General features: G+C 43.7%; 2 protein-coding genes across 2 annotated transcripts; both read left to right on the top strand.

The window, feature by feature from the left end:
- Positions 1-239: 239 nt before the first annotated feature.
- Positions 240-4,074, top strand: brms1la (BRMS1 like transcriptional repressor a). The gene is made up of 11 exons (XM_014211092.2): positions 240-644; positions 728-877; positions 991-1,081; positions 1,208-1,335; positions 1,540-1,619; positions 1,748-1,844; positions 2,061-2,150; positions 2,300-2,364; positions 2,586-2,625; positions 2,863-2,992; positions 3,112-4,074. Exons 2-11 carry the CDS (start codon positions 742-744, stop codon positions 3,227-3,229), a joined length of 975 nt encoding a protein of 324 aa, XP_014066567.1. The 5' UTR covers positions 240-644; positions 728-741; the 3' UTR covers positions 3,230-4,074.
- Positions 4,075-5,986: 1,912 nt separating this feature from the next.
- Positions 5,987-107,649, top strand: LOC106611152 (tetratricopeptide repeat protein 7B). Its single transcript, XM_045723572.1, is given in 25 exon segments — positions 5,987-7,208; positions 7,542-7,710; positions 10,802-10,935; positions 16,594-16,715; positions 38,246-38,324; positions 38,436-38,466; positions 38,469-38,551; positions 38,554-38,612; positions 39,120-39,183; positions 39,828-39,861; positions 39,864-39,901; positions 43,606-43,689; positions 45,231-45,335; positions 45,478-45,595; positions 46,357-46,414; positions 47,228-47,251; positions 47,253-47,292; positions 53,392-53,552; positions 58,162-58,278; positions 62,751-62,848; positions 71,558-71,706; positions 83,472-83,482; positions 97,396-97,579; positions 107,384-107,526; positions 107,528-107,649. Coding segments are annotated over 25 exon segments (2,415 nt in total). The 5' UTR covers positions 5,987-6,974; the 3' UTR covers positions 107,604-107,649.
- Positions 107,650-121,896: the final 14,247 nt, after the last annotated feature.

Here is a 121,896-nt window from a genome sequence, read left to right as displayed (position 1 = left end):
GGTTTCACGCATGCTTTAATTATCAGCATATTAATTGAAAATTCGAGACAATGCTCTCATTCTCAACTTTTCTTGATTTGATTTGTATGGTCTAACGATATGGTGCGCTGCTTGTCAAACCCTGGGGAATGTAGTTTGAGTTCTAACCCTTTTGTACAATTACTACACGGTGAAATTGTTGTAAAACAACTACAATTCCCTAGCATCGAAATGTACGTCAATAACGCGCCATTGAACCGCTGCGATTTATCGTTTGTTTTTAGCTTGGACGTTTGCTTGCTTGCTGGCTAGCTAGCTAACGTTAGCTAGCTTTCCATCAATGCTTACCGCTTATTCAATCGGACATACAACGAGATTATTTATCTTTCTGTTTTTTTATTTTACTATTGCTAAAAGAAATTATACTAATCTTACCGACATATTCATGTCATCCGATGAACTGTGTAGTTTTCGAAAGATAGCTTCACTTGCTAGCTAGCTAGCTAGCTAGCAAGCGAGCTATTTTAATTTCCGGTGTTTTTTGTTGTTGTTTTATTCGCTAACTAACGTTAGCATCAGAACGATTTTGGGAAGCTATTTCTAAAGTAGATATCTATCTTTTTTGTTGGAAGTACAAAATACAATTACTCTGTTAGTAGTTGAAGGTATGTTCAAGCTTTGAACTAGCATTATTATGACTAGTTAATTTATTTGGCATTGTGATACAAGCATTCTGATTAAAATCCAGGTAAGGAAGTCAACATGCCGGTACATTCTCGAGAAAAGAAAGAAAGTAACCACGAGGAGATGGAAGTCGACTATCCCGAACAAGATGGGAGCAGTTCAGACGAGGATGACACTGAGAGCTCCTCGGAGTCAGAGGATGGGGACAGCTCAGGTAAGAATTGTTTTACCAACCCAGTTTGTTTGTAAACTACAAGTGATTTGCTACACATGTTACATGAATGCGCCTGTTTCATTGGTATTTTGGGCATCATGCATGTATTGTAGAGATGGATGATGAGGACTGTGAAAGGAGAAGGGTGGAGTGCCTTGATGAAATGACAAATCTGGAGAAACAATTTGGAGACCTGAAAGACCAGTAAGTCTCTGATTGCATTTACTGATTGGATTTACATTATAAATATGTCTCAATTCCATCACAGTGTGTCAAACAGATGAATGTATCTAAGGTTAACCAATTGTAGCCAATGCTGTTTTTGTTCAGGTTGTACAAGGAGAGGTTGAGTCAGGTGGATGCCAAACTCCAGGAGGTGATTGCAGGCAAGGCTTCGGAGTACCTGGACCCCCTGGCAAATCTGCAGGAGAACATGCAGATCAGAACAAAGGTTGCTGGTAAGTCTGTCGCAAGCTAATCTTTGGATTACATTATTTATGTAGCTTTAAACTGATTTCACAAATTGCTGTGGCATTGAACACCAGATTAATAAATTAAGGTTTCCTAATTTTCATCCAGAAGTTGACAAAGTAAATCTGATGAAGAAAATTGAATGAACACTATGCTGGCATGTCTCACTGTCAAATTGTTTTCCTTCTCAGGGATCTACCGGGAGCTCTGTATAGAGTCTGTAAAAAACAAGTACGACTGTGAAATCCAAGCAGCTTTCCAGCACTGGGAGGTGAGCATTGTTGTTGGGAATTCCACATACCCATGACCGTCTTCAAACCTCTTGACGAATTAATTTATTTGTATAGTGTCTTAATTGATTATCATTTGTAACCATTGATTCCTCTTTGTTTATCTTAGAGTGAGAAGTTGCTATTGTTTGATACAGTGCAGAGTGAACTTGTGGAAAAGATCAGGCGACTGGAGGAGGACAGGCACAGTATAGACATAACCTCAGGTATCGTCAAGTCATTGTGCGAGCCACTAACGTAGCATGCATAACCCAGCTCTCATATGGCTAGTTCCCCAGACAGCAAGCCTAGTCCTGGACTTAAAATCTATTTTAATGGAGCATGCTTTTTAGTCCAGGACTAGGCTCAGTCTGTGTCCAGGAAACTGTCCGATAGTGCCATGTCTTAATATTCCCTTTACTCATTGACCCTTCTTTTCTCAGAGCTCTGGAAAGATGAGCTGCAGTCAAGGAAGAACAAGAGGAAAGATCCATTTAGTCCAGATAAAAAGAAGAAGCCAGTTGTTGTGTCAGATATCCTCTTTCATCATCTGAGTCTCAACAGAAATGAGTCTTACATACATTTTTTTTTTTACAATCTTGGTCTGTGTTGTGTGTACTTGTCCCACCCACCACCCACTCACACTTGCCTTTATATACCAGTATTTCCTTAACATCCGTACGACCATATATTGTCTACATGTTACAAGACTTGGATATACTGGAGGATTGGACAGCAATCAGAAAGGTACCTTGCCTCATAGATGCATAGTATGGTCCTCTAGCTCAGTTGGTAGATAGTGGGTTCGATTCCTGACACCACCCATACATGTATGTATGCAAGTGTGACTGTAAGTCGCTTTGGATTAAAGCTTCTGCTAAATGTAATTTATTATTATTATTATATTACTATGTTTTGGATTTATATGGTGATTATGATCATATTCTAACAATTTTAATATCTTAAAGGCTGTGGCTACTTTGGGACCTCACAGAGGTAAAACTGATGGTAAGACTCAACTTCCATTTTGAATTAAAGAATTGTCACTATTCTGTTATTGTGAGATCCTGTCCTTCCTCTCTTTTTGGTTTTCTGAACCAAACTATGAATGAACACCATGCATAATAAACACAATATAATGTCAGCAAGTTGAAATTATACTTTATAATAAGTTACTATACCAACTTGGAGTGTGTACTTTTGTGACTAAATATTTGTTTGTTTCCACCAAACATTAAATTCCAGTCTCCACCAATAAGAATGAAAAGTATCAGCATAATGCTCGATCAGAAGAGGGAAAGTTGAGTTATGACGGAGAATGGTACTGCCGTGGACAGACGATATGCATCGACAAGAAAGATGAATTTCCCACAAGGTGAGGATACTGGCATCCTTGGGAAATATACTTTTTTGGAAGCAAAGTATTTTATGTCCTTTTTCTAACCATTTAATAATTTCAATGTTTAATCTTCTCTTGCCCCCCTCTGTCCAAAGAGCCATAATTACCACAATCAACCACGATGAGGTTTGGTTCAAACGACTAGACGGCAGTAAATCCAAGCTGTACATCTCTCAGCTCCAGAAAGGCAAATACACTATCAAACACTCCTAATTATCAGGTGAACTTGCACCACTCCCTCTCCAAAGCTCAGGAGTTATTCAAAGATCCCCATGGTGCCATCTTCTGCCCATTTCAAGTTTTCTAGTGAATTCTGAATTAAAATACAATTTATATGAAATACCATTTTTTGTTAATTTTGTGAGATGGGTGTGGGTCCTCTAAATAGTATTGTGTGACTGTAGGTGTGAATATGACCATGTTCCAATGGCATTTTTATTGGGCAAGACAGATGGATATGGAGAACATGAGTTTCCAGACTCCCGTTTTCTACAGGTTTGCCTTAACAGTAGCTCAAAGCATTCAGATGGGAAAATGTACAGTATAACGGACTAACACTGCAAGATCTATAGAAAGTTACATGGGACATCAGTTTAGATCAGTATATCAGCCTCTCATGTACATTGACAAGTATCCATTATCTCTTGCCATACCCGTCTCTGCCAGTTGTACTTTTTGTAATTTATGATCAATTCTTTGTTATTGGTACGGTACTGGTGATGACTGTCTGTATAACTTTAACACTTATGTCTTACATCTTCCAATGCAGTATTCATTTGTTTCTTGCTGTCTGTCTTAATGACATTCCTACATAGGGTTTTAAAATTCTAGTAACGTTCCCAAAATTCCCAGGTTTTCCAGATAACCCGGTTGAAAGTGTCCCAGAATCAGAAGCGAATAAGCAGGAAATTTTGGGAAAGTTACCAGAGCTTTGTAACCCTACTTGTACCTCACTTTGAGATGCTGTGGGTTTGCTAGAAAGGAACCATTGTCTTAATGTACAGAATAAAATGGGCCTGCATGTTTTATATAAATAAAGGGAAAAATCTGTCTATAAACTTTGTCTGTATTTTTTAGAGCCCAATACATTTTCTGAGAAGATCCAGTGAAATGCACATTACTTTTTCTACACTTAGCTTTTCCATAATCTCATGTCATGTGTGCTTGAGGTCAGCATCTATGTCCATATTTCTACAACAGAGTAAAAAACATCTTAAGCTGTTTTACTTGGGATAAAGATATGCCCCTAAATCACAGAACAGTTTGGAGATTCCAGTCTTGTTTCATGTATAAACATTGCTGCAATACAATAATTTGCCACAGCCAATTTCTCCTACCTAAACAACCAAGTGTTTCATGAAAGCTTTTTTGTTGTTAGAAAGCTTTTTTTTACTTGCCCAAACTCTACTGCCAAGACTAAGATCAATATTTGAAATGTGTATTGAAGTGTACTAATGTGAATGTTGGTGTGAAAATAATATTAACTGTTTTGTCAAAAGCAGAACAAATGACTTGTATGTTGTATGCAAGGTTGAAGCAAGGAGTAGTCTGTTCTTGTACTAAAGCCTTTTGGGAGAAAGTATCAATATGAATGTGGTGTTAAGTATTTTGATTTCATCATGACTGCCTGTATGTTCATAAACATGAGTAAAGTTCACTAAACAAAAACGAAACATAGTGAAACAATACATAGCTATGTGATTATGTCCTTGCATGCAGTTTGGGAAATGGCAATAAAACATGAATTAATATTTTCACATCTGACAGATGTGAGAGTGACAGCTACCAGAGGGTATAGCTGTTTCCCTTCCGATGAACATTTCCAACCCGTGTCGCAGCTGACACTTCGTGGCTGTCGTGTTTTGGTCTCTGCTAGAGTCTGAACTGAAAATGACAGCGATAAAGTCTGGGTCACGACTCGAGACAGAGATAGAACGAATCCGTTCGGAAGGGCAATGGGACAAGATACCAGAGCTTGTACGGCAGCTCTCTGCCAAACTAATATCGAATGGTAAGATTTGCTCTGCCGTTCACTTAACGATTTGGGGCCTGGACAGGGAACGGAATACACGAGCTTTCCTAACCAAGTCAGCGCGTCTACGTGAATGAAACGTCCTTTGCGAGTGGCTGCCAGGTAGACAGCTATTTCTAGTGGTCATGCGAATGTAAGAACGAAATAATGATCTTGAACACACGGCACACACCGGTGCTTGAACACACCGGTATAGTTAAAAAAAAAATGTAAATGTAAAAAAAAAATATTTAGCGAAAACCCAAAGCTTCTTTGATCGTGCATACGCACACACTTTTCTGTCATTTCGGGGCTAGCCAGCCTAGCTACTGTAGCTAACTAACTTGGACAGAGAGTATATCAACTGTGCATACTTGTTGAACGTTCTCACTCATTAAATAGTTCTACATTATTTTACTGAGCTAGCTATCTTACCACTTGCATAGGTAGACTTCATAGAAATAGTTTAAGAATATTTAGTCCTGCATATCAGTTGCCTAATCATACACAGTGGAGCGGCTTACTGAAATCAACATAAACAAAATTGAAATCTGTGCGAAATAGCAAGCTTCAAGGAGGGGGAAATTGTTTTCTTGACAGATTTCAGTTCTATTGATGTCTGTGAACAGGAAGTCGCCTTGCTGGAATGATGATGTCATTTATCCGGTGTCCTGTGTGAACTTAAGTATGCTCTCTCTAATTCTCTCTCTCTTTCTCTCTTTCTTTCTCTCTCGGAGGACCTGGGCCCTAGGACCATGCCTCAGGACTACCTGGCATGATGACTCCTTGCTGTCCCCAGTCCACCTGGCCGTGCTGCTGCTCCAGTTTCAACTGTTCCGCCTGCGGCTATGGAACCCTGACCTGTTCACCGGACGTGCTACCTGTCCCAGACCTGCTGTTTTCAACTCTCTAGAGACAGCAGGAGCGGTAGAGATACTCTCAATGGTCGGCTATGAAAAGCCAACTGACATTTACTCCTGAGGTGCTGACTTGTTGCACCCTCAACAACTACTGTGACTATTATTATTTGACCCTGCTGGTCATTTATGAACATTTGAACATCTTGGCCATGTTCTGTTATAATCTCCACCCGGCACAGTCAGAAGAGGACTGGCCACCCCTCATAGCCTGGTTCCTCTCTAGGTTTCTTCCTAGGTTTTGAACAGGGCATAAATGTCATATTTTGGCATGCAAGCATGTTTTGTTGACATAAACTGACATGCCTTCTTATGTCAGTCAGACCAGAGCATGGGGGGGGTAGTTAACAAACTGGATTAGCCTACAAATTGCTTTAAAATCCAACATGGCATGAAGGAATTTTTTTATCGACATGAATTAGATTGAGCAATAAAAGAGCCACTTTTATTTCATAGGCTGGGATCCGCACTATGCAGCTGTTGCAAGAGCACATTTTTCACTGGCTGTCCACTGGTTGAAAAAACAATGATCAATAGGCATCCTCCAAGCGTTTATTGAAGTTTGATAATATTTGGATGCCAACAGCAGTCGCACCATTGGAAGATATAGCTTGGACTGTAGCCTACAAAAAAGCCTATTCCTGCTCTTTTCCAGTGATCCATCAAACACATTTGGTGTGTCATAGTGGTCTTTGACTTGTGGTTAGACTCGCTCATGTGGAACAAACTTCAACTTTTTTTTCAATGCTGATTTGAATGTAATTGAGAACAGAGAAGTGTCAGTCTATGGAAGGGGGTGAGAACCATGAGCCTCCTAGGTTTTGTATTGAAGTCAATGTAGCCAGAGGAGGATGGAAAATAGCTGTCCTCCGTCGACAGTGGCGTTACCGTACAGAGTGCTGTTGAGGCTACTGTAGACCTTCATTGCAAAACAGAGTGTTTTAATAAATTATTTGGTGATGTGAATATATTTACTATAGTTTTATCTAAAAAGTGTAACTTTTTTTAATGTTTCACTATTTTTATTTTTATGAAATTCACTGAGGATGGTCCTCCCCTTCCTCCTCTGAAGAGCCTCCACTGCTGGAGGTATAGACTAAACTCTGTTTGTGTTTCAGATGACCTGGTGCTGGGGGAAGCCAAGCTCCAGCAGTACCTCAAGGAGAACCCCATCAAGCAGGGGGCCAGCCCAAGGAGCCGAAGACCCCAGCTTGTGGAGGTCCGCAAGCACCTGACCGCTGCCCTGGACCGAGGGAACCTCAAGGTAGATGTTAATGATATAACACCTATAGCCATTAGTATTTGTCATATGTCTAGTTTAGTCTTGTAAGTGCTATAACAGTGTAGTCCAGTCTTATAACAGTATTATAATACTGCAAAAGGGTAACACTGGTTTAATCAGGATCTGGCTGTACACTCACTGCTTTCCCAAACTGAGAGAATCCCCTTTGAATTGTATAACCTCATATTACTGCCTCACTCCCTCATGCTGCTTGTATGAACCCTTTTTCTCTGAAATATGAACATATATTTTTGTGTTCAGGAGAAAACATATGGCTACACAATAACTGTCTCTTCTCTTTCCTTTTGTGCCTAGCCGGACTACATGCAAGAGGCTAGTATGTTGATGGCCAAGATGTCCTATGTGGAGGGAGACTATAGTGAGACGTTCAACCAGTATGGCAAAGTGACCCTGGACGAGCTGGCACTGGTGGGAGCCCCCGTCTACCGTCTCTCCATGATTACCGAAGCATACGCTACCAAAGGTAAGAGCTTTGGGTACCATAATGCCCTCACATTACACCAGTCAGGGTTTTTCCTGGCTCAAAAAGAGGCTTAGGTGGTGGCAGTGGCCACAAAAAAACCTTTGGGTGGCCTGCCAAAAAAGGTCCTGTGCTGGAAAACCCTGCCAGTATTTCCCAATTCGAAATCTATGCAACAAAATTGTCCAGGGGAACAGATCTATGGTAGGAGAAACACTGCATAACCCTACCGTCTATTCTACTACCAAATTTCAGCTTCAATCTCAACTCTGCTTCAGTACTCGACACATTCCATTCTAGTAATTTGGTGAATTTGTCTATTCTAAAGGACATTGAGCCTAATCTGTGGTGCTGAGCCCTCTGTTCTTCCACTGCCTCAGTCATGTATTGAGAAAGTGCTGAGGTTGAGGCTGGGGTGAATGTATTACCTAACTCTGCTGGTCTGGTCAGTCCGAGTCTTAACCTGGTGCCCGCCCTGCCGTTGCACCCCTGAACTCTGTCACTGTATGCTTGCCAGGAGGACGGTTAGCTTAGCTGATGAGAACACAATGTGACCTACCTCATTATGCAGTTCCTGTCTGTGGAGGCTTGCTCAGGCTTTCCCCTCAGAATTCTGCACTAATACAGGGGGATGTTCGATTGACCTGCTGTAAAATGGAGATGGGTTTTGATGCATAAGTAGTGGCGTTTTAAATGTCCTATAATAGAGTCAGTTGCTGTATCTAAATCTAGTGTGTATATTAAAATGGACATGACATGGAGGAAAAATACGTTGTCTCTGAAAAGAGGAAATTGACACAGCAGCACCAGTCCTCTGTTTGAGCTAGTATCCCCTGCAATGTGTTGTTGGGCCCTATGGTGGCAGTAGAGGTTCACTGTTCACTATGCTTACGTTTGATCATGCAGAGAGGAGTCCTCACACACACACACACACACACACACACACACACACACTCTATCTATCTATCTATCTATCTATCTATCTATCTATCTATCTATCTATCTATCTATCTATCTATCTATCTATCTATCTATCTATCTATCTATCTATCTATCTATCTATCTATCTATCTATCTATCTATCTATCTAAAGAAGAAGAAGCTCTACCGTAGTGTGGAGTCCCTCAATACAGCAGCCTAGTATACACACAGGGCGCACACACAAATCTGTCCCCCTCTATACATACAGCAGCCTATCCCAGGATTTACACAGACCGACCGATGATGCAAGCCAAGCAGTTGCCCATACAGCATACATCACTGTGGAGCAACTGCATTGCGTAGGCAACCCCACCCCCACATAGGCACACACACGTCTTCTCTCCGGGCCGTATTGCCTGCAATCATACTGTGTATATGGAGTGAAGCATTGAAACATTAGGGCTTGACCTGAATGTAGGCAAGCTGACTTTATAGCCGGAAACATCTAGAATGGAAGGAAGTCTCTTCAGATGAAGCTCTCTTTTATGTTAAACAGCATCATTTCTTATATAGTCCTTTGTTGGCTGTGTAAGGCCATGTTGATAGATAACCTGAGTTCATTAGTTATTTTCTGTGACTTTGTCTGGACCAGCCATCTTGTTTGTCCGATGGCGGGAATGGGAAGACATTACTGCTGTTTTTCATTTTAATGAGCGTCCTAATCGAGAGGAGTGGAGGGGAGGAGGAGGTCAGGCCGGCCTGTTTAGAGTAACACAGGAGCCCATTAGGCCGTGAAAGTGCCACAGTGGTATGAATAAGTTATGTGGCACGGCAGCAGAGAGATCAGAGCCATAAAATGACAACAGAATCCCCCGGCTCCAGTCATTAACATACCCGCATCTCCACCACAGGAAATCTTTATAAGGCAAAGACAAGCATGGCTGCATACATCCATCTTTGCAGATCTCTATCTCTCTCGCTCTCTCCATCTTTCCATCCATCCATCCATCCATCCATCCATGGTGGGGGTCCGTCCATCTGTGACAGAGCATGTTAATCTCTCCATCTGTTTGTCTCCTTCTCTGTCTTTCTGTTTCTTTGCTTATCTATAATTCTTTCTCTCTACCCTCTCTCTCTACCTCTGTCTTTCTGTTTCTTTATCTATGTATAGCTCTCTCTCTCCTCCCCTCTCTACTTCAATCCCTCTCTGTCTTTCTCTCTTGCATCAGTATTCATGTTCCTGTCATGTCCTATAAAGAGAAGACATCTGCACCTCTATGGTACTGGAGGTTTCAGGGTGTGTAAATTAATCATGTGGGGTTGATGGATGAACCATTTGGCTTGTATTGTTTGGACCCTTTTAGTGAATGGCTCCATTTGAGCGTCACACAGTTGGAGTAGTCTTGCGTAATTCCAGAGGCTAGAGCTATTTATAATGAATTAGTTATTAAGGCTATTATCTATTATTAATGCATTGTTTGAAAAGTGTGCTTTGGGGAACTGCAGATTCGGTTTCATAACAACGAGGTTTGTGTAGCCACGATGGAAGTGTTGTGCTTTTCTACATATTGTCTTGTTACAAACACAATGGTATGGTGATTGACAGAACCGGCCCACACAAAACAAGATACAGTTTACCCAAAGGTCAGACAGGGATACTTTTCTCATAGTATCATTTTAGGGCCCCGAGTTATTCCTTCCCACGTGAGTTTACATAGAAAAACTCTGCCTATAACAAGGGGCGCAGACTACACCAAAGGCCCAGAGTTTTTCCTTGCCAGGTCACAAAATCAGGGAAACTCAGGGCCCTACATGAGGGAAAAGAATGAGGGCCTTCATTTGTAGATGAGTGAGACCCAGAAGTAGAAGATGATTGTTGTCCTACTCTCCTCTATAGAAGAAAGGAAGGCTGTAAAATAAGGTATCTTCTTCAGTCCTTGGCTGACATGAGGTGAGGTTGGTGGCTGTCCTTGACTCCAATGATTGTACACTATGCACGCGCATCCACGCACGTACAGAAACACAGACACTAAAGCTTGAGCATGAACTTTAACCCCTGGTGGGCTGCATTGTGTAGTCTTATCCCGACCAGAGGCAAGGCCACAGTACTGTATGTGTAGTGTAGAGTATACAGCCGTTTTTAAAAGTTCCTTTCTTTATTTCTTCTCTCCAGGTCTGTGTCTAGAGAAAGTCCCGGTTGCATCTCCGTCCCTTTCCAATTATAACGTGGACAAAGACCAGGAAGTGATTACCTGCTATGAGAAGTCTGGAGACATTGCCTTGCTCTACCTACAGGAAGTAGAGAAGGTAACCTAGCAACCAGCTAACATTGGCTTTACAAGTGGATGTGTTGATGGGAGGGAGAAGATGGGGATGCTTTAATCACTGTGACAAAACCAAATCATTTTCAGGTGATCTAGGCTAATACTAACAAAATAATTAACCCTCTTTTAAAATGACAGTTTAAGGTAGACTCGGCTAGATGATGTTGCCATGAGCAGAACTGCAGATATTAAGATGAGCGGGATGCAAGACTGCAACGTGATAGCAACGGGACCAAAACAGCGGAGAAGTTTAGTCTCGAGCTTCAACACTCTTAGTTGTTTACTTTGTGCATCTACGTCATTTTCCTGAGTCGATTTTTAAGTTACAATTACAAATAGTCAAGACTAAGGGCCAGTCACCAGTAACTTAACTTTTGTTCTTGGATAGTTGCTGTTTGACATTTTAAAGGGAAGTTTGCAGAATGAGGTTGCTGTTAAACGTTCAGATTTGGGTGGCCTCCTGAGTGGCGCAGTGGTCAAAGCTGTTCCACCAGAGATTCTGGGTTCGAGTCCAGGCTCTGTCGCAGCCGGCCGCGACCGGGAGACCCATGGGGCGGCGCACAATTGGCCCAGCGTTGTCCAGGTTAGGGGGGGTTTGGCCTGTAGGGATGTCCTTGTCCCATCGCGCACTAGCGACTCCTGTGGCGGGCCGGGCACAGTGCACGCTGACACGGTCGCCAGGTGTACGGTGTTTCCTCCGACACATTGGTGCGGCTGGCTTCCGGGTTAAGTGGGCATTGTGTCAAGAAGCAGTGCGGCTTGGTTGGGTCGTGTTTCAGAGGATGCACGGCTCTCGACCTTCGCCTCTCCCGAATCCATACGGGAGTTGCAGCGTTGAGACAAGACTAACTACCAATTGAATACCACGAAATTGGGGAGAAAAAGGTGTGAAAAAAAACTACCGTTCAAAAGTTTGGGGTCGCTTAGAAATGTTTTTGACATAAAAGCACTTTTTTGTCAATTAAAATAACATGAAATACAGTGTAGACATTGTTAATGTTGTAAATGACGATTGTAGCTGGAAACAGCAGATTTTTTAAGGAATATCTACATAGGCGTACAGAGGCCCATAATCAGCAACCATCACTCCTGTGTTCCAATTTCACGTTGTGTTAGCTAATCCAAGTTTATAATTTTAAAAGGCTAATTGATCATTAGAAAACCCTTTTGCAATTATGTTAGCACAGCTGAAAACTGTTGTTCGGATTAAAGAAGCAATAAAACTGGCCTTCTTTAGACTACTTGAGTATCTGGAGCGTCAGCATTTGTGGGTTCAATTACAGGCTTCAAATGGCCAGAAACAAAGAACTTTCTTCTGAAACTCGTCAGTCTATTCTTGTTTTGTGAAATGAAGGCTATTCCATGTGAGAAATTGCCAAGAAACTGAAGATCTCGTACAACGCTGTGTGCAAACTTTGGGAGGCCCCGGTGCACAACTGAGCAAGAGTACAAGTACATTAGAGTGTCTAGTTTGAGAAACAGACGCCTCACAAGTCCTCAACTGGCAACTTCATTAAATAGTACCCGCAAAACACCAGTCTCAACATCAACAGTTTATGAGGCAACTCCGGGAAGAGCAGTCCAGTTTGAGGCAACTCCTTGGAAAAGCAGTCCAGGTGGAGCTGGTTGAGAGAATGCCAATACTGTAAAATACTGTCATCAAAGCAAAGGGTGGCTACTTTGGAGAATCTCAAATATAAAATATATTTTGATTTGTTTAACACTTTTTTGGTTACTACATGATTCCATGTGTTATTTCGTAGTTGTGATGTCTTCACTATTATTCTGCATTGTAGAAAATAGTCAAAATAAAGAAAACCCTTGAATGAGTAGGTGTGTCCAAACTTTTGACTGGTACTGTATTTGTTGTGTGACAAAACTGCACTCTAGATTGGCCTTTTATTGTCCCCTGCACAAGGAGCACAATGTGTAATGATCATGCTGTTTAATCAGCTTCTTGATATGCCACACCTGTCAGGTGGATGGATTATCTTGGCAAAGGAGAAATGCTAACTAACTGGTATGTGAACAAATTGTACACAAAATTTGAGAGAAACAGTATTTTTGTACGTATGTAAAATTCCTGGGATCTTTTATTTCAGCTCATGAAACATGGAACCAACACTTCACGTGTTGCATTTATATTTTTGTTCAGTGTATAAACCATTATTCAACCAAGCTTAATAGGTTTACAGTTTTGTTAAAGTAATTTACCTATTGTCAAAAGCACCGTTAAATTATTTAAAAAAAAGTTTTTTGATGTGAACTGTTTGTGAACCTGTTTTTGCCATTGAGCCTGGGCATCAGACTCCACATCTGTATTGCAGAGTTGTCAATGATGTGGTCGGTTTTCAATTGGCTTACCACATGGTTTGTAAAGGCTGAAATATTGTGCGTTGGGATGCTATCGGAAGCTTCAACATTTGTAACAAGCATGCTATCAAACATCTGTTGTTACACCCCTGTAATTAATAAGTTAGTCATAAATATTTCCAAAACTTAAAGCATTGTATTTGGGACAAATCATTCACTAAACCTCAACTACATCTCGTAATGAATAATGTGGAAATTGAGCAAGTTGAGGTGACTAAACTGCTTGGAGTAACCTTGGATTGTAAACTGTCATGGTCAAAACATATTGATACAACAGTGTCTAAGATGGGGAGAAGTCTGTCCATAATAAAGCACTGCTCTGCATTCTTAACAACACTATCAACTAGGCAGGTCCTACAGGCCCTGGTTTTGTCACACCTAGACTACTGTTCAGTAGTGTGGTCAGGTGCCACAAAGAGGGACTTGGGAAAATTGCAGTTGGCTCAGAACAGGGCAGCACGACTGGCCCTTAAAAGTACACGGAGAGCTAACATTAATGACATGCATGTCAATCTCTCATGGCTCAAAGTGGAAGATAGATTGATATCATCATTACTTGTTTTCGTAAGAGGTGTTGACAAGCTGAAGGTACTGAGCTGTCTGTTTTTAAAATACTAGCACATAGGTCTGACACCCATGCATACCCCACAAGTCCTGCCACCAGAGGTCTCTTCACAGTCCCCAAGTCCAGAACAGACTATGGGAGGCTCACAGTACCACATAGAGCCATGACTTCATTGAACTCTATCCCACATCAGATAACTGATGCAAGCAGTAGAGTCAGATTTAAAAAGCAGGTAAATATACACCTTATGGAACAGCAGGGACTCTGAAGTAACACAAACATAGGCACAGACACATGCGTACACACACATGATGACATACACACTATACACAGACGTACACATGGATTTTGTGTTGTAGATATGTGGTAGAGTATGGGTCTGAGGGCACACACTTAGTGTGTTGTGAATTCTGTAATGAATGTATTGTAATGTATTTAAAATTGTATAACTGCCTTAATCCTGCTGGACCCCAGGAAGAGTAGGTGCTGCCTTGGCAGCAGCTAATGGGGATCCATAATAAATACAAATTACAGACTGCAATTACCACCAGTTACACGTCGTTATTACTGTAACTATGCATTATTACAATTAATTACAATTCTTGTTACAGTGTAATTGCATAAATACACTGTAATAAGGACCCCTTAAAATGAAGTGTTACCAACATTTTATAGAAACTTTTGCATAAAGACCGTTCAGATGGAATATCATCAATCTACATTGTTAGATTTGTGGAAATATATCATGCAACCTGCCCTTTAATGAATCACTATCCTTCCTTGGTTTCCCCAATAAGTGGATTGGACTTGCCTGTAATTAACTAATTCATTAATTGATTGGATTTGTATAGGGCTTTTCCAGTGCTCAAAGCGGCAACCATTTTGTGCCAGAACGCTCACCACACATCAGCTAATGTTTGGGAGTTGGACCTGCCTGTGTGCTAGTGTATTAGACAGTGCAGTAGGCCTATACCCCATCAGAAGTGCTGGTGTCTGTACTATTAGTACCATAGTGGTCGAAGGGGGCCAGGTCCATCAGCAGATCGATGCAGCATTGACAAACTGGCTCAGGGTTTGATGTTCCTGTTTCTGACCTTGGCTGGTTGAAAAACCAGCAACTTTTTTTCTCCACTCTGATTTGTTCTGCCAACAGGGTTTTCCCTTGCATTTTATTTTCTCTCTCTTTCTGTCTGCTCTCTGTTTCTCCCTCTCTGTTTTTCTCTCTCTTTGCTTTTTCCATCTATTTCTTTCTTTCTATCTCTCTGTCTCTGCTCTCTCTCGCTCTCTATTTTTCTTTCTTTCTCTCTATCTGTATTTGTCTCTCTGCTCTCTCTCTTCCTCTCCCTCTCTCTTTTTCTGCTCTCTCCATCCCTGAGTCTCTCCTGGCCTCTGAGGGGTTGCAGAACAGTGTAGCAACCTTTTTATATATTTTTCATTTCAGCAGTCCTGCTACCTAGTCAGTCTGAGTGCATATATATGCTAGCATGTGGGAACTCACTCAATAACATTCTCCCATCCCCAGTGCTAGCCTGTCTGATGCTATTCTGGCCCTGAGGCCTTTGGTGTGACTACTCTGTTGAGTTATGGTGTTCACAGTGTAGAGATAGTGAATGGTGTTCAGACCTTCTATTTTGTGCAAGTGTCCTTAAGTGTCCTTAGTTGAAGAGCAATGATGCAAATACTCATTTGGCCCATTTTTTGGGCTCATGGTGTCATTTTAGTTACCAAGCCTCAGGATAGAGCTGTGTTGTTGCTCCAAAATGTCATAACTGTATGTGCTATTTGAATTCAATATTTAAACTAATCTAGTGGCATCGATTCACTCCTCCAAAAAGCCACAGGCTTTACCCCTGCATTTTCTTTCTTCTGTATCGGCTGTTAGAATTCAATATTGAAATTCTAATTTAGTGCAACTGATTCACATTGGAGCGGCACTTCCCCAAATAGCTCCCTCCCCACCTCCAGCACACGCCTTTCCCTTCCAAACCTACATTCCCAGCCCACCCACACATCCAGAACACCAGGTCTGAGAGAGCTGCCCCCCTGAAATTGAACCGACAGCTGATTCCATACAGCATACAGAGAGACACTGATACAATACCCAGGAGATGAATGGGGCAACAGCACTACAGCCAGGTATCTATCTCTCTCTCTCTGTGTATCATGTGCCAGGCTGACAGCACAAGGTATAAGGACACAAGCTACCTGCTGCTGAATGAAATCATTTCATATTTTTGACAGACAGAGAGAGGAGAGTGGGAACACAATGGGGACCTTTGGGTTGGACGGATGCAGAGGAAATAGGGGGAGGAGAGGGTTAGGAGGGGGAGGAGAGGAGGAGGGGAAGGAGAGGAGAGGGGGATGAGGAGAAGAGAGTAGCAGCCATGGTTCTTCAATCTTCTCCCTGTCCTCTCTCCTCTTATCTCTTTCTTTCCTTTTAGGTCTACTATTATCTGATGTTATCTTGGTTGTGTTTTCTTATCTCTCTGATTACCAATCTGGTTTTGGAAGTACAATATTGTGGTTTCTGAATTAAAGCGTTTGGCTGATTTGCATATGTGTAGGCCTATACAGTGTAACAGTCTATTGTTGATGCAGAATCTGAATAGTAAGCTGACTTTGTTCTCTGCATCTTCAAGCATTGCATTGTGGTGCAGGAGGTGGCTCCAGACTTTGTTCTCTGGTCAATTTGATGTGTTTCAGGCCCTTAGTGCGGGGTGGCAGAACCGCAGTCCAAAGCCAGATCCAGTGGCCCAGGAGCAGGAGCTGGGATACTTCCTGGAGACGGGACTTCAGAGGGCACATGTCATCCACTTCAAAAATGGGTAAGAAAGTGAGAGCGTGTGTGTGGAATAATCCTACACTGACATTCATCCCTAACCTACTGTGTGTGTTGCTGCTTCCTGTCACTCTTCCCTCTCTCCACTGTCACTCTTCCCTCTCTCCACTGTCACTCTTCCCTCTCTCCACTGTCACTCTTCCCTCTCTCCACTGTCACTCTTCCCTCTCTCCACTGTCACTCTTCCCTCTCTCCACTGTCACTCTTTCTTCCAATCCAAGGGTCCGTTTGTCTCAGGACGCATAGTAGGTATTCCTCCACTCCTCTCTGCCCTAGAATAGCACTGTGTTTGACTTACAATCCCCCCCAGAGAGAACAATGCTCTTGTATTACCATAGAGACTCAGGTTGACTTGGAACTCAAAGCCAAGATGCCAAACCCAGACCTGCCAACCTGCATGCATTTTGCGTACCATGCACACAATTTGAGGTGAAAGTATGCAGTATGAAAAACAACCATAAAATACACAAAAATTCCCTATTTTAGGTCAGTTAGGATCACCACTTTATTTTAAGAATGTGAAATGTCAGAATAATAGTAGAGAGAATGATTTATTTCAGATTTTATTTATTTTATCACATTCCCAGTGGGTCAGAAGTTTACATACACTCAATTAATTCCCACAGGCTTTTGGCCCATTCCTCCTGACAGAGCTGGTGTAACTGAGTCACGTTTGTAGGCCTCCTTGCTCGCACAAGCTTTTTTAGTTCTGCCCACAAATTTTCTATGGGATTGAGGTCAGGGCTTTGTGATGGCCACTCCAATACCTTGACTTTGTTGTCCTTAAGCCATTTTGCCACAACTTTGGAAGTATGCTTGGGGTCATTGTCCATTTGGAAGACCCTACTAAGCTTTAACTTCCTGACTGATGTCTTGAGATGTTGCTTCTATATATCCACATACTTTTCCTGCCTCATGATGCCATCTATTTTGTTAAGTGCACCAGTCCCTTCTGCAGCAAAGCACCCCCACAACATGATGCTGCCACCCCCGTGCTTCGCGGTTGGGATGGTGTTCTTCGGCTTGCAAGCCTCCCCCTTTTCCTCCAAACATAACAATTGTCATTATGGCCAAACAGTTCTATTTTTGTTTAATTAGACCAGAGGACATTTCTCCATGTGCAGTTGCAAACCGTAGTCTGGCTTTTTTATGGTGGTTTTGGAGCAGTGGCTTCTTCCTTGCTGAGCGGCCTTTCAGGTTATGTTGATATAGGACTCGTTTTACTGTGGATATAGATACTTTTGTACCTGTTTCCTCCAGCATCTTCACAAGGTCCTTTGCTGTTGTTCTGGGATTGATTTGCACTTTTCGCACCTAGTTCATCTCTAGGAGACAGAACGCGTGTCATTCCTGAGCGGTATGACGGCTGCGTGGTCCCATGGTGTTTATACTTGCGTACTATTGTTTGTACAGATGAACATGGTACCTTCAGGCGTTTTGAAATTGCTCCCAAGGATGAACCAGACTTGTAGAGAACTACAATGTTTTTTTCTGAGGTCTTGGCTGATTTATTTTGATTTTCCCATGATGTCAAGCAAAGAGGCACTGAGCTTGAAGTCAGGCCTTGAAATACATCCACAGGTATACCTCCAATTGACTCAAATGATGTCAATTAGCATATCAGAAGCTTCTAAAGCCATGACATAATTTTCTAGAATTCTCCAAGCTGTTTAAAGGCACAGTCAACTTAGTGTATGTAAACTTCTGACCCACTGGAATTGTGATACAGTGAATTATAAGTGAAATAATCTGTCTGTAAACAATTGTTGGAAAAATTACTTGTCATGCACAAAGTAGATGTCCTAACCGACTTGCCAAAACTATAGTTTGTTAACAAGAAATTTGTACAGTGGTTGAAAAACAAGTTTTATTGACTCCAACCTAAGTGTATGTAAACTTCTGACTTTAGCTGTTTGTCAACAGTAGGCTACTAATGATGTGATAATAGTCAGTTCTACAGTTACATTTATTTCTAGGGCCTCCCGAGTGGCGCAGCGATCTAAGGCACTGCATCGCAGTGTTGCGGCGTCACTAGAGCCTGGGGTTTGATCCCAGGCTGTGTCACTATCGGTCGTGACCGGGAGTCCCATAGGGCGGCGCACAATTCGCCCAGCGTCGTCCGAGTTAGGGGAGGGTTTGACCGGGGGGGCTTAACTTGGCTCATCGCAGGCCGGGCGCCTGCAGGCTGACTTCGGTCGTCAGTTGAATGGTGTTTTCTCCGACACATTGGTGCAGCTGGTTTCTGAGTAAAGCGAGCGGGTGTTAAGTGCGGTTTGGCAGGTCATGTTTCGGAAGGATGCATGACTCGACCTTCACCTCCCGAGCCCGTTGGGGAGTTGCAACAAAGAGACAAGAAAAAGGCGATAAACATTACAACAACAAAACATTCTAGTTAGCTACTGAAGAACAGCCAAGGACCGATATTATTAACAGTCAATAGTTACCATTCTTACCATTCCTACTGAGGCAGTCTTCTGCCAAAATCATTATTAGGCAAAAAAAGTAAATTTTCCTATGATTTGAGCAGTATGGATGTCGCAAGTGTGCCTTCAGTGGTACTCTACTTCAAGGTTGGCAGGTCTGCAAGCCTCAAGCCTGCCAGTGGAAAAGTGATTGGGCTCAGCCAGACAGCACAAAATTGGTGACGGTGTGGAATGGATTCCTATGTCCATAGCTGCTGTGCTTTGATCTAGTTAGACATAGTTTGGTACCTGCCGGCTAGCTCCCCTGTAGGTTAGAGCAGTAGTGTGTGTGAGTAGCTAGTTATAGGTGTTGATATGGAGGTAATGCTCCCTAAGCTCCTGGTAGGGGTGTGGTGGTAAAGCTCTGTCGGAGTGTGCATGTGATTTTGTGTGCATGTGTGTGCCAGTGTGTGTGCTGGCTGTGTTTCAGTCAGACCTGAAGATGGATGATAGCCTCCTATCTCTCTTAGCCCCACCCCCATACTGACATTATGACTATCCCAGCATGCTTAGACCTCATCTCACAACCACACCATTTGGGATGCACACCACTGACAGGATTAGGGCTCACAGGAACGTTAACAGACACAGCTGTAGCAGCCACATGGCTTCTCTAACGTTCACAGTACACATCTATGTGACACGCTTCAAAAAAACAACTCTCAACGCTCCTTTTGCTATTGCCCAATGCCCATAAATGCATTCTTCATCTCTTATGGAAGTTATACTGAATTTATGGTGTCTTGATGAAATAAATCCTCCTCAAGCACCCCTTTTGTGCTGTCTGGTTCTCCTGGGGGGAACCATCCATACCACAGTCTGCCTGGGAAGCACTGGTTGTGTCACAAATGGCAACCTATTCCCATAGGGCTCTGGTCTAAAGTAGTGCACGATATGGAATAGGGACATACCCACTGTATAGGGCAAGGTGGATTTTTCACATGGAAAATGGAGGAAACCACTTAAAAACCAGAGAGGAGAAGAGATAAAGAGAGGAGGCTGCCACTACTGCTGCTGCTGAAGATAATAGTTCATAGATGATGCAACACAGTGTCTCTTTCATGTCAACCTGCACTCCTCCCTACCTCCACACGTCTCTCTCTCTCACTAATAACACACCGGAGGACACACACACTGGTATAGTGCTGCAAATACATTAATAGAAACACACACTACATACAAATCACGCACACACACAGCATTTCCAGTGGGAAGGTGCTTTTTCTATCCTCGAGAATGCCAACGTTAAAAAGGACACATCTTCAGTAAATAGCCAGCTGCATACATGGCTAATGTGTAAGCTGTGAGTAGCGGTAATTATCTGTCGTTAAGGGTGTCTGCTAAACTCATGAATAATGCAGCAGTGTGCCTGCCTGTGAATCTCGTGTTGCTCTCTCTGCTCATAGATATTTAAAGTTGAGCGTTGCGATAAAAACATCTGCCAGCATTCCTTTTGTATAATTATTTTCCCCCTTTGTAAAGTGGTCAATCATGGTTGCAGTGAATTAGGAGGAGGCCTTTGGTACTGAGAAGGAAATGGATCTTACAAAAAAAACAGCAGGACCAAGACAATTCTTCATAATATGCCTTTATTGAAGTGGCTTGTTAAATAGAGCAGAGGAAAATGCTTGGTTGGATAAGAGATGTCTAGTGTACACACTAACTAACTGTATCGATGCAAGGTGTGTATCGATGCAAGGTGTGCATCCAAAATAGTACCCTATTCCCTACTGTTATATAGTGCACTACTTTAGACCAAACGCCTATGGGCCCTGGTCAAAAGTAGTGCACTACATAGGGAATAGGTTTCCATTTGGGATGCATAGTCTGTGCTTCCTCTAGCTGTTAGGCATCTGAAAAACCAGGTCACTTCTCATTAGCAAATCAAGTCTTAGAATGCTGCCTGCTGCAGTCTTGCATTTACTGTAGCCCTGCCAACACACACACACACACACACACACACACACACACAGATTCCTTACTGTCAGTGCTGTATCGGTTTGAGCTGATTTAGGAAAATGAGGCCTAACAGCAAACACGTATTAAGTCTTTGATGAAACCCTCATTTGCAAACGGATACGCACCACCACGTTATACAGACAGACAGACGGACGGACGGACGGACGGACGGACAGACGGACACAGGGGGGAGAGGAGCAGCCGCTTGGAGCTAGACCGCTCACTCGTTTGGTGTTACCGGGCAGTTTAGCACTCTGAGCTGAACCCTAGTCAACATTTCTCCAACGTTAGTGTGACGCATCGATAACATAACAAAGGCTCACACACTTATAAGATACTTTCTTGCATTAAGCACATAAACACATGCAGTCAGAGAAGGCGTGTGTTTGTGTGGTTAGTTTGTTCAGTGGGAGAGTGTTAGCTGAGTTGGTGTGGGAACATTGCAGTGTGTCTGATCCATAGAGAAGTGTTGAGCTAGGGTATTGACATCTCCTATCAACTGACAACCTCGCACACAAATGACCATACCAGCGCTGACACACACACAGACTGATATGCACATATTCACCATTATTTATAGGAAATATTTTATTGCTTGTTTATACAGATCCATAATTATGAGAACAGAGATTTTCTCAGAATAATATATTTTCAGCATCGATTTTAAGGCTTGGTTTTAGTCAGTATGTGGTAGGGGTACAATATGTATCCACTATCCATCACTCTATATAAAATGTATCCACTCTATATAAAATGTATCCACTATCCTCCACTATATATAAAATGTATCCACAGTCCACCACTATATATAAAATGTATCCACTATCACACCACTATATATAAAATGTATCCACTATATATAAAATGTATCCACTATCCACCACTCTATATAAAATGTATCCACTATCCACCACTATATATAAAATGTATCCACTATCCACCACTCTATATAAAATGTATCCACTATATATAATATGTATCCACGATCCACCACTCTATATAAAATGTATCCACTATATATAATATGTATCCACTATATATAAAATGTATCCACTATATATAAAATGTATCCACTATATATAATATGTATCCACTATCAACCACTCTACATAAAATGTATCCACTTTTTATAAAATGTATCCACTATCCACCACTCTATATAAAGTGTATCCACTATATAAACTCCCTTTTTCAGGACCCTGCCTTTCAAAGATAATTCGTACAAATTCAAATAACTTCACAGATCTTAATTGTAAAGGGTTTAAACACTGTTTCCCATGCTTGTTCAATGAACCATAAACAATTAATGAACATACACCTGTGGAACGGTCGTTAAGTCACTAACAGTTTACAGACGTTAGGCAATTAAGGTCACAGTTATGAAAACCTAGGATGCTAAAGAGGCCTTTCTACTGACTCTGAAAAACACCAAAAGTAAGATACCCAGGGTCCCTGCTCATCTGCGTGAGCATGCCTTAGGCATGCTGCAAGGAGGCACGAGGACTGCAGATGTGGCCAGGGCAATAAATTGCAATGTCCGTACTGTGGGACGCCTAAGACAGCGCTACAAGAAGACAGGACGGACAGCTGATCATCCTCGCAGTGGCAGACCACGTGTAACAACACCTGCACAGGATCGGTACATCCGAACATCACACCTGCGGGACTGGTACAGGATGGCAACAACTGCTCGAGTTACACCAGGAACGCACAATCCCTCCATCAGTGCTCAGACTGCCCGCAATAGGCAGAGAGAGGCTGGACTGAGGGCTTGTAGGCCTGTTGTAAGGCAGGTCCTCACCAGACATCACCGGCAACAACGTTGCCTATGGGCACAAACCCACCGTCGCTGGACCAGACAGGACTGGCAAAAAGTGCTCTTCACTGACGAGTCACGGTTTTGTCTCACCAGGGGTGATGGTTGGATTCGCGTTTATCGTCGAAGGAATGAGCGCTACACCATTGTCTGGGGCGGTGTGTCACAGCATCATCGGACTAAGCTTGTTGTCATTGCAGGCAATCTCAACGCTGTGCGTTACAGGGAAGACATCCTCCTCCCTCATGTGGTACCCTTACTGCAGGCTCATCCTGACATGGCCCTCCAGCATGACAATGCCACCAGCCATACTGCTCGTTCTGTGCGTGATTTCCTGCAAGACAGGAATGTCAGTGTTCTGCCATGGCCAGCGAAGGGCCCGGATTTCAATCCCATTAAGCACATCTGGGACCTGTTGGTTGGGAGGGTGAAGGCTAGGGCCATTCCCCCCAGAAATGTCCAGGAACTTGCAGGTGCCTTGGTGGAAGAGTGGGGTAACATCTCACAGCAAGAACTGGCAAATCTGGTGCAGTCCATGAGGAGGAGATGCACTGCAGTACTTAATGCAGCTGGCGGCCATACCAGATACTGACTGTTACTTTTGATTTTGACCCCTGCTTTGTTCAGGGACACATTTTTCATTTCTGTTAGTCACATGTCTGTGGAACTTGTTCAGTTTATGTCTCAGTTGTTGAATCTTGTTATGTTCATACAAATATTTACACGTTATGCTGAAAATAAACTCAGTTGACAGTGAGAGGACGTTTCTTTTTTTGCTGAGTTTATAATATGTATCCACTATCCTCCACTATATATAATATGTATGCACTATCCACCACTCTATATAAAATGTATCCACTATCCTCCACAATATATAAAATGTATCCACTATATATAATATATATAATAATATATATATATATATATCACCTTTATTTAACCATCCGACCGATCCCCGGATGACCAGAGGAGGGTGACGTGTGGCCCCAATAGATCAACTAGTCACGGACAGCAGACGGAACGTACAGACGCCCGACGGGACACTGGAGGGGAGGGGGCTCTGTACGTAAAGCCTGCTCAATGTCCGCGTCCAGCTCCCACACGACCGGCGCTACCAGGCAGGAAGCTGGGAGTATGGGAGTCTGATCTATGGGCTGCTCCTCTGTGTCATACTTCCGGGACAGTGCGTCTGCCTTCACATTTTGGGAACCTGGTCTGTAGGAAAGGATGAACACATTACGGGTAAAAAAACATGGCCCACCTTGCCTGACGAGGATTCAGTCTCCTCGCTGCCCGGATGTACTCCAGGTTGCGGTGGTCAGTCCAGATGAGAAAAGGGTGTTTAGCCCCCTCAAGCCAATGTCTCCACGCCTTCAAAGCCTTAACCACAGCCAACAGCTCCCGGTCTCCCACATCATATTTCCGCTCCGCCGGGCTGAGCTTCTTCGAGAAGAGCTTCGGTGGTGTGCCCGAGCACTGAGAGAGCACGGCTCCTATCCCAGCCTCGGACGCGTCCACCTCCACTATGAATGCCAAAGAGGGATCCGGATGGGCCAGCACGGGAGCCGAGGTATACAGAGCCCTTAGGTGCCCAAAAGCCCTGTCCGCCTCAGCCGACCACTGCAAACGTACAGGACCCCCCTTCAGCAGTGAGGTATTTCTCAGCCTTGACGTACAGGTCATGCTCCAACAATCGTCCAATCACCCTGCGCACCAGGGACATATGCTCGGCGCGTGTAGCGGATTATATCAGAATGTCATCGATACACACCACTACACCCTGCCCGTGCAGGTCCCTGAAAATCTTGTCTACAAAGGATTGGAAGACTGATGGAGCATTCATCAACCCATACGGCATGACGAGGTACTCATAATGCCCTGAGGTGGTTCGAAACGCCGTCTTCCACTCGTCTCCCTCCCGGATACACACCAGGTTCTAAGTGCTTCTGAGATCCAGTTTAGTGAAGAAGCGCGCCCCGTGCATTGACTCAATCACCGTGGCGATGAGAGGTAGCGAGTAACTGTACCTCACCGTGATTTGATTCAGACCTCGATAGTCAATGCACGGGCGCAGACCTCCCTCCTTCTTCACAAAAAATAAACTTGAGGAGGCGGGTGAAGTGGAGGACCGAATGTACCCCTGACGCAGGGATTCAGAGACATATGTCTCCATAGCTGCCGTCTCCGCTTGTGACAGGCGTCTACCAGGAGATTTAATGCACAATCACCCCGTCGATGGGGTGGTAATTGAGTCTTCTTTTTTTTGGAGAAGGCGAGAGCCAAATCGGCATATTCAGGGGGGATGGGCACGATGAAGACCTGGTCTGGACTTTCCTCCGTGGTAGCGCCAACGGAAACCCCTACACACCTCCCCGAGCACTCTCGGGACCACCCCGTGAGAGCCCTCTGTTGCCATGAAATAGTGGGGTCATGATGAGCTAACCAGGGAAGGCCTAGGACCACGGGAAACGCAGGAGAGTCAATGAGGAAGAGACTCATTCTCTCCTCGTGACCCCCCTGCGTCACCATGCCCAGGGAGATGGTGGCTTCCCTGATTAATCCGAACCCTAATGGTCGACTATCCAGAGCGTGTACCGGGAAGGGTCTAACCACAGGAACGATGGGGATCCCTAAACTAAGGGCGAATGCTCTGTCGATAAAATTCCCAGCTGCGCCTGAATCGACAAGCGCCTTATGCTGGGAATGCGGGGAAAACTCAGGAATAAAAACATGCACAAACAGTCGAACAACAGAGGGCTCTGGATGAGAATGGTGCAGACTCACCTGGGGTGACGCCAGAGAGCCCTGCCTGCTGCCTCGACTCCCAGAGGCACCAACCCGGCACCGACAGGCAGTGTGCCCTCTGCGGCCACAGGTGCACGTGAAGGCCCCTCCTCCGGCCTCCCTGAGCGCAGCCCCTCCCAGCTCCATTGGCACCGGAGTGGGGGTGCTGGAAGCGGGAACCGACAGAGCCCTCTCTGGACGTCCGCGGGTGACCAGCAGGTTATCCAACCGAATGGACAGATCCACCAGTTGGTCAAAGGTGATGGTTTGCATCCCTGCAGGCCAACTCCCGACGGACATCCTCGTGCAGGCTACATCGGTAGTGGTCGATGAGGGCCCTGTCGTTCCATCCTGCTCCGGCGGTCAAGGTCTGAAATTCCAGGGCGAACTCCTGGGCGCTCCTCGTCCCCTGCCTCAGGTGGAAGAGACGTTCACCCGCCACTCTACCCTCGGGCGGACGGTCGAAGACTGCCCGGAAGCGGCGGGTGAAATCCTTGAAGTGGTCCAACGCCGCATCTCCTTCTCCCCACACGGCGTTTGCCCACTCTAGAGCTCTCCCCGAGAGGCACGAGACAAGAGTGGACACCCTCTCCCTTCCCGAAGGAGCCGGGTGAATGGTGACCAGGTATAGGTCCAGCTGTAATAGGAACCCCTGACACAGTGCTGCCGTTCCATCATACTCCCTGGGAAGGGCGAGACGCATCCCACTGGGACCGGATACAGGAGGGACGAGTAGTGGTAACCCCGGTTGTGCTGGTCGAGGCGCTGGAGAGACTCCCTGTCTCTCCCAGCGGTCCATGTTCTGGACAAAGCGATCCATCGTGGCGCCGAGATGTTGCAGCATCGCCGAGTGTTCTCGGACTCGCTCCTCGACCTCTCGGACCAGGGTACCTGCTCCTGCCGACTCCATAGTTGGGTGTGGAATTCTGTCAGGTTGTGCGCTACTGGTATCGAAGTCAGATGCAGGAGAGCAGAGTTGTGATCAGGCGCACACTTTATTTGGCAGAAGCAACAGACGGACGCAACTGCGTCAAAAAACCTCCAGCCAAATGGCAAAACTGAAAAGCGCAAACAACAGTCACAATGAATCAAATGCTTAACAATTAAACATACTACGGGTTAAACACGGTACCCGGGGAAAAACCAGCCTGGCGCGTCACACAAAACACGTAACAAAAAAAATTCCACACAAAGACCTGGGGAAAACAGAGGGAATATATATGTAGTGTGATTAGAGAATGTAAACCAGGTGTGCGGGGAAACAAGACAAAACACATGGAACAATGAAAAGTGGAGCGGCGATGGCTAGAAGACCGGCGACGTCGAACGCCGCCCGAACAAGGAGAGGAGCCGACTTCGGCGGAAGTCGTGACATGTATCCACTATCCACCACTCCATATAAAATGTATCCACTATTCAACACTCTATATAAAATGTATCCACTATATATAATATATATAATAATATATATATATATATATATCACCTTTATTTAACCAGGTAGGCCAGTTGAGAACAAGTTCTCATTTACAACTGCGACCTGGCCAAGATAAAGCAAAGCAGTGCGACACAAACAACAACACAGAGTTACACATGGAATAAACACATGTACAGTCAATAGCACAATAGAAAAAATATATATACAGTGCGTGCAAATGAGGTCAGATTAGGGAGGTAAGGCAATAAATAGGCCGTAGTGGCGAAGTAAATACAATTTAGCAATTTAACACTGGAATGATAGATGTGCAGAATATGAATGTGCAAGTACAGATACTGGGGTGCAAAGGAGCAAAACATTTAAATAAAATAACAATATGGGGATGAGGTAGTTGGATGTGCTATTTACAGATGGGCTATGTACAGGTGCAGTGATCTGTGAGCTGCTCTCACAGCTGTTGCTTAAAGTTAGTGAGGGAGATATGAGTCTCCAGCTTCAGTGATTTTTGCAATTCGTTCCAGTCATTGGCAGCAGAGAACTGGAAGGAAAGGCGTCCAATAGGAATAGGCTTTGGGGGTGACCAGTGAAATATACCTGCTTGAGCGCGTGCTACGGGTGGGTGCTGCTATGGTGACCAGTGAGCCAAAATAATGTGGGGCTTTACCTAGCAAAGACTTATAGTTGACCTGTGTTTGGCGACGAATATGATGCGAGGACCAGCCAACGAGAGCATACAGGTCGCAGTGGTGGGTAGTATATGGGGCTTTGGTGACAAAACGGATGGCACTGGGATTGACTGCATCCAATTTGCAGTGGTCTGATACTCCTTCCATTTCAATATTATCGCTTGCACAGTGCTCCTTGGGATGTTTAAAGCTTGGGAAATCTTTTTGTATCCAAATCCGGCTTTAAACTTCTCCACAACAGTATCTCGGACCTGCCTGGTGTGTTCCTTGTTCTTCATGATGCTCTCTGCGCTTTAAACGGACCTCTGAGACTATCACAGAGCAGGTGCATTTATACAGAGACTTGATTACACACAGGTGGATTCTATTTATCATCATTAGTCATTTAGGTCAACATTGGATCATTCAGAGATCCTCACTGAACTTCTGGAGAGAGTTTGCTGCACTGAAAGTAAAGGGGCTGAATAATTTTGCACGCCCAATTGTTCCGTTTTTTATTTGTTAAAAAAGTTTTAAATATCCAATAAATTTCGTTCCACTTCATGATTGTGTCCCACTTGTTGTTGATTCTTCACAAAAAAATTACAGTTTTATATCTTTATGTTTGAAGCCTGAAATGTGGCAAAAGGTCGAAAAGTTCAAGGGGGCCGAATACTTTCGCAAGGCACTGTGTATTATATATACAAATAATGGTGGATAGTGGATACATATTATATATAGTGGAGGATAGTGGATACATATTATATATAATGGTGGATAGTGGATACATATTATATATAGTGGAGGATAGTGGATACATTATATATAATGGTGGATAGTGGATACATATGTAGTGGTGGATAGTGGATACATATTCTATATAGTGGATACATATTATATATAATGGTGGATAGTGGATACATATACACTATCGTTCAAAAGTTTGAGGTCACTTAGAAATGTCCTTGTTTTTGAAAGAAAAGCAACAAAAAAAATTGTCCATTAAAATAACATCAAATGAATCAGAAATACAGTGTAGACATTGTTAATGTTGAAAATAACTATTATAGCTGGAAATGGCCGATTTTTTATGGAATATCTACATAGGCATACAGAGGCCCATTATCAGCAACCATCACTCCTGTGTTCCAATGGCACGTTGTGTTAGCTAATCCAAGTTCATCATTTTAAAAGGCTATTTGGTCATTAGAAAACCCTTTTGCAATTATGTTAGCACAGCTGAAAACTGTTGTTCTTATTAAAGAAGCAATAAAACTGGCCTTCTTTAGACTACTTGAGTATCTGGAGCGTCAGCATTTGTGTGCTTCTCTTTAAAAAACAAGGACATTTCTAAGTGACCTCAAACTTTTTAACGCTAGTGTATATAATGGAGGATAGTGGAAACTCTTCCTAGAACTGGCCGCCCGGACAAACTGAGCAATCGTGGAAGAAAGGCATTGTTGAGGGAGGTGACCAAGAATCTGATGGTCACTCTGACAGAGCTCCAGAGTTCCTCTGTGGAGAACCTTCCAGAAGGACAACCATCTCTGCAGCACTCCACCAACCAGGTCTTTATGGTAGAGTGGCCAGACGGATGCCACTCCTTAGTAAAAGGCACATGACAGCCCGCTTGGAGTTTGCCGAAAGCCACCTAAAGACTCACAGACCATGAGAAACAAGATTCTCTGGTCTGATGAAACCAAGATTGAACTCTTTGGCCTGAATGCCAAGCGTCACATCTGGAGGAAACCTGGCACTATGGTGAAGCATGGTGGTGGCAGCATCATGCTGTGGGGATGTTTTTCAGCGGCAGGGACTGGGAGACTAGCCAGGATCAAGGGAAAGATGAAAAGAGCAAGGTACAGACAGATCTTTGACGAAACCTTCTCCAGAGCGCTCAGGACCTCAGACTGGTGTGAAGGTTCACCTTCCAACAGGACAACAATCCTAAGCACACAGCCAAGACAACACAGGAGTGGCTTCAGGGCAAGTCTCTGAATGTCCTTGAGTGGCCCTGCCAGAGCCCGGACTTGAAGCCAATCGAAGATCTCTGGAGAAACCTGAAAATAGCGACGCTCCCCATCCAACGTGACAGAGCTTGAGAGGATCTGCAGAGAAGAATGGGAGACACTCCCCAAATACAGGTGTGCCAAGCTTGTAGCGTCAAACCCAAGAAGACTTGCGGTTGTGATCACTGCCAAAGGTGCTTCAACAAAGTACTGAGTAAAGGGTCTGAATACTTACGTAAATGTCATATTATTTTTTTTATATATAAATTAGCAAACATTTCTAAATACCTGTTTTTGCTTTGTCATTATGGGGTATTGTGTGTAGATTGATGAGGGAAAACAACAATTGAATCCATTTTAGAATAAGGCTGTAACGTAACAAAATGTGGAAAAAGTAAAGGGGTCTGAATACTTTCAGAATGCACTGTATATAGTGGTGGATAGTGGATACATATTACATATAGTGGATACATTATATATAATGTATCCACTATCCTCCCCTATATATCACATGTATCTGTCAATGGTGTACGTACTGGGAGCGGAGTCAGGTGCAGGGGAGCATAAAAGAGGCGCACACTTTATTTAGGCAGGAGAAACCAACAGACGGGACGCCACTGCGTCGGAACCTCCATCCAATATGCCAAAGTGCGCAAACAGTCACAATAATAAAGTACAAACGAATAAACATACCTCGTGAATAAAAACACGGCATAAACCCACACCAGAAATAGCGCGTCAAAATTGACACGTAACCCGAAACAATCAGACACAAAGACATGAGGGGGAACAGAGGAATAAATACATGTAGTGTGATTGGGGAATGAAAACCAGGTGTGCAGGGAACAAGACAAAACGAATGGATAAATGAAAAATGGAGCGGCGATGGCTAGAAAGCCGGTGACGTCGACCGCCGCCCGAACAAGGAGAGGAGCCGACTTCGGCGGAAGTCGTGACAGTTTCCACTATTCACTACTGTATATCAAATGTATCCACTGTCCACCACTGTATATAATATGTATCCGCTATCCTCCACTGTATATAATATGTATCCACTATCCACCACTATGTATAATATGTTTCCACTATCCTCCACTGTATATAATATGTATCCACTATCCTCGACTATATATAATATGTATCCACTATCCTCCACTATATGTAATATGTATCCACTATCCTCCACTATATATAATATATATCCACTATCCTCCACTATATATAATAATATGTATCCACTAGGGCTGGGCAATATAACGATGTATATTGTGTGACGATTTAGTTGTGTCGCAAATCACACTGTTTACGGCAATATGTTTTGTCAATTGGACGACGCTTTGCGTCACGTGTGGAAGGAAATTTGCAACACAAACAAACATGGAGGAGAGTGAACGTGACAGAGCAAGGAGACACGGAGCTCGTACCTAAAAGAGGGGCTATTTAGGTCGCGTGGATGTGGTTTGGGTATGAAAAGTCTGACATGGACCAGAAAACCGTCCACTGCAAAATATGCTGCAGGCCGGTCCCGACAACAGGCTCAAACACCACTAACCTATTTTACCACCTACGCAAGAATCATGCGAAACAGTACGGAGAGAGTCTACGGATGAGACCCAAAAGTACAGTTGAGTGCTCAAAACGAACCCCCGACTCAGACGTTGCAAGAGGCTTTTGCCCGCGGCACACCATATGGCAAAGAATCACGAAGATGGAAGGAGATAACAACTGCCGTTACAACTTACATCTGCAAAGACATGGCCCCAATTTACACTGTCGAGAAACGGGGGTTTCGTGAGTTGGTGCTAACACTCGAGCCAAGGTACCAAATGCAAATTGATATGTGACACGTATTAATGCAAAAATAACATGCAAAACAGGCAACCCCCCCCAAAAAAAAATTATATATATAAAGGCCTATATTTATTTTTGTTTGTAACTATAGTTGTGGTTTCTATTTACCTTTTTTATATTTTATACCTAAATATTTTATATTTTGTTACATGCTTAATTAAAAGTTTGCACAAAGGTTATAAATAAAATGAGAAATAATCAAACATGAGTAAGTACCTTTTATTTCTTGAGTATAATTGAACATGTAATAAGAAATACACCTTTACATGTGGTCATTTTGTATAAACTATAAATTGAATTCACATAAAATGTGATATATGGTGATATGTATTATCGGGATATGAAATGACCTATATCGGGATACGTGAGATTTTTCCCATATCGCCCAGCACTACTATCTACTATCCACCACTATATATATAAATGTATCCACTATCCACCACTATATATAATATGGATCCACTATCCACCACTATATATAATATGGATCCACTATCCTCCACTATATATAATATGGATCCACTATCCTCCACTGTATATCATATGGATCCACTATCCTCCACTGTATATCATATGGATCCACTATCCTCTACTGCATATAATATGGATCCACTATCCTCCACTGTATATAATATGGATCCACTATCAATCACTATATATAATATGTATTCACTATCCTCCACTATATATAATATGTATCCACTATAGAGTTGAAGTCGGAAGTTTATATACACCTTAGCCAAATACATTTAAACTCATTATTTCACAATTCCTGACATTTAATCAGAGTAAAAATTCCCTGTCTTGGGTCAGTTAGGATCACCACTTTATTTTAAGAATGTGAAATGTCAGAATAATAGTAGAGAGAATGATTTATTTCAGCTTTTATTTATTTCATCACATTCCCAGTGGCTCAGAAGTTTACATACACTCAATTAGTATTTGGGAGCATTGTCTTTAAATTGTTTAACATGGGTCAAACGTTTCGGGTAGCCTTCCACAAGCTTCCCACAATAAGTTGGGTGAATTTTGTCCCATTCCTCCTGACAGAGCTGGTGTAACTGAGTCAGGTTTATAGGCCTCCTTGCTCGCACACGCTTTTTCAGTTCTGCCCACAAATTGTCTATGGGATTGAGGTTAGGGCTTTGTGATGGCCACTTCAATACCTTGACTTTGTTGTCCTTAAGCCATTTTGCCACAACTTTGGAAGTATGCTTGGCGTCATTGTCCATTTGGAAGACCCATTTGCAACCAAGATTATTTATTTTATTTCACCTTTATTTAACAAGTTCTCATTTGCAACTGCGACCTGGCCAAGATGAAGCATAGCAATTCGACACATACAACAACACAGAGTTACACATGGAATAAACAAAACATACAGTCAATAATACAGTAGAACAAAAGAAAACAAAAAATATATATACAGTGAGTGCAAATGAGGTAAGATAAGGCAATAAATAGGTCATGGTGGTGAAGTAATTACAATGGAGCAAGGTAAATAAATACGGTATGGGGATGAGGTAGGTAGATAGCCCACCTGTAAACAGCCCATCTATGTACAGGTGCAGTGATCTGTGAGCTGCTCTGACAGCTGGTGCTTAAAGCTAGTGAGGGAGATATGAGTCTCCAGCTATAGAGATTTTTGCAGTTCGTTCCAGTCATTGGCAGCAGATAACTGGAAGGAAAGACGACCAAAGGAGGAATTGGCTTTGGGGGTGACCAGTGAGATATACCTGCTGGAGCGCGTGCTACGGGTGGGTGCTGCTATGGTGACCAGTGAGCTGCGATAAGGCGGGGCTTTACCTAGCAGAGACTTGTAGATAACCTGTAGCCAGTGGGTTTGGCGACGAGTATGAAGCGAGGGCCAAACAACGAGAGCGTACAGGTCGCAATGGTGGGTAGTGTATGGGGCTTTGGTGACAAAACGAATGGCACTGTGATAGACTGCATCCAGTTTGTTGAATAGAGTGTTGGAGGCTATTTTATAGATGACATCACCGAAGTCGAGGATCGGTAGGATGGTCAGTTTTACGAGGGTATGTTTGGCAGCATGAGTGAAGGATGCTTTGTTGCGATATAGGAAGCCGATTCTAGATTTAATTTTGGATTGGAGATGCTTAATGTGAGTCTGGAAGGAGAGTTTACAGTCTAACCAGACACCTAGGTATCTGTAGTTGTCCACGTATTCTAAGTCAGAGCCGTCCAGAGTAGTGATGCTGGACAGGCGAGCAGGTGCGGCAGTGATCGATTGAATAGCATGCATTTAGTTTTACTTGCGTTTAAGAGCAGTTGGAGGCCACGGAAGGAGAGTTGTATGGCACTGAAGCTCATCTGGAGGTTAGTTAACACAGTGTCCAAAGAGGGGCCAGAAGTATACAGAACAAAGCTTTAACTTCCTGACTGATGTCATGAGATATTGCTTCAATATATCCACATAATTTTTCTGCCCCATGATGCCATCTATTTTGTGAAGTGCACCAGTCCCTCCTGCAGCAAAGCAGCCCCATAACTTGATGCTGCCACCCCCGTGCTTCACAGGTGGGATGGTGTTCTTCGGCTTGCAAGCCTCCCCCTTTTTCCTGCAAAATACATTTTGAAATCTATATTATTCAATTATTGCACCCACACTGCTCGCGTGGGCCAATGAGCGTCTGCGTTGCCAAGGGCTAAAATAGAAGTCAATTCCATTTGTGACACAGATTGTGCTGCAAGTCCTGCCTCTCCCATCTCCTCATTGGTTTATAGAAGCAGGTACCTACGTGCCATCTCCTCATTGGTTATACCCACGTGGGTGACTGAAAGACGAACAAGGTCGGTAGCGGTAATGCACCAAATTTATGAAAATTGCCAATCGCAATATAAAGTTCAGAGAAGAAAAGGCATGGAAGGAGGAGAGATGACTAGAAACGATTCGGTTGACCATTTTATGCGTGGATTAATTGGCGGAGTAGAGGACCTTCTGCATTTCAGGTATAATAACAACTCGATGTTTATATCACAGGACAAATTTGCTAGCAACAGCAGGCTTGCTAAATAGGACAAATTAGCTAGCAAGTGCAAGCTATGGTTACTGCTTGCACTTACAAGCTATAAGCTACTGCGAGGACGATCAGCTGTCCGTCCTGTCTCCCTGTAGCGCTGTCTAACACGGAACCCAAACCGGCTGCGCACGTGCGCCATCGTGCATACATTTATTTTGTCCCCCTACACAAAACGCCATCACGAAACGCAGGTTAAAATATCAAAACAAACTCTGAACCAATGACGTTAATTTGGGGACAGGTCGAAAAGCATTACACATTTATGGCAATTTAGCTTGCACTTGCTAGCTCATTTGTCCTATTTAGCTAGCTTCCTGTTGCTAGCTAATGTGTCCTGGGATATAAACATTAGGTTGTTATTTTACCTGAAATGCACAAGGTCCTCTACTCCGACAATTAATCTACACATAAAACGGTCAACCGAATTGTTTCTAGTCATCTCTCCTCCTTCCAGGCTTTTTCATCATTTAACTTATATGGTGATTGGCATCTAAACTTTCATAGTATTACCACGACAACCGGCAACAGTTCGTCTTTCAATCACCCACGTGGGTATAACCAATGAGGAGATGGCACGTGGGTACCTGCTTCTATAAACCAATGAGGAGATGGGAGAAACAGGACTTGCAGCGCGATCTGCGTCACAAATAGGAATGACTTCTATTTTATCCCTTGGCAACGCAGACGCTCGTTGACACGCGTGAGCAGTGTGGGTGCAGTAATTGAATAACAGATTCCTAAATTTATTTTGCAACACTCGGGCACGCGACGCGAGCGGTGTAGTCAGGGTATTAGGCGTCTCACAGTATGGACATTGCAATTTATTGCCTAATTGCAGCATGCCTAAGGCACATTCACGCACATGAGAAGGGACCCTGGGCATCTTTCTTTTGGTGTTTTTCAGAGTCAGTAGAAAGGCCTCTTTAGTGTCCTAAGTTTTCATAACTGTGACCTTAATTACCTACCGTCTGTAAGCTGTTAGTGTCTTAACGACCGTTCCACAGGTGCATGTATATTAATTGTTTATGGTTCATTGAACAAGCATGGGAAACAATGTTTAAACCCTTTACAATTAAGATCAGTGAAGTTATTTGGAATTTTACGAATTATCTTTGAAAGACATGGTCCTCAAAAAGTGACGTTTCTTTTGCTGTGTTTATAATATGTATCCACTATCCTCCACTATATAGAATATGTATCCACTATCCACCACTGTATAATATGTATCCACTATCCTCCATTATATATAATATGTATCCACTATCCCCCACTATATATAATATGTATCCACTATCCTCCACTATATATATATGTATCCACTATCCTCCACTGTATATAATATGTATCCACTATCCTCCACTATATATAATATGTATCCACTATATATAATATGTTTCCACTATCCACCACTATATATGTTTCCACTATCCATCACTATATATAATATGTATCCACTATCCTCCACTATATATAATATGTATCCACTATCCACCACTATATATAATATGTATTCACTATATATAATATGTATCCACTATATATAATATGTTTCCACTATCCACCACTATATATGTTTCCACTATCCACCACTATATAATATGTATCCACTATCCTCCACTATATATAATATGTATCCACTATCCTCCACAATATATAATATGTATCCACTATCCTCCACTATATATAATATGTATCCACTATCCACCACTATATATAATATGTATCCACTATATATAATATGTATCCACTATCCACCACTATATAATATGTATCAACTATCCTCCACTATATCTAATATGTATCCACTATCCTCCACTATATATATGTATCCACTATCCTCCACTGTATATAATATGTATCCACTATCCTCCACTATATATAATATGTATCCACTATATATAATATGTTTCCACTATCCACCACTATATATGTTTCCACTATCCATCACTATATATAATATGTATCCACTATCCTCCACTATATATAATATGTATCCACTATCCACCACTATATATAATATGTATTCACTATATATAATATGTATCCACTATATATAATATGTTTCCACTATCCACCACTATATATGTTTCCACTATCCACCACTATATAATATGTATCCACTATCCTCCACTATATATAATATGTATCCACTATCCTCCACAATATATATGTATCCACTATCCTCCACTATATATAATATGTATCCACTATCCACCACTATATATAATATGTATCCACTATCCACCACTATATAATATGTATCAACTATCCTCCACTATATCTAATATGTATCCACTATCCTCCACAATATAGAATATGTATCCACTATCCACCACTGTATATAATATGGATCCACTATCCTCCACTGTATATAATATGTATCCACTATCCTCCACTGTATATAATATGGATCCACTATCCTCCACTGTATATAATATGTTTCCACTATCCACCACTATATATAATATGTATCCACTATCCTCCACTATATATAATATGTATCCACTATCCTCCACTGTATATAATATGGATCCACTATCCTCCACTGTATATAATGTTTCCACTATCCACCACTATATATAATATGTATCCACTATCCTCCACTATATATCATATGTTTCCACTATCCTCCACTGTATATAATATGTTTCCACTATCCATCACTATATATACTGCTAAAAAAAATAAAGGGAACACTTAAACAACACAATGTAACTCCAAGTCAATCACACTTCTGTGAAATCAAACTGTCCACTTAGGAAGCAACACTGATTGACAATAAATTTCACATGCTGTTGTGCAAATGGAATAGACAACAGGTGGAAATTATAGGCAATAAGCAAGACACCCCCAATAAAGGAGTGGTTCTGCAGGTGGAGACCACAGACCACTTCTCAGTTCCTATGCTTCCTGGCTGATGTTTTGGTCACTTTTGAATGCTGGCGGTGCTTTCACTCTAGTGGTAGCATGAGACGGTGTCTACAACCCACACAAGTGGCTCAGGTAGTGCAGCTCATCCAGGATGGCACATCAATGCGAGTTGTGGCAAGAAGGTTTGCTGTGTCTGTCAGCGTAGTGTCCAGAGCATGGAGGCGCTACCAGGAGACAGGCCAGTACATCAGGAGACGTGGAGGAGGCCGTAGGAGGGCAACAACCCAGCAGCAGGACCGCTACCTCCGCCTTTGTGCAAGGAGGGGCACTGCCAGAGCCCTGCAAAATGACCTCCAGCAGGCCACAAATGTGCATGTGTCTACTCAAACGGTCAGAAACAGACTCCATAAGGGTGGTATGAGGGCCCGACGTCCACAGGTGGTGGTTGTGCTTTCCACTATCCTCCACTATATGTAATATTTTTCCACTATCCTCCACTATATATAATATGTTTCCACTATCCTCCACTATATATAATCTGTGTCCTCAGATGTCCAGTGCTTTCCCCCATACTTTAGAGACAGATGATGACATATTAATATTTGTTGTTGCCACAGTAACCTGACCCAGGGAGTGGGCCGCTTCCGGGAGATCCTCCGAGCTGTAGAGACCAGGACCACACAGAACCTACGAATGGTGGGTTCTAGTGTGTGTGTTTATGTGTGTGTGCGCCTTCCTGTGTGTGTGAGTGTGTGCTTGCCCGCACGTGCACACCTGCGCTGTAACACAGTGTGTTTTTCTTTGTAGAACATAGCCAGACAGCTGGCAGAGATCCTGCTGAGGGGATGTGTGAGCAGAGCTACTGGTCTTCTCTGGAGGACCCTCCTAGCCAGTCCCACCTGGACGACCCCATGCTACGCCAGGGAGCCCCTACACCAAGGACTACGCCCTCAGCCGCAGGCCACGCGTCTACTCCGGAGACAAGTACGGACCAAGCTCTCTCTCTCTCTCTCTCTCTCTCTCTCTCTCTCTCTCAATACTAGTATCTGCCTGTGTACAGACCTGAGATGTGTGTGTATCTACATTGGCACAATCTGACACTCCTAGGCAGCTTACCTACACATGAGAACCCCAATGGGACTCCGCTACGCTGGCTTGTTCATCGAGCTGACTGTGGCGGTTTGCAGGCTCTGTCTCTTCACTCGTTTGATAACTATCTCTCTCTGTGTCTCTATATTTCCCTCTCTTTCCCTCTTACCCCCTTTTCTCTCTCTCTCTCTTCCTCTCTCTCTCCTCACTATCTTTCTCTCGCTCTCTCTTTCTCTCTACCCCCACTATCTTTCCCTCTCTCGCTCTCTCTTTCCCTCTTTCCCTCTCATTTCCCCTTCCCTCTCTTCCGCTCCCTTTCTCTCTCCCCCACTATCTTTCCCTCTCTCGCTTTCTCTTTCCCTCTCATTGCCCCCCTCCCTCTCTTCCTCTCCTTCTCCTCAGTCTGTTTTGTCCACAGGAGAACACAGAGGAGGCTCTGCTCCTGTTGCTGATTAGTGAATCTATGGTAAGAATATCCCTCTATTCTTCCCGGGCAGGTAGATTTATCTTTCAGGTCGTGCACCTTTTCAACAATAACAGCAACTGAACTCCCCTGGTTCTAATGTTGACAAGTTCATTTTTTTCTCTCAGCCACATCAACAGTTTCATCCAGTACAGTTTCCCCATCACACTCCCAAAGCAAGGCATTAAAGGCATTGTTTGGTAGCTCTGACTCTGAACTTCCAGTAACAATTTTTTTCAGTTGATCCATTAGTTTAAAGGGTGTTAGATTTCCATTCTGTTTGTTTTCCTTCTAATGGGTGTTTTTAAAAGCAGGGCCTCCAGTCATCCATCAAACACAACACTCCTCTTTCGATTCTTCCACTCACCACACACTGCAATGTTCCCACAGCTACTCTGTTAACACTCTCCCACTGAACGAACGAACGAACGAACGAACTAACGAACTAACTAACTAACTAACTAACTAACTAACTAACTAACTAACTAACTAACTAACTAACTAACTAACGAACGAACGAACGAACGAACGAACGAACGAACGAACGAACGAACGAACGAACGAACGAACGCAAGCTCCTCTTTCTACTCTTTTCCGTGTATGTACGTGGTATGATGATGATGAGTGTGCGTGTGTTCTCCCTGCAGGCCAACAGAGATGTGGTGTTGAGCAGGATCCCAGAGCCCTGGGGCGACGGGGACAGTATGAGATGCTCTCTGAGGTGAGGACATACACATACTGGATGTATACACACACACACACACACACACACACACACACACACACACACACACACACACACACACACACACACACACACACACACACACACACACACGACCCTTATCCTACACCTACACACACCTAACCGCCCAATCAGTAACCGTGGGAACACCCGAAAAGACCCACGGAGACCAATCATGGCCTATAGTTGCCCCGGTAACCGAAGCTGCCACTTTCTGTCTCTGGAGCCAGTAGCCGGGAGCCTTCCTGCAGTCCGGTCGATGGCTGGCTGAATGGATCTGATCTCATTGATCTGGAGATCTTAAGTTCATCCCTCCATCCCCCAGCGCCTCTCTCTCTCTCTCTCTCTCTCTCTCTCTCTCTCTCTCTCTCTCTCTCTCTCTCTCTCTCTCTCTCTCTCTCTCTCACTCACTCACTCACTCACTCACTCACTCACTCACACTGAACAAGAGATAAAGCACAACGTCTCAGTCACTACAGAGACTCCAAGACACTGTTAGTGCAGTCATCAGAAACACTAGTCCAAAACACTTAAAAAATTAGAGAATTGTGTTGATTCTGGTTTTGATAGCAGAAAGAGACAATGGTTTGGCTTGTGAATACAACAAGCAGCCTAGGGGAGTCTTGTGTGCCAAGGTTCTGTAAACTATGATCTTGAATATTCAATATTTGGCCTTGTGTTGTCTGTCTCACTTAAAAGTTTTATATCATGAAATTTCCATCTGAAATATGTTGGACATCAGAGTGAATCCTATTTGAGTCAAAAGATGATATTTATATGATGGGTAAGATATATAAAACCTTGCAGAGAGCCTATCCAACTGACAATATCTAAACTATTGGAACCAAGACTTAACTGATATTGGCACGATATGGAGAGAGTGTTGGAACATAACCAATGAAATTACAGTTAACAAAAGTGTATGCTTAATCCAGTATAAACTAATGTATAGAATTTATTACACGAGTCTAAATTCACACATTCTACAGCACAACGGCAGAGTCATGTCCCGAGTGGCGCAGTGGCCTAAGGCACTGCATCTCAGTGCTAGAGGCGTCATTACAGACCCTGGTTCGATTCCAGGCTGTATCACAACCGGTCGTGATTGGGAGTCCCATAGGGCGGCGCACAATTGGCCCAGCATCGTCCGGGTTAGGGTTTGGCCAGTGTAGGCTGTCATTGTAAATAAGAATTTGTTGCCTAGTTAAATAAAAAGTCTAAAATAAGCAATGATTCTGTAATTCATGCCTTCTTGGAGTGCTATATAGTCCAAAAGTTATGGCCAGAGTTAGAAAGTTGGCTGTCAGAAATGTTACAATCGAAATGTTATTTTTATCTGTCTATCTGTATATTTCAAGACATAGGTGTGAGATACTCAATGGGTTGGACCATATTTTCTCGAAGTCAAATGATCCTCCATCGTTAAGACAGTGGAAGAATCAAATGCATTATTATTTAAATCTTGAAAAGGTGTGGGCGACAGAGAAAAGCAGAATATCGCAATTTGAGGCCATATGGCATAGAGTCTTTCAAGCACTGGAAATAGATGCTGTGGGAACATGTGGGTCTGGGCAGGTGGGATGTCCTTGATGTTTGTGTGCGTCTATCTGTTGTCTTTTGTCTGTATACGTTTATATTGAAAGAGAGTGATCCGGCTCTACGTATTTTACTGGTTTGTGACTCACTGACACTGCCCCCAGTTAGACAGGAATAAAGCAGTCCAAGAGTTAACACACACAGTAACTTTATTTAAACACACTGAGGAAGATGAACATGGGGATGTACATGGGATGAAAAGTTGGAGAAGTAGTGGAATGGTAGTGTGGTGCTGATAAGTCACCGGCAGGAAATTTGTAACATATAAAGTGCATTCGGAAAGTATTCAGACCCCTTGACTTTTTTCACATTTTGTTACGTTACAGCCTTGTTCTAAAATATATTAAATTGTTTTTTTTATTCTTCAATCTACACCCCATAACCCCATAACTACAAAGCGAAAACAGGTTTTTAGAAATTTTAGCAAATGTATTAAAAATAAAAAACTGATATGACATTTACTTAAGTATTCAGACCCTTTACTCAGTACTTTGATGAAGCACCTTTGGCAGCGATTACAACCTCGAGTCTTCTTGGTTATGATGCTACAAGCTTGGCACACCTGTATTTTGGGAGTTTCTCACATTCTTCTTTGGAGATCCTCTCAAGTTCTGTCAGGTGTCGCGGCACAGCTATTTTCAAGTCTCTCCAGAGATGCTTGATCGGGTTCAAATCCGGGCTCTGGCTGGGCCACTCGAGGACATTGAGACTTATCCCAAAGCCACTCCTGCTTTGTCTTGGCTGTGTGCTTAGGGTCATTGTCCTGTTTGAAGGTGAACCTTGCTCCCAGTCTGAGGTCCTTAGCACTCTGGAGCAGATTTTCATCAAGGAGCTCTCTGTACTTTGCTCCATTTATCTTTCCCTTGATCCTGACTAGTCTCCCAGTCCCTGCTGCTGAAAAACATCCCCACAGCATGATGCTGCCACCATGTTGGTTTTGTCAGACCATGTTGGTTTTGTCAGACCAGGGAATCTTGTTTGTTATGGTCTGAGAGTCCTTTAGGTCCCTATTGGCAAATTCCAAGCGTGCTGTCATGTGCCTTTAATGAGGAGTGGCATCCGTCTGGCCACTCTACCATAAAGGCCTGATTTGTGGAGTTCTGCAGAGATGGTTGTCCTTCTGCAAGTTTCTCCCATCTCCACAGAGGAACTCTGGAGCCCTGTTAGAATGACCAAAGTGTTCTTGGTCACCTCCCTGACCAAGGCCCTTCTCCCCCGATTGCTCACTTTTGCCGGACGGCCAGCTCTAGGAAGTCTGGGTGGTTCCAAACTTCTTCAATTTAGGAATGATGGAGGCCACTGTGTTCTTGGGAAACTTCAATGCTGTAGAAATGTTTTGGTACCTACTGCAACCTACTGCAGCCACAACCTACTGCAGCCACCGCCTTCTGCAGCCACCGCCTTCTGCAGCCACAACCTACTGCAGCCACCACCTTCTGCAGCCACAACCTACTCCAGCCACAACCTATTGCAGCCACAGCCTCCTGCTGCCACAACCTTCCACAGCTCCTGCAGCCACAGCCTCTTTCAGCCACCGCCTCCTGCAGCCACAGCCTCCTGCAGACATACACACACTATCTGTTATCTCCCCAGTGTGAATAGAGAAGCATGTTCATGAGAGCAATGGATTTTTGCAGCTATTTGTTTATGGACCAACCTATTCGACGAAAGGACTTCACTTGGGAGGTGTTGGCAGGAAGTGGCAGAGCGTTGTAATTGGTTCTCGGCTGGAGCTGTGAGCCACTGATTTGGATCTGCTGGCTCCTGAGGGTTGATCTAAATATGGCTCCCCGTCTGTCACTTGGCCTTGTTCCTCGAGGTGATGGAGTTTTCAATGTGTTAAGGAAGGAAGGATTGCATTTCTTCTTCTTAGCACATTCTGGTGTCTTGCTCTGCTGTCTGCTCTGCTCACAACTAAGAACTCTCAGCTCTCCCATTGTAATTTAAATAAAGAGTTGTTTAAAGCCTTTCATGGTTTTGACTTAGAAACCCTGAAATTCATCAATTTATTTTACCAAACCCCTATTTAAATGTACATGTAAATGTGATGTCAAGTGAATCTGACCTTTGTCTTGCGTCTGCAGTGTCTAGAGAGGGCCATGAAGTTTGCCTTTGAGGCGTTCCATCTCTGGTACCAGCTAGCCCTGTCACTGATGGCTGCTGGGAAGGTAAGTCTGACACCGTGACATCACTACTAGTGGTGCGCGGGCCAGCTGTTTGTTCACCCGTACCCGCCCGCAATTGCTAATAACCCATCTGCGACCTTCCCACTATATGTGATACAATTTTTAATCTGAGGCCCTCAGTCAATCCTAACCCGCTAATATAGAAAATGCACTGTAGGCTACAGTCAGAGACAGCTGAACTATATTTTGACAGGGGGTGCAGGATTCTTTTGGGCCTGATTTAGATACAGCATGTTTCTGCTTATAATTTGAAATTTTAGTTGTTAGTCAACTTGTATATAATTAGATACATGCAGCTTCACTTCTGTCATTATATGTTGCCCTAGAAGACTAAATAAACCCTGGCTCACCAGAATAATGTAATAGATCAATTGAATCAATGCATAAATCTAGCTGACATCAGTAAAGTTTTCTCTGTCATCTCTGCTTCTTTTGCGGAGCAAAGACGTTTAGGGACCGGGGAGAAAATGCCATAACTCAACAATCAAAAAACGGTAAAGATTTTCTGTGCAAAATTTCCAAATGTCATCAATTTGACTGGTTGTAAGGAAATCGAAAGCTGTAAAAACTACCCAACATGTTTCTGATAAGATTTCAGTTTGGCTTGGAGGCATATTTTATTTGGAAATACTATCAGCTTTTCTGATGCTGATAAAAATAGCACCTCTACAGATGGTATCCAACTGTGCATTCGTATACTCTCAAGATGTTGAAATAAATAAATCATGTTTCTCAACTCCTGTTCCCGAGTAAACATTTTGCATTTTACTGCAAGAAATGCTTAATTCTGCAGGAGTTCATATTAAGGCTATGTGAGAGGTTATAGATCTACAGTCAGTTTCCATTTAACCCGTCTGAACAGTAGGCTACAGTTTCCTTGCAGTGCCATAGGCCTATTTAAAGTCCCTGTCTTGTGACTGTCGAATTTGAATAGCACCTTACAATCATCACACATAATAGCTGGCACTGCCATCATACTCTTTTTACCACTTCACCAAATCTTTCCCAAACATTACTTTTCTGGTCCTCCCTTTTCTTTATTTTCAACTCTCCATTTCGCAGCTTTTCTCTTATTGAATTCAACTCTGACATGATCCTTTTTGCTTCCATGGATCGACGTTAACTTCTTCTGCCCATTCCCAAAAGCAGTTGGTGATTGGCATGTAGGTTACTTGGCGTGCGTACAGTTAGGTGCTAAAGCTTAGACTTATGCACTAATGCCAGAAAGCCTAAAATAATGAAAGAAAAACCTCGATGTGGCTTATAGATATAAACTGCACAAGAATTATAGATTTATGGATTTTTTAAGTTGTTGTTTTCTCTTTATTAAGCCAGCCACCCACCCGCCATTCATCCACACAATATTTCATGACCCTAAACCCGCCCCCACGGATATAACCGCGGTGACTGCGGGTTATGAGTCAGCTCGCGCATCACTGATCACTACTGTGACATCATGCTTATTTTATCAATGTACACTACAGCGTTACTTTGTGCTTCACCTAGTGTGTGTGTGTGCGCAGTCGGCCAGGGTGGTGAAAGTATTGAAGGAGTGTATCCGTCTGAAGCCGGATGACCCCACCATCCCCTTACTAGCTATCAAGCTGTGCATTGGAGCACTCCATTGGGTGAGAACGGCAACAAGCCCTGCCATTGTCCCTCAGAGATCTCTGATATAAATCACTATATTATTTGTCCTTTATGATTCGTTTTCTGTACATTATAATATTCTACTAATCTTTCTCTTTCTTTCTCTTGCTCACTGTCTAGCTGGAGGAAGGAGAGTGTTTTGCTAAGATGGTGGTGGACATGGGGGAGAAGGCCTCAGAGTTCCGAGCTAAAGGTTACCTAGCCATCGGCCTGGTGTACAGCCTCAAGGCCACAGACAGTGAAGGATAGCTCCCACTTTCAGCCACAGACCTCGTACAGCTTTGCACCTAGGGCCAGTGCTCTGTCTCAATTGCTTAAAAACATGTCCTCTTCTCGTCTCCTCCCTTTCATTTGCCCTGATTGGACAGGTAAAAACAATGGTGGAATCTCAGTAGGATAGCCTTCACCTGCTCAGTTCTTTTAAATCAGAGTGCGGTAAGGAGAGGAAGGATTTTCAAGGATTTTTTGTGACATGACTAGGAAACCTTCTGGCTCTAGATTCTACCCTCTCTCTCCCCACAGTTATCATTCACCCTCAGACACACTAACAGCAAATGCCTAACTCTGATGTATGACAGTCCCACTGTACATTGCTCTCCTCTCACTACCACATTCAGCTTATCTCCACTGGAACATATGGTGTAGACAAGCTGAATATTTATGACATAATGCACCATAATGTGAGCTTCCTTCCCTCCCTTCTTCCTGAACATAATCACTCTCCTCTGGTTTCTCATTCTCTCCCTTTCTCTCAATCTCCTTTCTCTGCTCCCATCTGTTGTTCACTCTATTTCACTCTCTCTTAAATGCTTTCTCAATTTACCCGTGGCTCTTGCATATGCTTCCTTCTCTCTTCTCTCCTCTTCTTTTTACTACTTTCTTTCCCTTCATCTAGCCACTCTTTCTATTCTCATTTTATCCTTCATCTCTATCTCCTCTCCGTCTCCCACACTGCTCAATCCCCCTCCTGTCTCTCTCTCTCTCCCTCTAACCCTACAGCTCCCCTATGGGGGTTCCAGGAGGAGTATCAGAAGAAGGCCCTGGGTGCGTTCCAGAGGTGAGTCAGTTTTGTAAGAATTTGGCGATTTAGATGTCACTGTCTCCCCTATCCCTGTCTCTGTGTCTCCTCTGTCTCTCCCCTGTCTCTGTGTCTCCACCTGTCTCTGTGTCTCCACCTGTCTCTGTCTCCATCTCCCCCCTGTCTCCCCTGTCTCTGTCTCCCCCGTCTCTGTGTCTCCCTGTCCCTGTGTCCCTGTTTCTGTCCTGTCTCTGTGTCTTCCCTGTCTCTGTGTCTCCCCGTCTCTGTGGGTTCCTGGGGCCCACCTGTCCCTGGTTTACCTAATGGAGGCAGAGTCATCCTCAGTGTCACACCACTCTCCTTGTCCCCTGTCCCCCTCCCCCCTCCCTGTGTCTCCCCTCCCTGTCCCATTCTCTGTGCCTGTCCCTGGCTCTCCTAATGGAGGCAGAATCATCCTCACTCTCACACCACTCTCTTGACACATTAACTATGCAGCTGTGTAAAAGAGGCCATTTAAGCCTCTGACACAGAGAGTGCTTGGGAAGAACCATGTAAGCCAAGCTCCCTCTTATGATGGTTATGGTTATGAGCAGGACAGGGCTGGGCAAGGCTTGTTCAGTAGGGGATGGATGGATACCTCACTCAAGGTTAGTCCCCTGGTGGTCCCAATGTAATAGGACCTGATACTCTGTAGGATAGTGGTTCAAAAAAATCCCACTGAGTTCATTCATTTCCCTGCTTTATGATATGATACTACAAGCAAGCAGCATTCTCGGTAGAAGTCATGCAAGTAAAAAATTATATTTGAAGTACACTTTTCCTCACTCATTTCTCCTCATCTCTCTGTTTCAGGGCCCAGAGCTTGTCCCCCACAGACCGCCTTCTACCTGGCCCTGCAGCTGGCTGTGTCACGATAGGTAAGGTCTAGAAACACACACACACACACACACACAGTGGCTCAGAGAGTCATGATGGGACTAATCTGTGTGTGAAAGCTGGTCAAGCAGCACTGATACTCTCTGTAGATAGAGGTTGTGTGTGTGTGTGTGTGTGTGTGTGTGTGTGTGTGTGTGTGTGTGTGGTCAGTGCTCTCTGTGGGTCTAACCCCAAGAAGTTCTGGAAAATGGTTAAAGACCTGGAGAATAAACTCTCCTCCTCATAGCTGCACATGTCCCTTAATATTGATGATGTGGTTGTTACTGACAAGGAGCACATGTCTGAGCTCTTTAATCACCACTTGATTAAGTCAGGATTCCTATTTGACTCAGCCATGCCTCCTTGCTCGTCCAACATTTCCTCATGTCCCACCCCTTCTAATGCGACTATCCCCGATGCTTCTCCCTTTTTCCCCCTGTCCCGCTTCAAAGTTTCTCCCTGCAGGCGGTCACTGAGTCCGAGGTGCTAAAGGTGATCCTTAAACTTGACCCCCAAAAAACATCTGGTTCAGATGGTTTCGACCATTTCTTCTTTAAGGTTGCTGCCCCTATCATCGCCAAGCCTATCTCTGACCTTTTTAACCTGTCTCTCCTCTCTGGGGAGGTTCCCATTGCTTGGAAGGCAGCCACAGTTCGTCCTTTATTTAAAGGGGGAGATCAAGCTGATTCTAACTGTTATAGGCCTACAGTGAGGGAAAAAAGTATTTGATCCCCTGCTGATTTTGTACGTTTGCCCACTGACAAAGAAATTATCAATCTATAATTTTAATGGTAGGTTTATTTGAACAGTGAGAGACAGAATAACAACCAAAAAATCCAGAAAAACGCATGTCAAAAATAATATTGATTTGCATTTTAATGATGGAAATATATATTTGACCCCCTCTCAATCAGAAAGATTTCTGGCTCCCAGGTGTCTTTTATACAGGTAACGAGCTGAGATTAGGAGCACACTCTTAACTTTTTGGTGACGGGGCAGTATTCGGAAATTCAGATGAATAACGTGCCCAAATTAAACTGCCTGCTACTCGGGCCCAGAAGGTAGGATATGCATATTATTAGTATTTGGATAGAAAACACTCTGAAGATTCTAAAACTGTTTGAATGATGTCTGTGAGTATAACAGAACTCATATGGCAGGCAAAAGCCTGAGAAAAATTCAAGCAGGAAGTGTGGAAATCTGAGGTTTGTAGTTTTTCAAGTGATTCCCTATCCAGTATACAGTGTCTGTGGGGTCATTTTGCACTTCCTAAGGCTTCCACTAGATGTCAACAGTCTTTAGAACGTTGTTTCATGCTTCTACTGTGAATGGGGAGAGAATAAGAGGTCCTGGAGTCAGATGACTGAGAGAATGACATGAGTTCAGTGGCGCACACTCCCGTGAGAGTTAGCTGTGTTCCTTTTCATTTCTGAAGACATTGGAATTGTCCGGTTGGAATATTACTGAAGATTTATGATAAAAACATCCTAAAGATTGATGCTATACATCGTTTGACATGTTCCTGCGAACGTAAATATAACTTTTTTTGACTTTTCGTCGTGACATTTTGTGCACGCTTCCTGCATTTGGAGTAGTGGACTAAACGTGCGAACAAAAAGGAGGTATTTGGACATAAATGATGGACTTTATCGAACAAAACAAACATTTATTGTGGAACTGGGATTCCTGGGAGTGCATTCTGATGAAGATCATCAAAGGTAAGTGAATATTTATCATGCTATTTCTGATTTTAGTTGACTCCAAAATGGCGGGTATCTGTATTGCTTGTTGTTGTTGTCTGAGCGCTGTACTCAGATTATTGCAAAGTGTGCTTTCGCTGTAAAGTTTTTTTGAAATCTGACACAGCGGTTGCATTAAGGAGAAGTGTATCTATAATTCTTTGAATAACAGTTTAATATTTTATCAACGTTTATGATGAGTATTTCTGTAAATTGATGTGCTCATTCACCGGAAGTTTTGGGAGGCAAAACATTTCTGAACATTACACGCCAATGTAAAATGGGATTTTTGGATATAAATATGAACTTTATCGAGCAAAACATACATGTATTGTGTAACATGAAGTCCTATGAGTGCCATCTGATGAAGATCATCAAAGGTTAGTGATGAATTTTAGCTGTATTTCTGGTTTTTGTGACGCCTCTCCTTGCTTGGAAAATGGCTGTGTGGTTTTTCTTGTCTCGGCGCTGTCCTAACATAATCTAATGTTATGCTTTCGCCGTAAAGCCTTTTTGAAATCGGACAATGTGGTTGGATTAACGAGAAGTGTATCTTTAAAATGGGATATAATAGTTGTATGTTTGAGAAATTAGAATTTTGAGATTTTTGTTGTTTTAAATTTGCCGCCCTGCTATTTCACTGGCTGTTGAATAGTGTCCCACATTTCCCAGAGAGGTTAAAAGGAGTGCTCCTAATCTCAGCTTGTTACCTGTATAAAAGACACTGGTCCACAGAAGCAATCAATCAATCAGATTCCAAACTCTCCACCATGGCCAAGACCAAAGAGCTCTCCAAGGATGTCAGGGACAAGATTGTAGACCTACACAAGGCTGGAATAGGCTACAAGACCATCGCCAAGCAGCTTGGTGAGAAGGTGACAACAGTTGGTGCGATTATTCGCAAATGGAAGAAACACAAAGGAACTGTCAATCTCCCTCGGCCTGGGGTTCCATGCAAGATCTCACCTCGAGGAGTTGCAATGATCATGAGAACGGTGAGGAATCAGCCCAGAACTACACGGGAGGATCTTGCCAATGATCTCAAGGCAGCTGGGACCATAGTCACCAAGAAAACAATTGGTAACACACTACGCCGTGAAGGACTGAAATCCTGCAGCGCCCGCATGGTCCCCCTGCTCAAGAAAGCACATATACATGCCTGTCTGAAGTTTGCCAATGAACATCTGAATGATTCAGAGGACAACTGGGTGAAAGTGTTGTGGTCAGATGAGACGAAAATGGAGCTCTTTGGCATCAACTCAACTCGCTGTGTTTGGAGGAGGAGGAATGCTGCCTATGACTCCAAAAACACCATCCCCAACGTCAAACATGGAGGTGGAAACATTATGCTTTGGGGGTGTTTTTCTGCTAAGGGGACAGGACAACTTCACCGCATCAAAGGGACGATGGACGGGGCCATGTACCGTCAAATCTTGGGTGAGAACCTCCTTCCCTCAGCCAGGGCATTGAAAATGGGTCGTGGATGGGTATTCCAGCATGACAATGACCCAAAACACACGGCCAAGGCAACAAAGGAGTGGCTCAAGAAGAAGCACATTAAGGTCCTGGAGTGGCCTAGCCAGTCTCCAGACCTTAATCCCATAGAAAATCTGTGGAGGGAGCTGAAGGTTCGAGTTGCCAAACGTCAGCCTCGAAACCTTAATGACTTGGAGAAGATCTGCAAAGAGGAGTGGGACAAAATCCCTCCTGAGATGTGTGCAAACCTGGTGGCCAACTACAAGAAACATCTGACCTCTGTGATTGCCAACAAGGGTTTTGCCACCAAGTACTAAGTCATGTTTTGCAGAGGGGTCAAATACTTATTTCCCTCATTAAAATGCAAATCAATTTATAACATTTTTGACATGCGTTATTCTGGATTATTTTGTTGTTATTCTGTCTCTCACTGTTCAAATAAACTTACCATTAAAATTATAGAATGATAATTTCTTTGTCACTGGGCAAATGTACAAAATCAGCAGGGGATCAAATACTTTTTTCCCTCACTGTATTTCTATTTTGCCCTGTTTATCAAAAGTGTTGGAAAAACTTGTCAATAATCAACTGACTGGCTTTCTTGATGTCTATAGTATTCTCTCAGGTATGCAATCTGATTAATGCTCAGGTTATGGATGTGTCACTGCAACCTTAAAGGTCCGCAATGATGTCACCATTGCCCTTGATTCTAAGCAATATTTTGCTGCTATTTTTATTGACTTGGCCAAAGCTTTTGATATGGTAGATCATTGCAGTCTTGTGGGCCGGCTAAGGAGTATTGATGTCTCTGAGGGGTCTTTGGCCTGGGTTACTAACTACCTCTCTCAAAGAGTGCAGTGTATAAAGTCATAAAACTGTCTCCGCCACTGCCTGTCACCAAGGGAGTACCCCAAGGCTCGGTCCTAGGCACCACGCACTTCTCAATTTACATCAACAACATAGCTATGGCAGTAGGAAGTTCTCTCATCCATTTATATTCAGAAGATACAGTCTTACACTCAGCTGGCCCCTCCCTGGATTTTGTGTTAAACGCTCTACAACAAAGCTTTCTTAGTGTCCAACATGCTTTTTCTACCCAACAAGCTTTTTCTATTTAAGGTTAACCTTGTTAAGTTTTTGAACACCTCCAAAACAAAGGTCATGTGGTTTGGTAAGAAGAATGCCCCTCTCCCCACAGGTGTGATTACTACCTCTGAGGGTTTAGAGCTTGAGGTAGTCACCACATACAAATATTTGGGAGAATAATGGCTAGACGGTACACTGTCCTTCTCTCAGCACATATCAAATCTGCAGGCTAAAGTAAAATCTAGACTTGGTTTCCTCTATCGTAATCGCTACTCTTTCACCCCAGCTGCCAAACTAACCCAGATTCAGATGACCATCCTAACCATGCTAGATTACGGAGACGTAATTTATAGATCGGCAGGTAAGGGTGCTCTCGAGCAACTAGATGTTCTTTACCATTCGGCCATCAGATTTGCCACCAATGCTCCTTATAGGACACAACACTGCACTCTATACTCCTCTGTAAACTGGTCATCTCTGTATAACTGTCGCAAGACCCACTGGTTGATGCTTATTTTTAAAAACCCACTTAGGCCTCACTCCCCCCTATCTGAGGTATCTACTGCAGCCCTCATCCTCCACATACAACACCTGTTCTTCCAGTCACATTCTGTTAAAGGTCCCCAAAGCACACACATCCCTGGGTCGCTTGTCTTTTCAGTTCACTGCAGCTAGCAACTGGAACGAGATGCAACAAACACTCAAACTGGACAGTTTTATCTCAATCTCTATATTCAAAGACTCAATCATGGACACTTGTACTGACAGTTGTGCCTGCTTTGTGTGATGTATTGTTGTCTCTACCTTCTTGCCAATTATGCTGTTGTCTGTGCCCAAAAATGTTTGTACCATGTTTTGTGCTGCTACCATGTTGTGTTGCTACCATGGTGTTGTCATGTGTCGCTGCCTTGCTGTGTTGTTGTCTTAGGTCTCTCTTTTTGTAGTGTTGTCTCTTGTCGTGATGTGTGTTTTCTCCTATATTTTTATTTATTCATTTATTTTTAATCCGAGCCCCCTTTTGGTAGGCCGTCATTGTTAATAAGAATTTGTTCTTGACTGACTTGCCTAGTTAAATAAAGGTTAAATAAATAAAACATTATTTTTTTTAAAACACTAGGAGTTAACGGTATTCATCATTCATTATACTTATACTCAAATACTTATTTCCCTCATTAAAATGCAAATACTTTTTTTGACATGCGTTTTTCTGGATTTTTTTGTTGTTATTCTGTCTCGCACTGTTCAAATAAACCTACAATTAAAATTCTAGACTGATCATTTCTTTGTCAGTGGGCAAACGTACAAAATCAGCAGGGGATCAAATACTTTTTCCCTCACTGTACCATTGATTTCCGGCAGCAGTAGACTAATGAAAAGGACCTGATATTGGTTATTACCTGGTAGATTTAAGTAGATGTTAACAACTAAGTTGTGTCTGATCATGTATCTACTCCATCAGAGATCTGATTGGCTGAGGTGGGAGAGACATTAGCATAGATATAATAACCCTGTTATATCTGTGATTGGTTGTCACAAGATAGGCATGTATTGGGGAAAAATACATAAACACTGATGAGCAAGTACATGAGCTATTTGCCTTTAATGTCAAGGGTAAAGGTTAGAGATTAGTGATTCAAATCAAATCTTTGTTCTGAAAGGGCTTGCTACCGTAACATTGTAGCCAGATGAGTTCAGATGTAATAAGGGTTAAGGTTAGGGTCCTCTCCAGCATGGCCAGATAGCAGCACCCCTTGTTGTGGATGACTGGTGGGGATCTGACCCGTGTCCTCTGTGCTAGAGATCCCGGAGGCGCTTGGGCACGTGCGTCAGGCTCTGCAGCTGCAGGGAGACGACGTGCACTCACTCCACCTGCTGGCCCTGTTGCTGTCGGCTCAGAAACACTACCACGACGCACTCAACATCATCGAGATGGCCCTCAGCGAGTACCCTGAGAACTTCATGTTAGTCTGGATTCTGGCCTTTCTCCACAACAGACTCAATGTTATACCCTCTTATTTTGTATATATTAGGATCCTTATTAGCTGTTGCCAAGGCAACCGCTACTCTTCCGGGGTCCAGGAACAAAACAACACATCACAAGAAAACAATAGTCTACATCTGGGGTATTCCACTCTTACCCTACGAGGTCCGGAGCCTGCTGTTTTTTTGTTCTACCTGATTAATTGCACACACCTGGTGTCCCAGTGGGTGGAACTGGCTTAGAGGTCCAATACATAACAGAATACACTGTGCACTATACACATGTACACTGCTCCACCATTACAGATGTACAATATAACATTTACAATATTACAACAAAACAATATTACTGTGTGTGTGTGTGTCTCCACAGTGTTGTTTTATCTTATACAACTCATGCATGCTATCACATGCTACAACATTGGCGTTAGCATTTAGACAAACACATTAACCAAAGGATCAGTCAGTGTGCCTCTCTGCTCAATGCCAGCCATCCACACACACACATAGATCCACTTGGTTATTTTGGCGGCAGAGAGAGAAAGTGATTTCTAATTAATTGTATTTTTCAAGTATTTGTTACAGATAGAAATCACAGTGCTGGCTATACAGAAGATATCTCTTCTCCTCCCCATCTCCTCCCCTCTTCTCAATCGCCTCTCCTCCTCCTCATCTCCTCTTCTCATCCCCATCTCCTCTCCTCCTCCCCATCGCCTCTCCTCCTCCCCATCTCCTCTCCTCTTCTGAATCGCCTCTCCTCCCCATCTCCTCTTCTCAATCGCCTCTACTCCTCCCCTTCTCCTCTCCTCTACTCCTCCCCTTCTCCTCTCCTCCTTCCCTTTTCCTCTCCTCTTCTCAATCGCCTCTACTCCTCCCCTTCTCCTCTCCTCTACTCCTCCCCTTCTCGTCTCCTCCTTCCCATTTCCTCTCCTCTTCTCAATCGCCTCTCCTCCTCCCCATTTCCTCTCCTCTTCTCAATTGCCTCTCCTCCTCCCCATCGCCTCTAATCCTCCCCATCTCCTCTCCTCACCCCATCTCGTTTCCCCCTCTCAATCTCCTCTCCTCCTCCCCATCTACTCTCCTCCTCCCCATCTCCTTTGCCCCCTCCCCATCTCCTCTCCTCATCCCCATCTCCTCCTCCCTCTCCCCATCTCCTCTCCTCCTCCCCATCTCCTCTCCTCCTCCCTATCTCCTCTCCTCCTCTCCGGTGTCTGATGGTTAATTTGTATACAAACACTTCCCCTCTCACACCTCTGTCTCTGCGTAATCCTGAGATACTTTTTAAAAATATTTTCCCTGCTCTGTTTCTAGTGTTTTGAATTTCTCAATTTATAATAGATTTAGCCTGCTGTGCCCTCAGGGCACCACAGTGTTGGCTGCTGTACCCTCAGGACACCACAGTGTTGGCCGCTGTGCCTCTCTCTCTGCCTCAGCCACTTACACAACATGAAAAAGAACAAGGTTTTTTTCACAAGCTTGATTGAGCTTCAGCTTTGCCTGTGGGAGAGTGGTGTGTGTGTGTGTGTGTGTGTGTGTGTGTGTGTGTGTGTGTGTGTGTGTGTGTGTGTGTGTGTGTGTGTGTGTGTGTGTGTGTGTGTGTGTGTGTGTGTGTGTGTGCACTTGTAAAAACATGAGGCTGAATGCTGTGAATATGTGTGTAAAAAGAGTGTACTGTTATTATTTGTGTGAGAACATTGCAGAGAAGATTCAAGGCATGCGGTTTGTTGCACATTCATACACATAGTACATCCATAACAAACACACACACACACACAGTAGTTGGTACTGTATATTGGGATGAGGAAGAGATGAAAGGTAATTTGATGTTTGAATGGGCACTACTTATACTGAACAAAAATATAAACGCAACATGTAAAGTGTTGGTCTCATGTTTCATGAGCTGAAATAAAAGATCCCAGCAATTTAACATATGCACAAAAATGGTATTTCTCAAATGTTGTGCATACATTTGTTTACAGTGGCTTGTGAAAGTATTCACCCCCCTTGGCATTTTTCCTATTTTGTTGCCTAACAACCTGGAATTAAAATGGATTTTTGGGAGGTTTGTAACATTTGATTTACACAACATGCCTGCCACTTTGAAGATGCTAAATATTTTTTATTGAGAAACAAACAAGAATTAAGACAAAAAGCAGAAAACTTGAGCGTGCATAACTATTCACCCCCCCAAATCAATACTTTGTAGAGCCACCTTTCTCAGCAATTACAGCTGCAAGTCTCTTGGGGTATGTCTCTATAAGCTTGGCACATCTAGCCACTGGAATTTTAGCCCATTCATCAAGGCAAAACTGCTCCAGCTCCTTCAAGTTGGGTGGGTTCTGCTTGTGTACAGCAATCTTTAAGTCATAACACAGATTCTCAATTGGATTAAGGTCTGGGCTTTGACTAGGCCATTCCAAGACATTTAAATGTTTCCCCATAAACCACTCGAGTGTTGCTTTAGCAGTATGCTTAAGGTCATTGTCCTGCTGGAAGGTGAACCTCTGTCCCAGTCTCAAATCTTTGGAAGACTGAAACAGGTTTCCTTCAAGAATTTCCCTGTATTTAGCACCATCCATCATTCCTTCAATTCTGATCAGTTTCCCAGTCCCCGCCGATGAAAAACATTCCCACAGCATGATGCTGCCACCACCATGCTTCACTGTGGGGATGGTATTCTCGGGGTGATGAGAGGTGTTGGGTTTGCACCAGACATAGCGTTTTCCTTGATGGCCAAAAAGCTCAATTTTAATCTCATCTGACCAGAGTACTTTCTTCCATATGTTTGGGGAGTCTCCCACATGCCTTTTGCCAAACACCAAACGTGTTTGCTTATTTTTTTCTGTAAGCAATGGCTTTTTTCTGGCCACTCTTCCATAAAGCCCAGGTCTGTGGTGTGTACAGCTTAAAGTGGTCCTATGGACAGAAATTCCAATCACCGCTGTGGAGCTTTGCAGCTCCTTCAGGGTTATCTTTGTTGCCTCTCTGATTAATACCCTCCTTGCTTGGTCTGTGAGTTTTGGTGGGCGGCCGTCTCTTGGCAGGTTTGTTTTGGTGCCATATTCTTTCCATTTTTTAATAATGGATTTAATGGTGCTCCGTGGCATGTTCAAAGTTTCTGATATTTTTTTATAACCCAACCCTGATCTGTACTTCTCCACAACTTTGTCCCTGACCTGTTTGGAGAGCTCCTTGGTCTTCATAGTGCCGCTTGCTTGGTGGTGCCCCTTGCTTAGTGGTGTTGCAGACTCTGGGGCCTTTCAGAACAGGCATATACATACTGAGATCATATGACACTTAGATTGCACACAGGTGGCCTTTATTTAACTAATTATGTGACTTCTGAAGGTAATTGGTTTCACCAGATCTTATTTAGGGGCTTCATAGCAAAGGGGGTGAATACATATGCACACACCATTTTTCCGTTTTTTTTTATTTTTTAGAAACAAGTAATTTTTTTAAATTTCACTTCACCACTTTGAACTATTTTGTGTATGTCCATTACATGAAATCCCCCCAAAATCCATTTAAATTACAGGTTGTAATGCAACAAAATAGGAAAAACGCCAAGGGGGATGAATACTTTTGCAAGGCACTGTGCATCCCTGTTAGAAAGCATTTCTCCTTTGCCAAGGTAATCCATCCATCTGACAGGTGTGGCATATCATGTGCTGAGAGGGGTTGCTGAGGATTATTTATGCCTAAAATAAAGCCCTTTTGTGGGGAAAAACGAATTCTGATTGGCTAGGTTTGGCTCTCAAGTGGATGGGCCTATGCCATTCAAAGCCCACCCTGGTTACGCCCCTGCCCAGTCATGTGATAACCATAGATTAGGGCCTAATGAATTTAATTCTATTGAACTGTAACTCAGTAAAATCGTTGAAATGGTTGCATGTGTATTTTTGTTCAGTATAGATTAATAGATTGCCATTTATTTCACTACGCTGCACTGGAAGGAACACTAGGCTGGGAGGGAGGAGAGCAGAAGGGTGGATGAGAGGGTTCTATGAATGAAAACTTTATTCTCCCATTCGCTTTTCTCTATCTCTCTGCTCTATCTCTCTCTCTCTCTGCTGTGTCTCTCTTTCTTTCTCTATCTCTCTGCTCAAATTAGCTTTCATTAAACTCTTCTCTGAGTGGAGAGTTATTGGTGAATGCACCCCCCACTCCCAGGCATCCTAGAGATTCTAGTACTCCTCATTGAATATGTAGTGTGAGTTTGTAGCAGGGGGAGGATGCTTTCCTTTGTCTGCAACCTCACACTGTTGTCTTCTGTGTTAATGTGTTGTGTCTTCTGTGTTAATGTGTTGTGTCTTCTGTGTTAATGTGTTGTGTCTTCTGTGTTAATGTGTTGTGTCTTCTGTGTTAATGTGCTGTGTCTTCTGTGTTAATGTGTTGTGTCTTCTGTGTTAATGTGTTGTGTCTTCTGTGTTAATGTGTTGTGTCTTCTGTGTTAATGTGCTGTGTCTTCTGTGTTAATGTGCTGTGTCTTCTGTGTTGTGTCTTCTGTGTTAATGTGTCGTGTCTTTTCTTTTAATGTGTTGTGTTCCTGCGTTTTAAACTGTGCGTTTCCCATGTGTTTGCCTGCAGTCTGTTATTCACCAAGGTGAAGCTGGAGACATTGTGTCAAGGACCTGAGGAGGCTCTGCTCACCTGCAAACACATGCTACAGATCTGGAAGTCCTGTTACAACCTCACCAACCTCAGGTACAGTATAATAGTACCCATTACACTGGTAAAATGTTCTGTCCACTAAATAGAACTAAAATGTGTAAGATGATAGCAGTCAAATATGTTGGACACTATACCATTGCAAGCTGCAGTATTGTAAGCCTCCTTCAGGAACGTTGTGCCTCACACACTCAAAATGTAGTCTTTTGGAATGTCAGAGAAGAAGGAGTGAGGGAGTCTGGGGCCAAATGTCCATGATCTCAATCTCCTGTGTGAACATTAAGCTCCAACTTTAGCCTCATCTCTTACAAAAGGCTGGTATTAACTATGACGAGAGAGAGCAGCACTGCTTCCCTGATTATATCCATGGCTTTTTGATATGCTTTAAAGAATCCACTGAAGCTATACTGTACATAAAGAATCACAGGCCTGAGATCAGAGGACTGTACAGTCGTGGCCAAAAGTTTTGAGAATAACACATATACATTTTCACAAAGTCTGCTGCCTCAGTTTGTATAATGGCAAATTGCATATACTCCAGAATTGTATGAAGAGTGATCAGATGAATTGCAATTAATTGCAAAGTCCCTCTTTGTCATGCAAATGAATTGAATCCCCCCAAAACATTTCCACTGCATTTCAGCCCTGCCACAAAAGGACCAGTTGACATCATGTCAGTGATTCTCTCGTTAACACAGGTGTGAGTGTTGACGAGGACAAGGCTGGAGATCACTCTGTCATGCTGATTGAGTTTGAATAACAGACTGGAAGCTTCAAAAGGAGGGTGGTGCTTGGAATCATTGTTCTTCCTCTGTCAACCATGGTTACCTGCAAGGAAACACGTGTCGTCATCATTGCTTTGCACAAAAAGGGCTTCACAGGCAAGGATATTGCTGCCATTAAGATTGCACCTAAATCAACCATTTATCGGATTATCAAGAACTTCAAGGAGAGCAGTTCAATTGTTGTGAAGAAGGCTTCAGGGCGCCCAAGGAAGTCCAGCAAGCGCCCAGGACCATCTCCTAAAGTTGATTCAGCTGCGGGATCGGGGCACCACCAGTACAGCGCTTGCTCAGGAATGGCAGCAGGCAGGTGTGCATGCATCTGCACGCACAGTGAGGCGAAGACTTTTGGAGGATGGCCTGGTGTCAAGAAGGGCAGCAAAGAAGCCACTTCTCTCCAGGAAAAACATCAGGGACAGACTGATATTCTGCAAAAGCTACAGGGATTGGACTGCTGAGGACTGGGGTAAAGTCATTTTCTCTGATGAATCCCCTTTCCGATTGTTTGTGGCATCCTGAAAGAAGCTTGCCCGGAGAAGACAAGGTGAGCGCTACCATCAGTCCTGTGTCATGCTAACAGTAAAGCATCCTGAGACCATTCATGTGTGGGGTTGCTTCTCAGCCAAGGGAGTGGGCTCACTCACAATTTTGCCTAAGAACACAGCCATGAATAAAGAATGGTACCAACACATCCTCTGAGAGCAACTTCTCCCAACCATCCAGGAACAGTTTGGTGATGAACAATGCCTTTTCCAGCATGATGGAGCACCTTGCCATAAGGCAAAAGTGATAACTAAGTGGCTCGGGGAACAAAACATTGATATTTTGGGTCCATGGCCAGGAAACTCTCCAGACCTTAATCCCACTGAGAACTTGTGGTCAATCCTCAAGAGGCGGGTAGACAAACAAAAACCCACAAATTTTGACAAACTGCAAGCATTGATTATGCAAGAATGGGCTGCCATCAGTCAGGATGTGGCCCAGAAGTTAATTGACAGCATGTCAGGGTGGATTGCAGAGGTCTTGAAAAAGAAGGGTCAACACTGCAAATATTGACTCTATGCATCAACTTCATGTAATTGTCAATAATATCCTTTGACACTTATGAAATGCTTGTAATTATACTTCAGTATTCCATAGTAACATCTGACAAAAATATCTAAAGACACTGAAGCAGCAAACTTTGTGGAAATTAATATTTGTGCCATTCTCAAAACTTTTGGCCACGACTGTAAATAACTTTGTGACTACTGTTGGTGTAAAAAGGTCTTTATAAATCCACTTGCATTGATTGATTGATTGATTGATTGATTGAGCTAAATGATGTATTACATAACTCAACTCACTTCCTTACTGTTGCTGAATCCCATCTAGACATAACCCTGGTTCCTCCAGTGGCTCCATGTATGCATCCCAAATGGCACCCTATTCCCTATGTATTGCACTACACACCCCTATGGGCTCCTGTCATACAAAATGGATAGAGTGCCATTTGGAACGCAGCCCGTCTGCAGCTAATAGCAACAATGCAGCGGAGAGAGAGTCAGAGTGTGGACAGATCAGTCCCTCACATCATGTCAGCCTCTCGTTAAACTGGAGAATGTTATTCCACTGAGACCAATTACAAGGAACCAGAGTCCTCTCCTCCTAGTCCACTGCTACAGCCACAGCACACACACGCACATCATGAGACTAGACCGGGGCCGGGGCTACTGTAGCCTTATTCCTATACTACATAATCTGTCTGCAATGTATGCAGGATGCAGGAGCAGCTCATTATAGAAGGTGCGATAGCATTTACTTCAGACAAAACCTACAGGAGGGGAAATATACCGGTAGATGACACATTAGCGTGTTAAAGTTAGTCAGGAGCTGACTGATTTGAGGAGAAAGACGCAGTAGGTCCTGACAGGAACCAGTAATCCACACAGTGCACCAGACCAATGCATCATAATGTTTCATTGTCACAGTGACATTTGACTAGGGGATCTCTCCATGACTATCAATCTACACACAATACCCCATATTGACATAGCGAAAACACGTTTTTAGACATTTTTGCAAATGTATTAAAAATAAAAAAACAGAAATACCTTATTCAGACCCTTTGCTATGACACTCGAAATTGAGCTCAGGTGCATTCTGTTTCCATTGATCATCCTTGAGATGTTTCTGCAACTTCATTGGACATGGTAAATGATTGGACATGGTAAATGGTGAATTCAATTGATTGGACATGATTTGGAAAGGCACACACCTGTCTATATAAGGTCCCACATTTGATAGTGCATGTCAGAGTAAAAACCAAGCCATAAGGTCGAAGGAATTGTCCGTAGAGCTCCGAGACAGGATTGTGTCGAGGCACAGATCTGGGGAAGGGTACCAAAACATTTCTGCAGCGTTAAAGTTTCCCAAGAACACCGTGGCCTCCATCATTCTTAAATGGAAGAAGACCAAGACTCTTCCTAGAGCTGGCCGCCCCGAAAAACTGAGCAATCATTGGAGAAGGGCCTTAGTCAGGGAGGTGACCAAGAACCTGATGGTCACTCTGACAGCGCTCCAGAGTTCCTCTGTGGAGATGGGAGAACCTTCCAAGAAGGACAACCATCTCTACAGCACTCCACCAATCAGGCCTTTATGGTAGAGTAGTCAGACGGAAGCCACATCTCAGTAAAAGGCACATGACAACCCACTTAGAGTTTGCCAAAAGGCACCGAAAGGACTCTCAGACCATGAGAAACAAAATTCTCAGGTCTGATGAAACTAAGATTGAACTCTTTGGCCTGTATACCATGCGTCACGTCTGGAGGAAACCTGGCACCATCCCTACGGGGAAGCATGGTGGCGGCAGCATCATACTGTGGGGATGTTTTTTTTTCAGCAGCAGGGACTGGGAGACTAGTCAGGATCGAGGCGAAGCTGAACGGAGCACAGTACAGAGAGCTCTTTGATGAAAACTTGCTCCAGAGCACTCAGGACCTCAGACTGGGGCAAAGGTTCACCTTCCAACAGGACAACGACCCTAAGCACACAGCCACGACAATTCAGGAGTGGCTTCAGGACAAGTCTCTGAATGTCCTTGAGTGGCCCAGCCTGAGCCTGGACATGAAACCGTTGGAGCATCTCTGGAGAGACCTGAAAATAGCTGTGTAGCAACACTCCCCATCCAACCTGACAGAGCTTGAGAGGATGTGCAGAGAGGAATGGGAGAAACTCTCCAAATACAGGTGTGCCAGGCTTGTAGCATCATACCAAAGAAGACTCGATGCTGTAATCGCTGCCAAAGGGCCTTTAACAAAGTACTGAGTAAAGGGTCTGAATACTTATGTAAATGTGATAAATGTAATTTAAAAAAAAAAAAAACGTTTTTGAATTATGGGGTATTGTGTGTAGATCGATGAGGGGAGGGGGAAACTATTTAATCCATTTCAGAATAAGGCTGTAACGTAACAAAATGTGGAACAAATCAAGGGGTCTGAATACTTTCCGAATGCACCGTGTGTGTTGTGTGGTGGTGTGTCTAACCCACCTCCTAAACTTGGAGCATTGCTCTCGGTTTCATCACCCATACCATGCAGTGAGCGTGGGTCTGCCTTAGACACAAAAACACCGTTTTTAGTCTGAGCAGCTGTCATTCTAATAGGGTAGATGGGCAGAGAGGGGTTTTAGGAAGCTTAGCTATCTAGTTGGTGTTAAACATCAATTCTGTCTGTCTGTGTGTTCTAGTGATTCGGGTCGAGGCAGCAGCCTGTTCGACAGAGCCATAGCAGACAGAAGGACGCTAAATGCCATGACGCTGCCTGACTTCAGTGACCCAGAGACAGGTAGGTGTCACCTCACTACCAGTACCTCACAACCATATCTTTGTACCAGTACCTTACAATGATAGACATGCAGGTCAGTCAAAGCAAAACACTATAATTTTACATTTTAGTCATTTAGCAGACGCTCTTATCCAGAGCGACTTACAGTAGTGAATACATACATTTCATTTTCATTTCATGCATTTTTTTATTTTTATATATATATATATTTTTTTGTACTGGCCCCCCGTGGGAATCAAACCCACAACCCTGGCGTTGCACACACCATGCTCTACCAACTGAGCCACAAGGAAGGTACTGTCTTACCCCAGGACATTTACCATGGTGGCTATCCCAGAAAAAGATAGATAGATAGATAGATAGATAGATAGATAGATAGATAGATAGATAGATAGATAGATAGATAGATAGATAGATACATAGATACATAGATACATACATAGATACATACATACATACATACATACATACATACATACATACATACATACATACATACATACATACATACATGTTGAATGATAAAGCCTCAGTACCATGTCCAAGCCCCTATAGTCACAGTGTGTCCTGTCTCAGCATGACTACTGTATCTACAGCTACACCTGTATCTCTCTCAACACAGTATCATACCAGTCTTTCTCTGTCACGATGGCTACAGGGTTTATGGCCAAACTGGAGTAATGAGGAAACTAGTCGTTGCTGTTAAGGGCTGATACTCGAACCGACCACTCTGCCACTTAGCGATCAAAGCTAGCATTGATTGGCGATTCAGCCAAGGAATGACATTCTAGGCATACATACATACATATACTGAACAAAAATATAAACCCAACATGCAACAATTTCAATGGTTTTACTGAGTTACAGATCATATATGGAAATCAGCCAACTGAAATAAATTAAATTAGGCCCTAATCTATGGATTTCTCATGACTGGGCAGGGGCGTAACCATGGGTGGGTGTGGGGTGGGTGGGCCCTTGGGTGGGTGCTTCCTTGGGTGGGCCGGATGTGGAGGTCTTGGGCTGGTGTGGTTACACGTGGTCTGCGGTTGTGAGGCTGGTTGGATGTACTGCCAAATTCTCTAAAACGACATTATGGTAGAGAAATTAACATAAAATTCACTGGCAACCGCTCTAGTGGACATTCCTGCAGTCAGCATGCAATTGCACTGTCCCTCAAAACTTGAGACATCTGTGTCATTGTATTGTGTGACGAAACTGCACATTTTAGAGTGGCCTTTTATTGTCCCCAGCACAAGGTGTACCTGTGTAATGATGATGCGGTTTAATCAGCTTCTTGTAATGTCACACCTGTCAAGTGGATGGATTATCTTGACAAAGGAGAAATGCTCACTAACAGGGATGTTAAGACATTTGTGCACAACATTTTAGAGTAATACGCTTAAGAATGGCAAGAGTGTGCAAAACTGTCATCAAGGCAAACGGTGGCTACTTTGAAGAATCTCAAATATAAATATATTTTGATTTGTTTAACACTTTTTTGGTTAATGCATGATTCCATATGTGTTATTTCATATTTTTGATGTCTTCACTATTATTCTACAATGTAGAAAATAGTAAAAATAAAGAAAAACTCTTTAATGAGTAGGTGTGTCCAAACTTTTGACTGGTACTGTATTTCCCCTTCCGTCCCTGTCAGCAGTGTTAAGACACACCCTGCATCCTGTAGAGCTTTGGTGAGCTTTGGTTTTAGACTTTCATTTTGTCATAATGAAGGTATTTCTTACTGCAGTGTTCAATGTCCAACAGTTTTTCTTTCCTACCACAATAAAGGCTTTTATATCTGTGTTACCCCATACAGTATTATATTATGTCACTGATCAACTGAAAGGTTTCTCTAAGTCAGCGTTGCCATTTTTCTCTTCTTTCAGTGAGACGTTGCTAAGGGAACGACTACAGTTCTGTGTTTTCTATATATCTGTGTCATCGCTTACTTTTCTGTTGTTTCTAGTCTCTGGCTCTGGCTCTTTCTCTCTCTCGGGGGCTTCCGCTCTCTTTCACACCGGCCCCTCCCTACACCCTCCTCCACTCCTCCACATCCCAAGGCCGACCTCCCTCTGCATCCTCCGAAGCCGGCTGGCGGCTATCATGCTTTCTGTGACCACAGCCTTCAACGACAGTCCAACAATAGAAATGCTCCTCTGCACCGCCCACCACCATGTGCGGCCAATGGCATGGTTTGGTGTGCGTGACTCACAGCCCAATCACAGCAATGCTTGTGCATTTTTAACTCACTGGGATTGTGTCCAAAATGGCACCATATTCCCTATATAGTGCACTCCAATTGACCCTGGCATAGTGCACTATAAAGGATCACCTGTATTCACCTGGTCAGTCTATGTCATGGAAAGAGCAGGTGTTCCTAATGTGTTGTACACTCAGTGTATAGTTCCTTAAGCTCTTAGAGACCCCTTCGCACTCTAATCCCGTTAACGGATTGATTTTGACAACAGCCAGTGGAAAATCAGAGCGCCTAATTCAAAACAGCTAAGATCTCATAATTCCATTTTCTCAAACAATCAACTATTTTACACCATTTTAAAGATAAGACTCTCGTTAATCCAACCACATTGTCCGATTTCAAAAAAGGCTTTACGGCGAAAGGATAAAATTAGATTATGTTAAGACATAAACTTCACAAGAAAAACCACACAGCCATTTTCCAAGCAACTAGATGCATCACAAAAACCAAAAGTACAGCTAAAATATTCACTAACCTTTGATGATCTTCATCAGATGACACTCATAGGACTTCATGTTACACAATACATGTATGTTTTGCTCGATAAAGTTCATATTTATATCCAAAAACCCCATTTTACATTGGCGCGTAAAGTTCAGAAATGTTTTCCCTCCAAACCCACCGGTGAATGAGCACAATGAGCACACACATTACAGAAATACTCATCATAACCTTTGATCAAAATACAAGTGTTATGCAAAGAATTATAGACTTCTCCTAAATGCTACCGCTTTGTCAGATTTCAAAAAAGGTTCACGGCGAAAGCACAATTTGCAATAATCTGAGTACAGCCCAGAAGACACCAACAACTAGCAAACAGAAACCCACCATCTTGGAGTCAATAAAACTAAGAAATTACATTATAAATATTCACTTACCTTTGATTATCTTCATCAGAAGGCACTCCCAGGAACCCCAGCTCCACAATAAATGTTCGATAAAGTTCATATTTATGTCCAAATACATCCATTTTGTTCGCGCATTAGGTTCACTAACCAAATCCACTACGCGCGTGCTTACTTAGTCCAGACAAAAAGTCAAAAAAGTTATACTACAGTTTGTAGAAACATGTCAAACGATGTATAGAATCAATCTTTAGGTTGTTTTTAACATATATCTTCAATATAATTCCAACCGGACCTATCCGTTCTCTTTAGGAGTGAATATGAACTCAGCTCGCTCCCAAGTCCTTGCGTGTGACTGAGCCCATGCCTTATAATGGGACACCTAATTCCTTGGGCTGTTATTCCCATCAAATTCACCATAGAATCCTCAAACAAGGTTCTAAAGACTGTTGACATCTAGTGGAAGCTTTATGAAGTGCAAAATTAACCCTAAGTCACTGTATACTGGAAAGGCAATCACTTGAAAAAAAATACAACCTCAGATTTCCCACTTCCTGGTTGGATTTTTCTCAGGTTTTTGCCTGCCATATGAGTTCTGTTATACTCACAGACATCATTCAAACCGTTTTAGAAACTTCAGAGTGTTTTCTATCCGAATCTGCAGTTTAATTTGGGTACGTTTTTCATCCGGGCGTGAAAATACTGCCCCCTATCCCGAAGAGGTTTAACAGTGCTGAAAACCATGTTGGAAAGGACAAGGTGAAAACAATACCCAGGCAGCACAGTACTATTCAGGCCGGCCTAACAGAATGATTCAGGTCGGCCTAACAGTATGAATCAGGTCGGCCTAACAGTATGAATCAGGTTGGCCTATCAGTATGAGTCAGACCAGAGTGTCCTGTCCTGCAGGCCTAACAAGTCCCTATTTTGCCTAATTAGCCATCCCGTCCGGTTTAGACAATGAGTCAGCAGCCACTGAGGATATGAGAAGGAAAGGGAGAACAATGGAAAGAAAGAGAGGTGAACTCAGGGCACCATATCTATTTATCTGACTGACTGGGTCTTAAGACAGACAGGTTCTTTTCTATAATCGTATCTGTCACTGAGGACAAAAGAATAAAACGACAACGTCAGACAAATAAGATGTCAGTTCAGTTGGCATGGAGGTTGTTTGGGGTAAACAGAGGTAGTACAGTATACAACGTGTGAGGAATTTCCAGTCAGGCACTTGTACTACAGGTTTGTCTACAGGCACTACAGGTTGAACCCACCCACGTTTGCTCAAGCATGCTCCCGCTCCACACACATGTCACTCTACTACCTATTCTCTCCTTTATCTACCTCTCTTTGTCCCCTGGCTTTTTCTTTCTAGTAATTAGTTTGTCCTTTGGTGTTCCACAATCTCTCCCCCCTCTGCCTTCCGTTGTACCATTTTATGGTTTACTGCTAGATAAAGGGTTAGATTGGGGCACTTCAAATAACCATTGTGTATTTACACATGCACTAGAGACCCAAGGTTTTTGTATCTGCCATAATAATGTACTTGATCTTTAAATAAGGAACTTGATATTTATAATTAGGGAAGGAAAAGCTTGCAGCTTCAACCTTTGTCAAGGATGCCAATATGGCAGCCACAGAAACCTGCAGTGGTAAAGCACAGTTTAGGATGGATTGGATTTGCGCAATGATACTGTATTTATGTGGATCCATTTTCCTAATTTCATTAGCAGTTAGTAACAATAGCATAAATAACATGAATAAAAGTGTTAAGTATTCCCTGAAGTTAAAAATGACCTTTAAAATGTTTGACTCCCAAGTCTGCTACAGTTTTGTTGTTGAGTGAAAGTGATTTTTAAGTTTTCTCCTGGCTGTATCTCTTTAATTACCCCTCTTTCATTTTTTTTCTCTTTTCCGTAATCCTCCTTCTTTGTTTGTTTGTTTGTTTTTGTTGTTTTATTTTAAAGGCAGCCCTCCAGATGCTAACTTTCATCAGTATCATGGTTTTTACTCCATGTTTTCAGTTTGTAAGTAGCGCTTTTCTCCCTCCCTCCGCTCCCTCTCTCTTTGCCTACTAAGACGCTGGACTTCTGGCCTTGGCCTGATCTCTCCTCCACAGTCAGAATCTATCCATCTGCCACCACCTGCCTGTCTCTCTGTCTGTCTGTGCTCCTAAAGTCAGTCAGTCACCCACCATGTGTGGACTGTACCGGAGGCTGTCCTGTTCGCTACTCGCTAGTTCACCTTTTTTGTTCCGTTTTGTTTAATTAATTAATTAGTTTCCTCAGGCCCTTTGTGCTACACCTAAACAATTAGCTCACTATGCTCCCTGACTCGTTGGGCCAGCTATGGAGTAGGCAGCTCCATAATTAAAGAGGCAGTATCGTTTCCCCCGGCTGGATGCTCTATTCTGTTCACCAGATACGCAGCCTTATCGTAGACGGTCCCTCCACCTGACCATACAATGGTCTGGCTCATTAGCCAGACCAGTCCCAGTCGGACCAGCTGTTTGTTGTTTTTTTTTCTCATTTTCTTTGTGGTTTATTTGCCTTAGTTATAGGGCTGTCAGATGGAGCCTGTCAGTCAAAAGCACTACGTTGTCCATGACTGCTGACTCCTGGCTGTTGTATTGTGGAGACCAGTCAGTTTCGCTGCTGGGCATCTTGGCTTTCACAGATTATTAACAGTTTTCCTTTGAGCTTCTCTGACAGCGAACACGCACTGGCCACTTTCTTTTCATGTGGCCAGCCCGGTGTTCTTTGATATGCACTTGGACTTCACTAGAAACAAAACAAAAAGAGTGGATGAGCACTGCCTCTTGTAGTGGAGGAGGTACATAAAGATCTGAATTCAGATATGATGGAATTGTTTTACCACTATCCATGGAGTTTTTAAACTATGGCGCACGACATGGTTGACTGCGCCAATAAATCAACACAATCTACTTTTTGGTTTTATCAAATTGCCTGCATCTTGGAGCTTAAATTGGGATCATGTGCTAATGACGGTTTTAAAAAAAAGAGCAACAGAGCAATGTACTATACAACAAACTTGGTGCATGGAGGACACCATCTTTATGCATCTTCCCCATTCCTGCTGCCGCTCTGTGCTCTCAAGCCCCGGTGAAATGAATACTGTTTCTTTAAGAACGTGAAGATTCTTTCTGTGCTGCTGTGAACTGAAGCCCCACCCTCCACATCGCTCTCTATCAATGCCTTGCACTTTGTACCCTGCATGAAGGCCCTTTTAGCTAACCTTTTAGGCCGCTGTGTGTGTGTGTGTGTGTGTGTGTGTGTGTGTGGCGCGTGAGAGAGTTTGTGCTATTTTTTCCTAACTGCATGGATCACAATTTTCACTCATCCAGGTAAAGAGTATACCAGTTTAATCCAGGCTTAGTTTGACTCATTCACCTGAAGTGTGTGCCATTTATCGATATAACTGGATAACAACAGTATATCTACAGTCTGCTTGGTGATACAGCCATCTGTCTTGATGGTACAGCTCCTGGTGCTCTTTCTCTATCTATTCAGGGACCTTTTAAAACAATCAATCCCGCCACTTATCCGGGTGATCCTTCCTTCTGTGATAAACCTTCTTCAGCCATATCATATTGCTGTGGTCATAGAAATAGAATGGCTAGAACAGAAAAATCTCTTTAGGCCACGACATTACACGCAGTATGGTTGACACTGTCTGCATCCCAAATGGCAGCCTATTCCCTATATGGGTCAGTACTTTTGAACAGAGCAGGTGTCTCCGGTCTGTAGCTGTGCTAAATGTGGGAGCTGGAGCTGAGGCGGGTTACTGCTGCTGTTAGGGAAGGAAGATGGTCGATCTCAGGGGTCCCAAATGGTTTCCTATTCTCTATATAGTGCACTACTTTTGACCAGTCAAAAGTAGTGCACTATATAGACAATAGGAAGCCATTTGGGATGCAGACAGGGTTGGTTTTTAGAAGCACACTGTGTGCCTTGCCCATCGCTTCAGTCAATAACCAGGGAGCTAGAGAGAAAGCAAAGAGTTCTATTTCTGATAGCCTGCCTGCCTGTAATCCTGTGTGCAGGGGTGTGGGTGTTCAGAGAGATAGATTGAAGGATGAGCATGTGTAGAGGTAGGAGAGAGAGTGCTTAGAGTAGCTACTGTGTTCATAAAAATAGTTCTAACATCTAGATTAGATGATATATTTCTGGTTTAGATTGTGTTCATTACTAGTGTGTTGAGGTAATAAGAGGAGCCTTTACAGTGCTCAGATGATGTTCAGCATCGATGGCTGGTGTGTTTCAGTGATGTAGAATATAACACCAGTCTATAGTGTAACGTAAAAGGGATTTCAGGATCAGTGTTTAGTTTTAAGGGCAGCCAGTCAGTTAGTAAAGGTGAGTGAAGTGTGTTGAGAAGAGTAGGTTGTTAATGGGTTCATATGGACACTGGAGGTGTTTTATGGATGTTACTGGTTATTAAAGGGTCTATAGCTTAATAGAATCACTTACGCAGAAAGTTTGTGTGAGTGCGTGTGTGTGCACACCCCAGCCTGCCTCTGCTGCAGGCCTGTTTTAACGGGACGTGTCGGTGCGAGCGCGTGTGTGTGCACGCCCCAGCCTGCCTCTGCTGCAGGCCTGTTTTAACGGGACGTGTCGGTGCGAGCGTGTGTGTGCACGCCCCAGCCTGCCTCTGCTGCAGGCCTGTTTTAACGGGACGTGTCGGTGCGAGCGCGTGTGTGTGCACGCCCCAGCCTGCCTCTGCTGCAGGCCTGTTTTAACGGGACGTGTCCGTGCGAGCGCGCGTGTGTGTGTGAAGTGGCCAGAGGCTGTTCCCTATTCCCATTTCACTAAATCCTCTTAGTACCATTTCAGTTTAAACGCAAGTCAAATCTCTACTCTCAACTCACAAGACTTTATCAAAAACATCTCTCTATAGCCAGGGGTATTTTCTCCCCCCCTAAATTCATCACAGGCATTTTCTTTGCCCTGCCCCTTTCACCAAATCTTCTTGACAGGATTTGAAGATAGGAAGCATTTGGCCTTTAATCTAAAGCTCTTTGAGGCCTATAATGAAAGCCGTCTTGCTTTTTAGAGTGGGGGAAAGTAGTTTCCACTCCGAATAGTATCTCCAACGAACCAACTCCAGTCTCAAATGTAAAGCAGTTAGCCTAGTTTCTACAGCTACAGCCAGGTTATTGTACATCTATACATGGATATGTGAATCAAGGATTTGCATGAATAATAGGTTTTTTGCAAGGACAGTTAATAGGTACTGACTTAGTGTAGCTGACTAAGTATAGCCTATATAATATGAAGCATTTTGTCAAGGCATGAAGCCATCTGTGTGTGAAATGTTATGCAGCTTATGTCCTTAAAGTGGAGAAACGTTAGCCTGCAGTTGCATCCTTTACCATGAGGAGGTGCTGCCTTATTGACCCCCTCTCCTCCCATGTCCTTCTCCCTCTCTGACTCTCTCTCTCTCTGTATCTCTCTCTCTCTCTCTGTATCTCTCTCTCTCTCTGTATCTCTCTCTCTCTCTGTATCTCTCTCTCTGTATCTCTCTCTCTCTCTGTATCTCTCTCTCTCTGTATCTCTCTCTCTCTGTATCTGTATCTGTGTGCAGGCTCAGTCCACGCCACATCCATGGTGGCGTCGCGGGTGGAACAGGCCCTGTCAGAGGTGGCCTCCTCCATGCAGAGCAGCGCCCCCAAACAAGGACCCCTACACCCCTGGATGACTCTGGCTCAGATCTGGCTCCACGCAGGTATAATTGTACACTACACCACTATAACACACAGCTATGGTAGTACACTACACCACTAACACACAGCTATGGTAGTACACTACACCACTATAACACACAGCTATGGTAGTACACTACACCACTAACACACAGCTATGGTAGTACACTACACCACTATAACACACAGCTATGGTAGTACACTACACCACTATAACACACAGCTATGGTAGTACACTACACCACTATAACACAGCTATGGTAGTACACTACACCACTATAACACAGCTATGGTAGTACACTACACCACTATAACACACAGCTATGGTAGTACACTACACCACTAACACACAGCTATGGTAGTACACTACACCACTAACACACAGCTATGGTAGTACACTATACCACTATAACACACAGCTATGGTAGTACACTACACCACTATAACACACAGCTATGGTAGTACACTACACCACTATAACACACAGCTATGGTAGTACACTACACCATTATAACACAGCTATGGTAGTACACTACACCACTAACACACAGCTATGGTAGTACACTACACCACTATAACACACAGCTATGGTAGTACACTAGACCACTATAACACACAGCTATGGTAGTACACTACACCACTATAACACACAGCTATGGTAGTACACTACACCACTAACACACAGCTATGGTAGTACACTACACCACACAGCTATGGTAGTACACTACACCACTATAACACACAGCTATGATAGTACACTACACCACTATAACACACAGCTATGGTAGTACACTACACCACTATAACACACAGCTATGGTAGTACACTACACCACTATAACACAGCTATGGTAGTACACTATACATTTACATTACCTTTACATTTAAGTCATTTAGCAGACGCTCTTATCCAGAGCGACTTACAAATTGGTGCATTCACCTTATGATATCCAGTGGAACAACCACTTTACAATAGTGCATCTAAATCTTTTAAGGGGGGGGGTTAGAAGGATTACTTTATCCTATCCTAGGTATTCCTTAAAGAGGTGGGGTTTCAGGTGTCTCCGGAAGGTGGTGATTGACTCCGCTGTCCTGGCGTCGTGAGGGAGCTTGTTCCACCATTGGGGTGCCAGAGCAGCGAACAGTTTTGACTGGGCTGAGCGGGAACTGTGCTTCCTCAGAGGTAGGGGGGCCAGCAAGCCAGAGGTGGATGAATGCAGTGCCCTTGTTTGGGTGTAGGGCCTGATCAGAGCCTGAAGGTATGGAGGTGCCGTTCCCTTCACAGCTCCGTAGGCAATCACCATGGTCTTGTAGCGGATGCGAGCTTCAACTGGAAGCCAGTGGAGAGAGCGGAGGAGCAGGGTGACGTGAGAGAACTTGGGAAGGTTGAACACCAGATGGGCTGCGGCGTTCTGGATGAGTTGTAGGGGTTTAATGGCACAGGCAGGGAGCCCAGCCAACAGCGAGTTGCAGTAATCCAGACGGGAGATGACAAGTGCCTGGATTAGGACCTGCGCCGCTTCCTGTGTGAGGCAGGGTCGTACTCTGTGAATGTTGTAGAGCATGAACCTACAGGATCGGGTCACCGCCTTGATGTTAGTGGAGAACGACAGGGTGTTGTCCAGGATCACGCCAAGGTTCTTAGCACTCTGGGAGGAGGACACAAGGGAGTTGTCAACCGTGATGGCGAGATCATGGAACGGGCAGTCCTTCCCCGGGAGGAAGAGCAGCTCCGTCTTGCCGAGGTTCAGCTTGAGGTGGTGATCCGTCATCCACACTGATATGTCTGACAGACATGCAGAGATGCGATTCGCCGCCTGGTTATCAGAAGGGGGAGAGGAGAAGATTAATTGTGTGTCGTCTGCATAGCAATGATAGGAGAGACCATGTGAGGATATGACAGAGCCAAGTGACTTGGTGTATAGCGAGAATAGGAGAGGGCCTAGAACAGAGCCCTGGGGGACACCACCAACACACAGCTATGGTAGTACACTACACCACTATAACACACAGCTATGGTAGTACACTACACCACTATAACACACAGCTATGGTAGTACACTACACCACTAACACACAGCTATGGTAGTACACTACACCACTAACACACAGCTATCGTAATACACTACACCACTATAACACATAGCTATGGTAGTACACTACACCACTAACACATGGCTATGGGTGTGTGTGTGTGCACTTGTGTTCGTGTGTGTGTGTTGTTAGTGATTGGCAGGGTGTGTGGGAGTGGTAAACCATGAATTCAGGGGAGGTGGGGTTGTGGTGGGAGGAGGGTGGTGGACTACTACCAGACAGCAGCTTAATGGAATCAAAATATGTTCCTGGGAGGTGATCTGACTGTGGACCATTATCATAACCCAGGCAGGGCAATAGGTGGGAAGGAATCTACACACTGACTTCTTTATTGGGTCAATATTCTTATCGCTGGCCTTGCGTAGATACTCACACCAAGGGGACGTCACCTCCCACTAAAACAAGAGAGAGAAGAAATTAATGAGAGCGGAGAGAGAGAGAGATGAGGGGATGGTTGAGAGAAAATGTAATAACTTGCCTGTGTTAGTTTTTACTGTGTTTATTTAGAACCTAACAGACAACTAGTTAAAGCTCAAGCTAAGGTTATTCACCCACTGGGTCAAACATCTGAAAAGACAAAGACATGTTTCCACCAGCACAAATATTTATACCCCGCCTTTAGGCGGAATCGCCTCCTTTTCTCTAAACATTACATCTTTGTTGCTAGGCAGGAAATGAAGTGATGTGGGTAATAAACTGTTCCTTCTCTCTTAATGTGACCTGACCTGACTTCGGCCACCATTCCTCACTAATCCACAGTTATCCACCCTTATCAGTGACCGCAACCTTGTGATTGCCTTTTCTCTTACTTAGTAACATTCCAAGCCCCTGGCTCTTATCCAATTTCCATTGACCCCACCATATACAGTGGCCAGAAAAAGTATGTGAACCCTTAGGCTAATGACTTCTCCAAAAGCTAATTGGAGTCAGGAGTCAGCTAACCTGGAGTACAATCATTGAGACGAGTTTGGAGATTTTGGTTACAGCTGCCCTGCCCTATAAAAAACACTCAAAATTTGAGTTTGCTTTTCACAAGATGCATTGCCTGATGTGAACCATGCCTCGAACAAAAGAGATCTCAGAAGACCCAAGATTAAGAGTTGTTGACTTGCATAAAGCTGGAAAGGGTTACAAAGTATCTCTAAAAGCCTTGATGTTCATCAGTCCACGGTAAGACAAATTCTCTAGGAGTGTCTGTCCTGCAAAGATGACTGCAAGAGCACAGCGCAGAATGCTCAATGAGGTTAAGAAGAATCCTAGTGTCAGCTAAAGACTTACAGAAATCTCTGGAACATGCTAACATCTCTGTTGACGAGTCTACGATAAGTAAAACACTAAACACTGCTGTCCAAAAAAAACATTGCTGCACGTCTGAAGTTCGCAAAAGAGCATCTGGAAGTTCCACAGCGCTACTGGCAAAATATTCTGTGGACAGATTAAACTAAAGTTGAGTTGTTTGGAGGAAGAAAAGGCACAGCACACCAACATCCAAACCTCATCCCAACTGTAAAGTATGGTGGAGGGAGCATCATGGTTTGGAGCTGTTTTGCTGCCTCAGGGCCTGGACAGCTTGCTATCATCAATGGAAAAATGAATTCCCATGTTTATCAAGACATTTTGCAAGAAAATGTTAGGCAACTATCTGCCAATTGAAACTCAATAGAATGGCTTCAACAGAAGAAAATACACCTTCTGGAGTGGACCAGTCAGAGTCCTGACCTCAACCCGATTGAGATGCTGTGGCATGACCTCAAGAGAGCAGTTCACACCAGACATCCCAAGAATATTTCTGAACTGAAACAGTTTTGTAAAGATTAATGGTCCAAAATTCCTCCTGACCATTGTGCAGGTCTGATCCGCAACTACAGAAAACGTTTGGTTGAGGTGATTGCTGCCAAAGGAGGGTCAACCAGTTAAGGGTTCACATACGTTTCCCACCCTGCACTTTCCACGGTGTGTTCAGTAAAGACATGAAAACGTATAATTGTTTGAGTGTTATTAGTTTAAGCAGACTGTGTTTGTCTATTGTTGTGACTTAGATGAAGATCAGATCAAATTTGATGACCAATTTATGCAGAAGTCCAAGTAATTCCAAAGGGTTCACATACATTTTCTTGCCACTGTACATTCCTCCTACATATAACCATTAACTTCTGGTGTAGCAAGTATTTCAAATTACAACCCAACAGTCCCTCCTATTTTGATAGTAATTCTTTACTGTTCAACATCGCATAAACTTTGAAATTACTTATAAATGAACAAAAAATAAAACATGAACAAAAAATAAAACATTATTAACATTCACAGTTGATTATTAGATTTAATCCTCCAAGACTTATGGCCTCTGTTCTATAATAAATCTATGCAGACTCTTATTTCCATCTCTCATTGGACAACTGATAATGACATTTCAGCTGGAGCTTTTGACTTCCTCCATTTCCTCCTTCTGGTTCCTAAGAGAGTGATAGCACAAGACATGAAAACAAAAAGAAACACAAAACATAAAAAGTATTAATAATGTGCTAAACTATGCATAATTTAAAAAAAGTTTGATAACATGACAATTCCCACTCTCTCTTCGCCTTACTCTATGCCTTCAGGATCATTTTCTGCTGGGTTCTACAAAATGAAGGCCCTAAGAAACCTCCTCATGCTTTCACTCAGTCTTCCCCCGTCTGGCAACAGGTTCCAAGAGGTGTTCCCAAGCCATTTTCACTTTGCTCCCCATCTCCTAATTTGGGCTATAGTCCAGTTCCATGCTGTTACTATAGCATCCTTCACCACTACTCCTGCTCCTTCAGTTACAGCGACTGCTGTGAGAATAGCTATTGCATTGAATCTGTCTCCTGCTCTCCTATTGCCTTTGTGGTTCACTGATAGATCTAGGACTGAATCTTTCAGATTCTCCCTACCTTAGAAACATTTAGAGATGCACAGTTGAGAGCATCCTATCGGTCTGTATCACCGCCTGGTACGGCAACTGCACCACCCGCAACCGCAGGGCTCTCCAGAGGGTGGTGCATTCTGCCCAACGCATCACCGGGTGCACACTGCCTGCCCTCCAGGACACCTACAGCACATAAACCACCAGGACACCTACAGGACATAAACCACCTGAGTCCCGACCTGTTCACCCCACGCCTTTGTGAACACCCTCATTACAGTGTAAACTTTGGGTCCCAGTGGTTGATACACAGCCACCTTCTGACACTTTCCGTTTACCGTCACTCTGTCCCAATCTTCTTGAAGATATTTCAAGTGTTTGCTGGCTGTTATGAATGGGGGAGATATCAGTGGCGTTAGAAGCGTATCCAACCTTACAAAACTGAGTCACTGTAACGGGTGTCGTTGGGAAGAGAGGACCAAGGCGCAGCGGGTTGCGTGCTCATCATTATAATTTATTAAATAAATGTGAACACGGAAAACAAGAAAACAAAGAACGACAAACCGACAGTTTTACAGGCTGAATACTAGCAGTGCAAAATCAACTACCCACAAATCCCCAGGTGAAAACAAGCAACTAATATATGACTCCCAATCAGGAACAACGACGTACAGCTGTTCCTGATCGAGAGCCACACAGACCACACAGAAATAAACAAACTAGAAAACCAACCTAGAATACAAAACCCAGAACATACACCAAAACCCCGGAATACATAAATAAAACACCCCTCTACAATACACATAACCCCCGAACCACATAAAACAAATACCCTCTGCCACGTCCTGACCAACCTACAAATACAAATAACCCCTATACTGGTCAGGACGTGACAGTACCCCCCCCCAAAGGTGCATACCCCAGATGCACCTCAATAAAAAATTAAATAAATAAACCCCTAACTAAAGGGAGGGAAGGGAGGTTGGCTGCCGTCAACGACGGCACCTGTGCTACACCCCCCCTCCCCAACCCACCTATACTGGAGGTGGCTTAGGTTCTGGCCTACTGTCCTCCAGACTGTAGGCAGAGTCTCTTGTCTCCGGACCGTAGGCAGACTCACTCAGTTCCGGGTCGTAGGCAGACTCATTCAGTTCCGGGCTGTAAGCAGACTCACACAATTCAAAGTTATTGTAAACCTCATTCTGATCCGGACCGCAGGCAGACTCACTCGGTTCCGGATCGCAGGCAGACTCACTCGGTTCCGGATCGCAGGCAGACTCACTCGGTTCCGGATTGCAGGCAGACTCACTCGGTTCTGCACAGTGGGCCGTCTCCCTTGGTTCCGAACTGTAGGCCGTCTCACTCGGTTCCGGGCTTAATACTCTTACCGGATACTCTGGACGGGGCACTGTTGCCGGATACTCTGGACGGGGCACTGTTGCCGGATACTCTGGACTGGACACTGTTGCCGGATACTCTGGACTGGACACTGTTGCCGGATACTCTGGACTGGACACTGTTGCCGGATACTCTGGACTGGACACTGTTGCCGGATACTCTGGACTGGACACTGTTGCCGGATACTCTGGACTGGACACTTGCCGGATACACTGGACTGGACAATGTTGCCGGATACTCTGGACTGGACACTGTTGCCGGATACTCTGGACTGAGCTGACGCACTGGAAGCCTGATGCGTGGTGCTGGTACTGGAGGTATCAGCCTGGAGACACGCACCTCATGGCTAGTGCGGGGAGCAGGAATCGGCCGAGTTGGAGTGGGCTGACGCACTGGAAGCCTGATGCGTGGTGCTGGTACTGGAAGTGCCAGTTTGGGGACATGCACCTCCGGGCTAGTGCGGGAAGCGGGGACAGGCTGAGTTGGACTGGGCTGACTCACTGGAAGCTTGATGCGTGGTGCTGGTACTGGACGTGCCAGCCTGGAGACACGCACCTCAAGGTTAGTGCGTGTAGCGGGAAACACTGGACCGTAGAGGCGCACTGGCGGTCTCGAGCGCAGGACTGGCATCACCCCTACTGGCTGGATGCCCACTTTCCCCTGCCACATGCGGGGCGCTGGTACTGCGCATACCGGCCTGAAAATACCCGGCCTCGCCACAGCACCCATCACCCCAAAGCACGGGACCTGTCCAGTCATATGTTGCCCAAAAAAGGTACGGGGATTTGGCCTGGGGCGCAATCCTCGCCCAGCCAAACTACCCGTGTGCCCCCCCCAAAAAAAAAATCTTGGGGCTGCCTCTCGGGCTCCCTTAACTCCTCCATAGCCCTGGAAATGCTTATCCTCAGTTCTGCCCATGTCTCACAATAGTCCATCCGTTTCTCCCTCCTCCGCTGCTTGGTCCATTTTTGGTGGGTAGTTCTGTAACGGGTGTCGTTGGGTAGAGAGGACCAAGGCGCAGCGGGTTGCGTGCTCATCATTATAATTTATTAAATAAATGTGAACACGGAAAACAAAGAACGACAAACCGACAGTTTTACAAGCTGAATACTAGCAGTGCAAAATCAACTACCCACAAATCCCTAGGTGAAAACAAGCAACCAATATATGACTCCCAATCAGGAACAACGACGTACAGCTGTTCCTGATCGGGAGCCACACAGACCACACAGAAATAAACAAACTACAAACACCTAGAATACAAAACCCAGAACATACACCAAAACCCCGGAATACATAAATAAAACACCCCTCTGCAATACACATAACCCCCGAACCACATTAAAACAAATACCCTCTGCCACGTCCTGACCAACCTACAAATACAAATAACCCCTATACTGGTCAGGACGTGACAGTCACATGCTTCTTAATTACACACTTCAGGATGTGATGCTATTATTACAGCGAACTTCCTTTCCTTAATTTATGAGCTACACAGATCTCTGCCCCAGTCACATTCCATTCCGCTCTCCCAATTCCCTGTAACGTTAATGCCTTGGTTTTTGGGACTCCACAGAGTACACTGATGTCGGTCCTGCCAGACTCTGCACTTAACACCCTTATGCAAACATTCTGTCTCAAACACATGTCCTGCATATACCTTGCCTCCGGCACAAATATATTTGCACATTAATCATTCCATCGAACCCATAACACGCTAGTCACTACTGCTACTCCACTTATATAATTATAAACATACTTAAACATTCTCAAGTCAATTAGTCCATTTCCAACACTCCCTCCTCTGGAACAATGATCATTCTCATGTTCCACGACACCTACAAAACATTTTGCCTTGAAGAGGGAAAGTAAACGTTTAATAATTTCACACCACCCTTGATGTGATTGAGACTGGGGAAAGAACCGTCCATCTGTGCTGTTCTGTTATATGCCAATGGGATGCTAGTCTCCATGCCAGTCTCCTTCATCCTCATCCTCAGGTGTCAAAGCAAGACAGACTTTGAGCCTTGTACGCAATTCATTGTACCGTATTATCCAGCAATCCATATGTATTGATGCGCTTTGACATTAGGATTCTTGTAAAATGAAACCCCTACTATCCTGTACCCCCTCATGGTTGGCCCAACTACCATCTAGTGGGCTCTCTAATAACCTCCCTCTTGGAGGACACTAAAAGATAAGGTTTACAAGGAGGAAAGCCCTCCCTAGACACTATACATTTGAGCAGTGCACCCTCCCCTCACTCTGTGCTCTCCTCACAGCTCCCTCTCTCTTTCTCTCCTTTCCCGAATCATAATTAAAACAGTTGATAAATTATCCAACCCAAATTTAGAATGACAGTCCTTAGTACTTTACGTTGAGTCACTTGAATTCTCAACTTAGCACACACCGACACTGTTAGTATATACATTTACAGACAGAGAAAATATATAGACACCATGTACGGCCACCGTTTGTCCCTTTTACAGTTGCAAGTGGCATGTTAATGACAGGTTGGTATCTCAATGCATTTTTTACTTAAGTAACCACACCCCCTTCCCGGCACTAATCTTCTGGCGTATCTTCATTTTCTTCATATTGCGTTACAGTACATCTTCCAATCGACACATATGTAACTCATGCCTGTCACAGTTAATGGCCCTTGAGAATGTCCCAATTTCAATATCTGGGGAATAATCACATTTTCCCAAGCACACAAATCTCTCACCTGATCCGCCACCACTATTCTGAACAGTCCATTCTGTCTGGTCCATTTTCCCACCAGTGCACCAGCAGCATGAGAGGAGTTTGAACGTGATCTCTCTCCATGCTCACTCCACATGCAGTCTCGGGACTCTTGTCGCACTCTTGCCGCTCGTACAGAGGTTGCTGGCTCGGTCTCAGGTCTCAGGGGAAGTGGTGCCTGACAGGGCCATGGTAAACAACATTTTCTTCAGCTGGTTAGGGGGGGTGAAGCTCACACTGTTCTCGTTGTATTATTCCTTCCATGCATATAGATACCATCGGTACTCACTAACGCCATAAATTCAAGAGAGGACAGACCAAAACAACGGTTTAAGGCATGTCTGATTCAGCAAATCCAAACAACTATTTACTGTATGACAAATGATTACCTTACCAATATTCTTAATAAAAAAATCCCCAAAAATGTCAAACAGCATACCATCACACTGTTGAAACCATTTTACAAATTGGATTATACTCCCTTGTCATACTGGCATCCTCACAGCAGAGTTACCGGGTCAGGGAGTTAGCGAGCTAGAAATCCCAACCATACAGCAGACCCAATCTGGTGAGATTTGTATCGAAACAAAGTCAAAAGCAAGAACCAAAACAACAACAGCTATACACTTCTTCATATTATATTTAAATCTCACCCAATGTCTCTATCATTTCTAGTAAGGTTGATCAGGCCTCACCAGAAAGTCAGGTATGGAAATTCTAATCAGTAATGAGGAGAGACAAGGTCAATCACCAGTCAGGATATTATTTTATTCAAAACGTATTAATAAGGCAGCCGGTGAGGCCGAGAACTCTGACGTAGAAAGAGTACAAATATATTTTATAGCAAAGATACACCCTCTTAGTCTACATTGCAAACAGCAGATGTGTGGAATGGGTCATAAGGTGAGACTTGATATATGAGAAAGGAGTATCCCCCAGCCAGATAGAATTTGCTGTGAAGACTGTTCTTATTGTATAGAAACCAGAGTTTGGCCCCTACTGTAAGACAAGGTTCCTCTCATCATTATCCATCCCCGAGCCATCTCTCCCTGGTACGTTACAGTACACAAACACCAACTCATTCTATGAAATGCATGCTGTAGGTTTTATCACCAAATCATTCATAAATCAATTGTCAGCGGTAAGCTTCAGAGGCTCCTCTCAGTTCACACAGACTCAGATGAGAGAGTACAAATAGAAGCCTATTCTATTGCATAAAACAACCATTTGCCTAAACAGTATTAAACATAATAGTGTAATTTTTTTTCTCACACAGTCATTCAACACCATTAAGTGTTTTATTTCCCTTTTCTTTCCCTGTACTTCAGAAACCATTTAAAAACATTTCAAACATTTCCATCATTCTGCATACCCAGTTTACAACCAAATTAAAAAGACCCCACACAATAAATCAAACACGGTATTAACACCACTAACAAATATTCATAACCTGGGAGTTGTGTGTGTGCGTGCTGGTGTGTGTGGTAAAACATAGGGCAAAAACAAAGAAACCAATGGCCAGGCCTTACTTATTTGGGAGCTCCCTTGACAACCGGATCCAGATACCTTTATACTTTATAAAACTGCTGAATTTCACGAGACAACAGTCTTGGGAAACAATTCAAAGAGCGAAATAATGACACCCCATCCTCTCCTGAAAGAGAAAATGTACATTTTGTTAGTATTTACTATGCTACATCTTAATCAACAACCCACAAGTTTTAATTAAAAACAAAACATGATAATGATATCATGATGTCCTCCCTCCAATTTTTAATGGTTTGTTTTTATCCACCCCAACGTTTATGTACCCTTTATTTAGCATGTACTACCCTTAGACATGGCCACATTTATCTCGCCACCGAGTCTAACGATTTACTCCCGTATATAACTGGTCTCTCTTTTCCCCATGATCTTCCGTAACCACCGTGCTACAATGCCCTTCATGTTCATGAACAAAATGTTTAAAAGGTCATTTTAGGTTTGGTAAACCCAATGCTGTCGCTCGGCCACCATTCCTCACTAATCCACAACTATCCACCCTCATCAGTGACCCCAACCATGTGAATGCCTTTACCCTTACTTAGTAACATTCCAAGCCCCTGGCTCTTATCCAACCTCCATTGACCCCATGATATACATTCCTCCTACATATAACATTCACTTCTGGTGTGGTAAATAAAAACGTATACCAATTTCATTTAAGGACCAAAAAATTGACAGCTGTGCCATATAAATTGCAAAAATAGTGAAGAGATTTTCGATGTACCTATTCCATGGCACATGGTTTATGAATTGACACGCAAAACAACGTCGGATTCAAAACTTGTCACGTCCTGACCATAGAAAGCTTTTATTTTCTATGGTAGAGTAAGTAGGTCAGGGCGTGACAGGGGGTTTTGTCTAGTTTATTTATTTCTATGTTGGTTCTAGTTTCTTTTTTCTATGTTGGGGGTTTTGTTTAGTTTATGTATTTCTATGTGGGGTTCTAGTTTCTGTATTTCTATGTTGTGTTTTTTTTGGGATGATCTCCAATTAGAGGCAGCTGGTCATCGTTGTCTCTAATTGGGGATCATATTTAAGTTGTTGTTTTTCCCACTAGGTTTTGTGGGAGATTATTTTGAGTAAGTGTATGTTGCATCTCTTCGTCACGGTTTGTTGTTTTGTTTATTAGTTTATTTGTATGTCTTGAATAGTTTCACAGTTTTAATAAAATGTGGAATGATACACACGCTGCGCCTTTGTCCGCTCCTTCATACGACATATGTGACAACTTCAAATTTTTCAATTTAAATAATTTTACAAAATTATTGCAACCAATAGAATGTTATACAGTTGAAGTCGGAAGTTTGGAGGAAAAATAGGGGACGCTTGCAAGCCGAAGAACACCATCCCAACCGTGAAACACAGGTGTGGCAGCATCATGTTGTGGGGGTGCTTTGCTGCAGGAGGGACTGGTGCACTTCACAAAATAGATGGCATCATGAGTGTAAGGCTTGGGTGTCGTGCTGGCGAGGAATCAAATGCAGGAAGCAGCGATACAGGGTAGTGGCTTTAATGAGCACAACGGCTAAAACACAAGCCACCCCAAACAGCGATCAGAGCGCACACAAAACAAAGTGCCCCAAACACAGGGGACAAAACACTGTTGGCGCAAACACACGCACTAATGCAAAATACAAAATCAGCGTGTCACCAAGAAGAGCATACAGAGAAACAATCCCGCACAAAGAGCAGGCGGGTCAACTAGCTAATATAGCCCTGCTAATCAACCCAACTAAGGACAGGTGCAAACAATAACAGAAAGGGGAAAACAAAAAGGAATCAGTGGCAGCTAGTAGGCCGGTGACGACGACCGCCGAGCTTCACCCGAGCAGGAGGGGACGCCACCTTCGGTGGGAATCGTGACAATGAGGCAGGAAAATTATGTGGATATATTGAAGCAACATCTCAAGACATCAGTCAGGAAGTTAAAGCTTGGTCGCAAATAGGTCTTCCAAATGGACAATGACTCCAAGCATACTTCCAAAGTTGTGGCAAAATGGCTTAAGGAAACAAAGTCAAGGTATTGGAGTGGCCATCACAAGCCCTGACCTCATCCTATGGAGTGGGCAGAACTGAAAAAGGGTGTGCGAGCAAGGAGGCATACAAACCTGACTCAGTTACACCAGCTCTGTCAGGAGGAATGGGCCAAAATTTGTGGGAAGGTTGAGGAAGGTTACCCAAAACATTTGACCCAAGTTAAACAATTTAAAGGCAATGCTACCAAATAGTAATTGAGTGTATGTGAACTTCTGACCTACTGGGAATGTGATGAAAGAAATAAAAGCTGAAATAAATCATTCTCTCTACTATTATTCTGACATTTCACATTTTTAAAATAAAGTGGTGATTCTAACTGACCTAAGACAGGGAATTTTTACTTGGATTAAATGTCAGGAATTGTGAAAAACTGAATTTAAATGTATTTGGCTAAGGTGTATGTAAACTTCCAACTTCAACTGTATGTATGTATATGGATATATATATATTTAAATACACTGCTCAAAAAAATAAAGGGAACACTTAAACAACACAATGTAACTCCAAGTCAATCACACTTCTGTGAAATCAAACTGTCCACTTAGGAAGCAACACTGACAATAAATTTCACATGCTGTTGTGCAAATTGAATAGACAACAGGTGGAAATTGTAGGCAATTAGCAAGACACCCCCAATAAAGGAGTGGTTCTGCAGGTGGTGACCACAGACCACTTCTCAGTTCCTATGCTTCCTGGCTGATGTTTTGGTCACTTTTGAATGCTGGCGGTGCTTTCACTCTAGTGGTAGCATGAGACGGAGACTACAACCCACACAAGTGGCTCAGGTAGTGCAGCTCATCCAGGATGGCACATCAATGCGAGCTGTGGCAAGAAGGTTTGCTGTGTCTGTCAGCGTAGTGTCCAGAGCATGGAGGCGCTACCAGGAGACAGGCCAGTACATCAGGAGACGTGGAGGAGGCCGTAGGAGGGCAACAACCCAGCAGCAGGACCGCTACCTCCGCCTTTGTGCAAGGAGGAGCAGGAGGAGCACTGCCAGAGCCCTGCAAAATGACCTCCAGCAGGCCACAAATGTGCATGTGTCTGCTCAAACGGTCAGAAACAGACTCCATGAGGGTGGTATGAGGGCCCGACGTCTACAGGTGGGGGTTGTGCTTACAGCCCAACACCGTGCAGGACGTTTGGCATTTGCCAGAGAACACCAAGATTGGCAAATTCGCCACTGGCGCCCTGTGCTCTTCACAGATGAAAGCAGGTTCACACTAAGCACATGTGACAGACGTGACAGAGTCTGGAGACGCCGTGGAGAACGTTCTGCTGCCTGCAACATCCTCCAGCATGACCGGTTTGGCGGTGGGTCAGTCATGGTGTGGGGTGGCATTTCTTTGGGGGGCCGCACAGCCCTCCATGTGCTCGCCAGAGGTAGCCTGACTGCCATTAGGTACCGAGATGAGATCCTCAGAACCCTTGTGAGACCATATGCTGGTGCGGTTGGCCTTGGGTTCCTCCTAATGCAAGACAATGCTAGACCTCATGTGGCTGGAGTGTGTCAGCAGTTCCTGCAAGAGGAAGGCATTGATGCTATGGACTGGCCCGCCCATTCCCCAGACCTGAATCCAATTGAGCACATCTGGGACATCATGTCTCGCTCCATCCACCAACGCCACGTTGCACCACAGACTCTCCAGGAGTTGGGGGATGCTTTAGTCCAGGTCTGGGAGGACATCCCTCAGGAGACCATCCGCCACCTCATCAGGAGCATGCCCAGGCGTTGTAGGGAGGTCATACAGGCACGTGGAGGCCACACACACTACTGAGCCTCATTTTGACTTGTTTTGAGGACATTACATCAAAGTTGGATCAGCCTGTAGTGTGGTTTTCCACTTTAATTTTGAGTGTGACTCTAAATCCAGACCTCCATGGGTTGATAAATTGGATTTCCATTGATTATTTTTGTGTGATTTTGTTGTCAGCACATTCAACTATGTAAAGAAAAAAGTATTTAATAAGATTATTTCATTCATTCAGATCTAGGATGTGTTATTTTAGTGTTACCTTTATTTTCTTGAGCAGTATATTTATTAATATACTGGGGGATTGGATATGATGCAGACAATTACACTGATGGACGCAATCTATCCACAATCAATATTAAAGCTGATCCACCCCTTAAAATAAAAATACAACCCAACACCGGCAAACATAAAATGTTGAACGGTAAACGTGTTAACTTTTTCTCCTAAATGTAATAAGTTATTACATTAACCGGTGGTTATTACATTCAGGGGCACAACTTTCACTAGGGATGGGGGGACATTACATTTTTGTCCCCCCTAATTTTATCATTGCACTGTGATACAAGAAGAGGCAACAGTGTGGATTTAGGAACATGCAGCTGTTTGTAGGTTTCAGCCGGTTGGTTTTAGGACGGCGCAGACACCACAGAGCATGCGAACAGAGCATGCGAACAGTGTGTTGTGCTTTTTCTCTGAGTTGTAAAAGTAAGCAGAGCAGGAACTGGCTGGCCACTCTTTATTTGACTGATGTAGCTGGCAAGGTAAGTGCTGTTTGACTTAACAGAAAAAGAAAAAAAAATCCCAGTGCTGAGCTAGTAGTGTAACTGTAATGTTAGCTAATGTTTCTTCCCCTCTCGACTAAAGTTCTGTCTGAAGTAAATTAACTAGCTGGTTAACGTTGGCTAGCTCCTAGCTACCACAGCCAGTTTAACTCTAGCCTCTAGCTTTCTGTCAGGTAGCAGTATCTAACAGCTGTTGTGTGTTTGGAAGTATTTTGTAGCCTTTATTTTGTCCCCTTTCAACAGAAGTAAATTAACTTTGCTAGTTTTTGACAGTTGATGTAGCTACCATTAGAGCTATCCAAAAGTTGGCTAACATTAGCTAGCCAAGTCACTAACTTTAGGTATTATTTTTGCCTCAATCACACTAGACTTGAATCAAACGATGAAACCAGTGGCCAAACAAATTGAATACCGATATTCTGACGTTTTTTGACAGCGCAATGTCAGTACAGCAGACCTCCTGAGTGGCGCAGCGGTCTAAGACACAGCATCGCAGTGCTTGAGGCGTCACTAAATACCCGGGTTCGATCCCAGGCTGTGTCACAGCCGGCTGTGACCCGGAGATCCATGAGGCGGCGCACAATTGGCCCAGTGTCGTCCGGATTAGGGGAGGGTTTGGCCGGCCGGGATGTCCTTGTCCCATCGCAGTCTAGCAACTCCTTGTGGCGGGCCGGGTGCCTGCAAGCTGACTTCAGTCGGCAGTTATACGGTGTTTCCTCCGACCCATTGGTGCGGCTGGCTTCCGGGTTAAGCGAGCATTGTGTCAAGAAGCAATGCGGCTTGGCAGGGCCGTGCTTCTGAGGATGCATGTCTCTCGACCTTTGCCTCTCCCAAGTCCGTATGGGAGTTGCAGCGATGGGACAAGACTGTAACTACCAATTGGATATCACAAAATTGAGGAGAAAAAGGGGTAAAAAAAAGATGGTCAGTATAGCAATGATACGTTATTGATCTGTCAGTTTTCCTAGGTAATTCCCTACTTTTCACATGGACACGGAATAAACAGCTCTACAGGCTTCACTGTCATGGTGCACAGTCAGTACACAACACTATGCTCATTGTGTCTTCAATTCAAATTGTATTTGTCACATGCGCTGAACACAACAGGTGAAATGCTTACGTACAAGCCCTTAACCAACAATTAGTTATCACTTTTGCCTTATGGCAAGGTGCTCCATCATGCTGGAAAAGGCATTGTTCGTCACCAAACTGTACCTGGATGATTGGGAGAAGTTGCTCTCGGAGGATGTGTTGGTACCATTCTTTATTCATGGCTGTGTTCTTAGGCAAAATTGTGAGTGAGCCCAACCCCTTGGCTGAGAAGCAACTCCCTTGGCTGAGAAGCCTTCTTCAAAACAATTGAACCGCTCTCCTTGAAGTCCTTGATGATCCGATAAATGGTTGATTTTGTACAATCTTAATGGCAGCAATATCCTTGCCTGTGAAGCCCTTTTTGTGCAAAGCAATGATGACAGCACGTGTTTCCTTGCAGGTAACCATGGTTGACAGTTTTTTGACAGAGGAAGAACAATGATTCCAAGCACCACCCTCCTTTTGAAGCTTCCAATCTGTTATTCGAACTCAATCAGCATGACAAAGTGAGCTCCAGCCTTGTCCTCGTCAATACACACCTGTGTTAACGAGAGAATCACTGACATGATGTCAGCTGGTCCTTTTGTGGCAGGGCTGAAATACAGTGGAAATGTGTTTTGGGGATTTCAGTTCATTTGCATGGCAAAGAGGGACTTTGCAATTAATTGCAATTCATCTGATCACTCTTCATAACATTCTGGAGTATATGCAAGTTGCCATCATACAAACTGAGGCAGCAGACTTTGTGAAAATTAATATTTGTGTCATTCTCAAAACTTGTGGCCACGACTGTATATTATAACAATCAGTGAATGGATACAAAGTTCCACCTTGAGCTGATGGGTAGGCTACAGTCTGAGAACTGGGAATAATGGTCATTTCAAATATTGTCTCATTTGATTCTATTCTTAGATAATATGATGTATAAATGTACACCAATGTAATTCTTTGTCATACCACATCTGAGCAGGATCAGATGGTGACAGGGGTCTCATCAGGGTCAGGCAGCCAGGGAAGACCAGTCTGTGACCGCTGAGGCGAACTTTACCTGATAAAGCATATACAAGTAGGACTAGTCTACCTGGCCTGCATGCAAATGTAGGCCTATAAATGTTCTCATTTGGGGATGTCTGATAGTATTTCTGATTGACTAAACTCACCACCACTAATGAGCTCTGGAGCTTCTCAAAGTAATTTTTCTTTACCTCAAACAGCAAGTAAATAAAGTCGGTTTTTAGAATGAATGTATTTGGAAGTATTTGAACAATATTTCCAGCTCTCTCCCTTTCGGTAACCACTCAGCATGAAAGGGAAAAATGTAGTGCTCAGATCCAGTGGAAATGTCATAAAATACCTGATTACTTCTTATCCCTTGCATAGCCTACAGCTGTGTTTGTCCCGAGCTCACTGGCGCAAGAAACTCTTGAGGGCCCAGAATATTTTATACAATGTTTCAAGTTTGCAGGCAAAGAGTTTCTGGGCGACCCAGTTGATACAATTTTTAAAGTTCGTTGCAGACAGGCCGTGCGTAGCCAATGTCATTTGTAAGTTAATTCTTTTTATCAGGATATTTTATGCCTGCAGGCTGCGATGTTTTTATATGTTGGCTTTATACAGGCTATTTTGACATAGTTGGCATTGGCAATAAATGTTACTTTTAAATGTGTATCATTTTCATTTAGATAGAATGTAGATTAACCACAGACAATAATTGTGAGATAGAAAGGCTGTTTTAAATGAATTGTAACTGTTCCACTAAAATATGCATATGGAAATCATAACTGGAACGCAGATTGGTAGAAATGGTAAGATAAATTGGCACTCCAAATGAAAAAGGTTGCCGATCGCTGGTGAAGCCTATTACCGGAGCTTAACGGCAGAATCTGCGAAGGCCAGCAGCAGCGGGAGAAAGGGGTCATGAACAGGTTTTTTTCTTCTGGTAGGCAATCTTGATTTCTGGCTTCCTCTTGAGTCACTTGTGTGTCTTAATGATTTTAAGTTCAGTACATATAGTTCATTTTATTAACACAGGGTGTATCTATATATGGAAAAATACACGTTTAAAACTTTCAACCAATCGATTGGTCGAAAGAAAAGACTACTCGACCAAGATTTTTGTTGTTTTTGGGTACAGCACTAGTAGAAAGGCAGGAAATGAGCTTTAGATGCTCTTGCCCCCCCCCCCCCAGGTTATGTCCCCCCTACTTCTAAAACCAAAGTTTCGCCCCTGATTACATTAACCGGTGAGTAACAACTTTTTTTATTAATAATTTAACAATTTCAACCAATCATATAAGATATCAAAATCATGGTTTTTATGTACTAATTTGCTCAATTTGATGCCCATACTACCACCTACTGCCAATTAAAAAACAAACAAACTCATGCCCATCATTCAGGAATACTCATACATGGAGACACTCACAGTGATTGACAGGGTGTGTGGGAGTGGTAAACCATGAATTCAGGGGAGGTGGGGTTGTGGTGGGAGGAGGGTGGTGGACTACTACCAAACAGCAGCTTAATGGAATCAAAATATGTTCCTGGGAGGTGATCTGACTGTGGACCATTATCATAACCCAGGCAGGGCGATAGGTGGGAAGGAATCTACACACTGACTTCTTTATTGGGTCAATATTCTTATCGCCAGCCTTGCGTAGATTCTCACACCAAGGGGACGTCACCTCCCACTAAAACTGCCTCTCGGCTCTGAAAGAGAGAGAATAAATGAATGAGAGCGGAGAGAGAGAGAGATGAGGGGATGGTTGAGAGAAAATGTAATAACTTGCCTGTGTTAGTTTTTACTCTGTTTATTTAGAACCTAACAGACAACTAGTTAAAGCTCAAGCTAAGGTTATTCACCCACTGGGTCAAACATCTGAAAAGACAAAGACATGTTTCCACCACCACAAATATTTATACCCCGCCTTTAGGCGGAATCGCCTCCTTTTCTCTAAACATTACATCTTTGTTGCTAGGCAGGAAATGAAGTGATGTGGGTAATAAACTGTTCCTTCTCTCTTCATGTGACCTGATCTGACCTCGGCCCCCATTCCTCACTAATCCACAGCTATCCACCCTCATCAGTGACCGCAACCTTGTGATTGCCTTTTCCCTCACTTAGTAACATTCCAAGCCCCTGGCTCTTATCCAATTTCCACTGACCCCACCATATACATTCCTCCTACATATAAACATTAACTTCTGGTGTAGCAAGTATTTCAAATTACAACCCAACACTGGTAAACATATAAAATGTTGAACGCTAAACGTAATAACTTTGTATTCTAAATGTAACAAGTTATTACATTAACCGGTGGTTATTACATTCAGGGGCGCAACTTTCACTGGGGTGGGGGGACGGGACAATTGAGTACTTTTTCCACAACTGCATACCACCACCTACTGCCAATCACATTACAAACAAACTCATGCCCATCATACAGGAATACTCATACATAGGCACTCACATGGACACATTGAAATATATACACATGCACAGTCACACACACACACACACACACATACTTGGGTAACACTTTACTTGATTATTATTAATCAATCTTATTATTATGCAACTGGTAAGTTAACATTTAGCTCAATGCATGATGTGGGGACTTCGGAATGGGGGAAAATGTCATTTTTTGTCTAACTTGCTAATAGCTTGTCAATAATGTAAACTGAAGCTTTCAGTGTTACCTACTCTTGTAAAAACACTGCACGTTGTTCTGCTGCTGTATGCGTTGTGTCTGCAGCCTATTGGCCCATTGCACATGATAACACGTTATGTAGTTTAGTCACCCAACCAACATATTCTGTTCATTTAAAATCCGTCAGTCGTCGACTTGGTTGTTAAAGTGTTCCAAAAGGAGAAACACTATAGACTCCTACACAAGACTCCTGTATTTATGTCAATCGTTGGGCTCATTGCAATTACTATCACGGTCTTCTTAAGACTCATTTGTATTTATGTAAATTGTGCATGGGGTCATTGCATATACTCAAATGCAACACAGAAGATAGACTGTGTGTGTGTCAGTGAGTGAATAATAATTATTTTTATAACGTAACAACACCAATAATAATAATACATTTGCTATTCCCTTGTTTATAGAGTGGGTGTGCAGCAGGCAAACCCAGTGACGCTACTGGTCCCTCATCTACAGTTGTGACACAGACACTCAAGCATTTAAAAGGCAGGCTGCTTATGCACCCACATCAAAACATGCACAAGACCTCACTGCAGCCCTTTCATATTACATTGCAAAGGACATGATGCTATTTCAAATTGTTGAAAGGCCTGGCTTTCTGAGGCTGATGAAGGTTGCCGAGCCTCACAACAAAGTGCCATCACGAGCGATATTTTTCAAGACTGAAATCCCAAACCTGTACAACCAGGTTAAAGCTGCTGTTGGATAAAGTTTGGCTCAAGGCACCTGGTTTTCTGCAACTACTGACCTCTGGACCAGTGAAAGCAGGGGTGATCAACCCTACATCAGCTTCACTATCCATTACCTCACCCCAGACTGGCAACTGGAGTCAACCCGCCTGGAAACAGTTCTTCACAGAAGATCACTCGGCTCACAACATCAGAGAGTTTTTTGAGAATATGCTGGAAGAGTGGGGGTGATCAACAAGAAAGACCTGGTCTGCATAACCACAGACAACGCAACCAACATGATCAAGGCTTTTGAAGAGTTCCCAGATCTGTGGCTTTGGGTGCTTTGGCCATCATTTGAACCTGGCCATCTCAAAGGCTCTGAAAATTCAGAGAGTTGACACAGCAGTCAAGGCCTGCTGTCATCTGGTCCAAGGCTTCTCACGGAGCTGGAAGAGAAAGAGAGAACTGAGAGAAAAGCAAACTGTCCTCAACATTCCACAGAAGGCTCTGATCCATGATGTGGTGACCCGATGGGGATCTACACACAAGATGCTTGAGCGTTTCCTCAGCCAACAGCAGCCAGTCTGTGCGACACTGGCTGGAGAAAGAGGAACATGGCATCTGATGCCCAAGGATGCCGACATAAGTGTCATGGAGCAACTGTGCCAGCTTCTTGAACCTCTGAGCAAGTTTACAGATGCACATGCCTCAGAGACACGAGTGACACTGTCAGCCGTCAAGCCTGTCCTGGACCACATCACCTGTGATGTTCTGGTGGAAAAGGAAAAGGAAAATGTTCTGGTGGAAAAGGAAAATGTTCTGGTGGAAAAGGAGCCATCCCTGACCAGGGAGATGAAAAGGGTAATGAGAGAAGACCTTAACAACAGACACAGAGAAGGCAAAGAGAGTCATCCACATGGCTTGTTTAATTGACCCCCGCTTCAAAATGAGCTTTTTAGATGAGCCTGAGGCTGCAAAAGTTGCCACTGACAGCTGTGTCCAGGAGGCCTTGAAGCTGGCAGCTGGCAGTCAAGGAAGAACCACAAAGCACCAGCAGCACCTCCACCACCAACATCCCCACAGTAGCATCGGAGGGGAAAGGCCTGGCTGGGTTGCTGAGAAAGATTACCTCAACAATCAGCAGAGAGGTGAAGAGGGTCAGATTCCAACCACCCCAGAAGACAGAGGGAAAGAAGAGATCAAGGTCTACCTGTCTCTGCCACCCATTACAGCAGGAGAGGATCCACTGGTGTGGTGGAGGGGCCCCACCCATTCCAGCAGAAGAGGATCCACTGGTGTGGTGGAGGGGCCCCACCCATTCCAGCAGAAGAGGATCCACTGGTGTGGTGGAGGGGCCCCACCCATTCCAGCAGAAGAGGATCCACTGGTGTGGTGGAGGGGCCATACATCAGAGCTGCCTCATCTTGCCAGGGTTGCCAGGAAGCTATCCCATCAACCAGCGTGCCATCAGAGAGAGTGTTCAGTGGCAGCGGGCACATTGTCTCTCCTCGCAGATCACTACTTAAAACGGACAAAGTAAATATGCTGACATTTTTACATTTCAATCTCAAGTGAACAAAGATGCATACATACAGGATGTTAGGCCAGCAGCACCTTATTTCTTTATGAAGGAGAGAACAGACATACAATCAGTGCTGTTCATTTGATTTCTTTACATATTTTGTGTTGTTATTTTAATGTCAACACCTGCACATTTGATGTGCTTACTTAAGGTTGTGTTCATTTAAACCTGCACTAGGGAAACTTTTACCTCTCATGGCCACATGGCGCCATCTTTAATGTTAATGTTATTATTTTAGTGTTTATGCACACAAAAAGTGTATAGTGCTGCTAATTTTATTTGTTGTTTGTTGGTTTTCAATATAAAACCTGGTGAAATGATTTCAGTGTGTCAGTACTTTCTGAACATTTCCAGAACATTTGAACAATACCGCGATAATACTGATAATCGTGATCATTTTGGTCACTATAATCATCTCTAGAATCTACACACTGACTACTTTATGGGGTGAATATCCTTATTGCCCGCCTAGCATAGATACTCGCAGGTAGAGGGAAGAAGAGAGAGGGAGAAGCAGGAGGATGCAGGGAGAGAGGGAGAAAAATCCACTCCTGCTATCAGAGGATAGAGCAGAACATGGTCCCCTCCCTCAACCAGCTGCTGCTGCCTGCCTGGTGCTACTGAGGCTGAGTGAACCAACCCCAAACAATCTCTTACACACACACACACACACACACGCTACTACTGGAGGCCGTGCAGAGCTTTGCCGCTCCATGAAAACGACAAAATGCCAGAGAATAGGGAGATGTCCTAGATATAACATCCTTTCTTTCTCTGGGACCAACAAATGAGGACAGCACAGCCTGCCTGGAGACACACACACATGGAGACGCACACACACAGGGAGACACACACACACACAGGGAGACAAACACATACACAGGGAGACGCACACACACACATACACAGGGAGACACACACACACAGGGAGACACACACACACACACAGGGAGACACACGCACACACAGGGAGACAAACACACACAGGGAGACACACACAGGGAGACACACACAGGGAGACACACACACAGGGAGACACACATACACAGGGAGACACACACAGGGAGACACACACAGGGAGACACACACACACACAGGGAGACAAACATACACAGGGAGACGCACATACACAGGGAGACACACACACACACACAGGGAGACACACACAGGGAGACACGCACAGAGAGACACACACACACACAGGGAGACAAACATACACAGGGAGACACACATACACAGGGAGACACACATACACAGGGAGACACACACACACACACAGGGAGACACACACAGGGAGACACACACAGGGAGACACGCACAGAGAGACACACACACACACAGGGAGACAAACATACACAGGGAGACACACATACACAGGGAGACACACATACACAGGGAGACACACATACACAGGGAGACACACACAGGGAGACACACACAGGGAGACACACATACACAGGGAGACACACATACACAGGGAGACACACATACACAGGGAGACACACACACAGGGAGACACACACAGGGAGACACATACACAGGGAGACAAACATACACAGGGAGACACACATACACAGGGAGACACACACACACAGGGAGACACACATACACAGGGAGACACACACAGGGAGACACACATACACAGGGAGACAAACATACACAGGGAGACACACATACACAGGGAGACAAACATACACAGGGAGACACACATACACAGGGAGACACACACACACAGGGAGACACACATACACAGGGAGACACACACAGGGAGACACACATACACAGGGAGACAAACATACACAGGGAGACACACATACACAGGGAGACACACACACACAGGGAGACACACATACACAGGGAGATACACAGGGAGATAACAGGGAGATACACAGGGAGATACACAGGGCGATACACAGGGAGACAAACATACACAGGGAGACACACACACACAGGGAGACAAACATACACAGGGAGACACATACACAGGGAGACACACATACACAGGGAGACACACACAGGGAGACACACATACACAGGGAGACACACACATACACAGGAAAACACACACACACACACAGAGACATAGAGAGTTTCACACAATTAAACTTGTGCACACACACATTGTATGACTTTAAGTTAATGTTTTCTCATATTATTAGCTATTTCCCCCGAAGGGAAGATGATGATGAAACAAATGATATGATCTTTGGATAGTTTTTATTGCTTTGGAAAACTAAGATAGTCACTCAAATCTCTCTATATTATCTATGGGCTTTATTTAAGAAAGGTAGGGACAAAGCAATAAGGTGTGTGTGTGTGTGTGTGTTTATCAGTCTGGCTGCCACCTGCTAGACGCTCTCATTTCCTCTCTGCCTGCAGATCAAATGAAATCATTAAGTAAGAAGACAGCAATCAACCCTCTGGTCTGCTGCATCTCCCATTACCACAGGAAGTGTGTGCGCGTGTGCTTCTGTGTCTGTTTTTATCCGATTGTGTGAAGCGGTCTCTGTGCCCGTATGTCTACTGTCAGTCAGTCAGTGTATCTCCAAGTTTATGTCTGTGTCACTTTATTGTCCTCTCTCTACTCTCTCTCTCTACCTCTCTACCTCTCTACACTCTCTAGTCTCTCTACCTCTTTACTCTCTCTACCTCTCTACTCTCTCTAGTCTCTCTACCTCTTTACTCTCTCTACCTCTCTACTCTCTCTCTCTATCCTCTCTACTCACTCTCTACCTCTCTACTCTTTACCTCTCTACTCTCTCTCTACTCTCTATCCTCTCTACTCTCTCTCTCTACCTCTCTACTCTTTACCTCTCTACCCTCTCTCTACTCTCTCTCTACCTCTCTACTCTCTCTCTACTCTCTCTCTACCTCTTTACTCTCTCTACCTCTACTCTCTCTACCTCTCTACTCTCTCTCTAACTCTCTACTCTCTACCTCTCTACTCTCTCTACCTCTCTACTCTCTCTACTCTCTCTCTACCTTTCTACTCTCTCTACCTCTCTACTCTCTACTCTCTCTCCTCTCTCTACTCTCTCTACCTCTACTCTCTCTACCTCTCTACTCTCTACTCTCTCTCCTCTCTCTACTCTCTCTACCTCTACTCTCTCTACTCTCTACTCTCTCTCTCTATCCTCTCTACTCACTCTCTACCTCTCTATTCTCTCTCTACCTCTCTACTCTTTACCTCTCTACTCTCTCTCTACTCTCTATCCTCTCTACTCTCTCTCTCTACCTCTCTACTCTTTACCTCTCTACCCTCTCTCTACTCTATCTACTCTAACTCTCTACTCTCTCTCTCTACTCTCTCTCTAACACTCTACTCTCTCTACCGCTCTACTCTCTCTCTCTCTCTCTACCTCAACTCTCTCTCTACTCTCTCTTTACTCTCTCTCTACTCTGCTCTCTTTCTCTTTCTAGCGAAGGTGTACATTGGCGGAGGCTACGGCCTGTACACAGGAGGCTGCCAACCTGTTCCCCATGTCCCACAACGTGCTGTTGACACGGGGCCAGGTGGCTGAGCTGCGGGGTAATGTGGACGAGGCCAAACGCTGGTATGAGGAGGCCCTATCCATCAGCCCCACCCACGTCAAGACCATGCAGAGACTGGTGAGTCTCTTCTGTTCTGTTCTCCTCTCGTCTTCTCTTCTATCTCTCTCCATCAGCCCAACCCACGTAAAGACCATTCATAGACTTGGTGAGTCCTGACTCATGACTCGACTCCAACTCGACCAGCAGTCACTTGAACTTGGACTCAGAAAGTCTTCTTCCTTTGCATAATTCAACATGTTAGCTACAACAGCACATTTTAGATAGCTACTGTATTAGCGGTTTAGCCTTACTTAGCTTTATACCTTAACGTAATATAGCTTCAAAGATTGCTGAACTCCAGCTTTTAGCACTACCGGGACTGGACTTGGGACTACAGTATAAAGGACTCAGACTTGGACTTGGGACTACAGTATAAAGGACTCAGACTTGGACTTGGGACTACAGTATAAAGGACAGACTTGGACTTGGGACTACAGTATGAAGGACAGACTTGGACTTGAATTCTATGACTTTGGACTCAACTTGAATAGATCACTGCCTCCCAGTCCCATAGCTCCCATAGAGGGAGTCTCAGGTCATATAGTGAAGTGGTGCAGACAAAGAGGGGAAGCTTATTGTAACAGTGTAAACCTCCATGGAGCTGGAAAGAGAAGTGAGAGAGGGAGACCATAAAGAAAGCAGTAGAAGTCCTTTCCCCATTACCGGCTGCATTAACACCATTAAGAGTTTGCTGGCTGCTACTGCTGCTTTATAGTTTTTATTACAAAGGAGACACTTTTGGGATGACAAGGCTGCATTAAGCCAAATTAGAAACAAAATTATGGAAATTATAAGTGGGAGCTTGTGATTGGTTGGTGGTGAATACAGCACGGTAAACTGACTAACGGAAGAAACCCAGAGGAACCCATCACATTGTGATGTGTCAGCACTACAAGCAGGGGAATAGACGCTACAGTAAGGTTGGTTGATGTAGTGTGTGTATGTGTGTGTCTGTGTCCTTGCTGCTCCAGGATGAGGTGTTGCTCCTCCCTCACTGCTCTCTCCCATCCTCCCATAGCCTGAGACAGGAACAGGAGTAGTCCTCCAGCAGCAGAGGATGTTAAGAAGTGTGTCTGTGTGTGTGTGTGCCCCTCTACTGAGCTGAATCGTGGAATAGTCCCTGACTATACTAGATTTTGTTGTGATAGGTGCGTGGTGGGATGGTGACTGTTCTAGTTTGTGATAGGTGCGTGGTGGGATGGATGGCGGTATCTGTAGCGTTTGATGGCTGCTGGGTGGTGTGATTGTTCTGGCATGCGTCGCATTGGCATCAGGTCTGGGATGCAGAGTGTTGTTTGTCAGTCAGCCTGTTTGTCAGAGCTGATAAAGCGAAGTGGTAATGGGTCTGACACACTGTACAGCACATTTATAGACTTCCGTCTCTCTCGCTCCCCTCTTTCTCCACCCTTCCATCCATCCATCCATCCCTCCATCCCTCTGCTCTGATAGACCAGTTAGTGGAGAGCCATGCATACACCACTCCACCACTCTGACTGGCTGAGAGAGAGGGAGGGGGAGAGAGAGGGATGGATGGACAGAGGGATAGAGAGAGAGAGGGATGATGGAGAGAGAGAGGGGGAGAGAGAGGGATGAATGGACAGAGGTATGGAGAGAGAGAGGGGGAGAGAGAGGGGTGGATGGACAGAGGAATGGAGAGAGAGTGGGGATAGATGGAGAGTAGATGAGAGAGAGAATTCTGCTGATACAGCTGTGACTTCTAGACAGAAGAAACCCAGAAGAACCCACCACATTCTGCTAGCCTGAGCCTCGTCTTCTTACCTCTCCTCTCATTTGTTGTGTCAGCCTGTGTGTTAACCCAGCAAACCGGGAACATTCCCAGAACATTAGCTACGATTCGCATTCATTTCTAGTCAGGGTTTTATTTAACATTAGGATGATAACGTCCTAAAAACATTCAAATGTTTTTGATAACAAAATCCTAACATTCACTAAAATCTGTAACAACCACCACAGACATTCCCCAAAAGTTAACATTTGGGTTTCCAGGTCATTTAATAACACTATGTACCAGTAATGGGTCTTTCTATAAATAAGGGGGCCAATGTGTAACATTGGGATCAAAATTTCAAAATGGTTTGAAACAAAAATCAAAAGGATTTTTATACAGTTCCACATGTCTACTTAGAGGAATATAGTTGAAGTCGGAAGTTTACATACACTTTAGCCAAATACATTTAAACTCAGTTTTTCACAATTCCTGACATATATTCCTAGTAAAAATGTCCTGTCTTAGGTAAGTTAGAATCACAACTTTATTTTAAGAATGTGAAATGTCAGAATAATAGCAGAGAGAATGATTTATTTCAGTTTTTATTTCTTTCATCACATTCCGAGTGGGTCAGAAGTTTACATACACTCAATTAGTATTTGGTAGCATTGCCTTTAAATTGTTTAACTTGGGTCAAACGTTTTGGGTAGCCTTCCACAAGCTTCCCACAATAAGTTGGGTGAATTTCGGCCCATTCCTCCTGACAGAGCTGGTGTAACTGAGTCAGGTTTGTAGGCCTCCTTGCTCGCACACGCTTTTTCAGTTCTGCCCACAAATGTTCTATAGGTTTGAGGTCAGGGCTTTGTGATGGCCACTTCAATATCTTGACTTTGTTGTCCTTAAGCCATTTTGCCACAACTGTGGAACTATGCTTGGGGTCATTTCCATTTGGAAGACCCATTTGTGACCAAGCTTTAACTTCCTGACTGATGTCTTGAGATGTTGCTTCAATATATCCACATAATTTTCCTGCCTCATGATGCCATCTACTTTGTGAAGTGCACCAGTCCCTCCTGCAGCAAAGCACCCCCATAACATGATGCTGCCACCCCCGTGCTTCACGGTTGGGATGGTGTTCTTCAGCTTGCAAGCATCCCCCTTTTTCCTCCAAACATAACGATGGTCATTATGGCCAAACAGTTCTATTTTTGTTTCATCAGACCAGAGGACATTTCTCCAAAAAGTAAGATCTTTGTCCCCATGTGCAGTTGCAAACCGTAGTCTGGCTTTTTTATAGCGGTTTTGGAGCAGTGGCTTCTTCCTTGCTGATGTCGATATAGGACTCGTTTAACTGTGGATATAGATACTTTTCAAATCAAATCAAAGTTTATTTGTCACGTGCGCCGAATACAACAGGTGTAGACCTTACAGTGAAATGCTTACTTACAGGCTCTAACCAATAGTGCAAAAAATGTATTAGGTGAACAATAGGTAGGTAAAGAAATAAAACAACATTTACAGTTGTGAGGCTATAAAAGTAGCGAGTCTACATACAGACACCGGTTAGTCAGGCTGATTGAGGTAGTATGTACATGTAGATATGGTTAAAGTGACTATGCATATATCATGGACAGAGAGTAGCAGTAGCGTAAAAGAGGGGTTGGCGGGTGGTGGGTGGCGGGACACAATGCAGATAGCCCGGTTAGCCAATGTGCGGGAGCACTGGTTGGTCGGCCTAATTGAGGTAGTATGTACATGAATGTATAGTTAAAGTGACTATGCATATATGATAAACAGAGAGTAGCAGCAGCTACTCCAGCATCTTCACAAGGTCCTTTGCTGTTGTTCTGGGATTGATTTGCACTTTTCACACCAAGGTATGTTAATCTCTTGGAGATAGAATGTGCCTCCTTCCTGAGCGGTATGACGGCTGTGTGGTCCCATGGTGTTTATACCATGAACGTGGTACCTTCAGGCATTTGGAAATTGCTCCCAAGGATGAACCAGACTTGTGGAGGTCTACACATTTTTTTCTGAGGTCTTGGCTGATTTCTTTTGATTTTCTCATGTCAAGCAGAGGCACTGAGTTTGAAGGTATGCCTTGAAATACATCCACAGGTACACCTCCAATTGACTCAAATGATGTCAATTAGCCTATCAAAAGCTTCTAAAGCCATGACATCATTTTCTGGAATTTTCCAAGCTGTTTAAAGGCACAGTTAACTTAGTGTATGTAAACTTCTGACCCACTGGAATTGTGATACAGTGAATTATAAGTGAAATAATTTGTCTGTAAACAATTGTTGGAAAAATGACTTGTGTCATGCACAAAGTAGATGTCCTAAGCGACTTGCCAAAACTATTGTTTGTTAGCAAGAAATTTGTGGAGTGGTTGAAAAACGAGTTTTAATGACTCCAACCTAAGTGTATGTAAACTTCCGACAACTGTATATGTTAATTGGCCCTCCACCTATACAACAACATACAGTAGGACTAGGACTATACATTGTTTAAGCAGGGTTCATACAGACATTGGCAAGTCAAATTCAAGGACTTTCAGGGACTTTTTCAAGCACTTAATTGTATTTTCAAGGACCTCAATGTTGTATAATTTATATAGTTGTACATATACTGTAGGGCCTAATATAGCCCCCCCACACAAAAAAAAAAAGATGCTTTTTGTGGCATTGTCAATGTATTGATATTTAAATTATGATTAATTTCTAGAACAGTGTTTCCTAACCCTGGTCCTCCAGTACCCCCAACACACTGTCGTTGTTGCCCTGGACAAACACACCTCATTCAACTCATTGAGGGCTTGATGATTATCTGACAAGTTGTATCCGATGTGCTTGTCCAGGGTTACAATGAAAATGTGTACTGTTGGGGGTACTCGAGGACCAGGGTCAAAAAAACGTGGACTTGCCTGACTAAATAAATTGTGTGGCCAAAGCAGGCACACATAATAAAGCAATCTCACCATCGCTGTTTTTATAATGAGAAAGCGACCAAAAAACAGGTTTCTTTTGTCATGAAAGGATTTGTATGGAAAGCCAAGTTGAAGCCAGCATTAGCCAGCATTATACAGTATGTTGTCATTCTCATAATAAACCCGTGGTTTCACCACAACAGAGTATCGCAACTCCCTTCAATTGAAGCAGTGGGAAAGAAACGAAAGTGGCCACATCTCTCATAAAAACAGATAAAAAAAATGAAATCAGTTTTTTGCACCCTAAAAAACATTTTAATCATTCGCACAACTGGACAGTTTTTGTGTTTTGGGAACATATATTTTGTGATCTCCCAACAATGTTCCCACCAGACTGTTCCCACAACCTAATGAAACAATCTGGAAACCTTTTAAAGAACAGACTAAATGAGTTTGCGGAACGTTCTTGTAACATCAGGTGAATGTTTTTTGCACTCTAAAATAAACATTGTAGAATAATCCACACAACTGGACAGCTTTTGTGTTTTGGGAACATTTCCTCAGACAGTGATTTGGTGATTCCCGGAATGGAAAAGCTTAGGAACCACTGCTGTAGTACCTGCGGCCCCATTGGTGGTTGCTAGCTAGCTGGGTTTATGTGGTAGGTAGGCATGCAGGCTAGGCATGGAACCAACCACCACTTGACAGATGTGGTATCAGTTGAGCTGTTGGCTCCAGCAGCAGAGTCAAATGTTTTAGGTTTTTGGGACCAGACCAGTGGTTTGATGCCGTTGTAGTGGTGTCAGTTCTTTGATGCCGTTGTACTAGATGGGACGATAAACCGAAAATGATCCACACCGATCACTTATCGCAGGCATTTTGCTAATATCGTTCATTACGATAAGTAGCCTATACTAGAGAATTGTGAAGTTTGAAATGAAATAACTTTGCTAATATGGGTGACTGTGCTTCTACACCTGCATTGCTTGCTGTTTGGGGTTTTAGGCTGGGTTTCTGTACAGCACTTTATGACATCGGCTGATGTAAAAAGGGCTTTATAAATACATTTGATTGATTGATATAAACCTAAAGTTCTATTTATCGCTATCCATCATTTCAGGCAATTTATCACAATATGATTGTTTGTCCACATCACCTAGTCGGTACCTTTGTCCACACTGTGTAAGTTATTAGATGTAGCTAGCACTATTTCTACTGAGAAGGTACCGACGACACAACACACTGGCAGCAGCAGTAGCAGTCAGAAACCTCTTAATGGTGTTAATGCAGCAGGTAATGGGGCAAGGACTTCTACTGCTTTCTTTATGGTCTCCCTCTCCCACTTATCTCTCCTGGTCCCCTTGAATGGAGTTGTTGATAATGCACCAAGGGCAGGACCCAGACTTCTCCTGCTCCTGCTTCTGTATTTATCCTCTCTCTCTCTCTCTCTCTCTCTCTCTCTCTCTCTCTCTCTCTCTCCCTAGTAGTCTCTTTCCTTCTCTCTCCATATATCTTTCTCCATCTCTTCTTGTGGTGTGTCCCAGGGGTGTCAGCCAGAGTTAGGTGTCAGATAGACTACCTGCAATATCCACCAGCTAGTTAAATAATGCGTACAGGATCAAGTAATCATTGAGTGAAAGCTGATACTTGTATGAGTATGCACACTGGCTGCATGGTTAAGCAGTGTAAAAAGTGTTTTGCTCTCGTGGAGCAGTTTGTCTATGGCTCCTCTACTGTAAATACATTGTTGAAACCCTTTCTCAAACCTTAGAGAAAGCCAACAGTATGAATCAGAGTGTAGGTCTAACCTTTATGCACCTCAAAGTAATCCTGCCGGTCTGTCTGTGTCTGTCTCTGGCTGCAGTGAAAGGCCAGTCCTACTTTCCTTTACACACACACTTTTGGGTATTTAAGCATTGTAGCAGCTCACAGTAGCATGCTGCGGCCGGGGCCACAGCCACACATCACTTTGTGTCAGTTCTGCTGTAGTTCTGCTGAGCTTTTGATTTTTTATTTTATTCTGATGTCTGTCTCGTTGGTCTCAGTAATAAGCAGGCTTGTCACATCTCATCAACAGCATGTCAGCTCTGGGGACGGGAGAGCAAGGGGGGCACACACACCCCTCCGTCTGTCTTTCTGTCAATCGTTCAGAGCACTGTGGAGGGGTGCAGAAGCACAGGGTGGGGCCCTTACCCCAGACAGAAGAGGGCTCTCCCTGGCCCCTAACTGTGCTGACTGGGCTCTCTCTCTCTCTCTCTCTCTCTCTCTCTCTCTGTTTGTCTCTGTATCTGTCTTTTTTTCTCTCTCTCTCTCTCTCTTTCTCTCTCTGTTTGTCTTTGTCTCTCTCTCTCTCTCTCTCTCTCTTTCTCTCTCTCTCTCTGTTTGTTGCCGTCTCTGTTTGTCTCGGTCTCTCTCTCTCTCAATTCAATTCAAAGGTTTATTGGCATGGGAAACGTGTTCACATTGCAAATGAAATAATAAACAAAAGTGAGAAGACACTAAACAACATCAACAAAAAACTATATGAATTGAACTGTAGATATTTTACTCAAAAAGGTTTCAAAAAGATAAAGACATTTGAAGTGTTATATTATCAGCTATGCACAGTGTTTTAGCAATGTGCAAATACACTGAGCAAAAATATGAACACAACATGTAAAGTGTTAGTCCCATGTTTCATGAACTGAAATAAAAGATCCCAGAAATGTTCCATATGCACAAATTTGTTTACGTCCCTGTTAGTGACCATTTCTCCTTTGCCAAGATAATCCATTCACCTGGCAGGTGTGGCATATCAAGAATCTGATTAAACAGCATGATCATTACACAGGTGCACCTTGCACTAGGGACTGTACAAGTCCATTAGAGTGTCTAGTTTGAGAAACAGACGCCTCACAAGTCCTCAACTGGCAGCTTCATTAAATAGTACCCGCAAAACACCAGCCTCAGCGTCAACAGTGGAGAGGCAACTCCGGGATGCTGGCCTTCTAGGCAGAGTTGCAAAGAAAAACCCATATCTCAGACTGGACAATAAAAAGAAAAGATTAAGATGGGCAAAAGAACACAGACACTGGACAGAGGAACTCTGCCTAGAAGGCCAGCATCCTGGAGTCGCCTCGTCACTGTTGATGTTGAGACTGGTGTTTTGTGGGTACTATTTAATGAAGCTGCCAGTTGAAAACTTGTGAGGCATCTGTTCCTCAAACTAGACACTTTAATGTACTTGTCCTCTTGCTCAGTTGTGCACCGGGGCCTCCCACTCCTCTTTCTATTCTGGTTAGAGCCAGTTTGCGCTGTTCTGTGAAGGGAGTAGGACACAGTTTTGTACGAGATCTTCAGTTTCTTGGCAATTTCTCACATGGAATAGCCTTCATTTCTCATAACAAGAATAGACTGACGAGTTTCAGAAGAAAGTCCTTTGTTTCTAGCCATTTTGAGCCTGTAATCGAACCCACAAATGCTGATTCTCCAGATACTCAACTAGTCTAAATGAGGCCAGTTTTATTGCTTCTTTAATCAGAACAACAGTTTTCAGCTGTGCTAATATAATTGCAAAATTATCAAATCTAATGATCAATTAGCCTTCAAATTATAAACTTGGATTAGCTAACACAACGTGCCATTTGAACACAGGATTGATGGTTGCTGATAATGGGCCTCTGTACGCCTATGTAGACATTACATAGAAAATCTGCCGTTTCCAGCTACAATCGTCATTTACAACATTAACAATGTCTACACTGTATTTCTGATCAATTTGATGTTATTTTAATGGACAAAAAAATTGCTTTTCTTTCAAAAACAAGGACATTTCTAAGTGACCCCAAACTTTTGAACGGTAGTGTATGTACTGTATTTATGTATATATATGAATATACTGTATGTGTGTACTGTATGCACTCTATGTATATATGTATGTATATATGTATGTACTGTATGTACTGTATGTATGTATATATATATATATATGTATGTATGTACTGTATGCATGTATGTATGTATGTATGTATGTATGTATGTATGTACTGTACTGTACTGTATATGTACTGTACTGTATGTATGTACTGTATGTATGTATGTATGTATGTACTGTATGTATGTATGTATGTATGTATGTATGTACTGTACTGTATATGTACTGTACTGTATGTATGTACTGTATGTATGTATATATGTATGTATGTACTGTATGTACTGTATGTATGTACTGTATGTATGTATGTATGTATGTATGTACTGTATGTATGTATATGTATGTACTGTATGTATGTATCTATGTATGTACTGTATGTATGTACTGTATGCACTGTATGTATGTATGTATATATGTATGTACTGTATATATGTATGTACTGCATTTATAATTTTACATTTAATAACTGAAGGTCTCCCATTGTGTGGTATAACACTGACATAGAGGTAATATCAACCTGTGGAAACGGACAAACACGATTTGAGGAAATGAATTACAATTTTTAAAGGAACTGTTTGACTTTGTCTTAGCTAGCTAGGTCTTTTTATTTTGTCTACATTTGCATTAAGAATGGCATAATCAAGTTACTGTGTGAAAGCAGACTTAACCAGGTTTTCCTGTAGGATTTTGCCTGAGCTTGTAGCTGTATTCCATTTCCTTTTATATACTGTATGTATGTATGTACTGTATGTATGTATATATGTATGTATGTATGTACTGTATTTACAGTATGTATGTATATATGTATGCATGTATGTATGTACTGTATGTATGTACTGTATGTATGTATGTATGTATGTATGTATGTATGTATGTATGTATGTATGTATGTATGTATGTACTGTATGTATGTATATACTGTATGCACTGTATGTATGTATGTATGCACTGTATGTATGTATGTATGTATGTATGTATGTATGTATGTATGTATGTATGTACTGTATGTACTGTTTGTATGTCTGTCCCTCTTCCTACAGTCTGATTCATACTGTTTGCTTTCTCGAAGGATTGAGAAATGCTCTTGCGGCCCCTCCCTCACCCTCTCCCTCTGTCTTCTCCTACTGTCTCTCTGTCTACGATTCAAAATATCTTCCTCTGACTTTGCTCTCACTCGATCTCTCTCTCTCCATCTCTCTCTCTTCCCCCCCTCTCTTTTCCCCGCTCTCTCTCTCTCTCTCTCTATGCTAGGGTCTGATCCTGCACCAGCTGCAGCGTTACAGCCTGGCAGAGAAGATCCTTCGGGACGCGGTGCAGGTGAACTCCACTGCCCACGACGTGTGGAACAGCCTGGGGGAGGTGCTGCAGGCTCAGGGCCATGCTGGCGTGGCTACAGTGTTTCCTCACCGCCCTGGAGCTAGAGGCCTCCAGCCCCATTCTGCCCTTCACCATCATACCACGACAACTCTGACCTGGGAGGGAGACGGACACACACACACACACACACACACACACACACACACACACACACACACACACACACACACACACACACACACACACACACACACACACACACACACACACACACACACACATACACACACACATACACATACACATACACGTGCACGCATGCACACACCTACACGTATACGTATAAACACACACACACACTGTATATACACTAGCCAGACACTGACCTACCTGGGATATATGCCCCACAAACAAACACACGATACATTCCAGTGTCCCTTCTAGCATACCACTTAGAATCCATGCCCAATACATTGCGTCTTTCTGAGTAGTATGCTGGTGTAGACTTAAGAACACACACATACTGAACATATATCCATCAGCCACACACAAATATAAATATATATACACTCCTCACCCACACCGACTGACCAAGCCGCTCTACCCCCCCAGGGTGAGGGTGCCAACAACCTTCCTCCTACCTACCACCTCCTGCTTCAGGCCTCTCTGCTGTCAGAACCAGCACCACCACAACCCTATGATGCCTTGCACTCAGCTCTTTCACCCCATATGATCAGACAACCACCCCTCTCCTCTTGAACCCAGTCATATGCCTAGCTAGATGAGCTGGAGAGAGGGAGGGACTGACCAATGGACACACACCCAACTAACAGAGCTCTCGATCTGGTCCAATAATTTACAATAACTGTTGTTGCCATGCCAACACTGCTGTGCTGTCCCCGCTCCCTAGTCTCTGCTGTGACCACCGTATCGTATCCCACGATCCCTTGCTCTTCCTGACTGTGACTCCTGCACTCCTGCCTTCATCATATCTACATGGTGGAAATCAGATCTACGCTCAAGGCTGCAGTACTATTTTTCCCATGATCCTAACAATGAAGTCAGCTGTAGTAACCCAAGCATTTCTAGCCACTGCCAGGCAGTTACTGGCAACTTTGTCCACCGTATGTTGTGTTGCGAGAACAGAACTGAAAGGACGTCAGTGTAGAGAGAGAGAGTTGGCCGTACAGGTGGGTCACTCACTGGTCTCTCTCTTTTCTCTGGCTGTTGATTGATGGGAGAGGAGAGGGACAGAGCAGAGGTGTTTTTCAGACAGACAGAGTTGCAGAGGTTTGCATTGCAGATGACATAGACAATGTTGTGCTGAGCAGTGGGCAATGGCTGGCCACCGTGGTGCTTGCCATCACCAGACTCCCCACCCTGTCCTAGCTTTCAACTCCAATGTGTCTGTGCACATTTGTGTATACAGTTGAAGTCAGACGTTTACATACACCTTAGCCATATACATTTAAACTCAGTTTTTCACAATTCCTGACATTTAATCCTAGTAAACATTCCCTGTCTTAGGTCAGTTAGGATCACCACTTTATTTTAAGAATGTGAATTGTCAGAATAATAGTAGGGAGAATTATTTATTTCAGCTTTTATTTCTTTCATCACATTCCCAGTGGATCAGAAGTTTACATACACTCAATATGTATATTTAACTTGGGTCAAACATTTAGGGTAGCCTTCCACAAGCTTCCCACAATAAGTTGGATGAATTTTGGCCCATTCCTCCTGACAGAGCTGGTTAGCCTCCTTGCTCGCACACGCTTTTTCAGTTCTGCCCACAAATTTTCTATGGGATTGAGGTCAGGACTTTGTGATGGCCACTCCAATACCTTGTCTTTAAGCCATTTTGTCATAACTTTGGAAGTATACTTGGGGTCATTGTCCATTTGGAAGACCCATTTGCGACCAAGCTTCAACTTCCTGACTGATGTCTTGAGATGTTGCTTCAATATATCCACATAATTTTCCTGCCTCATGATGCCATCTATTTTATGAAGTGCACAAGTCCCTCCTGCAGCAAAGCACCCCCACAACATGATGCTGCCACCCCAGTGCTTCACGGTTGGGATGGTGTTCTTCAGCTTGCAGCCTCCCCCTTTTTCCTCCAAACATAACAATGGTCATTCTGGCCAAACAGTTCTATTTTTGTTTCATCAGAACAGAGGAGATTTCTCCAAAAAGTACGATCTTTGTCCCCATGTGCAGTTGCAAAGCGTAGTCTGGCTTTTTATGGCGGTTTTGGAGCAGTGGCTTCTTCCTTGCTGATCGGCCTTTCAGGATATGCCGATATAGAACTCGTTTTACTGTGGATATAGATACTTTTGTACCTGTTTCCTCCAGCATCTTCACAAGGTCCTTTGCTGTTGTTCTGGGATTGATTTGCACTTTTCGCACCAAAGTACGTTCATCTCTAGGAGACAGAGCACGTCTCCTTCCTGAGCAGTATGACAGCTGCGTGGTCCCAAGGTGGTTTATACTTGCGTACTATTGTTTGTACAGATGAATGTGGTACATTCAGGCGTTTGGAAATTGCTCCCAAGGATGAACCAGACTTGTGGAGGTCTACAATTTCTTTTCTGAGGTCTTGGCTGATTTCTTTTGATTTTCCCATGATGTCAAGCAAAGAGGCACTGAGTTTGAAGGTAGGCCTTGAAATACATCCACAAGTACACCTCCAATTGACTCAAATGATGTCAATTAGCCTATCAAAAGCTTCTAAAGCCATGACATAATTTTCTAGAATTTTCCAAGATGTTTAAAGGCACAGTCAACTTAGTGTATGTAAACTTCTGACCCACTGCAATGTGATTCAGTGAATTACAAGTGAAATAATCTGTCTGTAAACAATTGTTGTAAAAATGACTTGTGTCATGCACAAAGTAGATGTCCTAACTGACTTGCCAAAACTATTGTTTGTTAGCAAGAAATTTGTGGAGTGGTTGAAAAACGAGTTTTAATAACTCCAACCTAAATGTATGTAAACTTCCGACTTCAACTGTATATGTGCTTGTTTGTATGTGAGTTTGTACATTTGCGTGCTTGGAAGGCTAGTGGTTATTTGCTCATGATGAAAGCCGGTTAAAGAATGACACTATCACTTGAAAGATGTATATTTTATGGTGAAACTATAGTTTACATGATATCCCACACTCTGAGTGTGGGAGGAGTTACACACACGCTTGTCGTGAGGTTGTGTTCTCTTTCTTTTACTCTGCATCCCAAAATGCAACAGTGTAAAAATGGGTGATGCTGCTGTATGTTTGAAATGAGCTCCTCCTTGCTAAACATCATCAGATGTAGTTATTATTTCAGTCACTGTAACCTTAGATCAGTTAGTTAGGTCACAAGCTCAATAACGTGAATGCCAAAAACGGTGATTCTGAAACACTTAATGTTTTGTCTATTTCTGTTTTCTTTCTGTCCAAGTCAAAGAAGATTAATATCGGTTTTTTTTGTTTTTCACATTATCTTTGATTACAAGTGCAAATTATTATTATTGTTGTTATTTCTGACTGATAATTATGAGATGTTTATTATTTTAGATGTTTAAGTGATATTTTATAGTGAATGACGTTACTGTGATGCAATATACATTTTCTTTGAGTAGGTTGTACTTGAAATAAAAGTGGAGAGGATGTGACTGTTTCAGTTCAGATATAGGGTAATATATCCATGGTTTTAGTCTGGTGTAGAACCTCTCTGATTGCAGGATCTACCTAGCAACTGCAATAGGAGCCTGCATGGCATGTCCCGTTGTGAATGGCCAGTATGCCCCAAGCCTCTGGTTTGGTCCAACCAACAGCAGCATGGAGACAGAGCCCGTCTGTCTGGGCCTATAGCACACAAACCTGTATGAAACAACTGGACAAACTGTATAATGATGTCAATAAAAAGTGATTGGAATAAATACACTGTAATGTGATTAGGTATGTGTCAGACACACAGGTATGTTTCAGATGCCTTGCCATTTGAAATACATCAGAGAGCGCTACACCACTAGTTTAAATTGATACAGTAACATCTAGTGATGCAAGACATTTCCAGGGCTTCAGTGTTGTGCTGTGTTGCTGGAATAAGAAGACTAGGGGGATATAGTGGCAGCCTTTCTGTAATCTGTTCTCTACTAGAAAGATGAGAGCTGTCTGGAAAAGTCAGTCAGTCCAGAATGGGGATAATGTTAGATGATGACTGCAGGGTGAGTTTCTTGTCTTCCCTCTCCTTTAATTTCCCCTTATCTTTTCTCTTCTACTTTTTCATCTCAAGAAGAGAAGCTTCATCGCCATTCATGAATATTGGATGAGTTCCGGGTCTCCCTGCCTTGTTGCTGGTGTGTGTGTGTGTCTGTGTGTGTATGTGCACCTTGTTCTAAGTTCTTAAAAAGAACAACAAACATTGATGAAGGCATTCCAGGAGTTCAAAACTCAAACATTAAAAGGAGTGAGGGAGAAGAGGGGGAAACACCTCCTGAAAACAACAACAGAGGAGGAACATAAATTAACTAGGGAGGGTTATAAAAAGAGAAGGGCTGACAGGAGAAAGGAGGAGAGGGAGGGAAGGGCATAATTTAATGCACAACAGCCCTGCCTTGAACAAAATTAGAGTTCCCCGCCATGCTTGACTCTGCTCAGGATGAAGCGTGCTGCACGGTGCGAGCCATGTGGTAAATCTCCAGGGGAATGACGGGGCTGTGTTCTGTAATTGAACATTTATAGAAGTGATTGAGCAGGTTATTAAAAACATTGAAAGAGAGCGAGAGCTGTGGTGACGGTGAGGACAGCAGCATTATTACAGCGCCAAGGCCCCTGGGAGACCCCACCGCCGGGCTGTTTGCTGAAATCTGAGACGGTGAAACACACACACACGGAGAAGTACAACACTTCTGTCTGCCCTGAATTGTATTTATTTATTTTATTTCACCTTTATTTAACCAGGTAGGCTAGTTGAGAACAAGTTCTCATTTGCAACTGCGACCTGGCCAAGATAAAGCAAAGCAGTTCGACACATACAACAACACAGAGTTACACATGGAATAAACAAACATACAGTCAATAATAAAGTAGAACAAAAGAAAACAAAAAGTCTATATACAGTGAGTGCAAATGAGGTAAGTTAAGGCAATAAATAGGCCATGGTGGCGAAGTACAATACAATATAGCAATTAAACACTGGAATGGTAGATGTGCAGAAGATGAATGTGCAAGTAGAGATACTGGGGTGCAAAGGAGCAAGATAAATAAATAAATACAGTATGGGGATGAGGTAGGTAGATAGATGGGCTATGTACAGGTGCAGTGATCTGTGAGGTGCTCTGACAGCTGGTGCTTATAGCTAGTGAGGGAGATATGAGTCTCCAGCTTCAGAGATTTTTGCAGTTCGTTCCAGTCATTGGCAGCAGAGAACTGGAAGGAAAGACGACCAAAGGAAGAATTGGCTTTGGGGGTGACCAGTGAGATATATCTGCTGGAGCGCGTGCTACGAGTGGGTGCTGCTATGGTGACCAGTGAGCTGAGATAAGGCGGGGCTTTACCTAGCAGAGACTTGTAGATAGCCAGTGGGTTTGGCGACGAGTATGAAGCGAGGGCCAACCAACGAGAGCGTACAGGTCGCAATGGTAGGTAGAATATGGGGCTTTGGTGACAAAACGGATGGCAATGTGATAGACTGCATCCAGTTTGTTGAGTAGAGTGTTGGAGGCTATTTTATAGATGACATCACCGAAGTCGAGGATTGGTAGGATGGTCAGTTTTACGAGGGTATGTTTGGCAGAATGAGTGAAGGATGCTTTGTTGCAATATAGGAAGCCGATTCTAGATTTCATTTTGGATTTGAGATGCTTAATGTGAGTCTGGAAGGAGAGTTTACAGTCTAACCAGACACCCAGTTATTTGTAGTTGTCCACGTATTCTAAGTCAGAGCCGTCCAGAGTAGTGATGCGGGCAGTGATTGATTGAATAGCATGCATTTAGTTTTACTTGCATTTAAGAGCAGTTGGAGGCAACGGAAGGAGAGTTGTATGGCATTGAAGCTCGTCTGGAGGTTAGTTAACAAAGTGTCCAAAGAGGGGCCAGAAGTATACAGAATGGTGTCGTCTGCATAGACGTAGATCAGAGAATCACCAGCAGCAAGAGCAACATCATTGATGTATACAGAGAAGAGAGTCGGCCCGAGAATTGAACCCTGTGGCACACCCATAGAGACTGCCAGAGGTCCGGACAACAGGCCCTCCGATTTGACACACTGAACTCTATCAGAGAAGAAGTTAGTAAACCAGGCGAGGCAATCATTTGAGACACCAAGGCTGTCGAGTCTGCCAATAAGAATGTGGTGATTGACAGAGTCGAAAGCCTTGGCCAGGTCAATGAATACGGCTGCACAGTAATGTCTCTTATCGATGGCGGTTATGATGTTGTTTAGGACCTTGAGCGTGGCTGAGGTGCACCCATGACCAGCTCTGAAACCAGATTGCATAGCGGAGAAGGTACGGTGGGATTCGAAATAGTCGGTAATCTGTTTGTTAACTTGGCTTTCGAAGACCTTAGAAAGACAGGGTAGGATAGATATAGGTCTGTAGTGGTTTAGAGTGTCACCCCCTTTGAAGAGGGGGATGACCGCGGCAGCTTTCCAATCTTTGGGAATCTCAGACGATACGAAAGAGAGGTTGAACAGGCTAGTAATAGGGGTTGCAACAATTTCGGCAGATAATTTTAGAAAGAGAGGGTCCAGATTGTCTAGCCCGGCTGATTTATATGGGTCAAGATTTTGCAGCTCTTTCAGAACATCAGCTATCTGGATTTGGGTGAAGGAGAAATGGTGGGGGCTTTGGCGGGTTGCTGTGGAGGGTGCCGGACTGTTGACCGAGGTAGGGGTAGCCAGGTGGAAAGCATGGCCAGCCGTAGAGAAATGCTTATTGAAATTCTCAATTATAGTGGATTTATCAGTGGTAACAGTGTTTCCTAGCCTCAGAGCAGTGGGCAGCTGGGAGGAGGTGCTCTTATTCTCCATGGACTTTACAGTGTCCCAGAACTTTTTTGAATAAGTACTACAGGATGCAAATTTCTGTTTGAAAAAAATTGCCTTAGCATTTCTAACTGCCTGTGTATATTTGTTCCTAACTTCCCTGAAAAGTTGCATATCACGGGGGCTATTCGATGCTAATGCAGAACGCCACAGGATGTTTTTGTGCTTGTCAAGGGTAGACAGCTCTGGAGTGAACCAAGGACTATATCTATTCCTAGTCCTACATTTTTGGAGTGGGGCATGCTTATTTAAGATGGTGAGGAAGGCACTTTTAAAGAATAGCCAGGCATCATCTACTGACGGGATGAGGTCAATGTCATTCCAGGATACCCCTGCCAGGTCGATTAGAAAGGCCTGCTCGCAGAAGTGTTTAAGGGAGTGTTTGACAGTGATGAGGGGTGGTCGTTTGGTCACAGACCCATTACGGATGCAGGCAATGAGGCAGTGATCGCTGAGATCTTGATTGAAAACAGCAGAGGTGTATTTGGAGGGCAAGTTAGTTAGGATGACATCTATGAGGTTGCCGGTGTTTACGGATTTGGGGTTGTACCTGGTAGGTTCATTGATAATTTGTGTGAGATTGAGGGCATCAAGATTGTAGGATGGCCAGGGTGTTAAGCATGTCCCAGTTTAGGTCACCTAGTAGCACGAGCTCAGAAGATAGATGGGGGGCAATCAATTCACATACGGTATCGAGGGCACAGTTGGGGCAGAGGGAGGTCTATAGCAAGCGGCAACAGTGAGAGACTTGTTTCTGGAAAGGTGAATTTTTAGAAGTAGAAGCTCGAATTGTTTGGGTACAGACTTGGATAGTAATACAGAACTCTGCAGGCTATCTCTGCAGTAGATTGCAACACCGCCCCCTTTGGCAGTTCTATCTTGGCGGAAAATGTTATAGTTAGCGATGGAGATTTCAGAGTTTTTGGTGGTTTTCCTAAGCCAGAATTCAGACACGGCTAAGACATCCGGGTTGGCAGAGTGTGCTAAAGCAGTGAGTAAAACAAACTTAGGGAGTTGGCTTCTAATGTTAACATGCATGAAGCCAAGGCTTTTACGGTTACAGAAGTCAACAAATGAGAGCACCTGGGGAGTGGGAGTGGAGCTAGGCACTGCAGGACCTGGATTAACCTCCACATCACCAGAGGAACAGAGGAGAAGTAGGATATGGGTACGGCTAAAGGCTAAACGGGTCCAGTGAGTGGTTGGGCTGACTGGGGACACGGCGATTCAGACAGTTAGCAGGCCGATGCTAACAAGCTAACAGTTAGTAGGCCGGGGCTAAACAAGCTATCAGTTAGCAGACCGGGGCTGGCAAGCTAGCAGACTGGGGCAGGCAAGCTAGCCTGTGACTTCAAAACCAGTCACCTCACAGCTCAACTCACACTCTGAAATAGAATCAGTTGTCTGGCTCAAGACAGCAGGAGCCTAAACCATACAGACTGGACATTTCGTACCATTCATCCCAGTTTAGCACCACTGAGTCTGTCCTCTCCTCACTGGCTGGTCTCGCTAGGTGAGAAGAAACACCCATGTCCCTGTCTGTCACAGCAATGCTCAGTCCTCCCTCCACTCCACCCCTCCTCCTCCTAATGTCCTCAACCTTTTCCTCCTCTCCCTCCCTCTTCCACATACCAGGGTTGGAATTCTGTTCAGTTCAGAGCTGGCTAGCTGTCTCTCTCTCTTTGTCTCTCTGTCTCTCATAGTTCCCTCATCAGCTGTAGTCTGGCTGGTATGAGGAAGACTCACACAAGCAATTGGGGTTGAGCTGGACACGACTGTTTTTTCATCTGTTTGTTTCTCTCTAAGGAAGGAAAGGAGGAACTAAGAGTAGTGACGTGGTGTGCCCAGTGGCTAGTGACCTTGGGTTTATGCTGAAGTAACAACCTAGAAACACACAGGGAAGGAGAGAGAGAGTGACAGGGAGGCAGGAGAGGTTAGGAAAGAGAGAGAGACTGACAGAATGAGAGGCTCTGCTGCAGTGCCACCTCTAATGCTCACCTCTTCCTACCCCCACAGGTCACGGCTGCTAGGGATGGTGAGTGACACGTCAACCTTACACTCCTCCTCCCCCCTGAACCCCACCCCCGCAACACACACACATCCCTACTCTTCCCACCCTGCAGTCCAGTCCACATCACTTCTGCTTAGCTCATCTGTTTCTGTCAGCAGCCACTGTCCGCCTTCCTCCCTGCCTACCTCCCTGCCTGCCAATCTGCTGGACCAGCGCTAATGCGTAATGGCGGTCTCGTCCAGCCACACAGCCAATTACACACACTCACGCATGCACAACATATGCACGCAAGCACGCACACGCACACACACACACGCACACACACACACACACACACACACACACACACACACACACACACACACACACACACACACACACACACACACACACACACACACACACACACACACACACACACACACACACACACACACACACACACACACACACACACATCACTCCCTCCATCGTCTGTCCCTGACCTGGGCACCTGCCAACTACCTCTATCTGAACTGCCTACCCACCAATCACAGCCCTTCCACGCTCTGCTGCATTACGTCTCAACCAATCACAGTGATTTCTTGTAGTCCTGGAATGTTTACTGGTGCACCACTGCTCAGTCTCATGAGTTTGCCAGCCAATCACAGCGTCCCACACTGTGGCAGCGGCACGCGAAACAAAACCCTAGTCCAATCACATTGCTCCATGGCTATACTGTAGTGAACTGGGTTAACAGTGCACAGTGACAGGCTGCTCTACATACAAACCCGCTGGAATACGTTCATTACAGATACTTAGAAGGAGAGAAGTCTGTTCCAATTACCCTGAATGGAGAAATCTGTCATGAAAGACGTTTATCACAATGAAATATGTCACACACAGGGCCATAGTATATCCACAGTCATAATGTACTGTATATCTCTATATATGTCTCTGAATACCTTCTCATTATGTGATGTTTGTGGAATGTCAGAGCTACACATCATAGTGATTTATGGGTGTTTGTGTGCACCAGGGCCTTGAGATGGTGTGCTCTGTATGTGTACCATCTTGGGAATTCCCATCTGTTTGTATGGAGCAACTCACCACCACCCCTCCTCCACATTGGTCCTCCTCTGTTTGCTTGTTGGTGATTTCAGAGGGCCAAGTCTGCATGGAGAGAGGGACTGGAGGGGTCTTGCATGTTTTGGCAGGGGTTGGTGCTGTGTTGGAGGTGCCAGGGGCACCCTGAGATACAGAGTGGGCAGCTCGGGGGACTTGGCAGCTGTCTCGTGATCACTCCATGGCAGTCTGTTTCTGTTTCTACTACCCCCTCAAAAACACACTAATGATTAGATCACAGCAACAACACATCCTGGCAGCTGAAAATAAACTAGATTTGATCACACAAAAGCTAAACCTGCCCTTGACACTGACAGTAGGCTGTCTTACATCAAGGGCTTTTATCTGTTTTATGGTGATGTTCTGTGTCAAGCTGTAATAAAGACATTGAGATCCTGTCTGTCGAAACAGGTGATGTCCTTGTGAAAGTCGTCAAAGTAATTGATTTGCTGTCTGTGTGTTTGTTTACCATCAGAGAGCGTTGCCTGCAGGCTTCACTAAATTAAACATGATCAATGTCCTGACACAATTATGGAATCAATCTTAAAGCTGCTAAAATATTCCCATAGAGGCTGCCCCCCCTCTCTTCTCCCTCTCCTTTCTCCCTCTCTCTTCTTGTTCTCTCTTCTCCCTTTCTCTTCTTGTTCTCTCTTCTCCCTCTCTCTTCTCCCTCTCTCTTCTTGTTCTCTCTTCTCCCTTTCTTTTCTCCCTCTCTCTTCTTGTTCTCTCTTCTCCCTTTCTTTTCTCCCTCTCTCTTCTCCCTCTCTCTTCTTGTTCTGTCTTCTCCCTCTCTCTTCTCCCTCTCTCTTCTTGTTCTCTCTTCTCCCTCTCTCTTCTTGTTCTGTCTTCTCCCTCTCTCTTCTCCCTCTCTCTTCTTGTTCTGTCTTCTCCCTCTCTCTTCTTGTTCTCTCTTCTCCCTCTCTCTTCTTGTTCTCTCTTCTCCTTCTCTCTTCTTGTTCTCTCTTCTCCCTCTCTCTTCTCCCTCTCTCTTCTTGTTCTCCCTTGTCTTTTCTTTGGTTATAAAGCTCCCTACAGTATGTACTGTAATTGAGTGACAACCAAAGGGGCATCGTTTTGGCCTTGTAATATTAACCGTCTTCACAAAATGGTTCAACAGGGAAATGGCCTTGTACAGTTTATCTTCATGAGGAGCAGATGGTGTGTGTGTGTGAGAGAGAGCTCAGCCATAGCAGTGCTAGTACTGTGTATCACTGATAGCCTACTGCTCAGATCCCATAACTGTGTTGAAAGTGCGCGTGCAGGATTATGGGCACATGCGTGAGTGTGCGCATGTCGATGTGTACGATGTGCATAATCTCTGCTTGGGACCACTGTAGTGTAGCAGTATTGTACTGATGCCTCAACGTTTCACTACTGCCATCAAGATTGGTATTACAATGTCCCTATCCTAGTTAGTGATATGGATAAAACCAATATAAAATATAAAAGTACACACTTAGCAATCAAAGTATAGACTTCTACAGAGAAAATGTGTTTTATGACTTGTGGCCTGTGAAATGGTGGAGAGAGGAGCTAGCTAACAACAGATGGACAGTTTGTGGGTTTTGGGAGAATAAAAGCCAGGCTCTATTATAATCTCCGTGTGAAGCCAGAGGTGAACTAAGAATAGAGCTGAGCCAAGTATTAATAGACCTTTTCTATCTGGGCTTCTCAGAGCAGCTAGCTGCAAAACCAGGAGTATCCATGAGAGACCTCTATTCTCTCTCTCTCTATTCTCTCTCTCTCTATTCTCTCTCTCTCTATTCTTCTCTCTCTCTCTCTCTATATATATATATATACATTCTTTCGTTCTCTATCCTTCTCTCTCTTTTCTTTCTCTCTCACTCTCTCCCATTTTCTTTCCCACTCTCTCTCTTTCTCTCACCTCCCTTAAGTGCTGCTTTCTGAGATATTTGACAAAGTGGTTGCCTAGCAACATCACTCCCAGATGGACAACTATACTTTTCTCAGAATGAAAGTTAAATGAAAACCAGGTTAATTATTAGGCCAACTTAATTACCAGTAAATTACAGTTATCAGGTTTGGAAAATGTCCACCTGAGTCGGCAGCCTCTTGTTTTAGGTGATAATAGATATCGTGCCCTGTTGACCACAGAGCAGTGTTTGTGTGTGCTATTTGCTGATGTGTGTTGTCCCTTGTTTAGATTACTGCATCTTATGAGCAGCGGAAGGTAAACACTGCAGCCATACTGTTTGTGCTTTTGTGGGCTTGCGTGTACGCATATGCGTGTGTGTACATGCGTGTGTACCTGTGCGTATGTTAGTGCAGGGGTTCCCCAACTTTTTCACCCAGACCCCCCTTCCAGCTTCAGGGAATATCCACGTCTATTTCTATGGGCACAAGCACTGTTTATGACAAATGGTTCACAGCCCTCTTGTTGGCGGAAATAACATTTTGCATGTTTAAAGCTTATTTCCTGCAATTCTACACATTTTGTCATGGGGTGCAGAGAAAATGTTGCAGTTTTAAAGCTAATTGTCTTGCAATTCTATACATTCTGCCATGTCTAATGTGTATTCATGTGATATTTGAGTGACTCAAACATTACAAGAAAATATATGTGCTAAAAAACATTAGCTGACATGAGCTAGTTGATCTGGACAGTTCTTAGACGTTATAAACAGCTCTCTAAGGTATTCAATGACAAACATGACAAGAGGAACTGATAATGCACTACCTAATGTGCGTTCTACTATTACAACTTTCAAGAGTAAGTTTAAAGCTGAACTGAATTCCTTTTTTTTAAGGGCGATCCCCTGCCTACCACTTAGTTTGGGAACGTGTGTGTGTGTGTGTGTGTGTGTGTGTGTGTGTGTGTGTGTGTGTGTGTGTGTGTGAGAGACCATAGATCCCCCAGAGTTCATGGCCCCTGGACCTGGCCCCGGCGGCCTCTGTCATCGGGGTATTAGCACGCTGTGTGTGACAGTGCTGACATGACGTCCATTGACGTGCCGGCCCCGCTGGCTGGTCCACCTGCCTCATCAGGGAGGCAGGATCAAGCTGGGGCCACAGCCATCTGGGCTACACACACTGCCCTGACCCGGCCTGGGAGAGGGAGCCTGAGGGGGGAGTCTGAACACCAAGCCCAGGTTTCATGTTTCCCCCTGAGGACATGTCTGGGGGCCATGAGCTTTTCACACCAACCAACCCTGAATCCGCTTATATAGTCGCATCCTTACTTGCCCTTCCACCTCTGGAGACTGATGACAGACATTGAGATGTACTGGATGTTTGGTCTTTGAGCTTTTCTTGTAGCTTCACAGCCTTTTCCTGTGACTTCCCTGCTTTTTCCTGTAGCTTCAGTCTCTGTTCTTTCTGCAGTGCAAGCAAATTTGTGTCAGAAAGGCAATGAATTGTTCATTACATTTTCATTACATGTTCATATGGTCCATCAATTGGTATGCCTGTGCTTGTACACTTGTATATTGCGGTCAGATGTCAACAGACAAGTTTTATTATTGTAGCAGTGAGTTAAGGACACTGACACTCATGTATGTTACAAGATACAAGATACTTTATTGCCATGCAACCAGTGTTGGTGGTGTGTGTTTATGGTACAGCATGGTAGCTCTGACGTGACTAATATACATATATACCCCAGCCTCACCTCATACAACAAATATTCACCCACATGAATTTAACGTGTACAGAGTTTAGTCACTCATTCATGCGAAGCCGCAAGAATAGCATCGCCACCTAAATATCAACAATCCATAGAGTCCATAAAGTGTGGGATCCCTGGAGCAGTTATGGGGGAATGGGGGGGGGATACAGAGAGCTCACAGAGGGAAGGTCCCAGCCAGTGACCTTTGAGGCTTTCGACACAACCCTCTCTAGTCTCTTCTTAGTGTGACGGTCCGTGTTCCCATACCAAACTGTAATGGATGATGTGAGAACGATCTGTATGATGGCTGTGTAAAAATGAACCAGCAGCTGTTGTTTAACCCTGTACTTTTCAGTTGCCTTAAAAAGTACAGTCTCTGCTGGGCCTTCTTGATGATGTGGTTGGAGTTGATGACCCATTTCAATGAGTTGTAAGTACAGAGGAATTTGAAAGAATCTGTCAGGGTTATTGGTTGGCCAGTGATTATGACGGGGGCCATGGGGTTCTTTCTTGTCCTGTAGTCTATGGCTATCTGTGTGGTTTTTGGATGGACCCATCTGAGCCCCATCTGATCCCACATCTGCTGGGTGTGGGACCACTCTCCAGGCATATGTGGGATTGTTGATATGGAGCGACGCAAGCCCTTGTGCCTAACCCGGATGGATGCCGAGGGAC

The sequence above is a fragment of the Salmo salar genome, chromosome ssa09, assembly GCF_905237065.1.
Source record: "Salmo salar chromosome ssa09, Ssal_v3.1, whole genome shotgun sequence".
NCBI lineage: Eukaryota > Metazoa > Chordata > Actinopteri > Salmoniformes > Salmonidae > Salmo > Salmo salar.
This window is presented reverse-complemented; position numbering and strand designations above follow the sequence as displayed.

What these genes read in the sequence shown, in the direction of transcription:
- brms1la (XM_014211092.2), top strand. Translation starts at nt 742, where the DNA reads ATGCCGGTACATTCTCGAGAAAAGAAAGAAAGTAACCACGAGGAGATG. An exon ending in GAAGCCAGTTGTTGTGTCAG is followed by an intron (nt 2,151 to 2,299) that starts ATATCCTCTTTC and finishes TAACATCCGTAC; the next exon opens with GACCATATATTGTCTACATG. An exon ending in ATTGGACAGCAATCAGAAAG is followed by an intron (nt 2,365 to 2,585) that starts GTACCTTGCCTC and finishes AATATCTTAAAG; the next exon opens with GCTGTGGCTACTTTGGGACC.